Raw genomic sequence first — 144,179 nt, forward strand, 5'->3', positions numbered from 1 at the left:
CCCCATCTGCCTCACAAGCGCAAGGTCCTGAGTTTGATCCCCGGTACCAAAAAAAAAAAAAAAAAAAAGAACAGTGAGTATTTAATAGGAATGACAACATAGTAATAAAACCAGAGCTTGGGGCCAGGGATTTAACTCAGTGGTTTCACTGCCTGGTGTGCAAGCGCAAGGACCTGAGCTTGATCCCCGGTGCCAAAAAAAAAAGCAAACAAAAAACACCAGAACTTGTATTTTTGCCCAAACTAAATTAACTCTCAGTCTTTGCAATCAAAGTATATGGCAAGATGAATGTTTCATATCAGCAATTATTACCATTTTAGTCTAACACTTTTCAGACACAGAAGGGGGCACTTCTCTGCTCACATAGACTTCTTTGGTAAGTGCATGTTGATCTGTAGATAGTGTCTTCCACATCTGAATTCTAATCACCAAGTAGGTCCATTTCAAGTTAGCCTATGTGACCGTGTCTTTGTCGTAGCAACAGTAATGTATTTGGCAGATGTTTTGAAAAAGGAACTGTAAATTAACATAGCGTAATCTTGATGATATGAAAAGAGTCCCAAATACTTTAAAAAAGTGTTAAAATTAGGAAAAACCAAACTACAACGATTATCAGCTGTACTTCCCTAACAGTCAGTCAAGGTAACCTCTACATGTCACAGCTCCACACCTGGACACAGTTCTGACCCTTTTTCTGGGAGGGCTATGGCCAACAGACTCTGAAGACGTATCTCCAGAACCTTTCATTTGGTAATCAAAAGTTAGTTCTTCTGCGCATGCCCTACCGAGGTCCCGAGTTGCATGGAACACGCTGAATCAGCCCGCTGCTGACAGCCAGGTCTGTGCACGCCCTACTGAGGTCCCAAGTTGCGCGGAAGACGCCAAATCACCCCGCTTCAGACAGGCAGCCACCTGGTTCCGCACTACAAAGACCCAGAGGACACCAGACCACCAGACCATCGTACTGAGTCCCGCTGCTCCCGGCCCAGAGGTAGGGGCTTCTGAGCCGCCGTCCCACTGCTCCTGGTCCAGAGGAAGGGGCTTCCCGGTCACCATCCTTCCTGCTGCTCCCAGCCCAGAGGAAAGGGCTTTTGGGCCACCTTCTGTCCCGCTGCTCCTGGCCCAGAGGAAGGGGCTCCCGGCCCAGAGGGAGGGGCTTCTGAGCCGCCATCCCACTGCTCCTGGTCCAGAGGAACGGGCTTCCAGGCCACCATCCCTCCCGCTGCTCCCAGCCCACAGGAAAGGGCTTTTGGGTCACCATCCCTACCGCTGCTCCTGGCCCCTGTCCCACCTCTTCCAGCTCAGAGGAGGTAATCCGTGCAGGCGCTAACAGCCCTCCGCCCCAGTCGAAATGAGAAAACACATAAATAAGTCTCAAAACCAGACTTCCAGATCACCTACAGCAACCCCAAAGGGAAATGAGATGGAACACTCTGATACTCAACCACCTGGACCCACTGAACTGGCAACAAAAGGGGATCTGGAAAAAATGAAATCAGAAATAATTTCTCAGATAAGAGGAGAAATTGTGCCCCTAGTGCAAGACATGATTAATAAATCTAGAGAGGAGTTCAGGAACATGATGGAATCCCAACATAGAAAACAAATGGAATCCATAAAACAAATGCAAATAGATTTTTAGGACATGAAACACTCCACTGAAAGTCTACATAGCAGAATGAGCCAATGTGAGGACAGAATTTCATATATAGAAGATAAGACTGCAATTAGTGACCAGGAAAAGAAAAACTGCTTCAAAATTATAAGGGAACATGAGAAATCAATCCAGCAGCTGCTAGATGATGCAAAAAAAAATAACATAAGACTGATTGGGCTCAATGAAGAAACAGGAGAGAGTGGAGATGACATAAAAAAATCTCTTCACAGAAATAATGACAGAAAACTTCCCAAGCAGGGGAAAAGAGCTTGACATACAGATAAGTGAGGCATATAGGACTCCAAATAGCCTTGATAAAAAAAAAATCTACACATAGGCATATAATTGTTAAGATTCCAGAAACTCAACAGAAGAACAAAGTCCTCCAAGCAGTCAGGGAAAAGAAACAAATCACATACAAAGGAAAGCCCATCAGAATCACAGCAGACTTCTCAACACAAACCATCAAGGCAAGAAGAGCTTGGAGTGACGTATTCCAAGCCCTAAAAGAAAACAGCCTCCAACCCAGATTGATGTACCCTGCAAAACTTTCTTTCAAAATTGATGGAAAAATAAGATACTTTCATGACAAAGAGCACCTTAGGAACTTCGTGAATTCCAAACCAGCACTCCAAAGAATTTTACACAATATCCTAGGAACAGACATTGAGGATCACAACCCCAGGAAGCAAAGCAGAATGAACCCATCTGGCATGACAAGAAATTAAATGTAAAGGGAGAGAACCCAACAAAAAGAAAAAGTCATGGCAATGACAAGTCAATACGTTTCAGTTATAACCATCAATGTTAATGATCTCAATTCACCAATCAAAAGAAATAGACTGGCAGAATGGGTCAAGAAGCAAAATCCAACAATATGCTGCATACAAGAAACACACTTAATTCAAAAGGAAACTCATAGACTCAAAGTTAAAGGGTGGAAAACAATACTCCATGTGACAGGAACCTGAAAAAAAGCAGGAGTAGCTATCCTCTTTGCAGATCAAGTAGATTTCAAACCAACACTGATTAAGAGAGATGAAGAAGGACACTACATCCTTGTAAAGGGAACAATCCAAGAGGAAGAGATGACAATCATAAATATCTATGCACCAAACACTAGTGCGCCCAACAATATAAAACAAATACTAATGGACATGAAAAGTCATATATGCACTAATACAATTGTAGTGGGGGACCTGAACACCCCACTGTCACACCCCACTGTCTTATTTTTTAGACAAAAAATAAGTAATGAAATACTAGAACTCAATCGAACTCTTGAACAAATGAACTTAACAGATGTTTACAGAGTCTTCCACCCCACAAAATCAGAATACACATTCTTCTCAGCTGCACATGGGTCATTCTCCAAAATAGACCACACACTCACACATAGAACATGTTTAAGTAAGTGGAAAGGAATTGAAGTTATCCCCTGTATATTATCAGACCATAGTGCAATGAAATTGGAGGTCCATAGCAAAAGAAACTCAAAAAATTTCATAAACCCGTGGAAATTGAACATCACACTTCTGAAAAAGCAATGGGTCACAGAGGAAATTAAAGAAGAAATCAGATAGTTCCTTCAATTAAATGACAATGACAATACAATGTATCGGAATCTGTGGGACACAATGAAAGCAGTCTTATGAGGGAAATTCATAGCAGTGAATACGTATATTAGGAAAACAGAATGAGCCCAATTAAACAACCTGATGCTGAACCTCAAGCTTCTAGAAAAAGAAGAGCAGAACAACCCCAAAGCTCATACAAGGGAGGAAATAATAAAGATCAGAGGAGAAATCAATGCAATGGAGACTAAGAGAATGATACAAAAAAATCAATGAAGCCAAGAGGTGGTTCTTCGAAAGAATCAACAAAATTGACAAACCCTTAGCCAACCTTATCAGAAAAATGAAAGAAAAGGCCCAAATCCATGCAATTAGGAATGAAAAGGGTGAAATTACAACAGACTCAACAGAAATCCAGAGGATCATCAATACCTACTTCCAGAACCTATATGCCAATGAGATGGACAACACAGAAGAAATGGACAGATTCCTAGATACATATGAATTACCAAAGTGGAACAAAGAAGACCTAAAAATTCTGAACCCAATATCAACCAATGAAATTGAAAATGTAATTAAAAACTTATTAACTAAGAAAAGCCCGGGCCCTGATGGCTTCACTGCTGAATTCTACAAGACATTTAGAGAGGAACTGCTGCACTACTGTTTAAACTCTTCAATGAAATTGAAAGGGAAGCAATACTCCCAAATTCATTCCTGGAAGCAAGCATCACCTTGACCCCCAAAGCAGAGAAAGACCCAACTGAAAAAGAGAACTATAGGCCAATCTCACTAATGAACATACATGCAAAAATCCTTAATAAGATAATGGCAAACAGAATGCAGAAGATCATCAAGAAGATCATACACCCTGACCAAGTGGGATTCATCCCAGGGATGCAGGGATGGTTCAATATATGAAAATCAATCAATGTAATACACTATATCAATAGAGCCAAGGACAAAAACCATATGATTATCTCCATAGATGCAGAAAAAGCATTTGACAAAATCCAACATGCATTTATGATAAAAACCCTACAAAAAATTGGAATAGATGGTCTCTACCTCAAACTGATAGAAGCCATTTATGAAAAACCAACAGCCAATATCATACTAAATGGTCAAAAACTGAAATCCTTCACACTCAAATCAGGAACAAGACAAGGATGTCCACTATCACCACTCTTGTTCAATATAGTTCTGGAAACATTAGCCATGGCAATTAGACAAGAGAAAGAAATAAAATGAATGAAATAAATAGGTAATGAAGAAGTCAAATTGTCATTATTTGCAGATGACATGATACTCTATATAGAAGACCCCAAGAACTCCACCAAAAGTCTTCTAGACTTAATAACCAAATTCAGTCAAGTAGCTGGTTACAAGGTCAACACACAAAAATCAATAGCTTTCCTCTACACAAATGACAGACTCACTGAGAGAGAAATAGGGCAAAGAATTCCTTTCACAATAGCATCCAAAAAACTGAAATACCTAGGAATCAACCTAATGAAAGAAATCAAAGACCTCTTCTCTGAAAATTATGGCACTCTGAAAAGAGAGATTGAAGATGATATCAGAAAATGGACAGACATCCCCTGCTCCTGGGTAGGAAGGATTAATATAGTGAAAATGGCCATACTTCCAAAACTGCTATACAGATTTAATGCAATTCCAATTGAGATCCCAGCAGCATACTTCATGGACCTTGAGACAACAATCCAAAAATTCATTTGGAACAAGAAGAGACCCAGAATAGCAAAAGCAATTCTAGGTAACAGAGACATGGCAGGGGGTATGACAATCCCCAACCTGCAACTACAAACAAAGCTACTGTGATAAAAACAGCATGGTAGTGGCAAAGAAACAGACCTGAGGACCAGTGGAACAGATTAGAAGATGCAGAAACAATGTCAGACACACTCAGCCATCTCATCTTCAATAAAGGAGCCAAACACCCTCATTGGAGGAAAGATAGCCTCTTTAATAAATGGTGCTGGAAAAATTGGGCTTCAACTTGCCAAAGATTAAAACTAGACCTATATCTCTCACCATGCACTAAACTAAAATCAAAATGGATTAAAGATCTAGATATTAAAATAGAAACTCTGAACCAGTTGGAACAGAGGTTAGGTAGAACCCTTGAAGACATCGGTGTAGGAAAAGATTTTATGAACAAAACCTCAGTTGCCCATGAACTAGCACAAACAATCAATAAGTGGGATCTCTTCTTATTAAAAGGCTTCTGCACAGCAAGAGAAACCACCAACAGTGTGAAGAGACAACCCACAATGTGGGAAAAAATCTTCACCTGCTCTTCCTCAGACAAAGGTCTACTATCTCGAATCTATAAAGAACTTCAAAAGATCAGACCTCCCAAATTTAAAGACCCAATCCAAAAATGGGCATCTGAAATGAACAGACATTTCTCAGACAAAGAAGTAGAAATAGCAAATAAATACATGAAAAAATGTTCAACATACTGGTCATTGGAGAGATGCAAATGAAAACAACGCTGAGATTCCACTTCACTCCAGAAAGAATGGCTGCTAACATGAAATCAACCAATAACAAATGCTGGTGGGGCTGTGGGGAAAGAGGAACCCTGCTCCACTGCTGGTGGGAGTGTCGACTGGTGCAAGCACTGTGGAAATCAGTATGGAGATACCTCAAAGAACTAGGACTGGAAGTCCCATTTGACCCCGCTATTCCACTGCTGGGGATCTTCCCCAAAGAATTAAAAGAATCATACCACAATGATATATGTGCGCCCATGTTCATAGCAGCACAGTTTGTAATATCTAAAACTTGGAAACAGCCCAAATGCCCATCAACTGGAGACTGGATAAAGAAAATGTGGTTTTTTAATAAAATGGAGTACTACTCAGCCATAAAAAATGAGAAATTAGAGACATTTATAGCTAAGTAGATGCACATTGAGGCAATACTCTTAAGTGAAATAAATAGGACACACATGTATAAATACCAAATAGTTTCTCTGGTGTGAGAAACTGAAAGTGTAAATAAGGACTAAATGTATAATAGGTAATGTGAAATAGGAAGAAAAGGGGCAAAGGGGAAGGAAGTGGGAGGGCTAGGGAAAAGGATAGAAGGGAATGGGATTAATATGAGAAAATGGAAAAATAGGAACAAAATCTTTTTAAATAGGGAGGACTGGAGGGGTTGAAGGGAGGGCTGGGCAAGGGTGAAAAATAAGAACCAAGAGAGACTATGTAAAGGTGCAAATTTCCAATGATGAATGTTATTATATTGTATACCTAAAATGTACCAATGATTAGAATGAATAATCGAAAATGTAAAATAGGAAGAAAAGGTCCAAAGGGGTAGGGGTAGCGGGAGGGGCAGGGGAAAGGAAAGAAGGGAAAGGAAAAATGATGAGAAATGAAAAAAATGGAAATAAAGTCTTTGTAAATAGGGAAGGGTGGAGGGGGTGAAGGGAGGGCTAGGAATGGGGAAAAAATAAGAACCAAGATGCATTATGTAAAAGTACAATTCCCAAGAGAAATGTAATTGTGTTGTATACCTACAATGTACCAATAAAAGAATTTAATAAAAAAAAATCAGAAACTGTTAGATACAAAAAAAAAAAGTTCTTCTCCAACATATATGGTTCTTGTAGAAAATAATACTATTCAGGGAAGGCGAGTATCAAGGTTATTGATGAAAACATTGAACACCTGAAGATTTGGGTTGCAGCTATGACTTACAAAATGAGACACATTTCCATATCGAGCTGCATCCACTGTGAATTCATCAGATTCATAGTCCAGATCAAAGAGATACATGATTCCTTTGTTGTCATTTAACTGTTCCTGTCTTTCAGCTTCTTCACATGTGATTACCTCTCCAATGTATTCCATTACAAAACTCATTCATTTAATCTTCACAAGTCTTTACACCCCAGCCACAGCCATTGATAGTTCAAAAGATGCAAAGTGAATACTGTGTGCCTTTCTGTGCAATCTTATTCAGACAGTCAGGTCCACATCAGCACCTTGAATTGCATTCATAGATGAGAGAACTGAGTGGGATTTTAATTTGTTAGTTCTTATTATAAGCAAAGATAACTCCAGCTCCAGCAGGACAACATTTCTCAAAGAAGGAATCTGTGCACAAACAACCAAAGATCACTTCCTTGGCTAAGCTGATTCCAGGAGCTGGTTTGTATTTGTTAATGTAGTAAAAGTTTATAGGTGAGCCTTCTAAATCAACAGTATTTTCAACAAATATCATTCCTTTATGATTCTTTCTTCTTTTTTTTTCTTTTTATCCCCCCCATTAACTTTATTGGTACATTTCCGGTATAAAATACAGTTACATTCATCATTGGGATCTTGTACCATTACATGAGTATCTTGGTTCTTATTTTTTTCCCCTTCCCTTGCCCTCCCTTCACTCCCTCCACCCTCCCCTATTTGCAAAGACTTTGTTTCCATTTTTTCCTTTTCTCATATTTTTTCTTTTCTCGTTTTTCCTTTCCCCTACCCCTCCCAATTCCCCTGCTCCTTTAGATCTTTTCTTCCTGTTACACAATATCAGTCATACATTTTTTAATTTACAATATTAAGATCTAGGAGACATTACCACAGATTTTACAGAATTTAAAAGGATATAGAAAGCATATTACAAAAATCTTTTTTGAAATAAATTTGACAACTTCTAAGAAGTACCTTGGAAGACAAACTAATGAAACTAACTCTGGAAGAAATATGAAATTTGAATAGCACCTATTAAAGAAAGTATATTCCTAGCTTGAAAACCTACCTATATGACAACAGCAGGCTCATATACATTTTAACTGATAAATTATATCAAACAATTAAAGCAGAAAAAAGAAGGAACACTTCTCCCTTCATTTTAGGAACTCAACATTGGGCTAATCCTAAAACTGGATAAAGATAATAGAAGAAAAAAGTATGAACATAGATAGAAATTTGTTTAACAAAACAATCTATTAGAAGTCAGATCTGGCAGTATGTAGAAAGTGGCTTTGTTACAGGGATGGCAGTGTTGGTTCAGCATTGGAAGATCCACCCCCAAAAGTCATCATTTTAACAGAGGAAAGGAAAAAGCCATGTGATCCTGTCACTAGTTGGAGAAAACGTATTGGACTAAATTCTACAGCTGTTCATGGTAAAAGCTATCAGGAGACTAGAAGTAGAACAGAACCTTCTCAACAGATTAAAGACATGTACTCCATACTTCCAGCGAGAACACCTTATATGAATGGAGAAGATACAATGCTTTCTCCTTAAGGTGGGGAACAAGGGCAGATATGCTTACTCTTTATCTCCATTAAACTTTGAAACCTAGGCCCCACCAAAAGAGACTGGCAATAAAATGACACAATTAGGATAGGATTGGCAAGATAGAAGCAAAATCTTTATATGTAGATGAAATGATCATCTACAGAGAAAATACTAAGAAATCTCTAGGAGCCCCTAGAACTTGTACTTGAATTTAGGAGGATTAGAAAGCACAAGGTATATATAAAAATTCAGGTCTGTGTATACTTGCTATAAATGAAGAATTGGATATCGAAATTTAAAAGTTATGTAGGAGTACAAAGGACCTAGAATAGTTAAAAACAAAAACAGTGTTGGAAGACGTTTAGTACCTAATTTTAAGACTTCTAAAGCTACAGTAATCAAGGCAGTGTTGGTGTAAGGAAAGACATATAGATCATTTGAATAAAACAGAGAATCTAGAAATAGAACCACACATATATGGTCAACTGAGTTTTGAAAGATTATTTAACATTAGCATTTTATAGAATACAAACTCAATTCAAGAGCCAAGGAAGAGATAGTGTTTTCAGCAAATGGCACTAGAACACCTGGTATATGATTCTTTCTTCTGTTGAGTTCATCTTGCCACTTCTGCAGAGCTATCCTTTGTTTAGCTTTCTTTACAATGTACTGAGCAATGGCAGATCTCAAAGCTTTGTTACTGTCTTTTGGAATTATTGCTTTTCTTTTCTTTATCTGAGATAAATAATTATGCTTGTCATTAAAGAATTGCTGAAGCAGTAATGGACAATTGAGATTTTTCAAAGCTTCCCAAGTATTTGTAGAATCTGGCCATCCTTTCCATTTTATAAGATAATATTCCATATCCTTTACTACGTTGTAGTCACAGAAATATTCCACCTCATAATTGTTTAGATTCCTTTTGGTGATTCTGATCAATTTACATGTGAGCTTTTCTTTTCTACATAATTCCTGAAGAGTATCAAGTGAAACTAGGCAAGGCACAGAACAAGCTCCTCCAGCCTTGGCCCCAGCCGCTGAGATCTTGGGGAGGTTTCATCCCAAAGTGTTGCATTTTGAATAATCTAAAAAAAAAAGCTGAGACAGCTGAGTTTTTATTCCTCCCTTCTTGTAAGGGTACTTGGCACTGGTTCCTTTTGCTGCTCTCTAAAGACAGTAGGAATTTGCCAGGGGAGGTCTCTGGAGGGGATATTCTGCCTGATGGAAGGCAAATCAGATTTGTATAAAAAGAAGACAGGTGGTAAAAGGGAGCAGAAGCTTTTACTCAGGACTGATTCATGCAATGCCTCCCAACCTTGGGATGGGGTCTCTTCCTGAGGCCACCAGACTTCCTGCCTACTCCCAGCCTACAAGAAGCCTGCCTGATGTGTGATCTTCCTGCTTTCATAGAGCACAGGTTAAGGAACAGGCCTGATGGGAAAAGGCCCAGAGGAAGCTCAGGCTAGCTCTCTCCACAGGAATTTGAGCAGGCAGAGAGCTGTCCAAAGAGAAAATGATTTAGCTCAGTGGTGCCGAGCCTGCCTCAAAAGCGCAAGGTCCTGAATTCTATCCCTGGTACCAAAGAGAAAATGCAAAAACAAAACTGGTTCCTTTAAAGGAATGAGATTTGCAATGCTTTCAAAGTTCTGAGGGAACAAAGTATTTGATCTTTACTGGAAACGATACAGAGCCAGACTTTAATTAAGGCAACCAAGTCTGATTTTATTCAGTACCATTGCTTTAGAGGCAAGAGTCAGTAAAACTGAGCTGATTCTGAATACAACACAAACAGAATAAACAGCTGAGAATCTACCACCAACAAGCAGTGTGACAGGTCAGTGGATGGGAAACTCTAAGAGCACACCTCAAGGGTCCGAGGACTCTAGGTAAATTGGCCTAACAGGATTCTTGCTAAAGATAGGCCAAGGACTTTGGCATTGAGGGTAGGGAAGAACATGATCAGATATTAATGGTGATTGGGTATCAAGGGTGGGTGGGTACGGTTCTTACTATATTGACTTAGCAGGGATTCTTGCTTTAAAACTAGGCAAGGCAAGGGAAACTTGTACTAAGGCACAAGATCCCTAAGAATGGGGTTTAGAGATGAGGCCTAGTTGAAAGGACAGCTCAGAGGAGCTGTATAAAGTTTGGTTAAAGAGAGAGTTTATCAGAATTCTGTATCTTCCCAAACTGTCAATCAAAACTGAGGACAAACTAAGAGACATCTAAGGACTAAAGAGCTGGGAATGTAGCTCAGAGGTAAAGTGCTTGTGTAACCTGCACTGCAAAATTGAGCTTTAAAAGTTAGAATTTTTCCTTTGGAATCCAGTGGCTTCTGAACTTTCTCGTGCCTAGAGCACAAATGGCTTCCCTACCTCTCCTCACCGAGTGGAATGGACAGAATATGCAGATCCTGGCACCAAGAGATCAAGCCCAATTTCATTCCCTTAGGCAAAGGAAGGAGAGGTCTGAGTCCAGGAAAGGATGGAACTAGTCTGAAAATGTCTATGGCCCACTGTATTCTCTCCCACATTCTTCCTATTATAAAAGACCCCAACAATACTCTTGTACATGGGGAGATGATGATTTGAGGCAAATGGGCTTTTCCATCTCCTCAGAAATAGCCTTGTTTTTTTTAAAGCAAAACATTTATTGGTACCTTTTAGATATACATAATGATAACACTCATCATAGGGAATTTACACCTGTGCATGATATGACCTGCCTGTTATTTTTTTTCTATCTCCCCAAACCCCTTTCCCCTCCCTTTGTGCAAAAGCTTTGTTTCCATTTTTTCCTTCTATTTTTACTTTTTTTGTTCCTTCCTTCCTTTCTCTCTCCCCTCTCCCTTGTTCCCCTTCCCATTTGAATATTTTCTTCCCATTTCCAAATATCTAGTATACATTTTAGTCTTTATTTCCACTTTCAGTTTCTCACACCAGAGAAACAATGCAGTGTTTAAACATGTGTGTGCGATTTATTTCACTTAAGAGTATGGTCTCAGGGTCCATCCATTTAGCTATAAATGTCTCTAGCTCATCCTTCTTTATGGCAGGGTAAAAAAGATCACATCCATTCAGCAGTTGATGGGCATTTAGGCTGTTTCCAATATTTAGCTATTATAAACTGTGCCACTATAAACATGGGCATGCATATATCGCTGTGGTAAGATGCTTTTAATCCTTTTTTTTTTGGTACTGGGGATTGAACTCAGGTCCTTGCACTTGCACAGCAGGTGGCAAAACCACTGAGCTAAATCCCCAGCCCTAGATGCTTTTAATTCTTTTGGGAAGATACCAAGAAGGGGAATAGCTGGGTCAAATGGAACCTCAGAGCTAGCTTTGAATAAATCCTTTTTCCTTTTACCCAAATATATGGCCTCCTTTGATTTGGTCAGTGGTGAGCAGATGAACCTGAGCATATGAACCTAAGAGGCCGACCACACTTATCTAGCATGTGTAAGGGCCTGGGTTTGAGGTAGGATAGAAGAAATAAAAGGTAGAAAGGAGACAAAGAAATCATAACAAAAACTGCACTTTTAAGAAGACTCCAACTTCAAGGACTCTGCTGAAGTTTCCCGAGATGACCTATCACTGAAAGGCTCTAAAATGACTCGATTAAGAAAGTAAAGAACAGCCGGCAATTTAGCTCAGTGATTCCACTGCCTGCCTCACAAGCGCAAGATCCTGAGTTTGATCCCTGGTACCGGAAACAAAAAAAAAAAAAAAGAAAGGAAAGTGAAGAACAGAAGCCCTGTTCCAGAATTGTGGAAAGAAATACACAAAGACATAGAATTCGGGTGAAATAATAAAAGTTTACTTGCAAGCAGGCAGGACCACCAGAAACTCGTCTGGTCAGAGTCCGCGCCATCCTTTGTTTTAACATTTCCTTTTATATCTTCTTTTAGCCATTACCTCATTCCTGGTGGTCTTAGTCAGTAAAATTTCTGTTTCTCTTTTACAACTAGTTCCTGTTAATGGTTATAGTCCAGACATATAACAAACAGATGGCAATTAAAACACATACATTGTAAGCTACCCAAACATTTCCACTTTGTTTTTCTCCAGGTTAAATGTTATCTACAGCTAGGTTACAGGTCAAAGGGTCAGTTAGCCATCACCTTACACAACAAGAGTTATGGGAAAGGTAAATCTTAAAGGAATGCATTACTTATTCTACTTCAGTTACCTTAATAACTAACCAATAGTTTAAATTTTCTCTATCAGCCCGAGAAGACAGACAACTCATGGCAACCTTCCTTTGGTTAGATTTATACTCTTTCCCTACCAGACCTATTACTAAAAGGCCATAAATTGGCCCAGTTAAGAAAGTAAACAGCTGGTTCAGGGGATTCAGAGAATGTTTAAATCATCTACTCAAAAACAAAAAACAAAAACAAAAACAAAAACCCAGGGCTGAGGATGTAGCTCAGTGGTGCCACGCCTGCCTTGCAAGCACAAGATCTTGAGTTCAACCAAAAAACAAAAACAAAACCTGCCCGTGCCTGTGGAAGTTGGGAGTATGTGTGGCCACTTTTTCCCAGGCTTTTCACCCCTCTCAAAAAGAGTATGTGTTTGCAATTCCAAACTGTAATGGGTCTAATTTCTCTAAGCACACTCCTCTTTGGAGTGCATCCTATAATTCTACCTCTGTCTAATAAACCCTTCTTGGGCCTCTTTCTGACCTGTCCTGAAAGTTCTGTGATGGGAGTTAGTGAATCTGCCATAAAAAGGGTGGGTTAAATTCTTCATTTTAGCTTCGGGAATTTCTCAGTCCCAGCCCAAAGACTCCACACACACACCACCAACAACACCCACCCTCAAAATGTTTAACCCTATGTGAGAAGTGAATTTACTTGTCCAGACCCAAAAACATTAGACTCAAGAGGCAGCAAAAGCAAGGCTTTAATCCATACTGTTGCAAGAGTGGTGCCTACACACAGGTGCACCAGTGTGGAGAAGCTGTGTGCTTTTATTCCTAACTCAAAAGAGTCCCTCCCCCCTGAAGGAATCCAACCACTGCCATCCTGATCAGAGATCCCTCTAAACACCCCCTCCCAGCACAGCTGCACTGGGAGGCTCATAACAGTATCAGCCCTGCTATTGATAGTAACCACTACTCCCTGCACTTTCCCAAGCCTCGTCCTTGGGCAACCATTACCCTTTGTGCTCTCTTAAGCCTTGTTCTTGGCAGGGAGCCACAACCCCCTCTCACTGAACTCCTCCCTTCCCATGACCCTACAAAAGACCTCACAGGAGGTGCGACAGCTGCTGGCCTGGTCTCTAATGCCAGAGTGGTCTCTCTCAGGTTTGTTGCACAATAAACCTCTCCTATTGAGATCCTACCTCTCTTCATTATCCTTTTTGTTAAAACTTTTATCTTTTTGTTTGTTTGAGGCAGAGTCTCACTATGTATCTCAAACTGGTCTTGAACTTGCCATGTAGCCCAGGCTGGCCTTGAACTTGCAGGGATCCTCCTGCCTCAATCTCACAAGTGCTAGGATTACTGGCGTGTGCCACCATCCCTGGCTGTTTCTATCTTTTAAGCTATAGATGAATTCCTCATTTTAGGGAAAACTTTGGGTTTTGCTTTCTGAATTACTTCTTCTATTCCATTAGAATAGAAAAATAACCTATGCCTTCCAAATCTATTAACTTGTCTCTGTTTTAATATCATTGTGTTTTTAAGTCTGCCTTTCTTTACAAACATGCAAACATGTACTGAGGCAAGAGACTAGGGTGTGGCAACATGGGCAGGCAATTGGGCGAGACCTGTGGGTCATGGACATTTGTTAACCATTGGGCAGAGCAGCAGTTCCAGAGCCCTGCACCTGATACCAGATAATCCTGTCTTCAGTTCTGCTGACAGATCTTCACTAGGTCAAGCCAAGCCCCACACCTGATAACAACCTTCTGATATGAGCTCAGGCAGGTTTTTGATGGGTTGGCTTAGAGCTGACATCAGAGGGGGATATAAAAGATGGTAGCTAGTAAGCTTGCGGCTGATGTAAGCCTTTATCACCAGCCCACACTCACTTCTGCACCTCTTTGCCTTAAACATTAAACTTCTACTTTCACTGATCTGCCCAATTCTTTGAACAGGATGGTAAGAGCCCGGAAAGGACCAACTGGCCACTACAATACCTGTTAACACTAATACAAAAATAAAAATTTGAAGCAAAAAAAGTTTATGCTGTACTTCCTATTTCACCCTCCTCTCCCCACTATCCATTTTCATTTTTCCAAAGAGAAAAGGGGAAGATATGGACACTGCTAACTTTTCTACTTTCTTGTATCAAATATGTATATGTATGTGCCAATTTTTAGGATTTTGTAGACCTAACTGCATGAGATTTGATGAACAGGAAAGGATGGGAAGGCTTGACATCTACAAATCCCAAAACTTCAATTCATTTGTTAACTGTCACTTGTTGACATTTAAGATACTGAGATGCTACCCATTTTAAACTTTCTTAGACATTGTTAGAAACAGTCTTGATATAGGATGTATGATATAGGACCTCCAAATAATCCAAATAATATAAGGGAAATATTCCCAACCTGCTAGATGTTTGAACATGCAAATTTATGTTCTCTAAAATCGAAGAATGAATTCTAGGAACAACAGAGGTTAAGAGTAGGAAAAATTTATTGAGAAGGATAGCTCTGTCTAAGAGAAACAGAAGAGGGACCAGAAAGCAAATTGACCCAGGGGCCCTGTTTCCCAGGGGTTTTTTTATAGAGCAAAGCCAGGAGGTGAGGACAAAACTATAGTCAACTAGTAAGATTATAAGTACAGTCGCTTAGGTAATATTGATCCAATTTTAAATCACAAGGTGGGTATGAGATGGGACAAAACTATGATCAACCAATAAGATTACAACAAGTATAGTCGCTTAGGTAATATTGACTAAATGGAGATCAAATCGGGAAGCAAGTCGTAGCAAGTGTACAAGGACTGAAAACAAGGATTTTCCGGTAAGGTATAGTTAGGGACCTTTCCTGGAAGGGATAGGTTAAGGTCTTGGTCCCCCACCCAATTGACTGATATCTATTTAGGACATCAATCACTGTTATTTATTTCTAGGGGAAGTACATGGGTGTATTAGTATCTCTCTTTTAATAATGCTAACCAGCAAATGTGCCTTAATTGTTTTTCTGTGCTGAGGGCCCAGCTTTGTCTAACTGCCTTATAACAATTTCTAATTTAGCTAACTGCAATAAGGTGATGAAAGTGGGTTGAGAACATAACTTGGATTAAAGAGGGTTATAGACAAGGGTGAGTGGTTGACGGGCATGTTTTGCAATAATCCAGCTCTGATTTCAGACCAGGAAGTAGTCATGCATTTATTTCCCCATCACTCCTCCACAGCCAATAGATATCCTTATCAGTAGGTCTTTCTCCAGAATTTCATCTTCCCTCCTTAAAATCCTATCTTTCCTTCAAGATCCAGAAAAAATACCACCCGCGACCCTGACTGGGCCTGACTGGAAATCATGTGTTCCCTTTCGTTTTTTTCTTTTTCGGGGGGTGGTTTGAGACAGGTTCTAGATATGTAGCCCAGGCTGGCCTCAGCTCTCTCACCGTTCATCCTGCCTCCGCCTCCAGAGTGCTGGGAGTACAGGTGTGCACCACCACAGCCAGCACACGTTCCCTTTCATTTCTAACACAGGGCAGTCTTTTCTTCCTCTCTTTCCTCCATACAGCACTTGTCTTCCAAAAGCAGCACATTGCATTGGTGAAGAGCTATGACTTTGGACTCACCAATTTGCTGTCTCTGTGACCTTGGCACTGTCTCGATGTCTCAGTGGTCCTTACCAGTAAAATGGTGAGAAGTATGTGGCCTCTTTACGAGGAGTAAATCAGTGAAAGGATGTCAGGCACTTAGAATAGTGGCTGGTGTGCAGTAAGCGTTAAACAAACGCGAGCAATACTTTCGATTCACCCTGGCAGCGCAGAAGCCCCAGGCAGCAGCACCTGGCTGGGAGCGGTCCCTGGGAGGCTGCAGGTGGATGCTCACGATGCAGCTGCGGAGAAGCACCTGGCACTGGGCAGCCCCGCCCCCTGCCCCGCCCCCGCGAGTGTAGTTCCCGGCCGGCGCGCGGCCACGCTCACATGATTGAGCCAAGATGGCGTCGCCGGGCTCGCTGTGGCTCTTGGCTGCTGCTCTGCTGCCGTGGTCCTGCCACGCTCGGGCGCTGGGGCATCCCGATCTGCCCTTGCCGTTGCCGCTGGTGATCTGGCATGGGATGGGTGAGTGCGTGAGGAGAGATCCAAAGGCTTTGGCAAACTCTTTTCCAGCCTAGATTCCCATCTGCAAAATGAGCGTAAGGCGAGCACAGTCCTTTCACAGCATCCGCTGGCCCGATGTTAGGATTTTAGGAGCTGCTCTGCTTTGGGAGAAAGGGAAAGAGAGCTATCCGTTTGTAGAGAGCTGAGCAGGCTTCGGGGTTTCACGCTGCAGCAGGGTCAGGCAGGTGTGTGTCTGCTTGCACGACGCATCCATCCTTTTACTCCTTCACACCTCGACCAGGGATTTGCTAGGCGGCGGCATTTCATTTATATCTTTAATGCGTAGTGAGCACCTACTAGGCGCTGAGGATACAGCAGTGAACGAAACAAACTAAATTGTTTGCCCATTTAGAACTTACTTTCCAGTAGGAGAGACAGACCAAGAAATAAATAAAACATACATATCAAATGGTGATAATTCAATGGCGAAAAAACAGGGGTGAGAGGAAGGAGAAAGAACCTGGAAAGGTCAGGAAAGTACTTGCTGAGAAAGTGACATCGGAGCAAAAATCCGAAGTGGATAGAGAAGGTAACAATTGGATATGTAGTAGAAAGAATAGCAAATGCAAAAGCTCTGAGGCAGAACTATATACTGTAAGTTTAAGGAACAGCATTCAGATCAGTGTGATTGGATCTAAGTGAGCAAGGGGACAGAATAGAGGTTTAAATTAGAAAGATTGGGTGAAGATGTCGAGCCTAAGATTAATGTAGAGACTGGCTAGAGTGAGAGAGAAACTTTTTGGGCAAATGAGTGACATGATCTGACTTATGTTTTAAAATGATCACTCAGAGTGTTCTATTCAGAATAGATTATAGGAGAGCCAGGGACAGCTGTAGGGAGACAGGAAGTTATTGCAGTAATTTAAACAAAAGATGATAATGGCTTGGAGCTGTATAGGAGCAGTAGAGGTGTTGGGAAATGGTCAAAGTTTGGCTGTATTTTGAAAGTGGAACCTGTGGGATTTATAAGTGGCATGAGAGAAAGAAGCCAGAGATGACTCTACTGGTTTGGGTGTGGAGAACTAGAAGGGTAAAGTTGTCATTTTCCCAAGGTGGAGGAGCCTTAGTATGGGCCAGTTTGGGGAAGTGGTCGATCCAGAATCTACTTTTGGGATCCTTGTTACACAACTGAGAGATGTTATAGAGGCATCTGAGTTGGGAGCCGTGGGCATCTGGCTAGCATTTAAAGCTTTCTGAGGCTGGCAGGATCACCTGGGCAGTGAACCCTGGCAGGGTTCTGAGCTCTGAGGCATTTCAGCATTTGGAGGCAGAGGAGATTGAGAGAAATTAGCAAAAGAGACAGTGACAGAACACCATGTGGGGTTAAGGGAAATCAGGATAATGCAGTGTCAGGGAAGCCAAGTCAAGACAAAAAATGTTTCAGAAGAAAGAGAACTGCGCTTGGTGATGCACATGTGTAATCCCAGCTATCTTGGAGGCTTTGGCAGTAGGATGTAAATTCCAGGCCACCCTGGGGAACTTGGCGAGATGCTATCTCCAAATTAATTTTTTTTTTTTTAGACAGGGTCTCACTATGTAGTTCAGGCTGACCTTGAACTCACTATGTAACCCAGGCTGACCTCAAATTTGCAGTGATCCTCCTGCCTCAGCCTCCTGAGTGTTGGGATTCTGTAATCAGATGCACCACTACACCTGGCTTCAAAATAAAAGAGGGGGGATGGGAATGTAACTCAGTGATAGAGTGCTTGCCTACCATATGAAAGACCCTGGGATCCATATCCAGTATAGCAAAAGAAAAAAAAAAGGATGTGTTGCTCACTCATGTAAGATCAGGACTGAGAACTGATTATTGTATTTAGCTATATGAAGATCCTTAAAGATCTTGACAAAAGCAGTTTTGGGGGAGTGACGAGAATGAGAGCTGTATTGAAATGGGTTTAAAAAAAAAAACATTCAGGGCCGGGGATTTAGCTCAGTGGTTCCACTGCTTGCCTCACAAGTGCAAGGACCCGAGTTTGATCCCTGGTACCAAAAGAAAAGAAAAAACATTCAAGCAGGGTCTGATGCTGTATGCCTGTAATCCCAGCACTTGGGAGACAGAGGCAGGAGGATTGCTGCAAGTTCAAGGCCAACCTGAGCTACATAATGAGTTCAAGATCAGCCTTAATTACATAGTGAAAACTTGTCTCAAAAAAAAAAAAAAGCAATAGAGAGAGAGAGACATGATCCCAGCCTATTTCCCCACTAGCGGTCAGTTTGTCCCTGGTTCTTAGTTCTACTTTCTTGACAAGAAAAGGAACAAGCCTGGGACTAGGATGAGTCAAGGAGGCACCTAGAATGCAAAGTAAAGAGGAAATTGCTCCTAAGTTTGTGACATTCTGGAGCAGCACTTGCACAAACCTGTTTTGTTTCCCTAATTCTGGCTCTGAAGAGAATTCTTGGAGTCTCTTTCCCCAAGTGTCCCTTAAGGTAAAGGAGGGGAATTTATACCAATGCTTACTTTTTCTTTTTAAATTTGGTCCCCTGAGCTGGGTGTGGTGGCACATGCCTGTAATCCCAGTTCTCAGGAGGCTGAGGCAGGAGGATCGCCATGAGTTTGAGGCCAGCCTGGGGTATGTGGTGAGTTCAGGGCCAGCCTGAACTACAAAAGTGAGACCCTGTCTCACCCCCCTAATAAAAAAAAATGAATAAATAAATTTGGTCCCCCACCGTGCATGGTGGTGCATGCCTGTAATCTCAGCACTGGGGAGACCGAGGCAGAAGGATCCCTGTGAGGATCCCTGGGACTACATAGTGAGGCCTTGTCTTAACACCCTCCTGAAAAAATGTTGGTGCTTCAGTTATAATTTGGGGGCTTTTTAGGGGGGTACTAGGGATTGAACCCAGGGTCTTCACAGTGATCAGCCCTTTTTATTTTGAGACAGGATATCATTAATTTGCTAAATTGTCCAGACTGGGCTTAAATTTGTGATCCACCTGTCTTAGCCTCCCAGAGTGCTAGGATTATAGGTTTATGCTACCAGGCCTGGCTTCTTATGAGCTTTTGAAGTTTGTTATTATTTGATACACCAAGCAGAAAGTGTTTTTTATCTTTTTTTAAAATTGTGTTTGAATTCGTTTTGGAGTGCACAATTCAGTGGCACTGAGTATATTCACAATGTTGTGCAACCACCACTTCCCTCTCATTTCAAAATTTCTCAACACCCCAGAAAAAAATCCATATACATTAAATAATTATTTCATTCCATCTCCTACCACTTCCCAATTACTTGTAGCCTACTTTTTATCTATGGAGTTGCCTAATCTGGATATGCATCTTATAAAAGGTATCACATAATAGATGACCTTTTGCTTGGGCTTATTTCTCTTGACATAATGTTTTCATGGTTCATCCAAGTTTTTGTTTTTCAGTTTAATGTGTTTTTGTAGCAGCATATTGTTGGATCTTGCTTCTTGATCCATTCTGTCAGTCTGTTTCTTTTGACTGGTGAATTGAGACCACTTACATTGATGGTTATAACTGATATGTATTGACTTATCCTTGCATGTTATTTTCTTGTTGTTGGTCCCTTTTTTCTCCCTCTGTTTAATCATTTCCCTTGCCTAGTGGATCCATTCTGTTGGGGTTCATGGAGTTGTAGTCCTTGTTATCTGTCTAGAATGTCCTTCAGAACATTTTGGAGTGCTGGTTTGGTGTTTATGAATTTCCTAAGGTGTTCTTTGTCATGGAAGTATTTTATTTCTCCATCAATTTTGAAAGATAATTTTTTTTTTTTGGTACCGGGGATCAAATTCAGGACCTTGTGCTTGCAAGGCAGGCGCCGGAACCACTGAGCTAAATCCCCAGCCCTGAAAGATAATTTTGAGACATGAATCGGGGTTGGAGGTTGTTTTCTTTTAAGGCTTGAAGTACTTCACTCCAAGCTCTCTTTTACTTGAAGGTTTGTGTTGAGAAGTCTGCTGTGATTCTTATGGGCTTTCCTTTATGGGTGATTTGTTTCTCTAACAGCTTTTAATATTCTGTTCTTGTGTTGAATTTCTGAAATCTTTTATTTATTTATTTATTTATTTATTTATTTTTGTTATCAGGGATTGAACTCAGGACCTTGTGCTTGCGAGGCAGGTGCCGGAACCACTGAGCTAAATCCCAGGCCCCTAATTTCTGAAATCTTGACTATTATGTGCCTTGGTGTAGTTTTTTTTATCATGGCTAATTGAAGTTCTATATGCCTCACTTATCTGTATGTCAAATTTTTTTTCCATGCTTGGAAAGTTTTCTGCCATTACTTCTGGAATAGGATTTTTATGTAGTTTGCCCTATCTCCTGCTTTTTCATTGACTCCAGTCAATCTTATGTTATTCATGTTTGCATCATCTAGCAACTGTTGGATTAATTTTTCATAGCCCCTTGCTATTTTTAAGAGATCTTTCTCTTTTTTAAAAATAAATTTTATTTTACCCCATTCCTTCTTCAAGTCTCCTCCCCTCCCTATATACAAAAGCTTTGTTTCCATTTAAGAAATCTTTATTTTCACGATTGCTAACTGCAATCCTCTCTTCTATCTCTGATATTCCTTCCTCATATTGGCTCATTCTGCTGCCTATACTTTCAATGGAATTTTTAATTTCCTGGATATCTGTTTGAATCTGTTTCATGGATTCCATTTCTTTCCTATGCTGGGCTTTCATGGTTTCTGTCATTTTCCTGAGCTGCTCTATTTTTTTAATCTGTATCTGCTCTAGAGTCACTAACCATGTCTTTCAATATGGTCACCATCTCTGTAGTTATTTGAGAAATTATTTATGATTTGATTTTTCTAGAGCCTCTTTCATCTGCTTGGTTACTTCCACTATTACCACTTCAGAGAGTCCAGGTGGGTGGGTTTCAAATTGTTCCACCTCATTTCCCCCTGGGTTTGCCTTTGTTGAGTCTGGGGTTGCATATTGCTTAAGTGTCTTCTCATTTTCTGTTTTCTAAAGTTTAATTCCTGGGCTGATGATTGTAAATTGCTTATGGCAGGAAGCTTAATCTAGTATTTAGAATGCTTAGAAATGACTACTTCTCAAAGATGTCTTCCAGGTATATCTGGCTTTTGCATTTTGAGTCTGTTGCAAGATCCTACCTCTTCAATTTATTGGGGATGAGAAGTTGCGGCCTGTTTGGCCTAACCCCTTTTTCTTTGCCACTGGCCGATAGTATTGTTTATGACCCTTAGGTAGTCTCAGTCCTGGCTCACCAGGAGGAACAACTGATTAGAACAACTATGTCACCTTGGCTAAAGTAGTACAATCAGTAGCAACAATAGTATCAAACACAGCTTAGAGAAGGAAAAACTATTGATTTGCTACCTTTAGCCGATTGAACTAGATTTGTAGTTATATAACAAAACCTAAAACAAACCAGAAAAATGTATGCAGTAAATATCCCCTCAATATTACAATTTTACCCTCAGGGGAGAAAATTTAAAAGGGTTTGGGAGGAGGAATAGAGAAATAGAAGAAGAGGAAGAGATTAGAAGCAAGGCTGGGGCCGGGGATTTAGCTCAGTGGTTTCGCAGCCTGCTGCGCATTCACAAGGACCTGAGTTTGATCCCCTGTACCAAAAAAAAAAAAAAAAAAGCAAGACTGGAGAACAAAGGAACATTACACAAACTTTGGGAAACTGGTGAAGAAGAGGAGAGAGAGAAGGAAGAAAAATAAAAACAAGAACAGAACAACAACAAGAAAAACTAGAAACAATGTTCACACATAAAAACAAGAACAGTCAAGATAAAGCAAAAGAAAAAAAAGTCCACTTCCAGGCACTGTTACTGGTAGACAAAGTGGGCAGACAAAGTCCAGATCCATGCTGATTAATCCCAACAAGCCAGACTTATGGCTGTGTAGTGGATAATCCTAGTAAACCTGCACCTTTAGTTCTGAAGCTCAGGCTGGTTTTTGGCTGTGAGGCTGGAGCTTGTTTTCTTCAGCCTCCACCACCCACTGTGCTTCGACTTGAATTCTTACCCTGATGGAGTCAGCCTACAGCTGCTCTGAGTTCTGAGCAAGCTACCAGCCAATTGCCCTCTCCTGGGGAATGTCTGAACCCAAATAATTCACCAGCCACTGCAGTCTGCTGTGCCTACTGCTCCATTCCACTTGTGCTTTTTTCCATGGAGGCCTCTGGAGTTGCCAGCAGTCACTGTATGTCTGCAGGTTCAGGCCGCCTTTCCCACACAGTGAGTCAGGGCTCAGGGAGAGAAAATCACTTGCCATCTCCTTCTTTGTTGAAGTTTCTCTCTTTGCTTAAATTCTAGCTTCAGATCCTTGGTAGATCCTGGGGAGCCACTTCCCTCCTCTTTCTCACATTGCTCTATTCCAGTGTCTGGATACCAGATCTCAGAGAGGCTGTTTCCTTGCTGTTCACCACTCTGCTGTCTTCCGAGAAGTCCTGTTTTTGTTTTTTGAACCAGGGTGTCACAATATAGTTTATTTATTTATTTATCTCACAATATAGTTTAGACTGGCTATGTTAATTACTTTTCTCTTGTTGCTGGGACAAAATACCTAACACCCAATGTTAAAGGGGGGAAGGTTTATTTGGGTTACAATTTGTCCATAATTGGCTGAATACAAGGCAGAGTGGCACATGGCAGATGGGTAACAGTTCATGGCAGAAAGAAAGTAGCAAAGCAAGTGAGGGACCTTAACACTGTCTTTATCACTTAACATATGTCACTTCTATCTTATTCAGAGTACTTAGTGTGGGTAGCATTCACATCTTTAATTCTAGTATCCTTGGGCCTAGCATAGCACCATGAATCAATCACATACTCTAGATCCAGCCATCTCTGTAAAAGCCCCAACTAAAACCTCATGAGGCTTTGGGGGAAAATCTAAATACAAGACATAACACTGGTCTTGAACTCACTATGTAGCCCAGGTAGTCCTTGAACTTTTGTCGATCCTTTTGCCTCAGTCTCCCAAGTGCTGGCATTTTAGGTGGGAGCTACCACACCCAGCATGCCATACTCTGTATATTCTGGATGATAAACTCAGATACATGTTTTGCAAATGTCTTCTCCTTTTCTGTATGTTGTCTTTTCACATTCTTGATAATGCCCTTTAAGATACAAAAATTTTAAAGAATAATGTTATTTTGATTAATGAGTTTCCTTTAATGTTTTTGTTGGCTAGGAGACAGTTGTTGTAATCCCCTGAGCATGGGTGCTATTAAAAAAATGGTGGAGAAGAAAATACCTGGAATTTATGTCTTGTCTTTAGAGATTGGGAAGAACATCAAAGAGGTAAGCACTTTGCAGCTCTGTTCACTTGAAGGCTTGCTTGCTAGTTTCATAGAATGCACTATCAGAATGCTTCAGCTTGCATTTCTGGCAGCATTGAGTCAATGATACTTTCCCTTCCTTCCCATGCATGAGGGTGTCAGCCTAAGTGGGTTCACTTCTAGAGAAGATGCCAGGGGTTGCTTTCAGTCCCATCTTTCACTTCTCTGTGGCTCCTTTTTTAGGACATGGAGAACAGCTTCTTCTTGAATGTCAATTCCCAAGTAAGGACAGTGTGTCAGATTCTTGCTAACGATCCTAAATTGCAGCAAGGCTACAATGCTATGGGATTCTCCCAGGGAGGCCAATTTCTGTAAGTATCAGAGTTAATCCACTACCTTCTCCCTGTCTCATTTTTTTGGTGGTACTGGGAATTGAACACAGGGCTCCACGCATACGAGGCAGGCATTCTATCACTGAGCTATGTCCCTCTCCTGAATCATCCAGGCTAACCTGAAACTTGTGATCCTCCTTTTTCAGCCACCCAAGTAGCTGAGATTACAAGCATATGCCACTATGCCCATCCAGTACTCTCAACTCTTGGGATCTTCCCCTGACTTGAAAAGGAAACTATTCTAAAATATCCCTGTGTAAGAAGCTTTATGGAGCTCAATTTATTTTCTGTGAAAAAAATGAAGTTTGGGTTTGACCACATCAGAGGAAAATCCCAGAACTTTCTCTATGGCTTTGGCGAACTACAGTGTATTACATAGTTTAATCTGTGGAGCTGACTTTCCATAAGGCATTTCTGCCTGAGAGTCAGCTGATAAACCTGTTTTATTTCCCTAGGAGAGCAGTGGTTCAAAGATGCCCATCACCTCCCATGATTAATCTGATTACATTTGGGGCACAACATCAAGGTAACTTTGACCCCTGTATCTCCTCTATCCCTGTGCCAATCCACACGGCCCTTTTGACTTTTAACAGTGTAGCAGCTCTGTTTGCACATAGGTCAGCCATCCTTGTAAATCCCAGCATCAATGGGGACACAGGAAAGACAAAGCATCCCAGAGCTCTAACAGCAGGGGAATCATTAGTTGCCATCTCCTCCCCAGTTTAATCAGTGGGATTTCGTGGAGGTCAGCTTTGCGCGTTGGCAGCCACCATAGCCAGTGAGGTTTAACTGAAGCACAATCAATGCTAGTTGAAAGATTTCATGGAGGAGAGATGGTTGCAACCACATGGCAAGTGGCAGTAAAGGACTTAGGAAAATGGAATGGCTTTTCCTGTTTTCTGACATTGGTGCTGTGGTATTGAATTTAGGCATAGGCAAAAAAATTGCGTGTAAAATTTTTTTGTCTGTAAATTTAACAGAGAAAAGTAGCAGGTTTTCTGTTTAGACAGAATCACATTTTTTAGGCCTGAAGATGTGTCCTTGGGCTAGAATTTTCTCTCTCTCATCATGATTATAACTGTTAGCAGGTGTAGTGTGGGAGCAGAATTCTCTGAATTGTCAGGAAACCTGGATTCATCCAGTTAACTATCACTCGTGGGCAAGGCAGTTTATCTTAGATCCCTTTCACAGGTGGGAGAGACTAAAATATGGCCCTGCTCATCTTGTGGAAATTTTTCAGATGAAGTGGAAATAATAGGAAAATACTTACAAAAATTTAGTACAAGTATTATGAAATGTGGGTTGGTAAAAACAATTTATCATTCATTCAACAAAGATTTGTCAAAGGACAGACTAGTGGTTGTAATTGTTTTCTTTTCTTTTCTTTCCTTTTGAGATCTTGAACTCATCATGTAGCCCAGGCTTGCCTTCAGCTCCTGCTTTAGCCTACCCTACTGAATCCTAAGATTATAGGCATGCATCGCCACAGCTGTCTACTAAACCATTTTATGTAAGGGACTTGCATACCCATGGATTTTGATGTCTTTTGGGAGTTCTAGAACCAGTCCCTCTTGGATATCAAGGGATGACTGAATATCCTTGGCATTAGCTTGGTACTCCAAAAATGTTTCTTGCTGAGGATGAGTATTACTGGAAGGAAGAAAGGGCAGGAAGTGGAGACTGCTTGGAATAGGTTAGCCATCTATGATGTCCCTAAGCCAAGGCCCACGAGGGGAAGTGCAGCCACGTGCTGTAGTACAGAATCAGCACACAGCCTGGAGGCAGCAGGGCAAAGCTGTAGGACAAAAAGTGCGGGACTACCAGGAGGAAGCGGGTTACACTGTTAAATCTTGGCATTTCAGGAAGAACTGAAGGAGATTAAAGTCTTGCTCTTGCCCCATTTCATTTTTCATTGTACCTTGAACCCAATAGGTACTTGGTGTATGATTATTGATGCATGGCTATTTATCTTTTCCCAGGTGTCTTTGGATTCCCTCGATGCCCAGGGGAGAGCTCTCACATCTGTGACTTCATCCGAAAAATACTGAATGCTGCAGCTTACTCCAAAGTTGTTCAGGAACGGTGTGTATGTTAGCTGCAAGGACACAAACCGCCACTGTGTGAAAACAGCATGCTCAGGTTCATGCTAGCAGTGATTCTAGGAGTAACTGCTAATAATACTCAAATAGCATATTTTTTATTGTTATATCTGCATTATCTGCTCAGGTTTAAAAGTGTTAAGTGTCTAAACCTACAAGTGCTCTACACTTTTATTCTAAATCTTGCTTATGTGCCTCAGAAAAATCTATCCTTCTCTTTCTTTGGATTTCTTTGTTTTGTGGACTAAAATACAACCCTTGGTAACCAGTATTATGTTGTTAAATAAGCAGTCAGTGGGGGTGAGAAATAACACCTAAATACTGATTACAATTGGTAGATTTAATACAAGTATCTAAATCTAAACCTAAAAGTGCTCTAATAATAATCTTAATTTTTTAAGAAAAAGTAAAACATTATTTTCCTATGTAGCAAGAATGTAATTATAACAAATTTCCACACCTTAAAAAAAATTTTTTTTTGTGATGCTTGGGATTGAATTCAGGATCTTGTGCATGGCAGGCAAGTGCTCTACCACTGAGCTACACCCCTAGCCCTTCTATTGTTTAAATTTTATTTTGAGATAGTGTCTTGCTGAGTTGTCCAGGCTGGCCTCACATTACCATTCTTTTGCCTCAACCTCCCAAGTAACTGGGTTTATAGGCATGTGCCAGTGTGACTAGCCCCCATTCTTAAAAAAAGAAAAAAAAGCCTTTAGAAAGTACTAAGCCCAAGAAATTAGTATTTGGAGGACAGATTCTTCTTGTCAGCAGATAGGGTCAGCCAGCCACTCATACATCACTGTCCCTGACTTCTCAAATATGATCAGGTATTTAAAAATACACAGAATCACTTTTGGAGTATATTCTTGTTCACTTGTTTCTAAACTTAATTAAACATCAGAACTGCTAGAAATTTACTAAAGATAGGTTCCCGAGAAATTCTAATTTAGTGTTCCTAGTTGGATCTGCAATATTCTATGTGATAGCTGGGGCTTAGGATCAACTAATACGGTTTTGGTATCTATCCTGGGGGTTTTCTAAGTGTACTATTCTTGTCAAATAACAACTCTCTAATCCAGCTTCCAAAGAACAACTTTTATTAGAAACCGTTTTCTCAGGTACAGCCTTGTGACCAACCAGTAAACTTGCTTTTTTTCTTTCCTACCTGTTGGCTACACCAGACACAAAGCTGTCTTGAGCCAAAAGTGTTATCTGATGGTCAGTTCAGGAAATTTTTTATCTCCACCTTTTTTCCCCATGACAACCCAAACCACCCCAAGCTTTATTTAGCCTTCCCCTGGTTGTCTGGCTTAGTTGTTTTGTCCTATCTGTTCTCATTTATGTGTATGGCCTCTTCAAACTTCATTCTTTCTTTTTTCTAATTCCTGCCTTCTCTTGAGATTTGTTTTGTGGACTAAAATACAACCCTTCGTAACCAGAATTATGTTAAATGATGATAAATGACTGGCCAGTAGGGGTGAGAAGTGACACCTAAATACTGGTTAAAAGGGGTAGATTGATGTGTTCATCTTCACTTCCTCCTTAAACTTTAATAAAGTAATAGAAAAGAATTTTAAAAGGGCCGGCAATTTAGCTCAGTGGCACCACGCCGGCCTCGAAAGCACAAGGTCCTGAGTTCAATCCCCGGTACAAAAAAAAAAAAAAAAAAAAAACGTGTGGGGGATAAACCCACTAAGGCAAAAGAACAGGAGAGGAGTTAAGATATAAAAGATGTCTGCACAGTTTTGAAAGAGAGAAAATAAAAGAAAGTATGAAGATTGTTTTAGCAGAACAGAGGAAGTTGAAGCCTTCACATCTGTAGAGGGCTACACTGCAAGAAGGGGGCAGATTCACCTTCTCCAGCTCCAGAAAGGCTCAGGAATTAGAGCTATTAAGATGCTTTGGAAGGCCTAAATAGTAGAACTGAAAGCAAGACTTTGGTTAGACTCCCCAGTTACCTATGTGCATACTCAAATGATCACTTTTCCTCCACTCTGACCAGAGAAGTAAAACTGATTTTATGGAGCAATTTGCTTAGAGAAGGCCCAGACTTAGTGATAACAAGGAAGTGTGGTGAGAAAACTATTGCCCTGAAAACCCATTACCTGCACTCCTGCTCAGCCTCCAGAATGATAGCAGCCAGGATTATTCCCTGCTAGGCTGAGTTCAGTGGACTCCCGTGTGGAAAAACTAACTAGAGAAAAGACTTTGAGATTGAGTCTTTGGAGTCCTCCAGCAAGTCTGGACCCCTCCTGATTACCATATATCAAAGCCACCAGTACGTAAGCTCTGGTCTGAGCTCTGCTATTGCATGAAGAGCTTCCAGTCAGCCCGTGCCTTGTTTAAATGTGAATGTTGAGTCACAGACCCCCAGTCAGACATCTGAGGAAAGCTTCTAACATGAGAGATTGAAATGAGCAGTTAGTAAAAAGGAACTTGGAAAAAACAGATGGCAATTAAAGAAGCAGAAAAAAACTGGAGAAAAAAAAAAGCCCTCCAGATCTTTAGGTTCTACCTCTATGGATTCACACAATCTCTAGTAAAAATATTTTTTAAAAATATATCTGTAGGAACCTGTAAAAACTAGCTAGAAGGCAAGGTACAGATCTTTGTAATCTGAAGGAAGATAATTTCCAACCTACAATTGTGCATATGTAACCCCAAGAAGAAATCAAGTGTGGGAGAAAATAAAGATACTATATTTTCAGACATGCAAAAAGATGGCAAAATGACTTTCCGTGCCCTCTTTCTAGGGTTTTTTTTTTTGTATCAGGGATTGAACTCAGAACCTTGCGCTTGCAAGGCAGGCACAGTGCCACTGAGCTAAATCCCCAGCCCTTTCTAGAGTTTTTTGTGGCGGCGGGGGGGGGGGGGGGTGTTGTGTTTTTTTTGTTTTTGAGAGCCTCAGTTCTACTACCATCTATCTATGTGGCCCTGGGCATCTTTGAGCCTCATTTTCTTACATCTTAGTAATATATTTTCCTGTGGGCCTGTTGTGAGGATTAAACAAATTGAGTGTAAAGCATTTAGTGTAGTGCTCAGTTCATATGAAGTCAGTGGATTTTTGTTATCACTGCAGGTGGTATGTTCAGAATATTTATTCAACTTCAGTTTTTGGTCCTTTATTATTCTCTTTTAGTTGCACTTTTCAAATAGTTAATAATTTCATCAAATATAGGGTTATTGCTATTTGTCAGACCCTATTGTAGGTTTCATGGATACCATGAAGAAGACAGTAGCATACTAAAGAGGAAAGGAGTAAACAGGCACACTAGAGAACCTCTAACTGGGTAAAGCTGACATGAGAATAAAGGATGCAGCCATGGGAATATGGTGGAGAACCTCCCTGGGACAGGATAGTCTTTGAAGAAGAGATCTTTAATCTGGGATGTGAAGGAAGAGATAAAAGGAGCATAGGAGGAGCTAAAAAAGAATCATCAGCCAAATTACTAGCTGGCGCAAAGGCCCTGAGGCTGGGACAAGTTTGGCTTGTTCTAGCACAGGGTGAAAAGAGATAGTGATAGATGGGTAGAGTTGGACAGAAAAGCAAGAGCTACATTGTGCAAGGATTTATAGACCTGATAATGAGTGGGATTTGATTCCGAACAGCATGGAGACCTATTGGGAGACTGCAGGTGCAAAAATGGCATGGCCTGGTAGATGTTTTTGCAGTGGGCCAGGGACAGAGAGCAGTGGTTTGGACAGTAGGATAGATACTGAGGTGGAAAGGAGAGCAATGACTTGAAATCTGTTTCTCGATCTTGTACCTGAATTAGACTTAAGAGCCGGGTTGATGCTCACCACTTAGCACACAGTTTCCATGGGAAGTGCATTCTGAGTTCTCAACAGCTGTGCACAGATGAACTTTTAGGCCACCTAATTTTATAGAGTGGTTTTTCTTTTTATTTTTTTTTTGGTTTTTCTTTTTAAAAATGCATTTGAGCCAAGTGTGGTGGGGACACACCTGTAATCCTAGCACTTGGAAGGCTAGGGCAGGAGAATCACCTTGAGTTCAAGGCCAGCCGAGGCTATCTAGTGAATTTATTCAAGGCCAGCCTGGACTACATAGTGAGACCCTGTCTCCCAAAAAAAAAAAAAATGTGTTTGAGGCCACTGTGTTCTGTCTTGCATGTTGGCCCACCTTCACACTGTAAGGTGTACTTCTTTTCCTATTTTTTCTTGGCCCAAACTCACTTTGAAGAGCCTCTTTCTTTTCCTACTTTTCATAAAATTTTGCTACCATTAAATCAATAAAACAAAATAAAATGAAATGCGTTTGAACAGGAAAAATCTCATCTTAATAGATGGCTGGTGTGAGACTTAAAGAGACAAATAGTCCAAGTCAGATTGTGAGAAGGGGATGGTGAGAGTTTAAAACAACAAAAAGAGATAATTTTCTCTCTGAAATGTTGTATCAGGTTGCTCTGTATCTTAGCGAGGATTCTGATTACCAGAAAGAATCCAAAGCAAGCCAAAGTAAATATAAAAAGGAATTCATAGTGTTTTGATTGCCAAAACACTATGCCTCCAGAGTGCCTGAAATCAAGAAATAAGTCACCTAGAACCAGGGTGTCTCTTTCCAACAGTCCCTGTTGCTTCTCTCTGTGTCACTGCGTCTCTTTCCCCTCTGTGCAGAGCAACTTCTGCTCCCCGCTAGGTGAAAGGTGGCTGTGCACAGCATCCAAGTGTTTAATTTTCAAGCTAGGTCACGTCCCTACTCTCATTTGCTGTGACCAGTGATGATAAGGGGGGACTGTGTACCAACCATACCCACCCTGTGACCGGAAGGGAGGCAGGAAGAGCACAGTTCCCAGACATGTAGGGATTGTGGCAGAGGGTCTAAAATGTCTTCTGCACTCTTCAGAAAACTTAATTTTAGCAACATAGATGTCACGTCCTAGTAGGCTCAGTGCCTTGTGAGGATGTTTTCTAGTACAAGCCCTTGGCTGGGGATGGCAGGGCCGTAAAGGCTGGCATGAGCAGAACAGCTCTCTCTCCTTCTTGGGTGTAAAGTCTGTGCTTCGCTCCTTCTCCCTTTGCTGAGGTATCAGCCCGTCTGGCCTTCCCCTTCCTTTAGTCTTCTCCCTGCCACCCTTGTCCTCTCACCCCCACCCCCACTCTCCCTGCCCCATTTAATTTAACACCCTGTGGTGCCCTGGCCTGGCCTGGCCTGCTCTTTCATCTTCACTGAGTCAGCTCCAAGGAAGTGAGGGCATTTACTTATCTTTGTTCACAGTGCCTTCCCGAGTTTTCTCTGGGCCCTGGCTCCCAACCCACATCTCTTCCTCCCTTCAGTGGCTCTCTCTGAATGGTTTTCCTCAGTTGTCCTATTTTCCTTGTCTTGCTCTCAGCTGATGAACTTCCACTTCTTTTTCTGGAAATACTGAAGGAGCAATATTTAGTACTTAAACTCTCTCACACACTTTTCAGTCATACAAAAAAAAGAATAATGTAACAAACTACTACTATATGTACCTAGGTCTCAGAATTAATACCTGCTCAGATTTTTTTAAAGAACTGAAATATTTCAGATAAAATCAAACTTTTTTGTTAAAAAAAATAATAGTATTAAGCTAGGACTGATGGCATACATCTGTAATACCAACACTCAAGAGGCTGAGGGAAGAAGGTGTTTTTTGTTTGTTTGTTTTTTGCCTGGTCTTGCTATGTAGTTATCTGAGAAATTATTTCTGCTTTGATTTTTTTTGTAGAGCCTGGCTCATCTGCTTTGTTACTCTCATTGTTACCATTTCACAGAGTCCAGGCGGGTGGCTTTCAGATTGTTCCACGTCATGGCCCCCTGGGTTTGCCTTTGGTGAAATGGAAGTCTGGGGTGGGTTGCATCTTTTAAAGTGTCTTTTATTTTCTTCTCTCTTTTTTTTTTTAAGTTTAATTTCTGGGTTGATGCTTATAAATTGCTTATTGTGAGTAGCTTTATTGCCAGTATTTAGAACCCTTAGGAAATGACTACTTCTCAGAAGAGTCTTCTAGGTGTAGCTAGATTTTCAGTTTTGAGTCTTGCAAGATTCTGTTTCTTCAATCTATTGGGGATGAGAAGTTTCTGACTACTTGGCCCAGCCCCGGTTCTTTGGCATTGGCCTATAGAATTTTCTAAGACCTTTAGGCAATCTCAGTCTTGGTATACCAGAAAGAACAACTAATTAGCACAATTAGGTCACCTTGGCTAACGTAGTACAATCAGCAATAACAATAGCATCAAACATAGAGTAGAAAATGGCAAACTGCGGTATTAATTTGGCACCTTTAAGTCTATGAACTAGATTTGTGATTATATAACAAAACCTAAAATGAACCAGATTTGTGGAGCCTGCTGTAGTCTGTGTGCCTTCTGCCATCTTGAACTCAGCTCCCTGCTGGCTGAACTCTGCTCCCTGACCTCCTGCTGACTTGAACTTGGCACCCTCATTGCTATGCTGGGAGCCACTAGATGGACCCCGTCTGTAGCTGTTCTGGGTTCTGAGCTCAGTTGGCTCCTCTCCAAAATGGCTACTGGCTAGTCGACCTCTTCTGGGTGACCCCTGAACCCAAATAACTCATCAGCCACTGCAGTCCACTGTATCTACTGCTCTGTTCCACTGGTGCATTTCTCTGTGGAGGGGCCTCTGGGGTTGCCAGTAGTTCCTGTGTGCCTGCAGGTTCAGTCACTCTTTCCATGCTGATACTGGGATCTGGGAGAAAGTGCTGCCTGCCATCTCCCTCCTTTTTGTTGAAGTCTCTGTCTTCACTCTCCCTGTGGATTTTAATTCTTGCTTCAGATCCTCCTTGGGTTCCAGGGACTCACTTCCCTACTTCTCCTCATGCCCCTATATTCCAGTGTCAGGACACCAAATCTTAGGGTCTTTCTCTGCTGCTTAGCACTCTATCTTCCTTTTCTAATTTTTAAAAAGTTGTGTTTTTCAGGCCAGGGATTATTTCAGTGGTGTTGCCACCTGTCTCGCAAGTGCAAGGTCCTGAGTTCAATCCCCAGTACCAAAAAAAAAATTGTTTTTCATTCTTACTTTTTATCTACCTGGGTGTTCAGTGCTTGAGTCTGTTTCTGGGTTATTCTGTCCAGTTGATTTATAGTGGACCCTTGACCTATGAACTGAATTTGTTTGCGAGGGCTGGTTGTAACTCAAGTTGGTTGTAAGTCAAGACTATTTTTCCCGTAGGAAATAATGGAAATACCCATAATGCATCCTGAACCTCCCAGAGTACCCCCTAACTAACCTTTTCATAATAAAAAGGGGTTGTGTAATGTGCTTTTTTACCAGAAACACCAATAATTTCCCTGTTGTATTCACCAAAAAGTTATAAAATGTGCCTAGTTTACCAGAAACAATTTCATACTGTACTCACCATTCAGGTTAACATCTTTGGCTTTCAGGAAGGGAGGATGAAATGAAAGGTAGCTGTTGTTTGGAAGGAGAGTCCTCTTCCATAAGAACATGAGGAATCTGGCTCTCTGGTGTCCTTTCTCTCTTTGGGAGAGTCTATAGTCCACTAGGACCTGCTTCTGGCTTACTAATTCTCAACCTTTTCAGTAGTAAAAACTGGTCTAAGGTTGTCTGTTTCTGTCTTTTCTTTAACAGTGTTCTGTAGTATGATATGACATTGTCATTAAGCAAGTGAATGCAACAATTGGCTTTTTCTCTTTCTGGGTGGGTCTTCTCTACAAATATTTGCAGCTCTGTCCATTTTTTCAGGGTTTTCTTTATTTCAGAAGAACTTTGCTGCACTGATTGTTGATACTTCCCTTCCTCTTCAGATAGCTCCTCAGCTGCCATTCTCTGTTGCTCAGCCAGAAGTTGCTGAAGTTCCCCTGTAGACAGTTCCTCTGAGTATTCTTCCACCAGTTCCTCAACATCATCACTGTCTACCTGCAAGCCTGTGAACTCTGCTATAGTGACAGTATCATCAACCGCAGGGTCAATTGTATGCTCAGGCTCCTCTACACAGCTTTCAAAGTCTCTCTCCTGTATAATTTTATTCTACACTTTCTTCCAGGCAGATCTCAGTGTCCTTAGAGAGACATTGGCCCTGGATTTCTCAACCCCACATGGGAAAGGATGTTATAATGTTCCTTCCAGAACTCTTTAGGGATTAAATCTGTATTTGACCTGGAAGTATTTCAGGAACAGTTCCTTAGTGTATAGCTTCTTTTTTTTTTTTTTTTTTTTTTTCTGGTACCAGGGATTGAACTCGGGTCCTTGTGCTTGCGCAATAGCTTCTTAAAGTTAACTATACCCTGCTGGTCCATAGGCTGCAGTAGAGGAGCTGTATTAAGTGGGAGCGGCCATGGGAATTCTTCAGACAATTCTTCCAAATCTCATGGGCGAGCAGGACCATTGTCCATGATGAGGAGAACCTTGAGTGGTAAATCTTTGTCCTGTAGTTATTTCTTAACAGTAGGACAGAAAGCCTCCCTGAATCTCTCAAGAAAAAGTACTATAGTTATCCAGGCTTTTGGGTCAAATCTCCACATGACTCCTAGTCTATTCTTTATGACTTTATGTTTTCTGAACACTCTGGGGTCTCAGAGTGATAAACCAAGAGGCTTTATCTTGTGGTCACCACTCACACTGGCACATAGCAGTAAGGTTAGGCTGTCTATCATAGGCTTGTGGCCTGGCATTTTCTTCTCTTGGGTAATGTATGTTCTCCTGGGCATTTTCTTCCAGAAAAGGCCAGTTTCATCACAATTGAAAACTTGATGAGAACAAAAACCATTTCTCTGTGTCATCCTTTCACAGTAGTATGTGTAATTTTCAGCAGCCCTTTTGTCAGCACTGGCTGCTGCACCATGCCTAGTTAAGATACATACCCCAGTTCTCGCTTTAAAATTATGAAACCACTCCTTACTGGCATGAAATGTTTCACTATTATCACTTTTTTTTTTATCAAAGATTATTTTTCATTCCTAGGTAGAAATGTAGTATAATAACGCTTTTCCATATATCAGCAATGTTTTGAGGTTAAAAAAAAATAATCATGACTCACAGGGTAGCATTAAACTTGAAAGTCTCTCTGTTACAACAAAAACATGTTTTAGGTATTTCTAAATATGGATTTTCAGTTTTTCAAAGAAAGGTATAGCAGTGGCTTGTATCTCATGTTAACATCCTTGTAAGTACACTTAAACATTACATGTGCAACCCATAAAGAACATTTCTTTCCTTTTCAAATCACTTTTATTTTTCTGGAAATATCAGTCACAAAACTGACAAGGAACTCAGAGTCAAATTTTTATTTTATTTTATTTTTTTTTGGTACCAGGGATTGAACTTCGGACCTTGCACTTGCGATGCAGGCACCAGAACCACTGAGCTAAATCACCGGCCCTCAAGTTTTAATTTTTCAGCTCTTCTCAGCTACCTTTCCCCAAACTCCAGAAATTGTTATTATTATATTATTAAATTTTTCCCCAAGGGTGTACATTTTGCTCCTCATCTAGATCTTGAATTCTGAAGAACAGAAATTTTATTTCACTGTACCCCCAGAGCAGTGCTGCTTCCAGATAGCGAGCATGCAGACAGGCCCGTTAGTTCTGTGACTGCTTCTCCCTTTGCTTATTGGTTAATCAAAGGGGAGCTGCACAGCAGAAAATGGTTCTGGAAAAAGAGTCATAATAGATTGTCACTCCAGTTCTGTGTTTATTATGAAATATTGGCCAAGCATCCTGAAATTCGATATTCCCCATCTGCTACTTAAAACCTTTTAAATTATTTGGCTTCAAAACCAAAGTATTTTTCAACAGAAATCCTCTGCTACTGCAACCTAGTCTCACTGTTTCTATACTGTGTTCATTCCTACCAATAAGTTTGCTCATATACACCCCGCTGAACTTAAAAGCACTCATCCCACTTTTTGAGTTTCACACACACACATTATGTCCTGTGATAGGACTGTTCCCATGATACTCACACATTGGTTTTAAACTTTTGTGGTGGGGGTACTGGGTTTTTGACTCACATTTCTAGCACTTCCATGTAATGAGGCCTCTTAGGAGGCCCACTACAGAGGCTTGTCAAGGTCTCTGCACCAGGGCTTGCTCCTGAGTGGTGTTCATCTTGGTCTGCATTCATGATCCTTGTCAATAAACAGGTTGTCCAAGCTGCTGGAAATATTGTCTGTGTGACCAGAAACACAATGCTGCGAGAGATGCTCTGCAGCCTTGGTTGGGGAAAGCGTCCCGGCCCTGCTGTTGGAAGCTGGGTGTGGGTTCACTGTGGACTCAGCCTCTGCAGTCTCTTCATTGTCTTCATGAGTAGGATGCACAAGTGCCTGCTTTTCTGAAGTTGTTTTGGATGACTTGATTTTATCTACAGGGGAGTAGGTAGGAACTAGTAATGAAATATCAAGCATCTGGTCAGAATTTGGGGTCTTATCTATATCCACATCAACTCCTGCAATTGCCTTTTGCCTTAGCTCAAAGTCTGAACTAACAGGATAAAACAGTTTACTTTTTCCTCTGTCCTCTTCATGTTCTGCAATGACAGCTTTCAGTTTGGCAATGGTGTCTGAGATCTTTCTACCTTTGTCAGGCAATTTGCAAATGAATTTTCGTATGCTCCCCTGCTAAGACCTGTTAAGTTGCCACTGCCCCAGTAAGCCACCTCCGACACCCTACTCTTCTCAGGTCCTGAGTTCCTCCACCTAGAGATGAAACTAACAGCACATTCTGGGCACTGGGAGGAGGAAACGACAGATTCATCATGCGGATGCTCCCTGTACAGCACCAAAGCAGCGGGTATGTGGCCAGCCAGAGGGGATTCAGCTCACTGCTGCGGGCCCTCACTGGCTGAGAGTTGCAGCCGGACTTGACCAAGACAGGATCATCTTCCAGGGAGGAGAGATGGTGGCATCCCAGGGGCATGAACCCAGTCGCTCACTATTATCACTTGATGGATTAACCTTTATGAGATCTGCATTTATAGCTCTAGCTTATTCACAAATTATAGACTCAGGCTATAACCTGCCATCTGCCTTTCATTTATCCACACTAATAATAGCCTTTCTACCTTGTCTAACACTTTTGATCATGACTTATCAATTTTTTTTTGCTTAAATTCTTTTATTGGTACATTTTAGGTATACAATACATTTACATTTATCATTATACCTGTACATGATGTATCTTGGTCCTTATTTTTTCTCCATTCTCTGTGCTCCCTTCACACACCCCCCCCCCCACCCTTCCCTATTTACGAAGACTTTGTTTCCATTTTTTCCTTTTCTCATAATTTTTCCTTTCCCTTCTTTCTTTCCCCTTCCCCTCCCACTTCCCCTACTCCTTTTGACCTTTTCTATTTCAAATTATTGATTATTCATTTTAATCATTTTAATCCTTATTTATACTTTCAGTTTCTCACACTAGAGAAACTATTCAGTATTTATACATGTGTGTCCTATTTATTTCACTTAAGAGTATGGCCTCAATATGCATCCATTTAGCTATAAATGTCTCTAGTTTCTCATTCTTTATGGCTAAGTAGTACTCCATTTGATTAAAAAAAAACACATCTTCTTTATCCAGTTTCCAGTTGATGGGCACTTGGGCTGTTTACAAGCTTTAGCTATTACAAACTGTGTTGCTATAAACATGGGTGCACATATATTGCCGTGGTATGATTCTTTTAATTCTTTAGAGAAGATACCCAGCAGGGGAATAGCTGGGTCAAATGGGACCTATAGTCCTAGTTCTTTGTGGTATCTCCATACTGATTTGCACAGTGGTTGCACCAGTCTGCACTCCCACCAGCAATGGAGAAGGGTTCCTTTCTCCCCACACCCCCTCCAGCATTTGTTATTGGTTGATTTCTTGATAGCCGCCATTCTTTGTGGGATGAGGTGGAATCTCAGTGTTGTTTTCATCTGCATCTCTCAAATGACCAGTGATGTTGAACATTTTTCATATGTTTATTTGCCTCTTTTACTTCTTTGTCTGAAAAATGTCTGTTCATTTCAGATGCCCATTTTTGAATTGGGTCTTTGAATTTGGAGGATCTGATTTTTTTCAATTCTTTATATATTCTAGATAGTAGTCCTTTGTCTGAGGTACAGCTGCTAAGAATTTTTTCCCACATTGTAGGTTGTCTCTTAGCTCTGTTGGTGATTTCTCTTGCAGTGCAGAAGCTTTTTAATAAGATGAAATCCCAGTTGTTGATTCTTTGCGCTAGTTCCCATGCTACTGAGGTTTTGTTCATAAAGTCTTTTCCTATGCCAGTGTCTTCAAGAGTTCTGTGATTTATCAATTTGAGTAACACCTTTAGCAACCCTAGCTTCCCTATACAAATCTTCTCTGTTAAGATTGTCAAGATGGGGCCGGGGATTTAGCTCAGTGGTGCCGCCACCTGTCTTGCAAGCGCAAGGTCCCGAGTTTGATCCCCAGTACAAAAAAAAAACAACAAACAATTGTCGAGATGGTGGATTTTCTTTTAGGACTTGAAATATCTCACTCCAGGGCCTGGGATTTAGCTCAGTGGTTTTGCCGCCTGCTGTGCAAGCACAAGGACCCAAGTTTGATCCCCGGTACCAAAAAAAAAAAAAAAGAAGAAATACCTCACTCCAGGTGCTCTTTGACTTGAGGGTTGTGTTGAAAAATCTGCTGTAATTCTGATGGAGTTTCCTTTGTATGTGATTTGTTTCTTTTCTCCAACTGCTTGTAGTATTTTGTTCTTCTGTTGGGTTTCCAGGATCTTGATTATTATATGTCTAGGTGTAGATTTTTTTTTTATCATGGCTAGTTGGAGTCCTATATGCCTCGCTTATCTGTATGTCAAATTCTTTCACTCTGTTTGGGAAGTTTTCTGTCATTAATTCTGTGAACAGTTTTTTTATGTCATTTGTACTTTCCCCTCCTTTTTCATGGATTCCTATCAGTCTTAAATTATTCTTTGTGTCATCTAGGAGCTGCTAGATTGATTTCTCATGGTCCCTTACTATTTCTTTTTTCTTTTTCTTTTTTTTTTTTTGGTACCGGGGATCAAACTTGGGTCCTTGCACTTGTGCAGCAGGTGGTGAAACCACTGAGCTAAATCCCTGGCCTCTCTTACTATTTTTAAGAGATCTCCCTTTTCATGGTCACTGACTGCAATCCTGTCTTCTGTATCTGCAATTCTGTCTTCACATTGGCTCATTCTGCTGCAGATGCTTTCAATAGAGTTTTTAATCTCCTAGGTATCTGTTTGAATCTGTTTCATGGATTCCATTTCTTTCCTATGCTGGGCATTCATAGCTTCCATCACGGTCCTGAGCTCATCTATTTTTTTTTTTTTATCTGTTTCTGTTCTAGAGTCTCTAATCATGTCTTTCATTCTGCTCACTATCTGTAGTTATCTGGGAAATTATTTCTGTTTTGAATTTTCCTAGAGCCTCATTCATATGTTTTGTACTTCCTGTGCTCTCAGTTCAGGGTGTCCAGGTGGTTGAATATCAGATTTTTCCACCTTGTTTTCCCCAGAATTTGCTTTTGGTGAGCTGGAAGCCTGGGTTTGCACCTTGCTTAGGTGTCTTCTCATTTCTATTTTTGTTGTTGGTACTGTTTTTGGTTTAATTCCTGGGTTGATACTTCAATATTGCTTATTGTAAGTATCTTTGTTGCTTGTATTTAGAACCCTTACAGAATGATTGCTTCTCAGAGGTGTCTTCCAGATATAGTTCGTCTTTAGGTTTTGAGTCTCTAAAGACTCTTAGGCAATCTCGTTTTCAGTATACCAGGAAGGACAACTGATTAGATCAATCATCACAGCACCTTAGCCCAAGTGATACAATCAGTAGCAACAATAGCATCAAGCACAGCTTAGAAAATGACAGTTTGTGGTAGTTTTTAATCTATCACCTTTAACCATGTGAATTAAGTAAAAATTGAGGACCAGCCCAAAATATGTTTATGGTAAATAAACTCTTCAATATAACAACTTTACCCTTCAGGATGGGAGCTTAGAAGGAGTTGGGGAGGGAGGGATAGATAGGTACAAGGATAGGGAAAGGTTAAAAGTGAGGCCAGAGGACACAGGAAGATCACACAAACTCTAGGAAACTGTTGAAGACAAGAGGAAAAGACAAAATGAAAGAAAGACAAGAACAGAACAACCTGACAGCAATAGGGAACCTAGAAACTCTATTCACTTTCCTTTAAAACTAATGACAATTGAGAGAAGGAAAACGAGAGAAGAAAAGAAAAAGAAAAAAGAAATCTGAATTAGGACAGTAACATGAACAAAAAGGGAGAGAGATGAAGTACGAGGTGAGAGAGAGAGAGAGGAAAGAAAAAATGAAGAATAAAGAAAAAATAGATTTAGAAAAAAATAACTTTAACAATAAAAAATAAAAATAAAGGGCCTCCTTCAGGGTATATCTCTGCTGCCACAATAGACAACATGGGCAGCAGTGTGCAGATCTGAATCAATGAGTCTCAGCAAGCTTGCAGCAGTCCTCTGAGATTCAGGCTGATTTCTAGCTGCAAGGCCCAAATTGAGCTCCCTGACCTCCTGCTGGGTTGAACTCTGCAAGGCTCTACTGTAGGTTCCATCTGCCTTTCCCCTGAAGATAGTCTAGGTTCTGTTGGGCGGTGGTTATCCCTTCAACTTACCAGCTACCGTGGTCTGGTGTGCTTTTGTTGAAGAATTTTCTTCACTTTCCCAGTGGGCTTCAGTTTTCATCAAGGAGCCTCAGAGAGGCCCTCTTTCTGTTGTTCACTTCTGTTCTATCTTCTGGAGCTCAGAACAATGTCCTTTATGACCCCCTGCGCCTCTGCAGTGTGGATCCAGGTACTGGCTTGGCACAGCCACAGGTGGGAGGAGGGGAGAGCACTGCTCACCTCCTCGGTGCTGGGGGGCAGTGCTGAGATGATGGGTTTTGGCATGCTGTACATATTAGTGAGATCAGTCACGTGAGTGCCACTCTCATATTTCTCCACAGTGCCTTTCTTTTCTGTTGTGATTGTTTTCTCTACTGTCCTTCCCTTCCTTCTTTTCTAGCTTTTTTGGGGGCCATTTTGATAGCAGTAATTGTAGCAATTATATAAAGCACTGACTGAATTCACGTCCACAAACACTTGCGTTTGGGTTCAGACTGAAGTTTACTAATACACTTTCTAATACACTTGCTAATACACTTTCTGGTATTGTGAGTCTTTGTTTACAACTGCATAAGCAGCAAGTGTTTGGGTTGTAACTCAAGACTTTGGTTGTAAGTTAAAACTAAAATTCCCATTGTAACCCAAGTTGTTCATATGTAAGGCTGGTCATAACTTGAGGGTCCACTGTATTTGCCTATCACTGCCCCATCATTGTATTTGTCTACATTGTTTTACTTGTTGTAGCAACTTTTATCTAACTGTTCAAATATTGGCAGTTTTGGGGCTTTTAGAAGTAGTTTATCAGGATCAGGGATGTAGCTCAGTGGTGCTGCACCTGCCTGGCAAGTGCAAGGCCCTGAGTTTGATCCCCAGTATCAAAAAAAAAAAAAAAGAAATAGTTTATCGGATTCCATTACAAATAATCTGGAAGGCTAGGGGTGTGTATAGCTCAGTGGTAGAGCACTTGCCTATCATATACAAGGCTCTGAGTTCAGTCCCCAGAAGTGCCAAAAAGAAAAAAATCTTGGGATTTCAGTTAGAATTCCTTGAGTGTTTTGATGTCACCTCAGCATTTCCTGTGCACTTTTGCTCTCCTTTGGGCCCTTACCTCTCAAACTGGGCCCTTGCACAGCAGTTCCCCTGTAAACTGCACCCTCTACTGATAGCTGGCATGTATTAATTTTTACAGGCTCACAGAGGCAAAATATTTTTGATTCCAACCCAGTTCTGTGGGACACATGACAGCACTGTCTACACCCTGCATATAGCAGAGGCAGTGCAGTGTACTGGTAAAGAACTGGAGCTAGGCTGCCTGGATCCTCTTCTCGCTCTGTGTCTATCTGCAGTATGACCTTGGTAAGCTCCTTAATCTTGCTCTCACTCTGAGTGGCATTGCCTGGTTTGCAAACATTTGGATGATAATAGAATCTGCCTCATGGAATCATATGAGGATTAAATAGGTTTGTATCAGTAAAGTGCTTAGAATAGGTCTGGTAAATGGGAGGTACTATATAAGCAATATTGTTCTCTCTAAGCCACATGGCTTAGAGCAGACCTCAGGTGTGGCCATGGCCTGTGGGTTGAGCAGCTGTCCTTTCCTACTGCTTCAGTGTCGCCCACTGACAAGTGTGTGGACTGTGGTTCAAGCTCATATCTTACCTTCACTGCAGCTGTGTAACTTAGGGAGTGTTACTGAGCCTCTCCAAAGCTGCCCTTCAGTGGTACATGAGACGATGAGAGTGCAAACTGTTTCTTCCCTGTGTGCCTCCTGAAGAACCTTTCCTCCCGGCACCCACCTCTGAGCATACCCAGCCTCTGACCATCCTCCAGCACATGGCTATCCCACGGCCACCAAGCCTCTTACAAAACAAAATATCCCTCATTCTTCTTTCCTCCCCTTCTTAGCTTTTCCTTCTCATGTGAAAAGGTGCCTGATGACGACTATCTTCAGTCTTTCATTGTCAGCTATTAGGCCTCTCCGCTGCAATTATGGGTTGCCAGGTACCTGGCCTAGTATTCATATCCTTACACTGTTTGTGTTAAGTGGTGATTGGTCACCTCTGTGAACGGTGTTTGTGTTCAGTGCTCCTGAATTCTCAGCATCTGGTGCTGTTGCCCCCCAACCCTACCCTGTACTGAGGATCAAACACAGGGCCTCACATGTTTTGTAAACTGTTTATAGATAGAAGTCTTTCTTCCTTTTATTTTTTTTTTGAAGAGACATAAGAATTTATTAGAGATAGATATAGGACGCAAGTGCTCAGAGAAAGGAGACATGATACAGTTGGCAACCCAGCATCAGAACTGCCCAAGAGAGCAGCTCTTCTGTTTTCTGTCATGTTTAGAACAAATGTCCTTGTTTCTGGAACATAGCTATTCTAACAACAGACAAGGGAAACAGGAAAAGAAGTTGTACACAATAGCTGGGCTTTACTCAAAACTTTACCCTGGGGCCAGGGATTTAGCTCAGTGGTTCCAAAGCCTGCCTTGAAAGCACAAGGTCTGGAGTTCGATCCCGGGTGCCAAAAAAGTAAAGAAACCTTACCCTAAAGATCTTATATGTAGGGAACTATAGCACACACACAAGGAATTCATAGAGTTTGAAAAGTTGAAATTTTACTTAACAAGTACAAATCACATCAAGGAAAACGGAGGCCATGTGTTTCCCTCCCCCTCCCCATGTGGTGTTCCCTCTGTCCTTGGTAACTAATATCAGAGGAAAAAAAAATTAGAAGTTTGCGTTTTCTGATAGATGAAAGCCTGAATGAGAAAGAAGTCACAAGGAGGGGATTATTGTTTTCCTAGGCGAGAGAGGAAGTAAAAAAGCAAACCAATGGACTTCTTCTTGGTCTGAGTCCATAGACTTCACCATGTCCCGTGGATAGCATCAGCTATCACCTGATTGACCACTTCACTCTGCACGGCTAAGGACATGACCCCAGCCACCCCAAAGAGGGAACTGTGACATCTGGTGGAGTGAGAGTGATCAAAAGAGCAGTTTAAAGAAACTCCCTCAAACTAAATATGTTGAGGTCTGCACCGGTGTGTATGCGTTTGGAGATGGCTTTCTCTAGTGTGACCTGGAGGCCGGTTCTCTCCACTGTGTCTCAGTTTTGGGTTCCCCATGCTGGTTGCATGAAAAACTTTGCTTGAGACCCTGGATGGGGGCTTCATCCTTATTTTTTGTCTCCTTGAAAGAGCAAGATTTTTAAGGGTCCCATCTAACTCCGGGATGGGGTGTGGTACCAACCTATGGGAATACGCACTGAGGCTGCTACTGGTCTTGGAGAATGCCTCCTGAACCTCTTCCTGTTTCTGGTCAGAGGTGCCTCTTGTCTTCCATGCTTTTATATACAAGCACTCATTTTCTAGGGGCTTAGGAATCTCTTACTGGAGAAAGAGAGAAAAAGATAAACTATGCTTCAGGGGCAAAGGGGTTGGGAAAAAACTATGCTTCAGAGAAAAACTACGCTCCAGAGCGCCAAAGGACTGGGGGAAAATGGCAAAGAAAGAAATAACTAAATACCTTTTGGCTGAATTTCCCAAACCAAAGTTGAGATCTCTAGTCTCCTCTTTTTGGGTCTGTTTGTGGTTGCCAAGATAAATGTCACAAGGTTGGGTCTGTAAGGTCCCCGAGGCTGAAATAAGGCACCTATCTGACTCTTTTAAAATAAGTTTGCAGGCTCACTGACTTGCATCATGGAAAAATAATTTTCAGGACATGTCAGTAAAAGACATGAGAAGAATTTATTAGAGGGGAAGATAAGGACGCACTCAAGAGTGGAGTGTGGGTGCTCAGAGAAGGGAGGCATCGCCTTCTTCCTATTAGAGGGCAAGGCCTCGTGGTGGCCTGTGCACTGGGGCATGCCCCAAGTGTTCAGACTGATAGGCACCTTGATCACCTTATCCTTTTCTCCCTGCAGCCTGGTGCAAGCAGAATACTGGCATGATCCCATAAAGGAAGATGTGTACCGCAACCACAGCATTTTCTTGGCAGATATAAATCAGGAAAGGGTAAGTTGTCAACCAGGCTCCCATAGTTCAGCATTCATTTTTCTATTAGGACATCAAGAACAAGTTAGCAGTGACCATTTACCCAGGCTGTCCTGGGCAGAAGTCAGGAGCCAGAAATTTCAGTTTCAGGAGGCAGTGCTTATGAGATTCAGCTGGTTTTAAGGATACTGGAGTTCATTTGGCCTTCCTCCCTGAAATCTCTCCCATCTGCAGAGTGCTGGCTACCTTCGTGAGGGAAGCCTTCCTGGTGGGCCCATGGGACGGATTTTCTCTGGAGAGAGACTTAACTAGAAGAGATACTGCAGAGGGCACTGTGTGTGTTGCAGACATGGGCATGGTTTGGGGATGTTCTGGTAAGCTGGATGGCTCATTGTATTCAGCTTATCTGGATGGGCTTTTTGATGTTTTTTAAAGTGTTTGAAGGAGAAAAAAATTAAACCAAACCAGGAAACAATATAGAAGAGTATTGCAGAACCACCCAGAATTTGCAGTTTATTTATTTTCCTCTGGCTTCCTCTGGCAAGAAGCCTTTAACCTACATGGTAGATATCTGTGGAGTGTGGAAAGATTTATGGTGGCACATTTTGCCATGGTTGGTGGCATGTCAGATACAATGGTCCGAAAAGCTGCTGAAGGAAGCTGGAATGGATGCCCAGGACTGAGGAGACCAGAACACAGAGGCTTTGATCCCCCTGCTGGAACCTGAGGATAATAATCCTGAGGTGGTGCTGGCCTTTCTTCCAGAGTGTCAATGAGTCCTACAAGAAAAACTTGATGGGCCTGAAGAAGTTCGTGATGGTGAAATTCCTCAATGATAGCATTGTGGATCCTGTAGACTCTGAGGTGAGAGACTGCTTAGACCATATCAGGCCAGGAGACTGCAGGAGTCAGTGGCACTATCATACAGCTGCCTGCCAGGCAAAAACCTTCAGTCTCATGTGCCAGTTTCTGTACAGAACAGGGGTTCTGAGATCCATAAATGGGACACTGAATTGGATGTAATCCCCCAGTTCCATCCCAAAATTACATGTAAAAGTATGTAATTATATTCTCTGAGGGGAGGACCTATAATTTTAACCCTATTTCAAAAGTCTCTTGGCCAAGGATTTAGCTCAGTGGTACCGCTCTGCCTGCCTTGCAAGCGCAAGGTCCCGAGTTCGATCCCCAGTACCAAAAAAAAAAAAAAAAATCTCTAGGACCCAAAAAGGTTCAGAATCACTGGCACAAAGTCTGTAAATTCCTCAGCTTGGCATGCTAGGTCTGCTTGATTTGGCTTCCACCTCCCTTTGGTCCTTCCAGCTTCATCTCCCCTCACTATCACTTCATACACTCTTTGATCAAGCCATAGGATAGTACTAGACATGTCCCAAGCTTGGTGTTTGCTTTCTCTTGCATGTTCCTGTTCATGTGTTTTCATCTCCAGAATGCCTTTCCCTGGCTTCTCCACCTGACAGATTGATATTTATCTGTCAGACACAAATGACACTTTCTCTAGATGCCACCCTTTTTCCAAACAGAATTTGCTCCCTTTTTATACTGTGAGCCCTTTCCTGTTTGGCTTCTTCGTTTGTTTTTTTTGGCAGAACCAGGGATCTAAGTCAGGACCTTGCACTTGCCAGGCAGGCACAGCATCACTGAGCTACATCCCCGGCCAGGTCCCATTTTTATAGAATCACCAGCTTCTATGAAAGTCCCCCTCACATTGTCAGAACACCAGGGCCTGGCAACCTGTGAGCTTTTGAATAGCTTGTGAACTAAGAATTTTTACATATTTAAATGGTTGAAAAAAAATCAAAGAATATTTTATGATGTGAAAATTATGTGAAACTCCAATTTCCACATCGGGGATTTAGCTCAGTGGTGCCGCTGCCTGCCACCACATCCATAAATGAAGTTTCACTGGAATATGATCATAAACACATTTTTTTCTGGGGCAGGGAAATGTTTTTACTTTTGCAGTAATCGGGATTAAACCTGTGGCCTTCGCACTGAGCTACTTACCCTGCCCTATTTTTTTGAGACAGGGTCTTGCTAAATTCCCCGGACTGTACTTAACGAAGTCCTCCTGCCTTAGCTTTCCAGAGTGCTGGTATTAAAGGTGTGCACTCACATGCCTGTCATACTGGTTTTATGTATTGTCTGGAGCTGCTTTTTGTTTTTGGTACTGGGGATTGAACTCGGGTCTTGCGCTTTTGAGGCCGGCAGTGGAACCACTGAGCTAAATCCCCAGCCCTGGAGCTGCTTTTGTGTTACAGTGGTAGTTGCAACCGTATGGCCCTTACAGCCTAAAATATTTTGTATCTGGCCTTTACGGAAAAGTTTGCTGACCCTGTGGTAAACAATGAATTGTTTCTGTGCCTGCTCGGCTAAAAGCTTCTTGGGAAAAATCATTATATGTTCACCTTTGAATGGCTCGAGTTCAGCACAGGGATTTTCCGAGTCAATGCACAGTAAAGGAAGCAGAACTTTTGGAGAAATGGAAAGCTCTTTGGAAAGATTTAACTTATCCTTCAGGATTGGCTTTTATTTTTGTTTTGTTTTTTGTGTTTTGATGTTTTTGAGATGGGGGTCTTGCTAAGTGGTTCAGGCTGCCTTGCACTCACTGTGTAGCCCAGGCTGGCCTTGACCTCATGGAGATCCTCTTGCCTCAGATTCCAGAGTGCTGGGATTACAGGGGTGCACCACACCAAGCTAGGATTGGCTTTGAAATCAAAGTGAGTCAAGATATATCCTTAAAAAAAAAGACAATGCCCTTATCCATTCTTCCTTTTTAGGGGGGAAGGCGGGCGGGGGTCTGTCCAGGCTGGCCTTGAATTCATGGTGACTGTTGTGCCTCAGCCTTCCGAAGTGCTGGTATTAGACATGTACCACCATACTTGGTTCCCATTTTTCCTTCTCCCTTGCTATACATAGCTTTATGATGTTCATTTTGTTGGTAGTCTTAGGTACAATCCAGTTTCAAATCAGTTTGGCATTGTATGCTGGGTGTCTCTGGCATGACCTGACTTTACTTCCTCATCTCCTGCAGTGGTTTGGATTTTACAGAAGTGGTCAAGCCAAGGAAACTATTCCCCTACAGGAGACCACACTGTACACAAAGGTAACTGGGAGAGATTTGCCTTGGGAGGTTGGTGCTGTCTCATTCAGCTCTTGGTTTCTGATGGTGCTGGGTTCTCAGGTGTAAGAGCCCTGCGCTGTCCACTCGAGAGTATTTAGGGCTCATGAGCCCCCTCATTCATGTCTGATGTGGGCAAGGCCTGTTGGGCTCAGGCTCTGGTTTAGAGAAATTTACCATATCCTAAGGAAAGACCACAGTATCTTTTGACTTTCATGAAAAACAAGGGAAACATCATCTCTAAGGTTTTCCTTTTAAAGAAAAGTTCGAACTTTGCTGTTGGTTTGGAGGTTGTTTGCCACAAATCTAAAAAGCCCCATATGAATGAAAACATACAAGAGAGTACTGCTTTATAACAGTCAGAGATGGAGAAGTTCTGCTTTTAAATTAGACATTGGTGGGGTGGGGGTGTAGCTCAGTGGTGGTTGGTTAGCATGCTGGTTTCAATCCCCAGCACAAATAGATCAGTAAATTTGGTGTTGACAAAAGGGAGTTTCTCCTGCAGGAAGGTGAACAGAATGTATTGTGAATTTTCTTTAGCAGCAGGTCCTGTTTCTCAAGAAGTGGCAGTATTTCACCACTGTTACGGGCCTGGTAAACCCAAAGAAATTCAAATTGGAGATAGACTGTTTCACAAATGCACAAGGATATCACTGAATCAGTCACCTTCCACTAGAGTTCCTCCACCTAATTCCAGAGGTCATTTTCTCCTCTCAGATTTTTCTCTTGCATTTGGTGGCCTGGCTTAAGGAAAAAGGAGAAGCTTGTTTCTGATAAAGAGTTTAGGAAATTACAGCTAAGAACATCCTTATTGTGAAACTCAAACTGGCGGTAGTCACGGCAGAAGCACCATTTTTGGCCCTGCCATAGCTGGTCATTTTCCCAACCAGAGGTGGTTCTGTGGTACCCAGCCTGTGACATTTTCAACTGGAGGATGTGGAAGTGTCCCAAGTTTGTTATCTAAGGACTGGCTATGTCTTACCTTAAAACATTATTATCTAGTTTTCTCCTGACTTTGATCAGTCCTACTTTGGCTTTTCCCACTCTGACATTTTCAGTTTTATCTGTGGGTTGCCTATCTGCGGACAAAGCTGAATTTAGGGGGTAAAAAGATAAGTCAGTAGTAAAAGTGAGGCCGTAAGTTTGATCCCCAGCACCACAGGGTGCAAAACAGTAACAAAAGACTGACTGTATAGAACAACCTCCAAGTTGGGAAGGTTATCTCTTCTGGCATTTTCAATACTACATCTCTTTTGATACTAATAAACAAAATTGGATTTTGAGAATATATCTCAAGTTAACATTGTATTACATTACTTTTTTACTCTAAAAATTTCATTAAACTTTGATTAATTGTGCCCTTTCTCTGTAGGACCACCTTGGGCTAAAGGAAATGGACAAAGCTGGAAAGCTAGTGTTTCTGGGTACAGAAGGGGACCATCTTCAGCTGTCTCAAGCATGGTTTTATGCCCACATCATACCCTTCCTTGAATGAAGCCCCCCCAGTTGTAACAGAGCTCAAGGAGCCCCTAACTTTCAAGCCATGTGGAAGTTTTCCTGCCCAATCCTGAGCTCAGATCGGCTTGCAACTAATCTCTCCTTCTGTTATCATCTAACATGCCCTACTTGGAAAGATCTAAGATCCGAATCTTATCCTCTGCTGGCCTCCTATCACCATATGGTGTTGAATTCAATTTTAATTAGTTAATAACTAGAGATTGTTTTACAACCTGGTGATGTGGTCAAGCTGTCTCAGGAAAGGGAGTCCACTGCACATCAATGCCAGAATTGTGCCAGTACCGAGGAGACTGAGCAAATAAAAGCAGCGCAAGTTAATATCTAGGCAAAGAGGGCCAAGCCCAAGGCCAGAGGTGCTACATAAATACTATCTCAGTGTTACTGGTGGAGATTTAACTAGTGTTCAGAAAGGTATTGCTTGTGAGTTTCTGCATAATTTAAGGCTGCTTTCTTGAGTCATGTTGCCTTGTGTGGTATCTTAGCAATTGGTCAACAGATTACACTAACCTACCATCCTGCCCCTCCAGAACTCATTTTTGTCTCCTCAGGTAGTGATGAATTAGTTGCTGTTACAAAAGAGGGGAAGTAGTACTCAGTGGGGTTGCTTCAGAACAGAAACATACATTTTGCATCATTCAAGACAGTGGGGAGTAGGTGGTGATAGAAACAGATGCAGGAATGAAAACGAGGCAGCTGGTTCTTCCCACTCCATCCTTGATTAATCTATCCTTACTATGGGCCTAGTGGCCTGGATGCTAATCACTGGCTGGCTTTAGCAGAGAAATAGGGGAACAGTGCAAAGAGGCCAGGCTTTCTAACTTCTGTCCCCAAAACCATACTTACCAGCATCTTCCAAACTGATGCTGATAAATGTTCTGTGAGAAAAAAACACTTGAAGAGGCAGGTCCAGTGCTACACACATGTAATCCCAGCTACTTGGGAAGCTTGAGGCAGGAAGACTGTAAGTTGAGTCCAGCTGGGACAATTAACAGGACCTTGTCTCAGAATATAGAGTTGGGGATTTAGCTCAGTGGTAAGTGCTTTCCTAGGACACACAAGGCCCTGGGTTCAATTCCTAGTACCTCAAAAAAAAAAAAAAAAGCTTTAAGATTATTCCGTATTTACTTCTTTCACTTCTTGGAAACCAACCCACATTACACTAAGGACTGAGAGTTCTTTATGGTTAGTACCAAAAACCAACCATCAATCTACCACTTCTTACCTTTCTTAAGCTTGGAAGTCTTAGCTCCCACTTGAAGACGTATCAATACATTTTGGATGACTTCTGTAGAGTGCCAGTTTGGAGAAATGACTGAGCTGTTTTCATGAAAGTACTGCAGTTGAGGCTGGGGATTTAAGCTCAGTGGTTCCACTGCCTGCCTTGCAAGTGCAAGCTCCCAAGCTCGATCCCCGGTACCAAAAAAAAAAAAGAAGAAACTACTGCAGTTTACCGTTTATGGGTTTTCTTTTTTTTTTTTGGTACTGGGGATCAAACTTGGGTCCTTGCACTTGCACAGCAGGCAGTGAAACCACTGAGCTAAATCCCTGGCCCGGGTTTTCCTTTTTATCTCCCAAGTCTTATTCTTAAACTAAAAGGTGTGGTTTCAGGGCAAGAACGTGGAGATGGGTATGAAAATAATTTTATGAAATTGTCTGAAATAAAGAATAGTTTCTTATCCTTGGTGTCATTTTTTCTTTTCAATGTCTTTACACTGTTGTATAGCAAATAGGTAGATAACTGAACAAGTTTGGTATTAACTTTATTCTATTTTCTGTATAATTTTAAGTACATAAAGGTTTATTTCCACAGGCCTCAGGAAATGGGTAAAAGTCACAGGACAATCTCTCTTCCCACCAAAAAAGGTTGCATATTTTGGTAAGTGTGTCCTACAGGGGAAAACTGAAACATTAGCAATGCTGAACATGGTTCTTACATAAATCAAGACCCAAAACCAGCCTGCAGTGATGGGTTTAGTCCTCTGTTCAGATGCCTGGACAGAAGCCTAAGCCATTGAACATGACAGGCAAAAGGAGGCAGTAAAGATGGGTGACAGGCACCTAGCAGGGAGGAGAAGGAATGCTGGATTCCTTGGAATGGCATGTTCTCTTTTTCTCCCTTTCCTAAAGTCACCTCTGTTGGAAGGTGTTGGGTAGGAATCCCAGAGGAGGGTCCAAGACTCTGAACTGCCCTAGATAAAGGGCACTGCTACTGCAGCTGTGGTAGTACCAGCAATCTCAAGATTGAGTCAGACCCAGGATGGAATGCAGAATTAAGGAAGGAATGCATGTAAGAAACAAGTTTGCTTGGAATGCTAGATGGCCAAGCCTCAACCTTTGATCCAGTATAACCCTTGCTTCACATGTTAATCGTGAAAAATTAATTTGGTTACAACCACCTGGAATCATACTAGCTTCTACTACCTCCATGCTCCTTGTTAGAAAAAGGTGAGTATGCACAGTGTAATCTGTCAGTCCCTGGGACTCTTTTACTCTTCCCAAAGGACTGTCTGTTGGTAGAATAACCCCCAAAAGCTGAAAGCTAGAATGGACCAGTCCAGGTCTGCAGTTCCTTAGGGGCAGACTGGTGGTATGGCTGTGCTGATGTGGAGAAGAGCCACCTTCCTGCAGAAGATCAGCTGACCTGCGATCCCACCCCAAATCTCAGCCTGAGGTATATTTCAGTGAAGGCAGGTAGCTGGGCTTCTCAAAGCAGAGAAGCAGTTTAAGAGCAGAAAGGTAGAGGAAATCTAGAAAAGAATCATCTCGATAGATTTATCCCATGGTGTGAAGGGAGACTGCAAAGAACCCACTGGCACTTGGCTTATCCCGCAATTTCTGTCACTGTGGTGACCAACTTCTGCCCATTCCATAGGGTCTTGAACTGCTCAGGAACTGGGAACTCATTCTGTAAACAAAGAAGAGATAATAGGTTGAAATCTGGGCTAAAAAGTAAGTTGGGGCACTATATTTCTTTCAATGCTTATTTCCTGCGAGCCAGCAGGGTAAGATGGAGACAAACTGAGCCCATGTGATCTGTGATCTTGGCAGATTGCTAATGGGGACCATGCAGTTTTACAGTGTCAGCTTTGCAGAGTGCTGGGACTTTTGTACCTTTTTGATGGTGTTTGGTTTTTTGAGACAGGGTTCTGCTGAGTTACTCAGGCTGGCCTCAAACTGGCCTGTGCTGGCCTAAACTCACAATCCTGCCTCAGCTTCCTGAGTGCTAGAATTACAGGTGTGTACCACTTCCAGACCTGGCTGAGACTCTCCTTTTGTTTTGCTACCCTAAGCTCAACTTAAGAGGCAAATCATTCTCCTGTGGCACTCCAGTACATGAGACTACCTTGCTTCTGTGTACAGTACTTTTGCTTTTTGCATGCATTATTAGCTTTTACCTACTCTGCACCAAATAGCTTTTTCCAATGCAAGAAATGAAGAAACTTACGAAATCGCCACCTTCTGTGGGGATGAGGACATTCATCTCAGATGATTTGGCACTGACTATCTCACAATCCAGGGAATTCTTGCTCAGGTAAACGTGGCAGCCATCTGTTTTGTTAATGGAAATGGTTGGCACTTTACCCATTACCTGCAGAGAAAACCAAGAAAATTGAGTCCCAGCAGGTGGGGGAAGACAGTAAGTTGTGGGGAAACCTTTCACTGTTTCACATGATTCAACACAAAAATTTCCCAGGTACACAACAGATACTGAATACTGGGGGCAGGTTGGGATTGAGTGCTGGAAAGAGTTCCCTTAAAGAACCAAGTCCTCCTCCGCCACATCCAAAGCAGCTCATCTTACAGACTTTGTAGAATCAGATTTCTACCAAAGTAACATCTGCGGGTCTGCTCTGTCTCTTTCAATTCCTTAGGGACAAAAAGAAGGAGCCAAGATATCAAGTTACCTGAACTTTGACATCTCTACTATTGATTATCTCCACAATGCCCACGACATCATCGAATACCAGACCAAGTTTCTTACAGTTATCTAGGAGAAGAAAGGAAACAAGTTAACAGTGTGACTTTCAAAGAGTAATATTTAAGAATCTTTAGGAAGATGGCTCTAGCCCTCTCAGGCTTTGGGACAGAACCTGCTGAGGATGGCAACAAAGGCTTACCTACTATAATGGAGTTAATTTTGCCCTTGATTTGCAATGTTGTGTTGACACACTTGAATACATAAGCCACCTGTTTCAACTCTGTGTTATCAATCACCAGGTTGGAAACATTCTCCTGGTTTTCCTGTCAAAGACACAACTGGATTCTTATCACAAAGCACAAACCAACAGAAATTACAAGTTATCCCTAACATTTTTTCTTGCACTTTAAGCCAGAACCCTGCACTTATTTGTCTGAGCTGTTAGAATCCCTTGTTCCCACGCCTTCTTCCTCAGGCCCAGGTGTTTTTAACTCACCACTCTCCACTTCTTGCCCTCCAGTTCAAGTAGAGCTGGTTCCTTCTTTGTGGCTGGTTTGGGGGATGGGCTGGTTTGGGGTTTAGGGGCAGAGAATGGTTTAGGGCCACTGCGTACTGGACCACTCTGAGCCTTTAGGGCAGGATTCTTGTGAGTCTTCATATCATCAGATACATGCTTCAGGGCTGTAAGAACAACAGCTACCTTGTTCCCATCCTTCACACCAAGGCTGAGGCAATCATCAGCTCTATCATAAACTGATCTGTAGCAGAAAATTCAAAGCAAAAACTGGAACCTTTGAATTGTTCCCTTGCAAGCCATTTTGGAGAAGTACTTTTAGAATTTCTTTTCTTCCCCAGGTTAGATACATAGTTTTATTTTTAAAAAAATAAAAGAACATGTTTGTGTTGGGGTGTGGGAAGGGGGAAGAGAATGGATAAGTAAATGCAAAAAAAAAGATCTAGAAAGATATGTACCAAATACAGTACATACTCTCAAAATATGTATGTAGTTTTTAGAGCAACAGAGAAAGAAAAATATGATAGTGAAAATGCGGTTAAAAAAAAGCTCACCTACAGCTAGCCCTCCTCCCTCAACTAACTTCAATTAGCATTGAGATTTGAAAAACTCCAATAATTTTTCCTACTCATATTATTTTTATCTGGTCATAACTATATGTACTTAATAAATCTGGCCTAACCAATTAATAAAAGTGTTCCCACGTTCACCTATAGTTTCTAAATATTTTTCTTCTTTCTTTTAAGGGAAGATTCTATTATTTCCTTTAACAGACTGAGGCACATCTTACTCAGACATGGCCCAATCTATGTTGATTATAACCATACTGAATGAACTTTCACCGCCATTATTGCTTGTGATTGTAGTTTATTTTTTTCCTACGATGGAGTGAGAATGGGGATGTGTCCATTTATGGAGGGGCTGGTAGTTGCTCGGGAGGACAATGAGATCCAATTTCCTCAGCTGGGCTGGATCTACTGCTAGTCTTGTTGCTCAAAGTGGCTACCATTTAAAGACTAGATTTTTTCCTATTTATTTATTTATTTATTTATTTCTGGTACCAGGGATTGAACTCAGGACCTTGCACTTGCCAGGCAGGCACAGTGCTGCTGAGCTATATCCCCGGCCCTTAGATTTTTTTCCTTTAAACACTATAGTTCTTCATAGAAAAAAAATGTTAATAGCTGCACAATATCCCATCAAAAGGATATATGATAGTTAACTAGCCATTTCCATCATTGCTGGGTATTTTGATTACTACGCCATTTTAAGCTACTATAATAACACTATAAAATTCTGGGGGGGCAGGGACAGACTAATGCCTGCCTGTAATCCCAGCACTCTGAGAGGCTGAGACTGGAGTGGAGGGGTGCAAGTTCCAGCCAAAACTGGGGAATTTAGTGGCTTAGGAAGACCCTATCTCAAAAAAAAAAAAAAAAAAAAAAAAAAAAATGCAGGTGATTTAGCTCAGTGTGAAGGCCCCAGCTTCAATCCTCAATATTGCAATATTGAAAAAACCAAAAAACTGTTGTAGATAGAGACATCTCTGGGGAAACTACTAGTACTGGGGCTTGGCACAAAAAGGTACTCTATGTATATATGCCACTTAATAAGTCCCTTTCCCATGGAAAAGAGGACTTCCATCAACTGTACCCATTTTCAATTTCTACCTCAGCTATCCCTTTGGCAACTTGACACCCAAAATGAAACCTGCCACATGCAAGCCAGAGTTCTGGTTACACGTTAGCTGCTGTGTCTGGTTGAGGAGGTCTAGTCCAAACAACTTGCTGTAACAGCTGTTCATGCCAAAGTACTCACCATGTGTAATGCTCTCCCCCTGATTAATCTGTGCAAACAGGGCTGAGCGGGAAGCAGAGTCATCGGAGCCTGAACTGGTGGGGACTGGTGGGGGAGGTGGGCCGGGTGGAGGGGGAGGAGGACCTGATCCAGCAGAAGGTCCAGACGGCAGTCCACTCAATTCTTTTGCCACAGGCCCCTGGAACAGTGTGCAGCCAACATAGTCAACCCCTCTCTATCCCAATGGTGGCGAACCTATGGCACGTGTGCTGCAGCAGGCTGTTAATATCATTCAAAGCTCTAAAAGGTTTGCCATCACTGCTCTATACCATCCTGGTAGGGTCCTATATATGTCCAGTATACACAGTCCTCTCTGTAGCCCCAGAAGCAATGATTAATGCTCCCTGCCCATACACAACGTGGCTTTATTCCTTCTCACCCATTCCCAGAGATCCAACTCTTTACTCTCTCAATCTTCACATTTTTCCTTTGTCCCCATTCCAGCTCTAAACCCTTATTTCCAAAAATCTACTTGACATTTTCCTTAAGTATGTTACCAGTACCTCAGATTCAACAAGTTCAAAACTGATTTCATCATGTCCTGCCTGCTCCCCTACCTGCATGGCCACACTCTTCTATTTCAGTGAAAGACATCGCCATTCACGATTGATTACTCAATCTCCTTTGATGCTACTAAGTCCTCTGACTTCATTAAGCCCATTACCTTGCTGATAGCTCTGCAAATGCTTTCTATCAGCCTCTAGCACCATGACCACTTTCATGGTCTGAGCATGAGCCTTAATCCCTGACCCATATGCTGAAGCAAATCTGATCATTATTCCCTTATCCAAATACTAAGTGCAAAAGTTTCAGCCTCCTTTCCTTCCAACCTTTTCTCTTAAAACAATCTCCGACCCTCTCCTCTTACAGGAGCGAGATGACCAATCTCTACATTTACTTTGGTAAGGTGGGCCTTTTGTTAGTGTGCCATTCTTCCCTTCTCATTGTCTCAGATCAGAGGATACTTCTTCAAAGCACAATCTTCTCTGGTAAGAATCAATTTTCCTCATACTCTGACAACTGAATCTTTAGTACAGCATTTAGCCTAGTGATTTGCACTGGGGTTTTATAACTGTATTTTTAAACTCCTTCAGGGCTGGGAGAACATGACTCATTCATCTGTTACTCCCCCACCAATCACTATTCCTGATCCATGTTCATTAAAATTGAGTGGGATTTGGTATTCCTACTTCACTGACCCTTGCTTCCTTTACTCTCTTCTTTTTCCCTTTCCTTCCCAGCCTCAGTTGGAAAAAGTTAGCATTTCTTCTCAGGCCTTGGCGGTTCTAAAGACTAAGAAACCTGTAGAACCTGGAGAGATAAGGAGAGGAAGGAAGGCGGAAGCTCTCACTAACCGTTTTGTTCCAGGACAGTCCGGTGGTGTGAAACTCCTTGATATAAGCCTGCAGTTCTGTCCATATACTCAAGTAAGCTTTCACCCAGTCCACATGCTTCTTATCCCTGGGAAAATTAAAGAATGCATTACTGGGAGTCAGGGTGCATTATAATTGTGATTCCAGCACCCTTTCTGCTGTAGCCTCCCATCCTCCTGCCTGTGGCATTTCTTAGGCTCTGTTCAATGGCAGCTTTTCTATCATCATTGAGGTTAAAAAAAACCCTATTCTATTACCCTAACTAGACCAAACATCATCATGAGAGGGACACTGAATTAAATTTCCTTTCATCTCTTATAGCAGTGATTCTCAAGCTATTTTGTTGTTATTGTTGTTAAAATGGTACTGGTGAAGAGCTGGGGAATTGAGCTCAGTGGTGCTGCCGCCTGCCTCACAAGTGCAAGGTCCCGAGTTCGATCCCCGGTACCGCCCCCCCCCCAAATGGTACTGGTGAATCCAGGGCCTTTGTACTGAGCTACATCCCCAGCACTCCCATCTCGTTTTGGTTTTGTTTTGTTTAGAGGGTCTCACTATATACTTTAGGCTGGTCTTGAACCCACTATGCAGCCGAGGCTGTTCTTGAACTCGTGGTGATCCTCCTGCCTCAGCTTCCCAAATGCTGAGATTACATGTACCACCATACCTGGCTCCCCCCAGCCATTTTTTTTGGAGACTGGATCTCACTAAGTCATTATGTTGTCTAGGCTGGGCTCAAACTTGTGATTAACTCCCACAGTGCTGGCATTAGAGGTGTGTGCCATCATGCCTGGCTCAAGTTTTTTCTTAGGAGCAAAACTGTTTTGTTAAAGTAAGTAGACTTTAGGCAGAACCTATTATATAAAACTAAGAAAAGCCCAGGCTGTCCTCCAACTCAGACCAATCCTCCTGCCTTGGCCTCCCAAATCCCAGGATTACAAGCCTGTGCCACCATGCTCAGCTGGTTTATTTCTTGCACAGAATAGTTATTCAACCACTATTGGGGCTGGGGATTTAGCTCAGTGGTTCTGGCACCTGCCTCGAAAGAACAAGGTCCTGAGTTCGATCCCCGGTACAAAAAAAAAAAAGAAAACATCAACCACTGTTGGTTGACCAGTATTGGTGGAAAGGAAGAGACTGCATGGCTATGCAACTAAGTAATTTGCTGCCTGCAGTTACTCCAGCTCAAAATCAACCATGGAGAAGTCAGTTAGGACTGGTATGTTGATGTGGTTAGGCATACAATGACTCCTCTAATCCCTACAGTGGCTAGGCAGCTTTCCTTTCACTTTATCTGAATGCATGAATAGTCGGGGTAATTTTCTAGTCAGTTCTACTGAACTTTTTGCCATATCACCAGTGAGAAACTCAACAAAGAAACAAAATCTTATATAAACAGGCAAACTAAAGGGCATTAGTCCACATTACCTTCCCCCAAACCTTCTAAACCAGGAAGGGTAAGGATTAGAAAGGGCCTCTACCAACCACAGAAGAAAAAAAAGAGGAAGCAGAAATATTTCCTGCTTGCAAATGAGGCTTCTGTAAGCCAGTATCTATCTATCAGGCTTTCCAGAAAGCAGTCCTGAAATCAGAGAACCAACATAGAATTCCAAAACCCCAAAGAGCCACTCCAAGAAAAATGAGCTAGGAAAGGATATACTTACACATCTTTGTACTCCTTGAGGACTCTGTTTGTATAAAACATGGCAGCATCATTCATTTCTTTCACATAGGGGCCAGGTTTGGCAGCCTGAGAAAAAGACGTGGTTTGTGACTCAGCCTGTCCAACTCCATCTCCATCCCTCTGTCAGTCAGTCTGTCGTTCCCTCCCCTGGAGGCTGTGCTGCTTACCATTGCCACCCACCCCAGGGCCTGGATGCTTTCACTGACAGCTGACAGGTGATTGAACAACTTGCTGCCTCGGTTCTTCTCCCGAAAGGTTATCACTTCTTGGATCTGCTCTGAGATGGGTGCCAACAAATCAGAAAGCTTATTCTAGGAAGAGTCAGAAAAAGATTCAGGTTAGACTTTTTCCATAAAAGCTGTGTATGTTGGCCAATTATGATCTTGAAGGCAAGAATTCTTTATGGATTAAAATAAGCACAGAAATTAACTCTGTACTCACCCTACCCTGACTCATCATATGGCTAAATTACTGCTCTCCATCTTACCTCTGCATAAAGTTTCAACTCCTCAGGTTGGATTTTGTGATTCTTCACACTTAGGGCCCACATTCCAGCTATACCACAAGATCCTATCATTTCAGCCACTTGTCTCTTTTCTGCCTCACTAATAAGAGATACTAGTTTATTACTATACCTTTATTTATGGGATTCTCGTCTTTATCCATCTATCCAAATGCTAAATGAGGAACAGTATCCTCCAATCCCAGCCACACCAGCTTTCTACATTTTTTAAAAATTAATTTATTTTGGTACCACAGATTGAACTCAGGACCTTGTGCTTGCGAGGTAGGCAGCGGCACCACTGGGCTAAATCCCCAGCCCTCTACAACATTTATTGTCAATCAAACTTGGTACCTTACCACACAGCGGCACAAACTATTAATGAACCTATGTGAATATGCTTTCCTTTCTCATTAATTCTTCAAAGGCAAGGGCTTTGTCTTAGCTCTCCTCTGTCTTCATCATAGCCCTTAATGCATTGGCAGCCATATACCAGCTACTGGAGCAGAGATCTGATGAATCAAATGTAATTAGAGGGCCTGGCCTTCAAGTAGGCAGCTCAGCAAAACAGATGAATCTTGTGTTTATCTTTCCTCCAAGGCTTAGTTTCCTGCACATCTCAATTTTCAGGTCTTAGCATGAAAACAGTCTAACTAGGTATCTGCAAACTTTTTCTCCACAGGACCAGATAGTATAAACATCTGCCACAAAAAACAAAACAAAATAAAACTTTGTTTACAAAAATAGGTGGCAGATTATATTTGGCTTGAGGCTGAGGTTTGTCAAGGCCTGGTCTAAAGCAAAAAAATTATAACAGTGTCTCAGCTGCTTGATTTGTTGTAGAAAGTGTGAGTTTGGAGAAAAGATTTAGATAAAACACTTGAACCTTTCAGGACAGATTAAAGATTAAATTTCAATATATTTAAATTATCTTGCATTATTTTTACATTATTTTTGCATGCCAAGGAGCAAGAGTTTTCAATACAACATTAGCAGAAAGGTTTGCTGTATTACCCCCCTCTCTGCCTAGTAAAGCCAAATACAGAAGAAACAAAACTAAAATCTTTTATTTTGAGAAAAATCTTAATTTTCTCTAATTAACTTTTTCACATCTTAATAGCATAAAATTTTGCCTTAGGAGTAAGGAAGGCTTGACTATTGATTTGCATCAAACCAAAACTAAACCAATTAGTAGTGAACTTACACCGGCTGGCTGCTGGCACTGAGAAGCTGTAACCAGGAGAGCTCGCTCCAACTTCAGACCTGTGTGGACCATCTCCGCCTGCGGGACAGAAGAACCCGCTATCGATGACACATTACAACTGGATAGGTCTCTATAATAACCTGAAACCTCCATCTCCATGTATTCTGGTAGCATCCAGGCCCTTCATGTTGTTTTCCTCATGTATTCCAGATTCCAGGGACTGATATCACAATCTCATATTCTACTGTTCCTGTTGGAACTAATCAGGGATATGTAGCCAGAGTTGGAAATGAAGAAAATCAGGGCTAGCCTCAAGTGAGGTTGGGTTGGCAATTTCTACATGCAGTGTTTCTAAATGAAACGATTCCTCCTATCTTACACACACACACACACACACACACACACACACACACACACACACACACTTTCCTCAAAAACTGGAGGTATGAATAAAGACAAAGGCCTACATTTATGTCTAAAATTCTCAAAGTACTTACTTCTTTTGGTTAAAGCTATTTCTCAAATGCTGGATCAGGTACATAATTAAATCAATTTAGTGAACCATAACCAGCACTTTATTGAGTAAAAGAGAATAAAATCAAAGTATGAATGCAGTACACCAGCTTAAAATTATTTCCAAATAAAAAGCAAGAAAAAAGCCAGGTGTGGTGGCACACACCTGTAATCCTAGCACTCAGGGGGCTGAGGCAGGAGGATTAGGAGTTTAAGGCCAGTCTGCACTATACAGCAAGCTCAAGGCCAGCCTGGACTATGTAACAAGAGCCGGTCTCAAATGCCCTCCTCCAAAAGTTAAAAAAATAAAAAATAAATAAAGAATATAGTATGTAAGTAGTATAAGCACTGTTTCATGAAACTTTTTTTTTTTTGGTACTGGAGATTGAACTTGGGACCTTGCGCTTGCCAGGCAGGCAGCCGAAACACTGAGCTAAATCCCTGGCCCATGAAGCTTTTATCTGTTACAAATATGTCAAGGTCAAGAGTTTAAGAAACATGAGGTTACAAGTACTATTAAAATATCAAAATTCAAAGAAAGAAAACAATCCTTTATCTGGATTTGCATATATCAAAAATAAAAGTGATACATGTACAAAAATGTTATCAAAATATTATAGAACTGTATAAAGTAAAAACTCAAGTCCACATACCCCTGTCAAAGTCTCATCCCATTTCTTAGAGCTAAGATAAGCCAGCCAACAGCTGGCATAGGAGAGGGTCAGGGTTTAAGTGAATAAGATCCTAAACATGGTTATCGTTTACAAAGAAGCATTCAGTGGAAAGTTCTAGGTCCCGAACAGAAAGCTAGAATATACATGTGAATACGTGAGGGTTGCAGTGTTGACAACATAGGACAAACTACATGAAGGGAGTGGGTGAAGAGGAACTTGTCATGGTCTACTTCATATTCTTGCTGTGGAGTAAGTGTGAAAAACCTATTAGCATAACTAATAACTATCAAGCATAGTTTCATAAATGCCAAATCATAATGACTCCTCTGAATAAGCCACCCTAGGCTTTATTATATAATACGCTGGAATCAAACTCGTGGCATATTCTTCACCACAAAGATGAACAGAGCCATACAGGATCTGATGCACTAAGTTTTCCTAAACCCACACAGAATGTGTAATAAAAGCAGGGGACCTAGAAAAATGAAGGCTCATTCCTGTGCCTGGACTGAGGTTTTCAACATAGGTAGAAGAGAAAAAGTCAGAAGCCTACCAAAGGAGCTTTTTTTTTTGAGACAGGGTCTCGCTGAGTAGTTCAAGTTGGCCTTGAACTCACTACATAGCCCACACTGGTATAGAACTCATAGCAATCTTTCTGCCTCAACCTTCTGAGTTCTGGAATTACAGGTGTGTGCCATTACACCTGGCTTACCAAAGGAGCTTTTCGACCAATGAGTGGGATCTACAGAAAGCCACTAACCCTTAAAAGAGGAAAAAAGGCACAACATCCTTACATGTTTCTGCACATCTCCTCCAATCTCTTTACTGATCTTCAAGTACTCTGCCACAGGACCTGCAAGCAGCAAGTCAAATGCTTCCACATATGGAGCTGCTCCTGGTGAAGACAGACGTATCAGGAACAATCAGTCACTCATCAGAACAATGTTTTCTTTTTTTTTTTTTTTTTAGGGCAGTACTGAGGATTGAATCCAGCCAGGACTTTTGAGCTACGTCCCAAGCCCTGTTTATTTAATTTGAGACAGTATTGCTAAGTTGCCCAGGCAGGACTCGAACCTGTGATCCTTTTGTCTCTGTCTCCCAAGGTGCTGGGATTACAGGCATGCACCACTGTACCTCACTAGTTTTGTTTTTTTATTGTTTTTTTTTTAAGGCAGGGTCTCCCTTTGTAGCTCAGGCTGGCCTTGAACTCAAGAGATCCTCCTGCCTCAGACTCCCGAGTGCTAGGATTATAGGCTTGGGCCACCACACCTAGCTTAGAAGGATTTTTTTTTTTTTAAAGTGCACTGCCATGTGAAAATGGGAAGACAAAAATAATGTAGCACACAAAATAAGGGAATAGGAGTTAGAAAACCCAGGTTCTAGTTCTAAGATCACCAGTTTAACTGGGTATGTCAGTCTTTTCCTCTCTGAGCTTAATTTTCTTTATCTATAAAATGAAAATAAAATGACCCTCCAAGGTTCCTTTTAGCTCTAATATTCTGTGTTTCAATTAGCCCTTGGGTAAAATGACAGATTTGCCATCATCTGGAGACAGGCAATTTTAGTATCATTTGTCATTTGACTTCAACTGGAGTCATTCTGCTAAAGAAAGAACAGGAAATATCACACAAGCAGGAAGCTTTTGTGTTAAAATAACTCAACCACAGGCCTCCCTGCGCAAGTCACTTCCTCCTTATCTGTTCACAGCAGTAAGAATTTATAGGAGAGGAAATGCTTAGACTAAATGGAGAAGTCAGCTCCACAGGAGAAAACTGACTGTAATACAGATTAGGACTGAGATGGAACGACACGAGGCGCACAAGGTGTTGTGTGGGGCCGTGGGCTGCTCACCCTGTGAAGCACCGCCTCCATCTCCGTGCCCTCGGCGCGTGTCAGAGGAGCAGGACGCTGCTTCCAGGCGGCCCACTGCCCTCTCCAATCTTTCTACCAGAGTTTGCATGTCAGCCATGATGAACTGCCTGCTGAAACAAATCAAATGTCACTTGTTATTTTAATATTACATAGCACTTGCATGGGATGAAGAGGATGTCAATTCCATGGAACACAGTAATTTAATAATAAAATAAGATGGAAAAGTATTCTAGCAAATTTGCAAAATCATACAGCCCTCATCAGGTTAAGTCTCCCCCAAACTATTCAGAAATGGAAGAAGACTCTTTAAAGACAGAAAACTGAGTTCCAGTGACATTAAATGACTTTCCTACAGTCACATAGCTTATTAGAGAAACTAGTACTCAGTTCTTCCAGCTCTAAGTTCAGTGGGTTTTCCCTCCATAACACCCTGTCGCCTGCATGTAGAATGCTCCAGTCAAGGTGTACAGGACAGACACCCTGCCCTCAATAACTTACTGTCTAACAGGGAGACTTAAGAGATATACTTTCCAGTACCAGGGATTGAACTCAGGACTTTGCACTTGTGAGGCAGGCACAGTGCCACTAAGTTAAATCCCCAGCCACTTAAAGAGATATACTAACACCTATAAAACAAACAGAAAAAACGTTTAAGGTGACAGAAAATTGCAGATAGAGTGGCATGGGGTTTCAGAGAGGGGAAGAGTATATCAGCTGGAAGGATCAGATAAGGATATCATGGAGAAGCTGCCGTCTGAGCCTGGCTTCAAATGAGGATGGGTAGGATCTGGACATGCAGTAGCAAAAGATACCAGACACAACCCAAAGAGCTTGTTACAGATCTTTCACAAGTGCAGTTCTAACTTATCTAAGCAAGCCTCATTCATTGTCTAATATCCTAATGAAAGTATGCTCCGGGATAGGGATAGAGCTCAGAGATAGAGCACTTGCCTCGGAGGAGCAAGGTCCTAAGTTCAATCTCCAGCATTAAAAAGAAAATAATAAAATAAATGAATGAATGAATGTAAGCCAGCTCCAAAAGAGAAAAGGAAAAAAGACCTTACTGAATTTATTCCGTGGTATACTCTACCATCAGGACCACTGCCTGGCAAGTAGTTGGTGTTCTTTTTTTTTTTTGATACCGGGGATTGAACTCAGGTCCTTGCAGTTTCGAGGCAGGCAGTGGAACCAGTGAGCTAAATCCCCCTGCCCATGTAGTTGGTGTTCTTAATGAACCTGAAGTAGTATTCCAAAACTCTAGAGGGATAAGAGTTCTGAAAACTGTTCATACCAGGTGTCCCCGATCAGAGGCCCTGGATGGCTAGTAACACAGCCCCACAAGATTGTAAACTTTTTTTGGGGGGGGGAGGTAAGGTCTCCCTGTGCAATTCAGGTTGGCCTTGGACTCACAGCCATCCTCCTGCCTCAGCCTTCTGAGTGCTGAGATTATGGGCATGTACCACGCCTGCCAAGATTGTAAATTTTTAAGTATGAATTTTTAACAATATTTTTCATGACTTCATTGTGTGGTGCTTAGGTGCTGACTTTGTGTAAGGGCACAGTACACTGCTAACTCCACCACCTGTGCTCACCACAGTCAGTAGAATTGAAACTCCTATGTGTCAGTTGTTATAAGTAAAACACACTGATTACCAATAGTTGTATTACAACTACCTACATACGTGTGTGCTTGTGAAGACAGGTGTTTACTGTTATTAGGCAGATATGTTAAGTTTCCTTACTTTATATTCAGCCTGAGACAATTCCTCTTCACTCAATGTGGCCCAGGCAATCCAAAAGGTTGGACATTCATGCATACAACTAAGTGTAAAATATACCAATACATGTCTAAACAAAATACTTGAGACTATAAGAGATCTTATGAAAATCTGTCAGTGAAATTTCAGTTAAAGCCTTGACTCAGATTTCATTTCATCAAAGCATTAATTAGTTCAGGTAACTGAAGCCGAATAAACTCAACTCCCTTGAAGCTACTAAAATGACCAAAGCAACTGATATCCCCCAAAATGGCAACAAACCAGAAAACCCAAACTTAACACTGTCTTCCCTGTGAAAGACTTAAGTAGCTCACAAGACAATATAATCCCTGTCCATTCTTTTCTGTGTTCAGGTGTGGTCTCTCTGGGCCCAATACTTGCCAGAGATTGTTGTTTACAAGAGTATGAAAGAAAAAGAAAAATGAGTGTGAGAACCAAATCAACCTCTCCATTTCCTGGCCTAAAGAAGTGAAAAGACTCCAGGTCTATGCTCTATTCACAAATGGAACAACTAGAAGCTGCCAGTATACTCTCTTTCATGTTATGATGGCATCAACGAATTTCTGAATTGCTGCTCTGTTTGACTTTGGGTATTGGCCAGAGACAGACTCATAAATAACCTGCACTTTATAAATCCAAAGGGAAAGGCAAGATATTTAATAAACTCCCAAACTATCTCCCAAAAATAAACAGCACTCAGTTCTGAAGGAACATATTTAAAACCCAACAGACGCTACAGGTTAAGACCGGCACTAACATGGAGATACAGTACAAATGTGCAGGTCTGTGAACACTCTCCAATCTTTAAAAGGTTAAAAATATGGCTCCAGGGGATTTTGGCCCCCCTTTCCCATATTTTATTTGCTTACAAGCTTTCACTACTGAACAAGCTATATTTTTGGTGTCTGAGTTATGCACAATGAAAAGCGATAATACAGCTGCCCTTCAGAGTTAATCTCATTCTACCACTAATCAAATACAGAAGAATAGTACTGTATCTTTGTTGGGGGTAGGGAGAGATTGATGTTATGGTGAAGAATCTCTAGAATTGAAGGGACTGGAAGACATACCTTTTCTCAGTCTTCACACACACACACACACACACACACACAGTACTCTTCAGGTGGTCATGTGCACCCCCTCCAAAGCAATTTACCACCTAGCAGTTTACCACCTAGCTCACTTGCCGGATGGTAGCCCCACAACCACCTCCCGACTAAAGGCTCCTGAAGCAGTAGATCCAGCTCAGACCATTTTTCTGGGATTTAGAATCTTAGATCCAGCTTCCATCTAACATCTTTATCTGAATGTCCTAAAGGCACCTCAAACTGAAAAATCTAAACCACCACCCAAGATACTCTGTTAAGTTTTATTCTACTGCCTAACAGTTTCCTGTTCATCAAAGCTGTCTTCAGGGAAGTCAGATAAATGTGGGTTTTGAATAACAGCATTCACTGGCTCTGAGGCTATAAGCAGTTATCAAACTTTCTGGGCTTCAGTTTCCTTATCTACATAATGGGGACAACAAAGTTCAGAATCCAGAATAAGAAATCCATGTAGATTTCTTGGCACAGTGCTGAAAAATAATAAAGATTCCATAAATGTTAACTAAATTATCTTCCTCCTTAGTCTCAAAAATCTAATGAGTCATCAAAACCCAGAGGCTCTATCTTCCACCTTGCCCCTTACCTTTATTCTGATTTTTTTTTAAAAAAAAGGTCATCAAAACATTACCTAGGTTACTACTGTAACTTAACTAGTTTCCCCTCATTTCAGTAATACACCTTTTCTTCAATCATTCTCCATATGATAGTCAGAGCGATCCATCTCAAACACAATGTAATTAAGACATTCTTTATTTTATACCATTCAATATTCCCCATAGCATTGAGGATAAAGTCCAAAGAAGTGTTTCCATAATTTAGGCCTGCTTTGCCCCTCATCACTTTCTAAAAGTTTTATCTTTTGCTACACCTTTTCCTCAGCACACTACCATACCCAAGATTTACATGCATTTTCCAGAAAAAGTCATGCTTTCTTTCACTTTTGATCCTTTATAATGCTAACCACACTGCTTGGTTGCCTTCTCTCTGTATGTGACCCCTCTCTGGAATTCCTATTGTCCTGTTAAGTCAAAGCTAAGGTACAACCCCCCAAGAAGTACTTCTACTATGTGCTTCCGTGACACTGTGCACTTATTTCTACCATGGCACAAGACTTTAATAGTCATCAATTAGCCACTCGAGGAAAAATAACCAAATCAATGTGTTTACAAATATTGTCTGATAAACAGAATAGGATTTGGGAAAAAGTAAAAATATTAGAGTTCATAGGGTTAGACTGAAAGCTGTTACTCATCTAGCTGTAAAATAAGGAGGCTACTTCAAAAGATTTTGCTAAGGAAAATATTTGGTGTCTAATCAGATACTGAAACTAAATAAAAAGAAATCTATTAACCTACCAATAATCACACTTAGGCAACTGAGTGACCAACACCTGTATTAAGTGCTGTGTGGAATATAAGAGAAGGACAAAATAGTTTCCTTGCCCTTAAGGGAGTTTAGCAGAAGAGACAAAGCTACCTTCCATTGAATCACTGTTTCTCAGGATTAAGAGCAGTTCTAGAAATCAAATTATAAAAACACCATCTGATGCCAGAACAGTCCTAAAGCATTCTTTTTGTTTTGTTTTTTTGAGACAGGGTCTTGCTATGTAGTTCAGGCTGGCCTTTAACTCTCTATGTAACCTAGGCTGGCCTTGAGTGCTGGGATTGCAAGTGTGCACCACCACGCCCCCGGCGGTTTCAGCATTCTATGCAATTAGCCTCTGATCAAACATCCTCAGTGATAGAGGACCTGAGACTTCTGAGACAGCCCATTCCATTCAGCCAGCTCAATGTTCTTCCTTATATGTAGCCAAATCTCCCTTCCCTTCCACTTCCACCCACTCATCTTGGTTCTGCCCTTGGAGGTCACACAAAACAAGTGCGAATTAAACTGAACAAGTACTAACTGTGTAGTACTGATTGAAAACACAGTAGCACTTGGAGAAGGGAGGTAGAGATGGCTCATGAGTTGCAAACATGGGAGACCTAAAGGAATAACGACATTATAGGCAGAAACAAGTTCTAGCATGTTCTCGTCAATGCAAGAAGATGAGGTCAGTTTGGGCCATGCTGAGTTTGAAGAGAAATGAAGTTTCTAAGTGAAAATGCTAAATATGTATTTAGAAATAAAGCCTAAGAAATGATCTAGACTGGAAATAGTATTTGCAAGTTACTGGTAAAGAATATGAGGTCATGAGAATGGAAAAAGTAAAGTACAGAGTAAAAAGAAACTAGGAAGTTGATCCTCCAGCAATTTCTGTGGTTTGAAACCAAGGGAGAAAAAACAAGAACGGTTAGAAGACTCCTGCCCAAGTTGCTTCACTCTCATCCTTCTAACAACTCAACCCAATTCCTTCACCTATTCAAGGAAGTCATTCAGAAGTTAATGAAACCAGGTTACTCCTGCAGTCCTTGTCACATCTTAACAGGTGATTAAGCTGGTAGTAAAAATTTCTACCTAAGTTAAGAAGCTGCTATGCTTAAAATGTTTTCTACTATGTCCCACAATTGTTCAAAGTTAGTGGTGGCCAAACCTCTGGCGTGTGTTACTGTGTTTTTAAGACCAAAGATGTTAATGTATGAGTTGTTTTTCTGAACTAGAACTTCAGGTTGGGCATGGTGGCACACACCTGTAATCCCAGCATCTGGGAGGCTGGGGCAGCAGGACTGCAGAGTTTGAGGCCAGCCTGTACTACATAGTGAGACCCTGTTTCAAACCAAAAAGACAATTCATTGAATTCATTATGTAGCCCAGCCTTTTCTCCAACTCATAGCAATCCTGCCTCAGCCTCCCAAGTGCTAGGATTACAGGTGCACATCATCACACCTGGTTGGTATGCAGGTTTAATTGCAGTGTTGGCACTTTGCAATAAATATAGTGGTATGTTGGTTCACGAACTTGATTCTTTCCACAATCTGATCGCAAACTGAATTGGAGGAGAAACGAATCAAATTCCATGGTTAGGTTCAATGTTGACTTCATGGGGAAATTTGATTTGGTTCTTGTCCTAATTGGTTTGTGACCAGAAAAGTGGAAAGAATTAAGTTTGTGAACCAAGGTACCACTGTAAGTGGGTTTTGGGTTGCAGTTTGGCACTCGGTCTCTAAAATATTCATCACTGTTCTAAGTCATCACTCAAGAAAACTGAAAAGAAAACAACTATATAAGTCAGCATGTATACCACAGCTCAACTGATCTGCTTCAAAATGCTTCCCTTGGTCTTGACTCTGTAATCCTATTGCTGAGATTTTACCCTATCAAAGTAAACCTTAATACAGGAGAGTGATAGGCATGAAGAGACATTAAGATATTTATTGCAATGTTAGACTTCCTCTGTCTCCCTCTTTTTTCCCTCTTCCCTCTCAGTATATACATCTTAGACGTCTTAATTATGGAGGGAACAGCCAAAGGCACTATGGAAGACTTGAAAACGTAACATTTACAGTATTTATCTAAGTAATGGCATCTTCCATAATTTCCTCGTTCGGGCCTGGGATTTAGCTCAGAGGCACCACGCCTGCCTTGCAAGCACAAGATCCTGAGTTTGATCCCTGGTACCAAAAAAAACATTTCCTCTTTCCTCCTTTGATTTCCTTAACATACAGAGCTGGGGATGTAACTCAGTGGCAGAGCACTTGCTAGCATGCAAGAGGTCCTGAATTCTACCATCTGATAGGCCCCCCACACACAAATTTTTTAAAAACTTTTAACACAGACATAACAATCAAAGACCATTTCCATTTGGATATACCTTCTAAGCTACCACTAAGCTATATATTTGTTAGTTCTCCTAACAATACAGAAATTCTTATCATTAAGCTCTAATACATCATAAAACAAAATATAAACATGCTAATAGGAGATACATGTTTGCTGGTTTAGCCCCAAAACCAAAGAACAGACACTACTTTGCCCTAGTAAAGATGCCATTTAAATCTAACCCAAATCAGGACCCACTGTTCTTTCCTAAGCATTTGGTTTCACTGATGAAACCAATGACATTTAGTGCCTGAGTCACTGCCACCTGAGGTTTAGATGAAAAGAGAAAGGCCTATGTTCTAGGAAGGGAAGGAATCCAACCTAATATCTGTGCTTATCTCCTGTTTCCTCCTTACCCTCAGTGCTCTATCTGAAACTATAGGAGTAAAATGAGTAATAGCTTATAAACTTAACTCAGACTTGGGAACTAGCTGTTTCAATGGTGTAGGCCCAGCAAACAGATAATTCTGGGTGGTCACTGGGTTCACTCCTCCCTTAGTTCAAAGAATTATGAAGGCTAATGGCAAGGTACATTCAGCAAGCCCTTTGTACTGATGTATGCTTTATACTGTATAAGGCACAACCGTACCAACAGACTTGAGCCTAGACAGTTGCTCTAATTGAACAGCATTTTCTACTCTCACATGTAAAGAGAGATTCAGGTGTGCCATTTGTCCTTAGCCACGATTCAACTATAACTAAAGGTGTGAAAAGATCTGTGATGATTAAGTCTATAATTAACTAAAATATAGGAGTTTTAATGACTTCAGGGGAAAAAGTCCAAAAACAACAACAAACACCCACCTCAAATAAAAATAGCAAGCTTGTTCACATTTCAAGTATTTTCCAGGCAAATGGAAAAGTTTGGCACATGTCTGGTAATAGAAGGCAAACAAAACTGCACTGTAGCAGAATATTTTTAGACCTTTGCTTGTTTTTATTACATGATGAATATCAAGAAGAAATAGTTTCACGGCAAATGTGGTAGCTACATTGTTTCAAAGATGATGAAACGTCAACAAATTTATCAATTAAAATAAATGTGAACACCAACTTTTAAGTATGTACAATTTAAAAATAGATGAGTCCCTGACCACTAAAACCAAGCAGGCTAAATTCAGGCAATATGAACACAAACAAAACTTGCTTCATTAAATATATCCACAATAGAGGGACGAGAAATTTGCTGATTCACACAGTCAATGAACACAAAGGTTGCTTCTTGTGCTAATTAGTGGCACTAGATCGCACCTGAAATTGGGGGGAGGGGGCAAGTAGTCCTTTGAGGACCACCCAGGAATTCCTTCAAAATGTAATAATTTCATGCTGCCTCAATGGAAACAAATGATTCATTCATTGCAGGGTACTGAGTGCTTATCATGTGCCACACACTGTGCTAAGGAGGGATATGGGACTGTCCTCAGAGAATCAGGCTGTGGAGGTAAGCTACTGTACAATCATAGCTATGACCTTTGTGATGCAGCTGCTCTTAACCAGGGGCAATTCTGTTTTCCAGCAGACATTGGCAATGTCTAAAGACATTTTTGGTTGTCAAAATTAAACAAGTGCTACTAGGTTCCAACGAATAAAGGCTACATATAGTGTTAAACACCTTACAGCAAAGAATTATCCAGCTCAAAATGTCAACTGTGCCAAGGCTGAGAAACCCTGTTCTAATGTAATAAAAATAAGGACGGGCCAAGGATTTAGCTCAGTGGTTTCGCCACCTGCTGCACAAGCACAAGGACCTGAGTTTGATCCCCGGTACCAAAAAAAAAAGGGAAATGCAAATGGTTAAAATAAATGTTAACTTAGAGCCCATCATGGTGGTAATCTCTCGATTTGGGAGGCTCAGGAAGGAGGATGGTCCCAAATTCAGGGCCAGCCTGAACTACACAGCAAAATCCTGTCTTAAAAAATAAGATAAAGAACCGAGCATGATGGCACATGCCTGTAATCCCAGCACTTGGGAGGCTGAGGCAGGACTGCCATGAATTCAAGGCCAGCGTAGGAGTAAGTTCAAGGCCAATTTGAACTACATAGTGAGAACCTGTTTCAAAAATCAGATAAAATAAAATAAAACAAAATAAAGAGCTGGGTGTGGTGGCATATGCCTGTAATCTCAACATTTGGGAGGCTGAAACAGGAGGCCAGCCTGGGCTACACAGTGAGTTCAAGGCCAGCCCAAACTACACAGGGAGACCTTGTCTCAAAAACAAACAAACAAACAAAAAGTAAAATGCTAATCTAAATTAGAAAGTCAATCCGTACCATCAAATGAAAATCAACTAACATTAAGGGTCTGAGTGGAGCTGCCAGTGTAGTTGGATGCCAGAGCAACTGCCTCACATGCACAAAGGCACAGCATTCAATCCTCAGCACTGCAATAAGGAAAGGAAAGGAAAAGAAAGAAAACGAAGAAATAAACGATAAGGGCCTGATGGTAGAGAAATTTTTTGTTGTGGTGGTTGTTTTCAGTTTGTTGAAGATGGGGTCTCACTATGTTATATAGCCCAGGCCGGCCTTGAAAATCCTAGATCAGCCTGCAAAGGACAATTACAAACATTTGTCACCATCCCAAGCTTGAGTGTGGACAATTTTTAAATTGGACAAAGGAGTTTAGACTTAATTCTTTGGGAATATGAAGCCAGTGTAACAAGATGAAAACGGTTTATTTTAGAAAACCTTCGAAAGATTAGTTGTGGTTCAGAAGTTAAAATAACAGGTATGGCCGGACATGGTGGCACACACCTGTGATCCCAGCACTCGGGCGGCTGAGCCAGGAGGATTGCATCGAGTTCAAGGCCAGCCTGGGCTACATAGTGAGCTCAAGGATAGCCTGAACTACAGAGCAAGACCCTGTCTCAAAAACAAAAACCCAAAACCAAAATAATAGGTATGGAAGGGAGGTTAGTAGTAAATAAACTGATGATGACATTTCAAAGAAATAATCATTAGGACTGGGTAAGATCTAGTTTAAGTATCTTTAGATTTCTAATCTCAGCATTAAATTTCAAACCAAATGGTTCAACTTCCAATGATACTCTGCATTTGTTGGTTTAAGCAAAATGAATCTTTTTACTCAGAATGCTTCACAGAAAACCAAAAGGAGGAAATCTTGTTTCCCCTTTGTACTGGAAAATGAACCCAGGGCCTCTGCACTGAGCTACATCCCACCAGACTCTTTTTTTTTTTCCTCCCGGACTCCCTTTTTTGAGTTAGAATGTTTTGCTAAGTTGTTAAATTGCCCAGGCTGACCTCCTGCCTCAGCCTCCCAAAGTGCTGGGATGACAAACATGTACCGCCAAGCCTGTTTATGAAGTCACTTTACAAAGGTACAGTCTCTGGTTAAAAAGATAACTGCAACTAAATAAATGTAAATTATGTATAACCAAGAAAATGGGTGAAAAAAAAAATCACCCCTCAGGTTGGAAAAAAAGCATTTTACCAATTCAATAGCCAGCCTCCTCAAAGCAAACACATACTTACTGAATCTTTATTGTCACCATTTTGTTTTGGGACAGGTTGTACTTTCACTGCTACGATTTTATTTAAACCATTCTGAGACATCATAAGCCCATATGACTGATGACATATTTCTGGGAAAGGTGAAACATAACTACAAAAATTTTTTCAAATGCTAGACTATCACAACTAAATTAGAAAAGTGCCAACCTCAGAAAAAAATCCAAACTCATTCAAATAGGGCAAAAAAGCCCTTCACAATATGGCAGACAAAAAACATCTTTTTCCAGTTCTTCTGCCTCCACATCTTCTCTCTTGCTGTGGGCTCTAGCTGGGATACCACCTTGTTAAATATCTTTGCCTGGATATGCTACAAACACTTTAAACTAGCCCCATCCAAAATTAACATTTTTTCCATCTCATCTCCCTACCCTTCTCCCCAATTTGCTGTTTATATTGTCTATTTAAATTGTACCATCCAATTTCCTAGGCAAGAAAATTAGGAAACTGTCTAAACTATTCCTACTTCTTCATTCCCATAAATCAGCTTTCAGTTTCTTGGATTCCATTTTCGTAACAATCCTTAAATACAAACCCTCCTGGCCAGTTCTACTTCCACTCTCTTGGGCCCGTGATGTAGCTCAGCGGCACAGCACCTGTCTGGCATGCACAAGGTCCTGAGTTCGATCCCTGGTACTGAAAAAACAAAAAGAAACCATTCTACTTCTACTCTCTTAGTTCAGGCTATAACTACAGAAACAGCGTCCAAACACTGACCTAATTCTCTAGGGTCTGTCCCTTCCCATTTGACAGAGTGAACTTTTAAAATAGAAATCTCGTCACATTTTCCTACACAAAACCCTTCAGAGCACCTCTACAGCTACTAAGGTAAAACCCAAACACCTTACAAGTTCTCCATATTTGACTCCACCTCTCTTTTCCTCTAGTTCTCCATTACACTGGAATTCCAGTCAGGCTGACCAGTCACGGTGGTTCAGATGTCTAGATCTCCATGTCCTTGCATCTGTAGCCCTCTCTACCAGGAAATCCTCTTTCCAGGTTACTGTATGGCTAAATAAATCCTGGAAGACTGAGCCTTCTATTTCCTCCAGGAATCCTGGAAACCTGGCTCAGGTACAGTACTTCCTGTGCTCTCATACCTCTGTGCTCACAACAGTGCACATGGTAAGCCACCCGTTTTACCTGTCTGCTACTCACATACTGTAAATTCTATGAGAACAAGTGTATTCTCATCTCATAAGGACCAATAAATGCTTGGTAAATGATGAATGTGCTGGGCTGCTCAGGATTTTCACCTAAAAAGAAATCTCTACAAAGAGTTACAATTGACACAGTTCTGACACTACTTCTAAAATGTTTGCATCTCCTCTTCATTGCACTTACTCTACTCATCCTTCAAAACTTTTCTGAACCCCTTGTTATAGTTTCCTAACACCTTGTTCTTTCCTAACACTCATCACATTTATAACTACTTCTTGAACATCTTTGCAAACACTAATAGCTGCATGAGGGCAAGATTTAGGTTGTTTAGTTTTAAAGCTGCATTGGCTGAATGTGGCAAAATGGTGGCAGAGAATAAACACAATTTGTTATATATTGAATTTAATCCTGTGATTAAAGTAGAAATCTCCACTTAAAGGATACGAGATGTAAAAAAGTTAAATAAGGCATTTATCTAGGGCCACAGATACTTTAGCAATGGGGCCAGACCAAACCTGAGCCATCCGACTTCAGTTCAGGAAGTAAGCGCCAGAACCAATAAAACTAGCTTAGCTATTATGAGTAAGAACTGCAGACTAGTAGTGGAGGAGGTATATGAATGCAAATGCGAGACTTACTCGCCTCTCTTTTAAAAACTTTCCTGGCATTCTAAACAGGTGAATTTTTAAAAATAAAAAATTCCACACAGCAAGTGGCCTTTTAACTGCCCAGGCCGGAAGACTACCCCAAGTTACAGAGGTTACAAGGAAATGAACATGGGAAGGATCTGGGGCTGATAATCTATGGAAATGAGATAATCCGATTTGTTTCCTCTCTCTCTAAATGACCGTAGGGCAACCTCTTCTCTGGATATGAATTTACCCATCTATGCAATGGGAGTGAGACAGGGTATAGTGAAGACTCTAAGGTCTCGGAGGCTCCTTTCAGTCAGGACGCCTTAGGAAACAGGCCTCCGCTGAGGCTGAAGGGGAGCACTGGAAAACTGGATGGAAGGGCCTCCCCGGGACCTCCTGGCTCAGCTGGTCACCCCCACCCCACCTCAGGAGACCGCGCCCAGGAGTCCAGGTCGGCCTGAGGGCCTCAAACCCGGCCCCTCATCGGGGCTCACCACACGCGTGTAGGCCAGGAAAGCCACTGAAAACACCAGGAGCGGGTGGGCTCCGGAGGAGACCCCAGTCTCTACTCAGCCGCGCCCCCTCACCTTAAGAGTTCTGCCTCACCCCGGGACTGCGATCAACCGCTCTCCACTTCCGGCAAGAACCGCCCAGCAATCTTCGCGCGACCCACTTCCGGGCCCTCACTGGGCGCGGCTCCCCCACCGGAAACGAACAGCCGGCAAAAAAAAAACGCTAAACCAGACCCGGAGTGGGGAGGAAGTGTGCCCCGCCCCGACCCCGTTCGTGACTCCGCCCCTATTCACAACGCCTGGAAGAGGGAATAGGGCCAGTCCAGAGGGCGCTGGGGAAAGAGCTCCGCCCCCAAGGAGGGAGCGACCCAGGGAGGGTGTGTGCACAGTCCGGGCCACGCCCCTCTACTGGAAGGAGCCGGCACCGCCCTCTGAGGCCAGGGCCAATGAAGGGCCGATTTTATTGGCTAAGTCCCTCCTCCGGGAGGGAAGGCAGATAAATGGCTGATCCTCCTGTCAGTTTTGTGTCAAAGGGAAAGGCCGGTTTCTTTCAGGGCAGTCCAGAAAGGGTCTTAGAAGGGATAGAGGGTTAGTCTCCGAAGACAAGGTCCCGGCGGCACCCTCAACTTTCTTGGTGATCAAGGCCAAGCTCTGCCTCTCTCTGGGCGAGCGCACCTCGGTTTCCTCGTTTGGGATGTGAAGAGGCAACAGATCTGGCCAGCGTTCCGAGAGGACCTGAGGAGTCTGGGCGTGGAGAGTGTGGTCAGCTACCTTGCTGTGCTCCAGCCCTAGGTGCCTGCGCGTGCCTGCCCCGCCCGGCTTTCTCAGCCCGAGGCTGCGAAGGTGGAGAAAAAACTCTGCCCTCTCGCCCCACTTCCTGTTTGTTCGGCGCGCTCTGTGACCATAGATGGTGAGGTCTGGGGCTGCGTGGAAGCCTCCGCCCCGCCCCGCCCCGCCCCCCCCCCCCCGGCTTTGGAGTCCTTCCTCCCGAAGCTCAGGGTGTAGTCCCTGAGAATAAGATGAGGGGGATTAGAGGAGATCCTTCCCCACTCCGCTAATATCCGGTATTGTGGCATCCTCACCTGGGACTGGTGTGCCGAGCAGCGGCTAATGTAGTCCTGGCGCGGCTCCCCACGGTGGCTGCACCCCGCAAGGGAGACTTCGCTTCCTTGCCCCTTTAGACCGGAAATCACAACTTTGTTTCCTCAGGACCCGTTTTCCAAGTAGTCATTATCCTGCCACAATGATTTATTTCTAGAAAAAATTGGGGCGAGTGCTACAGTTCTCACCCCTTCAACTGAGGGACTGCGACATCTCCGTGTTCAAGTTGAATGTAGGCGTTATATGCAAGAGTCAATCATTCAGCGAATACAGTTCTTGCAGTAATAACTAACATTTACTGTGTGCTGACTACATGTCAGGCCTGTGCTCAGCGATTCGAGCACATCTTCATTTAATCTAATAGCAACTCTCTGCAGTAGGTACCATTATATCCTCTGGTTTTCAAATGAGGAAGCTGAACAACTTGCCAAGGTCCCTAAGTAACTGTTGGAACTTTGAAGGGAATACATCTGACTCTAAAACTGGTGAGCTTAATTATCCCCTGTGACAGACCATGCTGGATTCCTTTAAGACAGTGTATAACTCTGGTTGTGAAGACACAAGGGACCAAGTAATCTTTGATCAGATTACCTTGTACAACTTACTGGGTTTCTTCCCAGTTTTATGACTCTCCATATATTTAAAAGAAAGATAACAACATGACAAAGTATGGCACAAAAATCACAATATATAGTAAATATTTACATTTAACAAAAAGTACACACACCCTGTAACTTTATTTGGATATAACATTAAAAGGTTAAATTTAAGTATATGAAAGGCTGAGGACAAATAGCCCTGCTGCCTCTCATTTTTTAAAAATGTGGTATTGTAGATTGAACCCAGGACCTTTGCACTGAGCTACAGCCCTGTCTCCGTTTTATTTTTTGAGAGCAGGGTCTCCATAAATTACTAAATCACCAGGCAGGGCCTGGAACTGCACAATCCTCCTGTTTTACCCACCAGTGTTCTAGAGTTGAAGGGGTATGCCACCGTGCTGGGCTTCCTCGTAATCTTTAGCTCTACATTGAGTTCTTCTAAGTCTTTTTCTGAAGTGGGAACATGAAATGTTCCTAGAGGAAGAGGAGAGGAGGAAACAGGAAGGATAATGAAGAAAGAAAGTTTCCTCATCTGTAAAATGGTGATGATAAGGCATGTGGTTGTAATGAAAACAGAAGCAATAACCTGTGAGTGAGCTGTAACATAGACTGGATACGTTTATTTCTTTCCACAGTGTCAGATATCATTGAATAACAATAAATTCACAAGCAACCTCAATTTCAATCAGCCTTATCAGGCCAACTACTCAAGGGTCACTCCATAGCCAACAAAGCAGGCAAGCATAGATTTTTTTTATTCTAATCTTCGTATTTTGTTTTGCTCTGTTTGAGACAAGGCCTGACTATTTAGCCCAGGCTGGCCTCAAACATGTAGCTATCCTCCTGGCTCAGCCTTTTGAGTGCTGAAGATTACAGGCATGCATCATCACACCCAGCTTCTAATCTTAATTACTAATAGCTATGACGCTCAAGTCACACATCATACTTCACACAATAATATATATTAATATATAAATAAATAAATATATATATATATATATATGTGTGTGTGTGTGTGTGTTACAGAATGGCTAAGAAAGGGTTGACAGTGGCTGCTCTACAGAGATTTGAAAAGTCACCACAGGTGGCTAAATAAGATTACAGACCAGGCAAAGCTTCTCCAAGGAGATAAGGAGCTTATTGAGACCACAGAGTTGGTTCAAAGCCTGAATCTGGACAAAAGGCAATTTGGCTGGGCAGTGGCAGGTAGGGGGATGGATGAATGATGAAAGGATGTTGGGTTTTGTCAAAGGCTTTTTCTGCATCTATTGAGATGATTGTGTGATTTTTGTCTTTGATTCTGTTTATGTGGTGTTTTACATTTATTGATTTGCTTATGTGAAATCATCCTTGCATCCCTGGGGTGAAGCCTACTTGGTCATCTTTTTGATGATTTGTTGCATTCTGTTTGCCAGTATCTTGCTGAGGATTTTGCATCTATGTTCATTAAAGAGATTGGCCTGTAGTTCTCTTTTTTTGATTGGACCCTCTCTGGTTTTGGAATTAGGAAAATGCTAGCTTTTAGGAATGACTCTAGGGATATTCGTTCCCTCTCAGTTTCATTAAAGATTTTGAGGAATATTGGCATTAGAACTTCCCTGAAGTTCTTGTACAATTCAGCGGTAAATTCATAGGGTCCTGGACTTTTCTTAACTTGTAGTTTTATTTTTTATTACTTCTGCTTCAGCTTTGTTGCCTGTTATTTGGTTATTCAGGGTTTTATATCTTCTTGGTTTAGTTTTGGTAATTCATTTGTATCAAGGAATCTGTTTCTTCTGAATTTTCTAGTGTACTGGAGTACAGGTTTTTGAAACTACTAATAATCTTCTGGATTTCGGCAATGGCCATTGTGATTTTGCTTTTTTCAATTCTAATTATATTAATTTTGGTTGTCTCATTCCTTTTCTTGTACTGGGGATCAAAATTGGGAACTTGTGCTTGGAAGGCAGGCAGGGGAACCACTGAGCTAAATCCCCAGCCCCTGTCTCATTCCTTTTCATGGTAAGAATGGCTAAGGGTTTGCCTATTTTGTTTATTCTTTCAAAAACCAGTTCTTCAATTCATTGGTTCTTTATTTCTCTTTTTTTGTTGGTACATTTTAGATTTACATAATAATAATATTCATCATAGGGAATTTGTACCTGTACATGATATATCTTGATTCTTCCTTTTCTCCTATTCCCTCCCCTTCCCTTTGACCCTTCTTCCCCTCCTTATTTACAAAAGCTTTGTTGCCATTTTTTCTTTCTATTCTCCTCCCTTCCTTCCTTTCCCCCACTCCCCTCCCTTGTTCCCTTTCTCATGTGAACATTTTCTTCCCATTTCCCAATATCTATTATACATTTTGGTTCTTATTTACACTTTTGGTTTCTCACACCAGAGAAACAATGTAGTATTTAAACACATGTCCAATTTATTTTACTTAAGAGTATGATTTCAAGGTGCATCAATTTAGCTAGAAATGTCTCAAGATTACGCTTCTTTATGGTGGAGTAGCATTCTATTGTACAAAAAAACCCCCCACGTCTTCTTTATCCATTCATTGGTTGATGGGCATTTGGGTTCTTTCTAAGATTTAGCTATTACGATTGTGCTTCGATAAACACGAGTATGCATATATTACTGTGGTGTGATGCTTTTAAGTCTTTGGGGAAGATACCAAAAAGGGGAATAGCTGGGTCAAATGGAACCTCTAGTTTTAATTTTTTGAGGAGTTTCCACCCTGATTTTCCGAGTGGTTGCACCAGTCTATACTCCCACCAACAGTGGAGAAGGGTTTCTTCTTCCCTGTATCCCCACCAGCATTTGTTATTGGTTGATTTCTTGATAATAGCCAGTCTTTCTGAAGTGAGATGGAATCTCGGCATTGTTTTAATTTGCATCTCTCAAATGACCAGTGATGTTGAACATTCTTTCATACTTATTTGCTGTTTCTACTTCTTCATCTGAGAAGTATCTATTCATTTCAGATGCCCATTTTTGGATTGGGTCTTTAAATTTGATTGGTCTGATTTTTTTTCTTTTTTTTTTTTTTCAGTTCTTCATATATCCTAGATACTAGTCCTTTGTCTAAGTAACAGCTGGAAAAAAATTTTCCCCATATTGTGAGTTGTCACTTCACTCTGTTGGTGTTTTCTTTGCTGTGCAAAAGCTTTTTAATAAGATGAAATTCCAGTTGTTATTTGTGACATTTCCTGTATGATCAGGATTTTGCTCATAAAGTCTTTGCCTACACCAAAGTCAAGAGTTCTACCTTGAAATTCTACCAAAATCCAGCAGATTTAGTGTTTCTGTTTTAATATTTAGATCTTTGATCCATTTTAAAGACCACTTCTTTTTTTTTCTTCTTTTTGGTACCGGGGATCAAACTCAGGTCCTTGCGCTTGCGCAACAGATGGCGAAACCACTGAGCTAAAACCCTGGCCCATCCATTTTAATTTTAGTTTAGTGTATGGTGAAAGATATGGGTCTAGTTTTAATCTTTGGCATGTGGAAAGCCAGTTTTTCCAGCACCATTTATTAAAGAGGCACTCTTTCCTCCAGTGAAAGTATTTGGCTACTTTGTCAAAGATAAGGCTATGTTTGAAATTGTTTCTATATCTTTTAATCTGGTCCATTGAATCGCAGGTTTAGGTTTTTTGGGCCAGTACCATGCTGTTTTATTACAGCTCTGTAGTATAATTTCATCCTTTCCTTTATTTATTTTTTTTGTACCGGGGATTGAACTTGGGACCTTGTACTTGCAAGGCAGGAGGCAGCACCACTGAACTAAATCCCCAGCTGTAGTGTAATTTCTTTTTTTTTTGGTACCAGGGATGACCTTGCACTTGCGAAGCAGGCGCCGGAACCACTGAGCTAAATCCCCAGCCATTGATTGTAGACTAATTTCATGTCAGGGTTTGTGATGCCCCTGCCTTGCCTTTGTTGCCCAGAATTGCCTTTGCTATTCTAGGTCTCTTCCAGCTCCAAATTAATTTTTGGATTGTTTTCTCTAATTCTGTGACATATGCTATTGGTATTTTGATCAGGAATGCATTAACTCTGTATAACAATTTTGGAAGCATGTCCATTTTCACTATATTGGTTCTTCCTACCAAAAAACAAGGTATATTGATCCATTTTCTGATATCCTCTTTGATCTCCTTTTTTAGAGTACTGTAGTTTTCAATGTAAAGGTCTTTTACTTCTTTTGTTAGATTGATTCCTAGGTATTTCATTTTGTTGGATTCTATTGTGAAAGGTGTAGTTTCCCTAATTTCTCTTTCAGTGAGTTTGTTATTTGTGTACAGGCTTACTATTGATTTTTGAGCGCTGATCTTTTATCCAGCTATGCTATTGAATTTGGGTATTAAATCTAGAAGTCTTTTGTTGGAGTCTTTGGGGTCTTCTTTGTAGAGTATCATATTATCCACAAGTAATAATAATTTAACTTCTTCCTTTCCTATCCTTATTCGTTTTATTTCTTTCCCTTGTCTAATTGCTCTGGCTAATGTTTCCAGAACTATATTGAATAAGAGTGGTGACAGTGGACATCCTTGCCTCCTTCCTGATTTTAGAGTGAAAGCTTTCAGTTTTTGTCCATTTAGTATGATGTTGGCTGTTGGTTTATCATAGATGGCTTTTATCAGATTGAGATAAAGACCATCTATTCCAATTTTTTGTAGAGTTTTCATCAGGAATGGGTGTTAGAGTTTGTCAAATGCCTTTTCTGCTCTATTGAGATGATCATATGGTTTTTGTCCTTGGCTCTTTTAATGTGGTGATTACATTTATTGATTTGATTATGTTGAACCATCCCTGCATCCCTGGGATGAATCCTACTTAGTCATGCTGTATAATCTTCTTGATGACTTGCTGCATTCTGTTTGCCAGTATCTTACTGAGGATTTTTGCATTTATGTTCATTAGGGAGATTGGCTTGTAGTTCTCTTTCTTGATTGGATCCTTCTCTGGTTTTGGTATCAGGGTAATGCTTGCTTCCAGGAGTGAATTTGGGAGTATTGCTTGCCTTTCAGTTTCATTAAAGAGTTTGAGAAACAGTGTCATTAAATCTCTAAATTTCTTGTAGAATTCAACAGTTAATCTTTTCTTTGTTGGTAAGTTTTTAATTACATCTTCAATTTCATTGACTGATATTGGTTTAGAATTTTTATATCTTCTTGATTCAGCTTTGGTAATTCATAGGTATCTATGAATCTGTTCATTTCTTCTGTGTTTTCCATCTTATTAGGATGCAGGTTCTCAAAGTTGGTATTAATGATCTTCTGGATTTGTCCAAGATCTGTTGTGATTTCACCTTTTTCACTCCTAATTGCATGGATTTGAGTGTTTTCTTTCCTTTTTTTGATAAGGTTGGATAAGAGTTTGTCAATTTTATTTAATCTTTTAAAGAACAAACTCTTTGATTCATTGATTCTTTGTATTGTTTTCTTAGTCTCTATTTCATTAATTTCTCTTCTGATCTTTTTTTTTTTTTTTTTGGTACCAGAGATCGAACTTGGGTCCTTGTGCTTTCAAGGCAGGCGACAGAACCACTGAGCTAAACCCCCGGCATCTTCTGATCTTTATAATTTCCTCCCTTGTACAAGTTTTGGGCTTGACTTGCTCTGCTTTTCTGAGAAGCTTGAGGTTCAACATTAAGTTATTTGAGCTTGCTCTGTTTTTGTGTTATGGGATTTCACCACTATAAGTTTCCCTCATAGGACTGCTTTCACTGCATCCCAAAAGTTCCAGTATGTTGTATTGGCATTACTCGGGGGTTTTTATTACTGGTTTTCTTAAAAATAAATTTTATTTTATCCCATTCCCCATCTCCTCTTATGCCCCCTCCCTCCCTATGTACAAAGGCTTTGTTTCCATTTTTTTCTTTTATTGTCAATTTATTTTCTTGTCCCTTCCTTCCTTTTGCCCTCCCTCTGGCATTATTGTTTAATTGTAGAAACTGTCTAATTTCTTCTTTAATTTCATCCGTGACCCATTGGTTGCTCAGGAGGGTGTTATTCATTCCATGTGTTTATGAACTTCTTGTGGTTTCTTTTGCCATTGATTTCCAATTTCATTGCACTTGGTCTGATAATATACATGGAATAATTTCAATTCCTTTGCATTTACTTAAGCATGTTCTATGAGCTAGTATGTGGTCTATTTTGGAGAATGTCTCATGAGAAGAATGTGTATTCTGATGTGGGCTGGAACACTCAGTAGACATCTACTAAGTCCATTTGTTCAAAAGTTTGGTTCAATTCTGATATTTTTTGTGATTTTTTTTTCCTAGTTGACCTGTCTATTTGTGACAGTGGGTTATTGAGGTTCCTCATTACAGTTGTATTAGCGCTTATTTGATTTTTCATGTCCATTAATATTTGCTTTATATACTTGGGTGTACTGCTATTTGCTTCTTTTAGCACTTGAAATATTTCACTCTAAGTTCTCTTTGACTTGAGGGTTTGTGTTGAGAAGTCTGCTGTGCTTCTGATGGGTTTTTATTTATAGGTGATTAGTTTCTTTTCTCTAACAGCTTATAATATTCTACTCTTGTGTTGGATTTCTGGATTCTTAAGTATTATGTGTCTTGGTGTTCTTTTTTTATCATGGGTAATTGGAGTTCTATACGCCTCACTTGTCTGTATGTCAAATTCTTTTTCCCTGTTTGGGAAGTTTTCTGACATTACTTCTGTAAACAGTTTTTTTAATGTCATTTGTGCTATTTCCTGCTTTTTCATTGTCTCTACTGAGTCTTATGTTATTCTTGGTTTGTATCATCTGGCAGCTGCTGGATTGATTTCCTGTGATCCCTTGATATTTTTAAGAACTGTTTCTTTTCCTGATCGCTAACCAGAATCCTGTCTTCTGTATCTGGTAGTCTGTCCTCACATTGGCTCATTCTGCTGTGTATACTTGTAATGGGACCTTTAATCTCCTGGATATTTGTTTGAATCTGTTTCATGGATTCCATTTCTTTCCTATGTTGGGTATTCATAATTTCTGTCATTTTCTTTCTTTGTCTTTTTCCTTTGTACTGGGAATCAAACTGAGGACCTTGTGCTTGCCAGACAGGCATGGAGCCACTAAGTTACATCCCAACTCCATCATTTTCCCAATCTCCTCTATTTGTTTATCTGTATCTGCTCTGGAGTCACTCATATGTCTTTCATTATGATCATCATCCCTGTAGCTATCTGAGAAACTGTTTCTGATTTGACTTTTTTCCAGAACTTCAGTCATCTGCTTTGTTACTTCCGCTGTTACCACTTCAGAGAAAGGTGGGTGGCTTTTGAATTGTTACATTTTATTTTCCCCTGCATTTGCCTTTGGTGAGCTGAAGTCTGGGGTTGTGTCTTTCCTAAGTGTCTTCTCATTTTCTATTTTTTTTAAAGTTGAATTCCTGGGTTGCTGATTGTAAGTTGCTTACTGTGAGGAGCTTTATTGCCAATATTTAGAACCTTTAGGAAATGACTACTTCTCATAGATATATTCTAGATGTAGCTGGCTTTTGGGTTTTGAGTCTGTTGCAAGATCCTACCTCTTCAGTTTATTGGGGGTGAGAAGTTGATGCCTATTTGGCCTAGCCCCTGATTCTTTGGCACTGGCCTATTGTGTCATTTATGACCCTTAGGCAATCTCAGTTTTGGTGTACCAGGAAGAACAATTGATTAGCACAATTATGTCACCTTGGTTAAAGTAGTACAATCAGCAATAACAATAGCATCAAGCAGAGACTAGAAAGTGACAAATTTCACTAACTATGAATTTACCACCTTTAACCATATGAACTAGATTTGTGGATTTATAATAAAACCTAAAATAAAGCAGAAAATTGTATACAGTAAATATGACCTCAATATGATGATTTTACCCTCAGGGAGAAAATTTAAAAGGCATTAGGGAGGATAAAAAGAGAAATAAGAGAAGAGGAAGAGATTAGAAGCAAGGCTAGAGGACAAAAGAAGATCACACAAACTTTGGAAACCGGTGAAGAAGGCGAGAGAAAGAGAGAAGGAAGAAATAAAAACAAGAACAGAACACAACAACAAAAAGAAAACTAGAACCCATGTTCACACTCATATAAAAACAAGATCAAACAATCAAGACAAAAAACAAACCAAATAAACATAAAAAAAAGAAGAAAAATATCCATTTCAAAGCGTGTCTCTGCTGTAGCTGGTAGACAGAGTGGGTAGACAGAGCCCAGATCCACGTAAATTAATCCCAGCAAGCCAACCACAGATTTATGGCAGGTTAGTTCATAATCCCAGCAAGCCTGCACCTCTAGTTGCACTGAAGTTCAGGCTGGTTTTTGGCTGTGAGGCTGGACCTGATTTGTTCAGCCCATAACACTCTGTGTGCCTCCTGTGAGCTTGAACTCGGTTCCTTGCCACCTTGAACTTGGCTCCTTGACCTCTTGCTGTCTTGAACTCGGTTCTGCCTCACCTTGACACTTGAGCCTCCAGATGGAGCCAGCTTGCAGCTGCTGTGAGTTCCAAGGTCAGTTGGCCTCTCTCCAAGATGACTACTGGCCAATCACCCTATTCTGGGGGACATCTGAACCCAAATAATTCACCAGCTACGAAGTCTGCTGCATCCACTACTACGTTCCACTGTTGCATTTCTTTGTGGAGGCCTCTGGAGTTGCCAATAGTGACTGTGCATCTGCAGGTTCAAGCCACTCTTTGCAATGAGTCAGGGCTCAGGGAGCAAGTGCTGCTTACCACCTCCTTCTTCTGCATTGCAGTCTGTCTCTTCACTTTCTGTGGGATGAAATTTTTGCTTCAGATCCTTACTGGGTCCTGGAGACCCACTCCTTCCTTTTTCTCTTCCTCACATTACTGTACTCCATCATGTAGACACCACATCTCAGAGAAACTATTTCTCCGCTGTTTACCATTCTTCCATCTTCCTGGAAGTCTCAGATTCATTGATTCTTTGTATTTTTTTTTTAGCTCAGTTTCATTAATTTCTGTTCTAATCTTTATAATTTCCTTACTCGTACTAGCCTTAGATTTTTATTGTTTTGAATTATTCTTGTTTTTCTAGAACCTTGAGGTTCATCATTAGGTTATTTATTTGAGCTTGCTCTGTTTTTCTGATGTGGGTATTTACCGCTATAAACTTCCCTCAAAGGACTGCTTTTATTGTGTCCCGTGTGTTCTGGTATGTTGTATTGGCATTATCGTTTGATATCAGGAACCATTTAATTTCTTCTGTGATCCATTGATTAGTCAAGAGGGTATTGTTTAATTTTCATGTGTTTGAATAATTTATGTGGTTTCTTTTGCCACTGATTTCTAGTTTCATTGCACTATGATCTGATAGTATGTATGGGATAATTTCAGTTCTTTTGTATTTACATAAGCATGTTTTATGAGCCACTATGTGGTTTATTTTGGAGAAAGTTCCATGTGCTACTGAGAAGAATGTGTACTCTGCTGTTAGGTGTAACACTTTGTAGATATCTATTAAGTCCATTTGTTCAAAGGTTTCATTCAACTGTAATACATATTTCTTTGTTGATTTTTTTTTTTTGTCTAGTTGATCCTTTTTTTGAGACAAAGTCTCGCTATGCAATTCAATCTGGTCTTGAACTTACTATGTAGCCCAGGTTGGCCTCAAACTCACAGTAATCCTTCTGCTTCAGCTTACTGAGTGCTAGGATCACAGGGATGCGCCACCATGCCCAGCTAGTTAATCTGTTTGTGACAATAGGTATTAAGGTCCCCTACTATAATTGTGTTGATATTTATCTGATCTTTTATGTCCAGTAGTGTTTATTTTATGATGTGGGTGTACTGGTGTTCGGTGCATATGTTTGTAATTGTTATCTCTTCCAGTTGAATTTTTCCCTTAACGAATATGTCGTAACCTTCTTTGCCCCTTCTGATCAGCTTTGGCTTGAAGTTTACTTTGTCTGAAAATAGGATAGCTACTCCTGCTTTTCTCCTATTCTCATTGTATGGAATATTGTTTTCTATTCTTTGATTTTTAATCTATGTATTTCATGCATGTATTCTGCTGTTTTTTTTCTTTTGTTTTGTTTTGGGGTTTTTTGGTACCTGGGATCAAACTCAGGACCTTGTACTTGCCAGGCAGGCACAGTGCCACTGAGCTACATCCCTGGCCCACATGTGTTCTGTAATATGCTCATTTGAACTCTTTTGGGAAGGTACCTAGAAGGGGAATAGCTAGGTCAAATGGAACTTCTAGTTTCGGTTTTTTGAGGAATTTCAATACTGATTTCCATAGTGGTTATACTGGTTTTCACTCCCACCAACAATGTGGAAGGGTTCCTTTTTCCCTGCAGCCTCTCCAGCATTTATTATTGTTTGATTTCTTGAAAATAGCCCTTCTTTCTAGAGTGAGATGGTATCTTAGTGTTGTTTTAGTTTTCATTTTTCTAATGATCAGCAATGTTGAACATTTTTCACGTAGTCATTGTCCATTTGTACTTCTTCAGATGAGAAGTTTCTCTTCAGTTCAGTTGCTCATTTTATGACTGCATCTTTAAATTTGCAGGATATAATTTTTTTGAGTTCTATATATATTCTAGGTATTAGTCCTTTGTCTGAGAAGTAGCTAGCAAAATCTTTTTCCCTTTCTGTAGGTTGTTTTTTCCCTCTATTGGTTGTTTACTTTGCTGTGTAGAAGGTTTTTAATTTGATGTGATCCCATTTGTTTATTCTTGGTATTATTTCTTGTGCAACTGGCATTCTGCCCAGAAAGTCTTTGCCTACACCTATGTCTTCGTGCGTTTTACCTATTTTGTATTGTTTTAATATTTAGATCTTTGATCCATTTCAATTTTAGTTTAGTGCATGCATGTGTATAGCCAGTTTTCCCAGCTGTTTGCTAAGGAGGCTATTATTTTCCTCTGGTGAAATTTTTTAGTTCCTTGTCAAATATAAAGCAGCCGAGTGTGCCTGGAGTTTTTTCTGTATCCTCTTTTCTGCTCCATTGTTCCATGAAACTTTACAAGTTTTTGTTAAGCCTTTGATAATACCACAGGCTGTCTCTAGTTTAACAAGTCTGGGTGTGTTCCAGTTACTAAATGTTGGTGTGATATTAAAGCCTGATATATATAACCATTAATATCCTTTCCTTGTGGGATGTAAATCATAAAACTCACCAGAGTCATCTGTGTTGGAAGATGTATCCATATATGGTGAGATGTAAGTTTCTCCTTGTTAGTAGGTCAGATCAATCAGGATGGTTGATCAACCAAGTGGTGATGACAAAGCTGCAAGATCAATGGTTGGATGGATCTCAGTGGTTAGTCTGATAAATCATTATGACTCAATGAGAGTTTTTATTATACAAAGGGTACAGTTAATGAGTGTTCTACAGTGATCTGTATCTATATTACAAGTGGATGTGTTTCTATGGAGTTAGTGAGAGTGTTAGTAGTAGATGTAGGTATACTAGTAGTAAGTAGTCAATAACAATGTCTCAGTGGGTAAAAAATGTAGTAGGATGAGATGGTTATGATGGTATAAATGATTAGAATATGAATAATGATGGTTATGAGCATGTTCAATCACATTTTGTCTGATCTTGGAGATTAGTGTTTGGATATAAATGAATTTTATTATACTTACAAGATTGTAGGCATTTTAATAGGGTTTTTGAGGGTTTTGTCAATGTTGCTGTTGTTACCGTTGTGGTGGTAAAGATGACTGTGAATGGTCAGTATGGCAAATATAATTAGTTTATTTATGTGTTTAGTTATATGGACTGAGATGGTTTATTTTGTGTTGTTATAATGTTTTGGGTCCTGTTGTCAAATAGGTATTTTTGTCTCCTGATGTTAAGATTTTTTGTTTGTTTGGTTTTTTGACACAGGGTCTCGCTATGTAGTTCAGGCTGGCCTTGAAGTTGAACTCACTATGTAGCCCAGGCAGGGCTCAAACTCGTGGGAATCCTCCTGCCTCAACCTCCCATGTGCCAGGATTATAGGCACATGCCACCATGCCCAGCTGGTGTTAAGATTTTTTGTGAGCAGATATTTTTATCCTTAGTTTAAACCTGTATCTTGTAAGTTAGCATGTTGCACTTTTATTTTTTACATTTTTTATAATTTTACTTGATACATTTAAATAGGAGTTGGAACTTCCCTTAATTTTTTGCTGTTTCTGATTTAAATTGAAACATACCAAAAGCAATTTTAGTTGATAAATTGGGAACTCTGGCAGTAACTGTAACTCTCTTTTTATAGACCCTTAAGTCATTTTATATATCCTGTTGCTGCCTATATTGTGAAATGAGTTTTCTGGTCAATTTTAGTTTAGGTATTTTGTCCTCTACTGTTATGTTTTGTGTGAGTGTATCCACTTGGTTGTATTTAGCTGTTTTTGAATCCTCCTTTAGGTGTGTTCATGTTTGTGACCTTGATCTTGATTTTTTTGTGAGTCTTTATGTAACTCTTCCCAGTACTGTATCCATTTGTGTGACCACATGGCTATGCTGTTTGTAACTGCCAGTGAGTCTGTAATTATATAAATTTTTGTCTGTTTTTAAATTATGAATGTCTGATTGTGAGTACCATTGTTATGAGTTTTGTACATTGTATAGAAAGTAAAGTATCTTGTTCCATGAGAAGCATGTTGTCCTGGTATTGTTGGATGGCACAGTGTCTGAAGATTGCAGGCTTTTTCTGTCCTGCCTAAAGAATTGGCTGGGACAGGGCTGGGGATTAGCTCAGTGGTTTCGCCACCTGCTGCGCAAGCCCAAGGACCCGAGTTCGATCCCTGGTACCAAAAAAAAAAAAAAAAAAAAGAATTGGCTAGGACAACAAGTGAACAATTAAACACAACTTTTATTCAAAATAAAGGAAGACTCGGTGTAAAAGAAGAAAAAGAGAGGGCGAAGAAAAGTGAAGTAAAGGATGAAAAGGAAAGTGTGAAGAAAAGAGAAGGCAAGAGATACATCCCACAAGCAGGACGGGCCAAGCAGAAACAGGAAGACAGCAGGACAGCAAGATCACAGTGATCACAAAGTCAATGGCCAGCGCCTTTTATAGCCTTCCAGATGTGGTCCATCGGAGGTTGCTCTACCCATGCATCCTGGCTATGACTGACAGGTCACATCTTGTTGTTCAGTCACTATTCCAAATCAGGTTACATCCTGCTTTCAGCCTCTGGTTCTGATCTTCATGATTGACAGACAGGTTATATCCTGTCTTCCAGCCAGCCTGCCAAGCCCTAATCTTCTACGTCACTGGGGTCTCAGGGCTGGTTTTGTGGTTGTTGTTTTGTTTTGTTTTCTCTTGGGCAACAGAGGCTGATCCATCTAGAAACCAGGCATTATGGAGGTTATTTGACCAGGTAGGACCCTAGTTTCCTCTACTGAGATGGATGTGTTCTGCCCTTAGAACAAGTTTTGGCAAGTCTATCTCCATTTTGTGTATCTTCTTTGTGAGGAGCCCAAGTTAGCCATTAAGGCCAGAGTTCTTGGTTTGTATGCATCATTTTGAGGTAACAAGATTTTGATCAAGTTGGTTATCTGTCAACTCTTTGGCACTCAGCTCTATCCAGGAGAGCAAAGATATCATACAACTGATTAACATATTGGCCATACTGACCGTTCACAGTCATCTTCACCATCACAAGGGTAACAACAGCAATACTGACAAAACCAGTGCCAGTTATAGGTTCCATGTCTTTTAGTGTCTCAAGTTAGCCAAATATATTTTATTTTGTTTGTTTTTGTTTGACCATAGGGCTGTGTGTTTCTGGATTTTATTAGAAAGCCTTCTTTAAAATACAAGGTTGTGGGCCGGGGATTTAGCTCAGTAGTTTCGCTGCCTGCTGTGCAAGCGCAAGAACCCGAGTTTGATCCCTGGTACCAATAAAATAAAATACAAGGTTGTGGGCCGGGGATTTAGCTCAGTGGTGCCGCCGCCTGCCTCTCAAGTGCAAGGTCCTGGGTTCAATCCCCTGTACAAAAAAAAAAAAAAAAATATATATATATATATATATATATATATATATATATATATATATTTTTTTTTGGCTTACAGCATTTGAGCTTTGGTGTAAAAAAGAAGTCTTAAGTCTATAACTTGGCAACATTTTACAACCCTGTATTTTATTTTATTTATTTTTGGTACCGGGGATGGAACTGAGCTAAATCCCCAGACTTTGTGCTTCTCTTTAAATGTAGGTGTTCCTCTTGTCATAATTTTTTCTGTCTTTAGTTTTGTTATCTGTTACCTGATGACCATATAACTCCTAAAAATTTACAATTGATGTCTGGTCCTATTGGTTTTTTCTCATTAATTGGTCAACTTCTGTTTTTAAATTCTTCTATTAGTTGTTTCTTTTCTGTTTTTGATTTTTCATGTTATTTATCACTATTCTGTCGTCTGTATATGATGTGATCAATGAATTATAATTTCACTGCTTAATTTGGGAAGATAATGTTGAATGTATTATTCCTGGGCTATTTAAATAGCCTGGTGAGAGTCTTACAAATTGACACTGTCTTCTCATGTAAAAGTTGTATACAGTTGGCTTTGGGGGGGTTATCGGGGAACAAACTCAGGACCTTGCGATTGCCAGGCAGGCACAAAATCACTGAGCTACATCCCCAGCCCCAGTTGGCTTTTTAAAAATCTGTGAGTGTAGTATGAAAAACATAACTGAGATGTCTGTTGTTACATAGCAGTTTTTACTATATTGTGTTATTTATGGATGATTCCTTTTATATCTAGTAAGGCATCTGAGAGTTTGGGAGATATCTTGTTTAGGTTTCTATAACCTGCTGTTAATCTCTGACTCATTAGTTTTTGTTTGTTTGTTTATTTGTTTGGAGTTTTTTTTAGACGAGGTCTCACTATGTAACCTAGGTGGGCCTTAAACTCATTCTGTAGCCCAGGCTTGCCTCTAACACGAGGTGATCCTCCTACCTCAGCTTCCTGACTGTGGGATTGCAGGTATGCACCACCATACCCAGCTCCCATTAAGGTTTTGTTTTGTTTTGTTTTTTGTTTTGGTACCAGGAATCGAACTTAGGACCTTGCACTTGCCAGGCAGGCACAGCACCACTGAGCTACATCCCTGACCCCCCATTAAGTTTTAATGGGCCATCCTGGGCTATTAAAGTTATTAGATCTGTCAAGTACTGTTACTTTTTCTTAAGTAATTTTTAAATTTCTACCCTTTAATGGATATTATTTTGTCTTATTTGTATTTTTGCTAATCTACATTTCATCATTTTTATGTCTTATGGTCACTAATTCTCATATATTAGAAGTTTCACATCCATGTGCAAAATATTTTTGTTTACCTCAGGTGAGCAATGTATAATTACTTCTATTGGATTACTTTTATAGCATAAAACTTTTGGTTGGGCCAGCTTCAGTTATCTTGCCATCCAATCCTTGTATTTATGTAGTTATTATTTTTGTTAGCTACTTTTAAAATAAAGTTATCTGAGAACCTGTGTCTATTAAGAATGTGTGTTTTTATATTTTTCTGAATTTTTATTTTCAATTGTATATATGGTCTATTATCCTCAGGTTCTATGAAGATATTTTTGACCTGGATCCCTTTTGTTTCTTGAGAAAATCTTTGTGTGTTTTTTAAATTGTGACATTTTGTATTATTCTTTGTCAGTTTCTTGGACGGTCTGAATTCCTTTCCTAGCAGTTGTCTCAGTTTTTTGTTTTAGATTTGTGTGTGTGTGTGTGTTTATAGAATACAACCATATTATTACATACAATATATATTATATACACACACGTACATATGGACCCAGACACAGAAGTGAACATATGCACGTGCACATGGAAGGTTTGGAGGAGACCACACTACATGCCCCATGTATAAATGTGCTTTGCACTCAGTCAATCTCCAGAATATGTAAGTTGGTCAAGATTTCTGGGCAGGAAAGTGAACAGTCACAAACCTTCCCGCCAAATCCTAGCAAGGGAAGGTGGAGAGACAGGAGACCTCCGTCCGGGAGAAGAATGGCAACAGAAGGGGGAGGAGGCCCCTGCCCCTTGCCTCAGGACCCTGGCAAATATCAATAGCCACAGTTTGGTTTTGATAAGGTACAGTTTGATAGCAGGTGCTAGGAGTCAAGAACACATCGCTGCTGGCCCTTTCTAGTGGCAACTCCACCACATCAAACTGGCTGCAGGGAGAGGCTGCCTTGTGTGCACTCAGGCACCAGAAGCCATGGGAGAGGCTGATCACAGCTTCAGCAGAACCAACAGCAACCTAGAGGCTCAACAGTGTCTGGGATGGTCTAAGGGAGGTTGGCCAAAAGACAGGACACTGTGGGGCAGTTACTGACCCTCCATGGCCAGCAGGTTTCAGCCAGAGAGCACCATGCCCACCTTTTCTGCAAGCTCCAGGATGGCCTTGTAGCAGAAATAGTACTGCCCCAGGGTCTGGATGCTGAAGGCCTCCTGGGTCTGCATGCATGACACTATCTGGAACACATTGAGGGAGGGTGCCAAGCTCCTCCAGCTGTGCCAGACAGATGGCCAGTGAGCAGAAGGTGCCTATCCAGCTGATGCCTGAGCTGCAGTGGACTACAATGGGCAGCTGCTCAGGGCATTGCCCCTTGGAGCAGGCACCCATGCTGCTGACAGCCAGGCTCTTCTGGCTCCTGATGGCCCTCAGGAAGTCAATGAGCAATGCCGCCGAGGAAGGGATGCCATAATCTGGCCAGCTCAGGAATTGGAAGTGGGTCACCTGGCATTTCTCCTGCTCCTCCATGTTGTGAATTTCAAGCTTTGTTTTCTTATAATGGTTCATGTTCTCCACACCCAGGTTGGTCACCATGAGGAAGCCAAATCAGATCTAAGTGTCCTTTTCTAGAGGTCAGTACTGGTTGCACTTCACCCTGCCACCTTCCTCAGAGTGGGTGGTCATGACAATCAGCAAGACCTTCTGCTCCCATACCATGAGCCAGAAGTCACAATAGATGTTTTCCAAAGGGCTCTGGGGGGTGCCGATATAAGCATTTTTCTGCTTTTAGCCACCCACAAAACTGACATTTATATAGTCTGTCTGAGTGTGGCCACTTCATTTTGTCAGCTTCACTCAAGTTTGGTCCAGGCAAGGGACATCCCTATAACGGTTCTTCTTCAGATTTCCTGGAGACATGGAATGGTGGAAGGTGCCAACAGGGTTCTCCCAATGAACATCTTCATAACCCTCATAGATCCCCCGCTTCTGCCTGGTGTTAACAGTACACCGGTTCCTGGTTGGTCATGGTGTGGAGACCTGGAACATGTACCAAGTCCTAGTCTAAGGGAGGAGGGAGGAGGACAGGATGATCTCATCAAAGAGATCTGGGTGGCCATTCACCTGGGGCAGGAATTGGAAGTTCATGTGATGAGGTCAATTCTGATGTACCCACTCAGGTTTTCTGGAAGGCACTCCCTGGGCAAGTGCTGAGTAACCTCAGATGTCTTTAATATCTGAATCCTCTCCAGAACTTTGTCCTTCCAGAGGAGGCTGATGATGGAGTAGGGCACTCAGAACCAGATGTGTGCACTCACAATCAGCACCTTTTTCAAGTGGGCCAGGAATGCTCCCTTCAGCAGGTTGATGACTTTCTTGGCAAGATCCAGCCCAAAGTTGGCATAATTAGAACCGCATATGTCATAGATTAAAAACCAAGCCATTCCTCTGAGTCTCAAAGTTATCAACAGCCCTGACCAGCAAGTTAAACAGTACCTGGGAGGACCACATGTTGGACCGGCTTGTGGGGATGGTACAGCCTGCCAGTGAAGGGGGTGATAAGAGGCTCCTGTGGGGTCCCGCAAATTTAGGATGGTGAACTTCCTGCTAAGGATCTGGAATGGAGAGTTTCCTCATGAGGTTTCAGCTTCACAATGCCTTCCTTCCTTCCTGTCTCGCTATACAAGTGGAACACCTCAACGGCCTGGAGCACATCAAACTTCCTGGCCATGAGGAACTTCACAACCACATCCAGGAGAGCGGGGAAACACTGTACTGAACGATCAGCTTGTTAATCTCTTCAAGAAACTGCTTGGTGGCACCTGTGATCCAAGCACTCTGGAAGACTGATGGAGGAGGCCCACAAGTTCCAGCCCAGCCTTGGCAACTCGATCTGTGGTTTAGATTTCTGAAGTGGTCTTGGTGTCCAGGTGTTCCTAGATCTGTTATTTCTTTCATTTGTGTGCTGTGGCATATAATTTTGTCTATTTGTTGTATTCATAGTTTGTCCTATAGATATATTTGGTCTCTGGAATGTTTAGTGTTAAATGTGAAAACAATTTTGGACATACAATGGGTCTTGATTTGAAAGTAATTTTGTCATGAATGTTATCTTGTGTAAGCCAGGATAATTCTGATGACATTTATAAGATTTCATGTATGTATGTTCTGGTGGCCAACACATATATGTATTTTTTTTTGAGACAAGGTCTCACTATATAGCTCAGGCTGGCCTTGAACTCACTATGTACCTCAGCCTCCCAAGTACTGGGATTACAGGCATGCACCGCCGTGCCTGACAACTAATATATTAATGAATGAGAATTTTAGAATTTTGGTGTACCTAGTAGTAAAGCTTTCTTTATCTCATTTGTCCTAGGTATCTCCAATTGAGTTGCATATGTATTTGCCTGGTTATTTGCCATTGCTAATTTTCAGCTGTTATTCCTTGTTTGATCTAGGTCTGTCCATTTTAAGCTGTCCCCAAATTTTGGGGTTTTTTGGTACCGGGCATTGAACTCGGGTCCTTGTGCCTGCACAACAGGCAGCAAAACCACTGAGCTAAATCCCCGGCCCCCATCCCCAAATTTTGTAGGGTTGTAGTAAGGGCTTGTTACTCTCCAGATTACTGCTATCCAGTCCCATAATAACAGGACTCTCTTTGGATGGTTAGATGTAAGCTTTAGTAGCTTATGGTTTAAATGTGGGTTTTCAAGCTTAGCATATTGCCACACGCCTGTAATCCTGACACTTGGGAGGCTGAGGCAGAAGGATTACTGTGAGCTCAAGGCCAGCCTAAACTACTTATCAAGACCTTGTTTGAAAAAACAAACAAACAAACAACAACAACAAACAGAACAAAACAAAAAAGGTTTTCTGCTAAGGAGGAGATTTGGTTCATTTCAGAGCCAAGTAGGACTACAGTATTTGCCCCTCCATCTCACAGGTGTCCTAGCCAGTCCACCTCTGTGGTTCGTTTCTGCATGAAATCTGTCCTAAAGTTTTGCAATTCTGCCCTAGTGTATACTTTATCCTCTGATATGTTTTGAGACCTTTCCTGTCTATGATTACAATCTATTACTGTCTTTCTAGTTATAAACGCTAGTGCTACATAGGTCCTTCCCCAAGGATCACTAACATTTCCTGGGTCCTCAGGGATGGGGGTTTTGAGGGGTCATTCATTATTCTGTCATCATTATATTACCTGCAGGTGTATGTCACCTAAGTATTTTCAGTGCTAGCAGTTTGCCCTGTCCCGATCAATTTGTCACAGAGTATTTTTTAAACTTTGAACAGATTTTTATTACACAAAGGTTGTCACACAAATGGATTTTTCTCCTTTATACACAATTATTTTTACTCTCCACAGAAAAGCTGCTTCTGAACGTCTCCTCTGTAATGACAAGCAATGCAATCCTGACTGTAACAGAACAGTAGTAGAAATGCCTCTGTGATTTAAGTTGAAAGCAATACATTGGTACATGGCTCTGGCACTCAGTTTCAGGAATGTACAAATGTTTTTGTATTCAAAAATATAAAATAAATTATCCATAGACATGAACAACGACAGTGGTAGACCATTATACATTGTAACTGAAACCAGCAGTGGTGGGTATGTGATTTTCTTGCATTGGCCAGCCTTCCCTTCATTTCCTTCATCTGACTTCTCTGAAATTGTTAGTGAGGATCCTGCCTGGAGCTTCTTGTCACAGTTCATCAGTGATGGCCAAGCACTATTCCAGCACTAGAATGTCCCACTGCCCATCTGCCACCCATCCGCCCGTGGCTGATGGATCCCACGGTCCTTCCCCTCCTTAGGGATTCTGTGACCATGATTTCTGCCATTGTTAACATAGAGACCACCCCTTGAGCATCTAGTAGAGCAGTTTTTACTACCTTTGTCAGATCAGTGATGCCTTTTTCTACCACAAAGTCTCTGAGAATAGCATCATAACCAACTTTAGAGGAGCTCTGCAGGATTTTCTCAACTATCAAAGATCCTCCCGTGCCTACATTCTTAGCAATGGTCATTGCAGGAATTTTGAGTGTTCTTTTAATAATTTATTTTCTTTCTTTCTTTCTTTTTTTGGTACTGGGGATCGAACTCAGGACCTTGTGCTTTCGAGGCAGGTGGCAGAACCACTGAGCTAAATCCCCAGCTTTTTAATAATTTCTTTACCATTTTTTCCATCTTCATTAGCAGGGGTTAAAGAGTCCCAGGTGGGAATGCACTGAAGCAGGGCACAGACTGCCACCCCCACCACCACTCCCACCAACCCCACATACGATGCCTTCTCCCACAGCTGTCCCTGTAGCACTGAGGGCATGTGTAACTCTGTCTTTCTTCTCAACATCACTTGTCCCACCAACATTTGGCACAGCTGCTTCATCTGAAAGCTTTGCCAGTCACTCACTCAGTTGCTCCTTTTCATAGTCACTAGTTGTGGTTTCTAATTGCTCGGTGATTTCTTGAATATGTTTTTCAATTTGTGCTTTGTCACCTTTTCCTTTCAAAAGCATGGCAACATCTGTATTCACAATAGTCTCCAACTTTTCCTAAGTCATGGGGCTGAACATATTCAAGATTTAGGGTCAACCCATCTTCTCCAAACACTGCACCTCCAGTACAAATAGCCAAGTCTTTCAGCTGGTTCTTCCTATCGTCACTGAACCCCAGAGCTTTGACTGCGACAATGTGAAGACCAGCCTTTTGCCTGTTCAAAACCAGGTACTTAGAGCTTCTCCATCAGTGTCCTCAGCTGTTATGACCAAGGGCTTTGGGTGAGTATTGGCAATTTCAAGAGCAGGTACAATGGACTGGATGCTAGACATTTTCTTCTCATTCAATAGAACATAAGCATCCTGGAATTCACATTTCTGGCCTCCTGGTATATTAACAAAGTACGGAGAAATAAATCCTTGATCAAACTTCATGCCTTTAATAATTACTAATTCACCATTCAGGGTTTTTTGTCCTTTATTATGATGACACCTTCCAACTCTTCATGGTGTCAGATTCAGTGTTGCCAAGTTCTTTGTCTCCACTTTCAGAAATTGTAGCAATCTGAGCTATTTTTCTGGGGCTGTCACAGGTTTAGATTGTTAATGTTAAATTCAGCAACCACCGCATCAACAACTAACATCATACCTCTCTTGATTTCCACGGGATTTACACATTTGCTGACCTTCTCAAAGTCTTCCTTGGTGATGGAGCTCGCCAGGACAGTAGCAGCGGTGATACCCTCCCCTGCCTCTTCATTTGTGTTTTTGGCAGCATCCTGAACAAGTTGAGTCCCAGTGTTTTTATATTTGTTCTTTAAATCAATTGATATTGCAACAGTCACACCATCTTTTGTTACTTTAGGATTCCCCAACTCTGTTAAATAATCGCTGTTCTTCCCTTTGGCCCCATTGTAACAGCCCAGAGGTCTACACCTTGAAACATTAGGGCGTGGGCATCTGCACCAAATTTCACATCTTTGACATAAGCCCGAGTGAGGGCAGGGCCAATGCCCTGGACATTGGCTTTGCCTGGCCAAGGATTGTGGGTAACCAGAGCATTTCTGTAGGGTGGTGAGGCAGGCAGGCCAGTGGCAGCAGGTGAAGACGGAACGCAGGGCATACGACCTGACACAGACTTTAATATTGCAGGTTCCCCTTCTCTTGATGTTCAGTGTATAAATGTGTTTACATTATTAGGATCCTTTAAATCTAATTTTATATCTTCTGGGACTGCTATTGATATCTTTTTTCAACTTCTTGCTCTGTGGGATACCATACGTCTGCTGAGGTGAACACCACTGTAGGGACTGTACTTTTTCTTAGTCTGTCCCTTATCTTTCTTCAAAGAGCTAACACATTTTTAGTTAGTTTTTTTTGCCTACTCAATTTCTTGGTGTAATATAACTCAGTAGTTTATGGCAGATAATGAATATCACAGATGTGACCTGTGGATTTCTTCTCGTCTTTCAGCTACCTTGTATATTTCTTTGGCTAACAGGCCCCTCTTGAAAAATGAGACCTTTCATAGTGTAAACAGTGTCCTTTCCGAGCTCTCCAACCTTCAGCCTTTCATCTGCGCAGATTGAAGGCATCCCTCCACCCAGCACCCGTCAGGTGTCACCTCGAATAGTGTAAGATTCCACCAAACTGTGAGCTGGGCTTTGGCTTGAGAGAGTGAGCTTTAGTCTCTGCTCACAAGTTCCTGGTAAAGGTGCCAGATTTTATCTACATCATCAAATGTTTTAATTTGCTTGAGAAGATTTTATATATTTCCAATTCTTTTGCCCATGGTTTTCTTATTCATTGGATTCCTTCTTTAACAAATGGAATCCTGTGGTTTACACCACTTGTTGCGGGTGATCTATGCCAGTAACATAGACTGGACATGTTTGAGAAGATGCAACCATGACCTAATCATGAAGACTTCCTAGAAGACTCACCTCTTAAAACTATTACATTGGGGATTAAATTTCAGTGTGCATTTTAGAGAGGACACAGAATTTAAATAATAGCACCTAGGGGCCAGATCTAGTCTGAAAGATTATACTTAAATCACTCCCTTTCCTTTGTTCTCTTAGCAACCTCATCATCGTCTTCATTGTCATTGTCATCATCGTCTGCCCTTCATAAGATGGTATCTTTCACATTGACTTCTCTGCTGTATCCCGGTACCACAGCTTTGATTCAGATTTTCCTTAGATCTTTTGCCTATCTTCTTGTTTTCGGGGGGGTTTTGGGGGGTTTTTGGGGGGGTACCGGGGATCGAACTTGGGACCTTGTGATTGCGAGGCAGGTGGTGGAACCACTGAGCTAAATCCCCAGCCCTTTTTACTGATCTTCTAACAGCTCTTCCTGCTTCTTTTTCCTCACTCAAGCCCGTGATCTACATTTCAGCTAGAATTGTATTTCTAAAATACAATGTGACTAGCTTCTTGTTATGGCTTGCATCTAGATGTCCCCCCAAAGCCTCATGTGGTCATAGATGGGACTTTTTGGTAGTGGCTGGATCTAGGGTGTGCCATGCTGGGATCAAGGATGTGATTCTGGGATTGATTTATGGCTCCGTGTTAGGATTAAGGCCGCCCCACCCTGGGTATGAGTGTTACCTGCCCTAAGGGTGGGTAGCCTGGTTATAAGGACAAAGAATGTTGCTGCATGTCCTTTGTCACTTGCTGCTTCTTTGCTACTTACTGCTTGCTGCCTTGCTGCTGTCTGCCTTTTGCCTGCCATGAACTGTTTTTCCTCTGTGAAGCCCTTCTGCCATGCCATCTTGTCTTGGATCCAGCCAATTATGAGCTAAAACCTCTACAAACTGTGAACAAAATAACTTTCTCCTTTAACTTTGGGTGTCAGGTATTTTGTCTCAGCAATGAGAAAAGTAACTAAGACACTCCTCCTTGCTTTCACATGAAGATTTTACTACTTCTGCCTGCCTGCTTTGTTTAATTTTTTTTTTCTCAGCCTCACCTCCTATTCTTCTCCTACAGGAGCCTCTCACTTCAGCTTGGCACAGATTCCCATCTTTACCACAGTGACCCATCCACCTCAACCTAGGAAATGACTGTTCTGATTCAAAGCTTTCACTGAACACATGCTGTATGAGAGTCCTCTACAGATGAGTCACTTGGTGCTGGGCCTTGTCAGTGAAGGAGAAAGCTGAAAGCCAGAAGCCAGGACATCTGGTGACCACTCCTGATGCTAACATCTGTTTGCAAAAGAGACTGTACACTGTACCAGGGCAGTGACACAGTCTGACTTGTCTACTTCTGTGTCCCTAGTTGTGCCTTGTACAAAGTAGCATAGTGCCTGGTACCTAGCAAGAGCTTGACAAATTTCTTTAAGTATATAAAAGAATAATTGAATAAATAAGTAAAAGTGACAGATCCTATTCTTAAACTATCTTCCATAATAGTTACAAGGGCATGTGTGTAGACTTCTCAAAAGAGGAGACATTCCTGCTGGACATAGTAGTGCACACCTATAATCCCAGCATTGGAGAGGCAGAGGCAGGAGGATCACTGCAAGTCTGAGGCCAGCCTAGGCTACATAGTGAGACCTTGTCTCTAAAAAAAAAAAAAAAAGGAGACATTCCATAGGAGCTGGGCTGTGACTTACTCATATGTGCATTTTTACAAATAATTGTTTTACAAAGTGTTTTAGTACAAAAATTGTAGTATATTTTAAATATTTACATCCAGCAAAACAGTCTCCTGTGTGCTGTGCACACACACACACCGACAAGCACCCTAATTTAGCAGGTAGAGCAGGCTGTGCCCTGTTGTGAGCTAGTTCCTCTATGATGTATAGAATAGTAGCTTTCAGGCTGTGCCTTGCCCTAAGTCACCATTTTCTCACATAGCACTGCGCTCCATTTGGAGTGCAAATGCTGAGGCAGAGTGACTTGGTAACCTGTCTGTGCAAATAGATGAGCACCGGATGTGGGACATAGCCAATTTATCAGAAAAACAACCCCAGCTGCATAGTACAATCATAAAGCATAAACGGAAAAATAGATTAATCTCACTAATAAAAATGCCACCTGTAAACATATCATATTAAATCAAGGGCACATGGACACATGATGTATCTAAATTATGTCAGACAAAATCAGGCCCACAAGTTATCGGACCCACCAGACAACAAATGACACAAACCCCTCACCTGGATCATACAAAGGAGGGACACCTGTCCTCTACACTGACCTGTCATCTCATCAGACCACCTCGCGAACACATCACAAGGTCAACCAGCCATGAAATCTGGCTCTCTGTGCCCCAGCTTCAGCTCAGCTCTATCTCCCTGCCTGACGCTGCCCGCTCAAACTGCCTGCTGTCTAGACTCAGGCTTTGAACCAACTCTGCTCTCAGCAAGCCCCTCCCTTCCTTGGAGAAACTGTGCCTGGTCTGTAATTCTTTTTTTTTTTTTAATGGGTCTCCCTGTGTAGTTCAGCCTAGCCTTGAACTCACTATGTAGCCCAGGCTGGCCTGGAACTCAGGGTGATCCTCCTGCTTCAGCCTCTGGAATGCTGGGATTACTGTTGAGCACCACCACACTGGGCTCCAGTTTGTAATCTTATCTAGCCACCTGGTGACTTTTTGCAACTCTGTAGAGTCTCTGCCTTGGCTTAAAGTTCTTCCTCTTCTTAGGAAGTGATTAGGTCATGTGGGCTTTGCCCTCATGTTTATGTCTTTCCACGATGTCAAAATTCATTGAGTAAAAATAAATTCATAAGCTACATAAATTTCAGCCTCATCATTCCAAGTACTCAAGGGTCACCCACAGCAAACAAGGCAGACAATTACAGATTCTTTTTTATTTTTTTTTTTTTGAGGCAGGGTCTCGCTATGTGGTTTCGCTATGTGGTTCAGGCTGGTCTTGAACTCACTATGTAGCCCAGGCTGTCCTGGAACTCATGGCGATCCTCCTGCCTCAGCCTCCTGGGGGCTGGGATTACAGGCGTGGGGCACCACCAGACCTGCTAGCACAGGTTCTTTTGTTCCAATCTTAATGAGCTATAACACTCAAGTTACATATCACACTGCAGGATTGGTGCCTTATAAAAGGGTTGAGAAAGCTGGCATGGTGGCCCATGCCTGTAATACCAGCACTTTGGGAGGCTGAGGCAAGAAGATAGCAAGCTTAAACCCAGCATAGGAAACTTAGTGAAACCCTGTCTCAAAATTTAAAAAAGCCTAAGGAGATATCTCAGTTTGAAGGCCCCGAGTTCAACCCCCTGATACTGCAAAAACAAACAAATATAAAATAAAATAAAATAAAAACACACCTTCTACCATGTGAAACAGCAATAAATCACCATCTTAGAAGCAGAGAGCAGGCTTTCACCAGACACTGAACTTGCTGACAGGTAGGACCTCCATCCTCTAGAGCTGTGAGAAATAACTATGCTGTTTACAAATTAGCCAGACTCAAGTATTTTGTTATAGCTGCAGGAAGGGCTAAGACATCTGGTATATAGTCTCATTCAATACCAGTTTTCCTTGCAAGCAGGTATTTCAATACTAATTATTTGTGCAATTATCTTTTAATTTCTTTTTTCCTTATAAATTTCTTCCTCCCTATAAGTCCTTGTCTACCTGGTAAAAAATTGATCATAAATATTTCTAAAACAAAAATTGACTAAATGGAAAGGGTGGGAGGGCCAAGGTGGGTCTGAGACTTGGAATGTGGGCAATGGGAGGTTTGGGGACTGGATCTGGGTGTGGAGGCTGTCAGTCCTCAAAATCCGGCTTGGGAAGAAAATGGGAGAAAGGAATGCAGGCAGTTTATAAGCAGGCACTGCAAAAAAGAGTCAATTGATTCTTACACACACACCCTTTTCCGTGTATATCACTGCCTTCATTTATTTATTTATTTATTTAGGCCTGGATTTCAGCAGGTTCCAAACCTTCAGAATTGCTTTGTCTCTGAGGTTGCCACCCAAGTTTCCTCCTTATCTCTCAGGGCTTCAGACACTGAAGTCTGGCAGTTCATCTGGAGCGTTTCCCAGCCTGGCTCAGAGGACCGCATGCATCTGTGCAGCCTGGCGCACAGCCCATCTACATTTGGGCAGAGCCATTACCCCCCTGCCTGGGCTCAGACAGACAACAGTCTATGGGAGCCTGTTGTTCTTCCCTTCCTACAGCAGAGCCTGAGGCTCCAGCCTGAGCCAAGGTTCCAGGTCCAAAAATTAGAAGTTGCCAAAAGAAATAGAAAGATTATAATGTAGTGGTTAAGATCTTGCTCTGGGGCTACTCTGATTCGAAATAGAATCCCAAGTGTGCTACCAACTAACTGTGTGATCTTGAAGTTGTCCTCATTTAACCTCAGAGAAGGGAATTAATACCTATCTTGAGTAGTTGATATGAATTAAGAGAGAAAATTTATAAAACACTTGGCCCACAATAAACACAACATGAGTAGCCACAATTATAATTCAGTATAGAGACTCTGTTGTCTGTGTCCCTGGTGAAGGCTACCAGAAAGCAAAATAGGATCTGAAATGTCAACACATTTGATGGTGCCACCAGAATACTGTTACTACTGTCCCCATCACCAGAAAGTTTCCCCATAGTCTTTGCTTATTCTTTTTTTTTTTTCTTTTTTCCTTTGGTTATTCTTATTGCTGTCTTTTGATTCAGAATCAGGGCCAGAGTTCCTGGTTGCAGGTGAGACTAAATAGATTAAACCAGTTAGAAATGTGAATTGGTTTGCCTGAGTGGAGCTGGTCCAGGGATGTAGCTCAGAGGCTCTGCACCTGCCTGGCAAGTGCAAGGTCCTGAGTTCAATCCCTGGTACCTACAAAAAAAGAAAGAAAAGTGGAGGTAGGCAGTTTTACTGGCTCCGTAACATTAGAGCTGATATCTCTGTACAGTTGCAAGTTGGCTGTTGTAGCTTGCACTATCGATCCTGTTTAAGGAAAGGGGGAGTCAAAATGTAGCATCTGAAACTGGAAAGCTGAAGTTTTCTTAGGAACTCACAAAGCATACCCTGCTTCCTGTCTCGTAGCCATATCTAATGCAAACAAAGAGTTCCACTTCCTTGTCCCTCAGAGAGACTTTTTTTGGCGGGGTACTTGGGTTGAACCCAGGATGTTGACACTGAGCTACATCCCAGCCCTTTTTATTTTTTATTTTGAGACAGGGTCTCACTAAGTCACTGAATTGCCCAAGCTCAGCTCAAAGTTGGGATCCTCCTGCTTTCACCTTCCAGTGGGCTAGGAATACAACAGGCATGAGCCACCCTGCCAGCTTGGAGGAATGTTTCTGAAATGCATTTTGCGATGTTGCTGGGGGGTCCCCAGAGGGCCTAAGCCTATTTGCCCATAGCAGTAACCACTCATTCACAAACACTGTGTTGGCTTTTCTCTCTCCCTCAACTCGCTTTTCTCAGGGAACCCACACGAAGTGAACTGCAGTGACTGGGTCTCTTTCCTAGGACAGTGACAGACAGCATTGTCAGCTTTGATAGCATAAGGAGCCCGGCCCCCTCTCTCTCCTGTTGGGATGTTGCCCAAACATATGAAAGGAATGAAGATGCTGAGTGTCCACTGAGAATAATAGATTTCCATTAGAATATATCTTTGTAAGCTGGTGGCACATGCTTGGGACCCCAGCTACTCAGGAGGCTGAGGTAGGAGGATTACATGAGCTCAGGAGTTTTGAGGCCAGCCTGGGCAACATAATGAGACCTTATCTCAAAACGATAACAAACATTTGTGACTGCTCAATATCAACATATACCTTTCTATATTTACCCTTCAAAAAACAAAACAAAACAAAATTCTAAACTCAACGTTTCCTTTTGTAAACTAAACAGTATTCACTATGGTGGTACCTGTAATCCCAGCTACTCAAGAGGCTAAGGCAAGATTGCAAGCCTGGGTAGTTTAGTGAGACTTTGTCTCAAAATAAAATAAAATAAAATGGACTAGGGATGGAGCTCAGTAGCAGAATGATTTCCTAGTATGTGTGAGGCCCTGGCTTTGATCCCTAATATCACAAGACAAAAACAAAAAAATCCTCACTATATTTCCCCCAAAAAAGGAGTCAACCCAAATTCTCATCAGTTACTTCATCCAGCAACAATCTCAGAATCTCTAAATAACATTTATTCTTCTTCCAGTTCCATAATGATCCTACCTCAATGTTCTACAGCCAATAGACTAAGCTTTAAAGATAACCACTAACTGGGTGACATGCCCTGTCTATATTGGAGAGAGGACAGAGAGGAATGGAGAAGAAATTAAATACAGTATGTACATTTTTAGTCAATAGCACAAGAAACCTTTGGGGTTTTCTTTGGTTTTTTTGGTTTTTTTGGTACCGGGGATCGGACTCGGGACTTCCCGCTTGCAAGGCAGGCGGCAGAACCACTGAGCTAAATCCCTGGCCCCTTTGTTTGTTTTTGATACAGAATCTTACTATGTAGTTCAGGCTGGACTTGAACTCACTCTTTAGTCCAGGCTGGCCTCGAACTCACAGTAATTCTCCTGCCTCAGCCTCCTGAGTGCTGGGATTTACAGGCCTGAGCCCCCAAGCCCAGCTAAGAAATCTTTCTGAAATTGATCATAAGGCCTCTGTTGGTAGCTTTGACAGCAAGTATCCACTACCTATTCCACATTCTCTTCGCAGGCAGCACTTCTTCAGTCGATAGGAATGGAAAGAGGAAGGGGATAAGCAGAGGCATGCCACTGTTTTAAAAGCCCTGATCTGGAAGCAGCATCTATTGCTTCCATTTACATTTGATCAAATAGAACTTAATCATATAGCTTCTCATTGGGGATACCATTGAGTTTTCCATAGGTGATCAAGCTCTCTTTCTTAAAAGATTAGAGACAGCAGTGGTCTAGTCTGTATAATAGTCCCATAATTTTTCGTTAATTTTTAGCACTGATGTAGCAGAACTAGGCAGTGCCTTGGTACCCCCTGGATTATTGCCATAATCCCTTCCTTCCTGTCACTATGTGACAGTTCTCTTTTGTTTGATAATGAGCCTACTGTTGTAACCAGAGGTATGCAGCTAAAGTTTAATAACAGGCTCTGGAAGGGGGGCTGATTTATAGTATTTTCCATTTAGAGTGTAAATATTCCCACCATAGCCAGTTTTTTATTTTCCCTGGTATTGGAGATTGCATCCAGGAACTTTGCTCTGAGCCCTATTTATTATATTTTATTTATGAGTTTGTTGGTTTATATTTTGAGACAGTGTCTTGCTAAGTCACTAGATTGCCCAGACTGGACTCAAACTTTTGCTCCTCCTGCCTCAGCCTCCAAGAGCACTGGGATTACTGACATGTACCACCACATCCAGCCCACCATGGCCAATTTTAACCTACCAAAATTATGTCACTGAATGCAGAGTCAAGAAAAATGCACAGTGATAGAGTTCACTCTAGGATGTGCAAATCCTAATCTCCAGAACCTATGGATATGGTACTTTACATGACAAAACAGATTTTGCAGATATGATTAAATTAAGGATGTTGAGCTGGGGAGATTATCCTGGATTATCCATTTAGGTCCAATGCAATATAATCACATGGATCCTTATAAGGGAAGGAGGGAAGCAAGAGAGTCAGTCAGAAAAACAACACGGCAGAGAGATCTGGGGGCACGGCTCAGTGATACAGCGCCTGCTTAGCATGCACAAGGCCCTTTGTTCAGTCCCGAACACACTCGTGCGTGCATAAACACACACACACACACACACTTACAGAAAAGATAAGGAGTGGATTTTCCCCTAGAGAGTACAGAAGGTCGTTGACCTGGGTATGAGAGTTTCCCAAACTTTAACTCACCCTGTGTAGCAGGCTCACTGACTCCAGTCACAGAAAAAAGGATTTTAGGCCGAGAAACAAAGAGGCACAGAAGGGTTCACTGGGCAAAGACAGGGAGCACAGCACATAATCAAAAGGGTAGGGGGTGCAGGCACTCAGAGAAAGGAGACACCACAGTTTGGAACTGAATACATTCATGCTTTTCTTGAGGGGATGAAAAGCTAAGAAGAGAAGTGCTCACCCATCCCCCTCCCAAAAAGGTCCTAGATTTTTTTCTTAATAGATAATATAAACATCTCTGGATTCACTCAGCCTTTTGTTTACTCTCTTAATCAGGCCAATTTATGGCCTTCTAGTGATGGCTCTGATGGGGAGGGAGTGTAAATCTGGCCACAGGACTGTTGAAACTCGGGCAGTCCTTATCTCAGGGCTAGGCTCCTGAATCTTCCTTTTTCTTTTTTTTCCTTAACCTTCCTTTCTTAACGGAATCATTTTATGGCTTTTTAGTGCTGGGTCTGGTAGGGAAGAAGTCTAAATCTAGCCAAGGAATAACAGGTTCTGGCATAGGGCTGTCTCGGGTGACTTCGACTAAGTCCTGGAAGTTGCAGTCTTCTTACAAAGTACAATTTTTAGTTATGATTTCCCTGTCTCTTTTCTACCTATCTGTTATTTCTTCTATCCTACCTTGACACCATGGAACCGTGGCACGGAGGCAATGGTTTTATATGGGTTATTATGTTGGCTGGCTTTTGCTAGTGGCTTTTTTTTTTTTTGAACAGGGTCTCACTATGTAGTTCAGGTTGCCCTTGAACTCACTTTGTAGCCCAAACTGGCCTCAAATTTGGGGTGACCCCCCTGCCTCAGCCTCCTGAGTGCTGGGATTACAGGTGAGCACCACCACGCCTGACTCCTGCCAAAGATTTTTGAAGTCTTGAAGAGAAGAAATGATAGGGCAAGGGATTTAGCTCAGTGGTGCTGCGCCTGCCTGGCAAGTGCAAGGTCCTGAGTTCAATCCTTGGTATTGAAAAAAAATGATAGAATTAAGTTAGCTACCCACTGAAATATGTAAGTCAACCTTGAGTGACACACTGAACTGTATTTGTTTGCTTCTCCTGTTTCACCAGCCACGTTTATATTTTTGGCCCTGACCCCTCTGCTGCATAGGACAGTTCAGTCTTAGGTCCTTTATTCCTTGCTCTTTCTAATGAGTTGTCTTCGTCTCATGTCATTAGTTATTATTTGTATTTCAGCATCTCTCTCAGGTGTGCCTGCCATCCTTCTAGTATCTTGAGTACCTTTGCATCTGGCTCAGGGACTTCGGACCTTGTGCCAATAAATCACCACAAGATGGCGCCCTTGCTAATATTGGCTGTGCTGAATCCAGTTATCCCCTGCAGATTGAAGGGGGTAGGCGAGGTTTCTGAGCAGATTTTAATCTTGTTTAACGTTACTTGACAGCCTGCTCAAACCTAGATCTTGTATTATATTTGTGTTTTTAAATTTACAAAATGTTGATATTATCCCCTTTGTAGATGAGAAAGCTAAAGTTGAAAATAGTTAACTTGCTCAGTCGGGAACTAAATTTAAAACCAGAATTTTCTGACTCCAAAACCAATGTTCCTTCCATTACATAAGTGATCTCAGGCTGTAACAGTTTTTTGTTTTAAATTATACGTACTGTAAACACAAAAGCAACTTGAGCCAGCTTGACAGCAATGACCCAGCAAAGCATTTAGGAGTATCTTGTGGAAATTTTTTTTTTTTATCTTGTGGAAATTTAGGGCAGAAACAATACCCTGGCTTTGAAAGAGAGCCAGGGACTGGATAGCCTTCAAGACTTGGAGGGACAGAAAAATAAAAGAGGGAAAAGAGAAGGAAAAGGTGAAAAGACTCAAGCGATTATACTCTGTTCCTCTGCCATGCATGATATTGGCCCCATTTTAGTGCAGTTTGCAAATCAGGGTCCCATGCAATGTTTTATTTGAAAACTTAGAATTTATTGTATTAGACAATTGAAGTAATATATCAAGCCATTCCCCTATTTTTGGATAGTTGGGGGTTTTTTTCCCCTGACTGTTCATTGTAATAAGTAAAACTGTGATGGATATTCTTTCACAATATAGTAGGCAGTGGATGAAGTCATAGAGTACCTACAGTTCCCTTGTCCCTTAGGGAAGCAGAGGGAGGGATAGTCCCTGAAAGTTCTGGCCTGTGTCCAAAGTCCAGTTCTTCTTCAGCCTTCTCTGACTCTCAGCTGTCTAGAAATAGTAAGAATCTAACCACACGTCAAGTCTTACTGGGCAATGTGAAAACAACGATGAGTAAAATAAGCACATCTGTCATCCCAGGGCTAACAATCTAGGGATGAAGACAGACACGAAACAGATACTCTGCTAGAGATTCCTACAGGAAGTGCTACCAAGCAGAAATCCAGAAGGTTAAGGAAACACAAACAGAGTGAGCTGACTTAATCCGGGGTGATTAGGCAGGCTGCCCTAGGGAAACGCCACTTTACTATCCTAGCGGAAGGGTAAGTAAGGAGAGTAGGGAAGCGTTGTGAGAGGAGAGAGGTGTGTGAAGTCTCAAAGGTGAAAGAGGGCCAGGGATTTAGCTCAGTGGTTCCGCAGCCTGCCTTGCAAGCACAAGGTCCCGAGGGTCAAGAAATTGAGAAAAGATCTGTATGGCTGGGCACAACAGACAAAGGGATATGATAGACTGAGGTAAAAGGAACAGCAGAATCCACATTGTGCAAAGTCTCATCGGATATAGTGAGGATTTTGGAATCTACTGCAAGGGAGATCATTGAAGGACTGTAAGAAAGTGCATGGTCCTATTGATGTTTGAACAAGAACATTCTGGTTGAGGTGTGGAGGGGGCAAAGTGAACATGAGTAGACCAGAAAAGGGAGTTGATGCAGAAGTCAAGGCGAGTGATGATGATGGCTGGGACTACAGTGGCAGAAGGATGGGTGAAAAGAAATGAACAGGCTTCAGTGCATGATCTAAGAGGTGAAATGACAGGAACTAGTAATCAGTGGTTCATGAGAGCATGTTCGAGAAGGGGTGAGTGGTCAAGCAGACTCTTAGTTTGCTGGCTTGAGCAGCGGGGCAGGTTTTTCTTTGCAGAGAAAGAGCACACTAGAGGAAGAAGAAGAAAAGATGTCAAGTTCTGCTCTGGACATTTTCCATCTGAGGTGTCTGTAAGATTTCCTGAACATGCAGGGAGATTGGAACTCAGAATACAAATCTGGCCAAGCAGTATGGATTTAGGAGCTCTGTGCTTGAAAGAGTACTGAGACAATAAAAGGATCATCCTGAGCTATTGAAAAGAGCTCTATGACTAGTGAGTTACAAGAGAAGACAAAAAAGGAGACTTAGAAGGAGCAGCCAGAGAGGTACCAGAAGCTCGGAAAAGTTCTTGACTCCAAAATGCCAAGGGAAGAAACATTTCAAAAAGGACTTTGATACTTATACTAAATGCAGCAAAGTGATGATACAACAAGAGAATGGAAAAGAGTAAATTGGATTTGGAAACATAGTGGCTGTGATGGTTAATTTGATTGTCAACTTGATTGGCTTGAGAGACACTAGGAAATTAGTAAGGAACACCTCTGGGTGTGTCTGGGTGGGTGATGAGGCTGTGACTTTGGGGTCTCTCTTTGGTCCTTGGCCCCTTCCTTTCTGACTCTTCTGCTCTCTGCTTTCTGGATGCCATGAGTTGAGCAGTTTTCCTCCTCCACACCATTCTACCATGATGTTTCTGCTTTGGAGCCAGCTGACCATGGACTAAACACCTCTGAAACCATGAGCCAAAATAAACCCTCTTCTTCTCAAGTTGTGTATGTAAGGCATGTTGTCCTAGCAAAAATAACCTGACTAAGATAGAAGCTGTTGGGTGATATTATCAGCAGCCTTTTTTTTTTTTTAATAGAGTGGTAGTTGGCAGAGACTACACAGGAGTGGGATGAGAAGTGGGGTGGGTGAAAAAATACAGACAGTAGTGTAGGTCACTCTTGAAAGTTTTGATCTGAAAAGAAATAGACAAAAGGGGAGGAGAGGGAGCTGGATATGGTGGCACATGCCTGTAATCCCAGCTAGTTGGAAGAGTGAGGCAGGAAGATTGCAAGTTCAAGGCCAGCCTGAGCATCTTAATGAGATGCTGTCTCAAAATAAAATATAAAGGGGGCCGAGGATTTAGCTCAGTGGTTTTGCCGCCTGCTGCGCAAGCGCAAGGACCCGAGTTCAATCCCTGGTACCAAAAAAATTAAAATAAAATAAAATAAATAAAATAAAATATAAAGGGCTGGGTGGGGGCTGTAACTCAGTGGTGCCACACCTGCTTGGCAAATGCAAGGTCCTGAGTTCGATCCCCAGTATAAAATTTTTTTTAAAATCAGTTTAAAAAGGGTTGGGCCTGGGATTTAGCTCAGTGGTTTCGACACCTGCTGTGCAAGTGCAAGGACCCGAGTTCAATCCCCGGTACCAAAAAATAAAAAAATAAATAAAAAGGGTTGAGGATACAGTTTAGCACTAAAGTACTTGCCCAATATATGTAAGATCCTGAGTTCAATCCCCAACACTATGTAGGGGGAAGGTTGAAGGGGGACCTGCATTCACCTAGTTCTTCAAGCTAGAGATTGTGGAGTCCTATATGATCATTCTTTATCTCTCATGCCCTGCTTTCAAGCCATTTACAAAAACCTGCTGGCTCTAATTTTGAAATTCTGAATCTCCCCCACTTAATTATTTTATCTGCTGCTACCTACACAAGTCGCTGTCACTTCTTACCTGAACTGTCTTATGAACCCCTTCATTTATTTCCTTATTGGACAACTTTTCCATAAATACAAATCTGTGAACTATAAAGGCAAGTTATCTGCCCCTATAAACATCCTATGTACAATGGTGGGAAAGACACAGGACAACCTCTGTTGTGCCTTTTTTAAAAGAGGGCAATGGCTGGGGATTTAGCTCAGTGGTTCCGCCACCTGCCTCACAAAGGCGAGGACCCACGTTAGATCCCCGGTACCAAGAAAAAAAAAAAAGAGGGCAAAATGAGAAGCTCATAGTAGGGATAATTATGGAATCCAACAGACTCAGGCTGATTAGAGCTTAGTTCTACTGCCTGAGAGTCATTCACTGTGGTTTTGGCTGTAGGGTCTGGGCTCTTGGTTCTACCCTCTGAATCATCCTTCCTTTTCCATAAGAAAATCGAACTTACATCTGAGTGGATTTCTCAGCCTGCTCTCTGTCTACAAAAGGATAGAGATGCAAAGGCCTCTTTCCATTTTGTATTGTATCCCTGCTGGTCCCTGAGCGATTCTCTCTAAAGCTCATGGATTTTTTTTCACATATTTTTGTGTCTTGGAATGAGGAGCTACATAGAAATTCAGGCCTGCTCACAAACAGATGTTAAGGGTGGAATTAGAAGTTTAATGGAGGTGTGAAGGTGTACTCAGCAGCAGAGTGCTTGCCTAGCTTGTGCAAGGCTCTGGGTCTGAATCCCAACCCATCCCCAAAGAAAAAGTGCAAGGGGGAAATGCCTGTTAAAGATAAAATGAGATATGTGAAATAGGAAGAAAGGGGACAAAGGGGAAGGGGAAGTGGGAGGGGTAGGGAAAAATAAAGAAGGGAATGGAATTAACATGAGAAAATGAAAAAAATGGCAGCAGAGTCTTTGTAAATAGGGAGGGATAGAGGGATTGAAAGGAGGGCAGGGGAAGGGGGAAAAATAAGAACCAAGAGAGATTATGTAAAGGTGCAAATTTCCAATGATGAATGTCATTATACTGTATACTTAAAATGTACCAATAAAATAAAATTTTTTAAAAAGATACCCTTGAAAATAGTAGGAAAAAAAAGATAAAATGAGATAGACAAAATCTTAAGACCATGAGTTAAGACTGACACCTATGAAACAAGAGGAAGAAAGAAAGTTGGGGTGAAGAAACTCAGAGTTCAGTATATCTCTGAAAAAGCCTTGGCTGTGCTGACTGCCCATTAGAGGAATCCTATGTCAGGTAGAAATGGCCCCCTGTAGCCTGTAGCTTGTCCATAGCCTCAGCCATTGGCTGGGACTAATCCAGGGAGGGCTATGAGCTGGCAAGTGCTCTACTACTGATCTACATTCCTAGCCCCAGATTCTCTTTTTAAAGGTATCTCAAAGGAAAGAAAGAAGGAAGGAAGGAAAGAAAGAAAGAAAGAAAGAAAGAAAGAAAGAAAGAAAGAAAGAAAGAAAGAAAGAAAGAAAGAAAGAAAAAGAAAGAACTTAGAGGTTGCGCACAGTCCACCCCTTGCTAATATAATCCCTCCCTTGCACTGGCAGATCCACTCTGCCGCATGTCTTTGGTTAGAAGCTCCTCTACAACTGTCATAGGCTCTCTTCCTGAGGGACAACTTTTAGTAGGATTAGCCACAGCCCCCACTGTTGCTGATAGCTGAGTTTTTAAACGTAAATTTGTAGGGCCAGGGATTTAGCTCAGTGGTTTCACCGCCTGCTGCATAAGCATAAGGACCCAAGTTCGATCCCCAGTACCAAAAAATTAAAATAAAATAAATTTGTAGACTCTAGTTTCTTTAGTCCAAGTATTCAATCTTTTTTTGTTTGTTTGTTTTTTCCAGTACTGGGGATTGAAACCGAGGCCTCATACATGCTAAGCAAGTGATCTACCACTGAGCCACATCCCCAGACCTTTGTATTTTTTATTTTTGAGACAGGGTCTTGCTAGGTTACCCAGGATGGCCTCAAACTTTCAATCCTCTTGCCTCAGTCTCCCCAATAACTGAGATTATAGTAATCCTATGTGTGTATGTATGTATGTATTTTTGGGACCAGGTCCCCCTCTGTAGTTCAGGCTGGTCTTGAACTCACTTTGTAGCCCAGGCTGGCTTTGAACTTGCAGCCACCCTGCTGCCTCAGCCTCCTGAGTGCTGGGATTATAGGTATGTGCCACCATGCTCAGCATGACTATTAACCCTTTTTTAAATCTTGGTACCAAGGTTGGAACTCAGGTCCTTGCACTTGAGAGACAGGTGCAGTGCCACTGAGATAAATCCTGGGCCCAATTAACCCTTTTTAAAGTCTAAGCATTACAGAAATTTTTCTTTTCTTCTCTCTCTTCCTTCCTTCCTTCCTTCCTTCTTTCTTTCTTTCTCTCCTCTCTCTCTCTCTCTCTCTCTCTCTCTTTCTTTCTTTCTTTCTCTTTCATTTCTGTGTCAAGGATCAAACCAAGGACCTTGCATATGCTGGCAAGTGCTCTAGCACTCAGCTACAGCCCTAGCCTATGAACTTTTTAAAATAATTTGCTTCTATTACAGTTAGAAACAATGGAACTGAGGACGTCACTCCTTTCCCTCCATTTAATTCTAAACAGTACTCTATGGTTATTCCTAGGGGTAGAATATAAAATAGCAAAACCCAGGAGATCTCTGATGCTCTAGGTGAGAGCACATGTATGTTGATCTCCTAGCCTGCCCTTCCAGTCACCTCTACCCTACTCCTCCCTCATTAAAAGTTCATAAATATGTAGTACATGACATAAATATAACTAAGATCAGAGTAAATGCTGGGACAAGCACGAGTGTTGAGAGCCCCTAAAATGATTCCGTAACCTGTCAGTCATTCCTGTCAATCACACCTAGAGATTCAGGGGGAGACACCTAAGTGGAGGTCCCTGGCCTTTAATTTCTGAAAGCCTGATTTATCTGTGCTTTTTGTTGCTCTGTTGCTGTTGCTATTTTTGTGTGCTTTGACCTGTGTGCAGTGCTTTTCTGTTGCCTCTGTACCTTTCTTGGTCTGTGCTGTATCTTCTTTTGGCATGGATTTGTCCTGAACACAACTTCCCGTGATCTTCAATAAATATGGCTGTGGGCCGGGGATTTAGCTCAGTGGTTTCACCGCCTACTGTGCAAGCTCAAGGACCCAAGTTCGATCCCTGGTACCAAAACAAAAAAAAAAAAACGTAGCTGCTTGCTACTTACCACTGGGTGTACACTTGGCTGTTCTTTCCTCGCTGCCATACACAAGAGCCTGGATCACATCAGCCCATTCCACCGCAACACTTCTGTTTGGCCTTGTTATCTTTCCCTCATAAAAAATGGATTTTTACCTGGACATGTTTGGTCATTTCTGTAATCCAGCACTTGGTATACTGAGACAGGAGGATTGTGAATTTGAGGTCAGCTTGAGCTACATAGTGAGTTAAAGGCCATCCTGAGCTATACAGCAAGACCCTGTTTGAAAAAAGAAAAACAACAACAAAGAAAAGGATTTTTATGAAGTCAAATAAATCTAACTTTCCCTTGCCCTTTTACATTTTTCTCTTGTTTAAAGTCTTCATAAACCATAATTCTACATTTAGATTCCAAAATTTTATTTTAAAATTTGATTTTTGCATTTAAACTTTAAGGCATACAGAATTTATTTCTGAGCGTAAGTTTGGGAGTCCAATCTTATTTTCTTCTATATAGATGACTAATTTATTAAATAGATGCCATTTATTAAATAAATCATATCTTACTTGCTGAATTTAGATATGTACCTTTTTTTTTTTTGTACCAGGGATCAAACTCGGGACCTTGAGCTTGAGAAGAAGCTGCCAGAACCAATGAGCTAAATCCGCAGCTGAATTTAAATACTATTTGTCATTTCTAAAATTCCTATGGAAGCCAAGCTCAGTGTCACACTCATAATCTCAGTGCTGGGAGGCTAAGGGTCCCAGTTCAAGTCAGCCCGAGCAACTTAGGAACTTAGTGAGAACCTATCTCAAAATAAAAACTTTTTAAAAGAGCTGAGAATGTAATTCAGTGTGAAGGCTGTGTTCAATTTTCAATACTGTAAAAACCACTAACACTGGGATGTATGTGTGAATTCTGTCTACTTTGCTAGCATATACTTTTTGTAACCAACATTTTTTATTTTAATTTTATGATCAGAGCATTATGAAGAATTATAAACAAATTGTATGTAATTCTTAACCTAAACCACGTGACTCAAAAATTTCATCGTAAGGTTATAATTATTTTCTAAATATTTTGCAGTGACTTCCCAGTTTAATATTTGGAGCCAGGGGCTGGGGATTTAGCTCAGTGGTCTTGCCACCTGCTGTGCAAGCACAAGGACCCGAGTTTGATCCCCAGTACCAAAATATATATATATATATTTGGAGCCAGTTTGTTCATATGAAGAGAATATCAGATGCAAATACCTTAAAATACTAACTGTTAAGTGTAAAACTCAAAAAATTCACAGTTTAATATCAAGCATGCAAATACATCATCAAAATTTCAAATATCTAATGTAACATTAGCAAAGAGAAGAAAAGCTGGATTATTCTTGCCAAAGATGTCACAGATAGCAAGCATACAATTCTGATGGGGGATACAAAAGTAGGAAGCAGTTTTTAAAAATAAATATGATTTAGTAGATTATATTTAGAAAAATGTTACCCAATACTAAAGAATATATATCTTCAACATGCATTTTCATAGATTTTATAAATATTGACTATGCTGTAGGTTGCAAAATAAGTCTCAAAGACCTAAGGATGAGTTTTCCACAACACATGCCTCTCTCATAACTAGAGGATAATAACAATAGCAGTAACAACTTAAAATACCCTGAATGTCTGAAAAATTTTAAATAGAATACTAAACTGGTAAAAGAAGACATTATACCAGAAATCAGAAAATACTTACAACTGAATAAATTTTAAAATACCTTAGACAAGGCCAGGGATTTAGCTCAGTGGTTTTGCCACGTGTTGTGAAAGCACAAGGACCCGAGTTCAATCCCTGGTACCAAAAAATAAACAAACAAAAATAAAATACCTTATACTGAAACTTGTGGGATATATTTTCAGGAGAAATTTAGCATTGCATGATTGTATTAGAAGACAGGCTGAGATTTAAAAAGCTAAATTTTGAAGTCAAGAAATTACACATGCCAGGTGTGGTAGCACACACTTATAAATCCCAGGAGTTGGGAGGCTGAAGCAGGAGGATTAATGTGAGTTCAAGGCCAGCCTGGACTACATAGTGATGGAAAAAAAAAAAAAAAAGACAAAGACCAGCACAATTGATCCAAAGAAAGTAATGAGATAATAAAAATATGATAAATTAAATGAGCAGTAAACATATATATGATAAAAGAGGCTGACATAGTCAAATGAATTCTTTGAGAAGAGTAATAAACAAATGCTGGTGAGGGCTGGGGACTCAGCTCAGTGGTGCTGCTGCCTGCCTCGAAAATGCAAGGTCCTGAGTTTGATCTCTGGTACCAAAAAAAGAAAAAAAAATACTGGTGAAATGATGAGGAAAAGGAGCAGAGAGTGAGCAACAGAAAAGAAGGCATACCGCAGATCCAGCAGAGGCTGATGGTGGGTGGATTAAAGACTCTTCCACCCCTGGCCAACACAATTCACACCCATTGCACGTGCAAAATCCACTCGTGCTCGTCACAGTCTCATCCCACATAACACCAGTTGAATTCAGGATTTCGTCAACCATATGAGACCTAGGTGCAGATGAGGCTGTCCAGGAACAGCTCCAGGACCGGACACAAAACGACAGAAATCGGGACACCACCGCTAAACAGGTGGCCGCTGCCAAATGAAACGGTGACAAGTGGCCTCATTTGAGAGCAAAAAACAGTCCAAAAGGAAGATAGAAACCACACAGTCATTTGAGCAGAGAAATTTTAACACAAAGAACTATTTACAATGACAATTGTGTTTTGGATTTCAGGAGTGAAAAATCAACATTTATTTTATTAGGTACGTGAGTCATTAAGATTGATCTGTCAAACTGCTAGCATTTCTGTAACTCCTACAGTAGGATTATAGGAGGTGTTGACTTTCTACATTATGCTTGTGGGTATTGCTTGCATTTTGTTGAACTTCGTATTGCCTTCATAATCAGCATTGTTGCAATATAGGTTTCTTTTTTAATATTAATTTTATTGGTACATTTCAGGTATACAATATAATGACATTCATCATTGGAAATAGGTTTCTTTTTAAAATTAGGGTTTCAAAAATAAATAAATTAGGGTTTCAAAATTTATGGTAAACAGTCTCCCTTGTTCTCTTGGTAATTTTTTTTCTTTTTTGTAATGCTGAGGATGGAGCCTAGGGCTTCGAACGTATCACTGAGCTGTACCCCGAGCCCTCAGTAATTTGTTTTTGCTTAACATGGGAAACACAAAGTTGGGTGGTGTTACCAAAGTTCTCGGGCGCAAGATCCAAAAGTACAGAAATCTATCACTTTCTATTTTCTTTATTGACATATAATTCACTTGCAATAAAACTCAATCTTTTAAGTATATGATTCAGTGGTTTAGGGCATATTTCCCAATTCCAGGAAGCTTTTATCACCCCCCAAAATATCCCATACCCCTTAGCCATCAACCCTTATCCCTCAACCCAGCACCTGGCAAGCACTAATCTACTTTCTATGAACTTCTCTACTTTGTATATTTCATATAAATAGAATCATATGCTATGTGGCCTTTTGTGTCTAGCTTCTTTTTTTCTTTTCTTCTGTTTTTTGTTTTTTGAAATAGGGTCTTGCTTTTTAGTGCAGGCTGGCCTTGAACTTACTGTGTAGCTCAGGCTGGCTTCAAACTCACAGTGATCCTCCTGCCTCAACCGCCCAAGTGCTGGGATTATAGGAGTACACCACCATGCCTGGCTAGCTTCTTTCATTAAGCAAGATGTCTTCAAGATTCATCCATGTTACAACACATATTGGTACTTCATTCCTTTTTTGGCTGATGGATTTTGCAGCACTGAGGATTGAGCCCAGGGCCTTCAGATTGAACTACATCCTTAGTCCATTTTAATTTTTTTATTTTGAGACAGGATCTCACATAGGTCACTAAGTTGACCAGGTTGGGCTTGAACTTATGATCCTCCTGCCTTTGGCTCTTAGACTGCTAGGATTAAAGATGTGAGCCACTGAGAGAGGAAACTGTTTACCAGTGTAGAATTGGGCAACTATAGGTTAACTGTGTCACTATGCTTGTTGAGAAAGATATATTGTAACTTAGCCCCTGCTGGAATACAAACTCACTAGAGCAAGGCGATCTTGGAAACCCTGCCAAACCTCTCTGCTCCCCCGCTTCATTGCCCTCTGCTTATGTAATTATGCTTAGACTGATGGTTGTTTCCCCAGCAACTATGGTTGCTGTTTCCCCCTCCCTATAGAAACATAAAGACACGGCTGGGGATTTAGCTCAGTGGCGCCACATCGCTTCGCAAGTGCCAGGTCCTGAGTTCAATCCCCAGTACCGCAAAAAAAAGAAACATAAAGATATAAAAATGAAAGTAAACTTCTGTTTGCGGCTCTCAAGGTGACGATTTGAAGTCCTTGGAACCGCTGGCTAGTGACAAGCTGACTTGCTCCTACTCTTGTCTGGTGATCTGTCCAGGGACTCCCAGCAGTGGTCACGCCTTATCACCACATGTGCTTGGCTGAATAATATCTAATTTGTGCATAAATCACATTTTGGTTATCCACTCATCAGTTAATGGGCAATTTTTTTCTGCTTTTTGGCTATTACGTTCCTACTTTTTTTTTTTGGTACCGGTGATCGAACTCGGGTCCTTGTGCTTTCAAGGCAGACGGCTGAACCACTGAGCTACATACCCAGCCCCTTTTTGGCTATTACCAATAGTGCTGTTATAAACATTTTTGTACATGTTTTAATTTTATTTCTTTTTTGGCAGTACTGGGTACTGAGCCTAGGGCCTCACATTGAGTTACACCTCCAGCTCCCCCCCCCCCATTCTTGAGACAATCTCACAAAGTTACGAGGCTGGCCTGAAATTGAAGTCCTCCTGCCTCAGCCTCCCAAATTCCTGGGATTACACCCAGTTTACTTTTTTTTTTTTTTTTTTTTGGTACCAGGGATTGAACTCGGGAACCTGTGCTTGCGAGGCAGGTGGTGGAACCACTGAGCTAAATCCCTGGACCCTGGTTTACAATTTAAATTTTTTTTTTCCTTGGGTATATACTTAAGATTAATAATAACTAGGGCTGGGGATTTAGCTCAGTGGTTCCACCGCCTGCCTCACAAGCAGAAGGACCCTAGTTCGATCCCCGGTACCAAAAAAAACCTAATAATAACTCTATGTTAAGTGTTTTGAGGAAAGGTCAAACTATTTCCTATAGTGGCTGCACCTCTTTACATTCCCACCAGTAATGTACCAGGGTTCCCACATGCCCATTTTCTCTCCAACATTTGTCATTTTCTGTCTTTTTTATTTATAGCCATTATATAAATAATAAAAGGGGTGTGAAGTGGTACATATTTCATTGTGGCTTTGATTTGCATCTCTCTAGTGACTGATATCATTATTATCTTAATGCTTGTGTGTGTGTGTGTGTGTGCGTGCGTTGGGATAGTGTGACAACTACCCTGCTATACTAATGAGATATTTATGGGTTATGTGTTGAAGAGAACAATGAAATACAGAAAAAGTTGATTTTATCTCCTTCCACTTGTCTCATTCACCAGGTCTCCCCACAGCAAACACACACCCACCAACCAGTGTTCACGTCTTTGTGTCGTAAGATGAGCACAGTCTTGGAGTCACGTTCTTCTGATGGGTGAAGCACTCTTCCCCACCTCCACACATCTACTTAAATTTGTTTCCGTCTGCTTGGCCTGTGTCTGAGTCACTTTCTTGTCTCACTGGGACACAACACCTGACACTCACAATTTAGAGGACAAGAGGTTTATTTTGGCTCACAATTTGTAGAGTGTTCAGTCTTCAGTTGGCTGGCTTCGAGGTGGGAATCTGTGGTTGAAGGGCATAGTGGAGGAAAAGCTGCTTAGGTCATGGCAGTTGGGAAGCAGAGAGCAAAGGGAGGAACCAGGGATGGAGACAGACTCTTCTGGGTCACACCCCGGGGAGCCATCTCTTCCCACCAGACCCCACCTTCCCATTGAAAGCTAGCTGGCTATACAGCATCCATAAGCCAACCACCTTCCTAAATCCCTGCCTATGAGCACACAATGCTCTTGGGGGACATCTAGATATAAACTATAACAGGCTGCAATAACAAAATATGGCGGACTGTGTGGAAAAGGTATTTTCCTGTAGTTTTGGAAAGTCTGAGACTGACGTGCTGGCCAAATCAGTTCCTGGTAAGGGCTTACTTCCTGGGTGGCACATGGCCACTTTCTTTCCATAATTTCACATGGCCTCCTCTTAGTAATCTCTATCTGCAAGTGGAGGAATGATCTCTGGCATCTCTTATAAGGACACAAATCCTATCTGATAAGGGCCCCAGGCTTATGATACATTTAATTACTTCCTTTACAGTCCCCACCTCTGAGTACAAGCCACAGTGGAGGTGAGAACTTCAACATATGAATTGGGGGGAACCCACTGATTTTCTAGGACGTTCCTAAGAAAAAAGTCTCAAACTCTGTTCACCATTTAATTCAGATACACACAAGTCAATCCGATGGGCTGATATGACACTGCTTGCAGGGAAGCTTAACTGTGAGCTTGGAAAAAACAAAAACTTCAAGAGAAGGAGGAGGCACAAAAAAACCAAATTTAGTAATAAGGACTGACTTGAGGGGCCCAGGCTGTAGCTCAGTGTTGGTGCACTTGCCTAGCATGTCCAAGGCCCTGGGTTCAATCACAAGTGCACACACACACACACACACACACACACACACACACAGAGGAACTGACTAGAAAGGGCAGTAGGAGAAGGAGAAACAGGGTGCTGCACTCCACAACACCAAGGACATCGTTCACATCTCTAGGCTGGGGGTGTAGCTCAGTCCTGTAACACATGCCTAACATGCAGGGGGCCTCTGGGTTCAATCCCCAGCTCTTCAATAAATAAATAAATAAACCATAATCTATATGAGTGGCATTTCCTAGAGGTTGTTTTTTTAAATTTTAATATTTTTGTGGTAGTGCAAATCCTTCAAGGCCATGTGTTAGGTACTAGTTCTGAGTACAGTGTGTCAGACACTACGGTACTGGCTCCTTTCCTGAAAGCTTTTCCAATTCAGACCCCATGGAGGTACACCTGAGGAGAAAATGGCCATGTGCAGACGTTGAGAAAAACTGGATCACTAAATATCATTTCACTTTTGGGTTCGCTTTGCCATGATATCCTCGTAACTGAGCAAATGCCAAGGGAACAACTACTAATTAAAGTTGTTTGGCTACCGGCCACAAAAGCCAACTCTATTTTAAGGAGAAGTATAAAAGAATTTATTGAAAGAAAATGAAGAAATTCAGAGCATGGAGACAATTTGAAAAATTGTCAATCTGAACAGTAAACTATCAAGATGTTACAGGAATCCTGGCATCATGGCAGATATGGATATGTAGCTAACAAAAATGAATAAAATATCCCTTCAGGATTCTGCTGAAGAATGAATCAGCTTCAAGAGTTTTCTGTCCTCCTGTCTCCCACGGCATTTTCTTTTTCCAGAGAAACCACTTCCAGTTGGTTTAGTTTTTTGGGGGGTGGGGTGGGGGTGGGGGTTGAGATAATCTCACTATGTATTCCAGGCTGGCCTCAAACTTGTGGTGATCCTCCTGCCTCAGCTTCCTGAGTACTCGGATTACAGGTATGCACCACCATGCCCAGCTTTTTTTGGGGGGGTGGGGGTTTTTTTCCAGTTGGCCTCATTGTGAATGGATGTCATCCTCTGACAAGTGAAGGGCATCAAACTTGACTGACAGCCCCACCAAACCAGTGTGCAGAGGGGGAAGGGGTGTTCTCCAAAAGAAAGAGAAAAACAACAGATGTCCTCTGCATTCCAACCACGGGTTGCCAAGCAACATCCTCCTACTTTTTAAAATACCATATACAATTTTTAAATGCCTTTGCCTAGCATAATATAATTATTTCAAAGGCGAACAAAAGATACACTCAACTCCTTCCAACAGGAGACAACCCATGTCCAGCTACAGTCTCCATTCTTTCCCTGGCTCTATCATAATCCTTCTCCATATTTTGAAATTTGTGGGCAAAATGATAAATTTAACCATCCTCAACCCCACACAACACATGATTCTAGGGAAAAAGAGGAGCATAAGGGCCGGGGATGTAGCTCAGTGGTGCCCCCACCTGCCTCGGAAGTGCAAGGTCCTGAGTTCGATCGCTGGTACAAAAAAAAATTAAAAAGAAAAAGAGGAGCATAATTTATTTTTATATATATCTGACTTTACACATATTACTGTATGTAATTTATACCTTAATAAAAGAAAAATATTCATGGTACAGCAAGGGAACAATATAGGTAGAAGCTACTCTCTTCATTTATTGAACAAATTGTGGTATTTATGGCTTGTCCTTCCCCTACCATCTACTTGCCATTGATTAGCCGGCAGCTCAGCTGATTTAATCAGGCAGCACTTAATGATCCTCATCTCCTGAGTTCATGCTGTGTGTCGGGTCCCATTCCATTAAGTGCACCCTAGAATATGTTAGATTATTGGAGTTATAGTTCTCCCCAGTGTGGCCTACATCTTTCGTTCATGCTTACCACTCTAATTTTCTGCTCACTCTGCACTTTGGACCCTAGAGATATCTCTATTTTCTGTGTTTATCAAAAGAACTTTTCACATTATCCAACCTGCCAAACTGCTGAAACTGGAAGTTCTCTGTGTTCATGTATCTCTCTCCTCAACTAGACTGCAAGCTCCAGAGTGATGGGAAAGATATCTCTTTCATAACTGAGTTCCCACAATTTGGTGCTGTGCCTAGTACACCATTATATGTTTGTTATGTGTTACATGAATGAATGTAAACAGGGAGGGAGTAAATGACCTAACTGGACATAGGTTATCTCCTTTGGAAAGAAGTTGATTCCATCTTTTTTTTTTCCTTAAATTCTTTTATTGGTACATTTTAGGTATACAATACATTTACATTTATCATTGGGTGCTTGTACCTGTATATGATGTATCTTGAATCTTATTTTTTCCCCATTACCTATGCACCCTTCACCCCCTCCATCCTTCCCTATTTACATAGGCTTCGTTTCCATATGCATCTTTTACTCGCATGTGAGATAATTGCATTAATTAATTAGTTAATTGATTAATGAGAAGACAGAAGATTTTTGCCCAGGTAACAAAATTCTCTTTCAGAACTGTCTCCTGCTGATAATTTAACCTGAGACTTGCCTTTGACATATCATTGTTTGGCCCGCAGATGTCATACTCATTTGAGTTTTGGTTCTTATATTTATTGTTTTTTCAAGCCTTGAAAGCCTTTAGACGAGGTGTAATTTGGTTATACTCACCCAGCTATAACACTGACAGGACACACCTTTGAGTAGGACAGGGTAAAAGAAGCAAAATTTACTTGCACAAATACATTGTTTGCACTGGTATTTGGAGAGCCTCTTCCTTAGCAAATGAATATTTTAGTGATTGACTTGAAATTTTCCTTTTTTTTTTTTTTTGGTACTGGGGATTGAACTCAGGGATCTGTACTTGTGAGGCAGGCAAGGTGCCACTGAGCTAAATCCCCAGCTCCATTGTTTAAAATAGGTATCCCATGGTCTGTGGAGTTTGACCTGGTTCATGATCAAGAAAGAGTTCTTGGGCTGGGGTTAGCTCAGTGATTCTGCCGCCTGCCTTGCAAGTGCAAGGACCCGAGTTCAATCCCTGGTACCAAAAAAAAAAAGAGTTCTTTTTGGGCCAGAGATGTAGTTCAGCAGCCCACCCCTGCCTGGCAAGTGCAAGTACTGAGTTTGATTCTTGGTACAGGAAAAAAAAAAAAAAAGAATTCTTTATATTTTTCAACATTTTAAATTAAATTAATTTTTGACTGACACATAAAATGTAAAGAGTGTCCATACTAATGGGGTACTGGTAATGTGATGTATATCTGAGACATGTATGCATTGTATCATGTTTAAATTGGGTTAAATGTATTTATCTCCTAAACATGTATCATTTCTTTATGATGAAAACTTTCAAAATCCTTTCTTCTAGTTTTCCTGAAATGTACATAATTGTCATCTATAGTCACCCTATTGTACAAGAGTTTACCAGAACTTGGTCTTATCCAGCTATAATTAGTATCCATTGATCAACCTCTCTATCTCCCCACTCCCTCAAAGGAGAATTCTTTTTTGGTACACAGAATCAAACTCAGGACCTTGCATGCACTTGTGAGGCAGGTAGCGGCACCACTGAGCTAAATCCCTGGCTCAGGAGAATTCTTGATTATTTTTTTCCAAACCTGCTCTTGCCTCATCTCTACCTTTCCTGGAATTTTTTTTTTTTTTAAGCAGTTCAGGCCAAAGCCTAGAAAACAGTCTGGAGCCCTCTTTTTCCTCTCACCTCTCATCCCAGCCCCCACCCTGCACTCAGTTCATTATCATTTCTGTAGCTTCTCCTTTCAAAAGACATCCAGAGTCCAGACTCTCCTCAGAAGTCGCCAGTTCTAAGACTACACCCCGTCTCTCACCTGGCTTCCCAGAGCAGCCCCTAACTCCTCTGCCTGCTGTCACTCTTGTCCCCACTGTGAGCTCTCCCCATAGTAGTCAGAAGGAACTTTTCAAAATACAAACCAGATCACATCACACGTAGTCACAGTCCAATTTAAAGGCAGCTGGAAAACAGCTCTGGGTCATCCCTGGCCACACTGTAAGAAGCCCAGTCCCATCTCGTAAAAAAGGACTTGATGTTCCTCCCTGAGCAAATGAGATTGGAATAGGGGATGCTTACAAAGAGAGGAGATGTTGCTGCCACAAGGAGTTATAAATAGCAGATCTTGGCGTAATCACCTTGGCTCTTCTCCCTGCTTCACTGGGTGAAGCAAACAGTCTCTGAGAAATCAGCGTGAGAATGCTAGAAAAGTCGTCATAATAACCCGGATGTTTTCTGGATGGGCTCCTGCCATGTCTGCTTGCTTCTCTCCTTTCAAAGTTGACCTTTGATGAACTAATGAAAGGCTGGTTTCTAGGATGACTCAGGCTTGCTACTCTGATGTTGTGCCATCCATTCAGCAGGAAGGAATATACTCTATTTTGGTCCTTTTCCCATGTTCTGCAGAAACACAGTGGGCAGAAAAGGGCCTTCTGAGTATCAGGCAGGCTTAGAGGCATATTTACTGTAAAGCTAAACCGCTTTAAGATTTAGGACCCCGGGGGCAGGGATTTAGCTCAGTGGTTTCGCCGTCTGCTGCGCAAGCGCAAGGACCCAAGTTCGATCACCGGTACCAAAAAAAAAAGATTTAGGACCCCTTAAGATACATCATGTATGCACATTGAGGCGATACTCTTAAGTGAAATAAATAGGACACACATGAATAAATTCCGAATAGTTTCTCTGGTGTGAGAAACTGAAAGTGTAAATAAGGACTAAATGTATAATAGGTAATGTGAAATAGGAAGAAAAGGGGCAAAGGGGAAGGAAGTGGGAGGGCTAGGGGAAAGGATAGAAGGGAATGGGATTAATATGAGAAAATGGAAAAATAGGAACAAAATCTTTGTAAATAGGGAGGACTGGAGGGGTTGAAGGGAGGGCTGGGCAAGGGTGAAAAATAAGAACCAAGAGAGACTATGTAAAGGTGCAAATTTCCAATGATGGATGTCATTATATTGTATACCTAAAATGTACCAATGATTAGAATGAATAATTGATAATGTAAAATAGGAAGAAAAGGTCCAAAGTGGTAGGGGTAGTGGGAGGGGCAGGGGAAAGGAAAGAAGGGAAAGGAAAAATGATGAGAAATGGAAAAAATGGAAATAAAGTCTTTGTAAATAGGGAAGGGTGGAGGGCATGAAGGGAGGGCTAGGAATGGGGAAAAAATAAGAACCAAGATGCATTATGTAAAGGTATAATTCCCAATGAGAAATGTAATTGTGTTGTATACCTACAATGTACCAATAAAAGAATTTAATACATTTAAAAAAAAAGATACATCATGTAAAGGTACAAGATCCCAATGATGAATGTAACTGTATTTTATATCTAAAATGTATCAATAAACTTAATGGGAAAAAAAAAGATTTAGGACCCCTTAGTTTCATGACATCCTTCCAAGGGCCCATTCTTTTTTTTTTAATCATCATTCATTTATTCATTAACATGCTTTCAAATTCAGTTTTCTATACACTATAATGCTTATTCCATTTTGTACTGTTAGATACGTATATTTTTAAAATATTTAACTTATTTTTATGAGGAAATTAAATATTTTCTGAAAAAAATTGTTTCGTTACTGTTCTCTACCAACAAACCTGAAACAACTTTTATACAAATCAACTAACTCATTTAAATATCTCTGCTCAGTGGCAACATCTCCAAAGATCTAAATCCCGCATTGTAGTCCAGGCTTGCCTCAAACTCATGGCGACCCTCCTGCCTCAGCCTCCCAAGTGCTGGGCTTACAGTTGTGTGCCACCATGCCTGATTATATTCTCTTTCTTAAAAAGAACTCTACCCATTTTCTGCTAAGGTTATAGTTCCTCTTTCCAGGTTGTGTGACAGCTACCAGAAACAGAAAATTCAGGATGTTGGTGACATGAGGAACTAGAGGGAATAGAGCAATAAGGGCAGAGGTCCTGTGGTCTTTTACATCATTGACCCAGGGTTATAATTCCTGCACAAACCTTCTGGCCTAATCATTCCAAATCATGCAGCATCCACACCCTAACAGCATCACTGCTTTTTGGCCTTTCTGGGAGTCCTGAGAGATTGTATGCTGCATGGAAATTGATGAGACCCCATTGGGAAAGATGTTTATAGACATCTTGATTATGAAACTGGGTGCTAGCTTGATGGCCTCTTTTCTACAGAACAGGGAGGAGACCAATGTTCAGATAGTTCCACTTGGCCCTGCTTCTCTACCACATGGATATGCACTATGATTCAGTGGGGTTTGCACATAATGCATTTAAACTTCTTGGCTTGCTTGCTTATTGACTTTATTAGGAGTGGGACCTCTTGTTTTGAGTTCTGCCCCAAGTCCTGAATGATTGAAGCATCAGGATTTGTTGTCATTTAGGTAGCTTCACTGTTTTTAGACAAAATGGCACACAGTGACTATGATTTGGATGAGTGTCCCCCACCCAAGTCCATGTGTCAGAGGGTTGGCTCCCAGAGTAGTGCTGGTGGAAGGGATTGGACCCTAATGGGTGGTCCTTAAGTCATGGGGGCCTCCCTCACAGGGGATGTTGAGACTCTGGCTTGTTCTCTTTCTCCTCTGCTTCTTGGCTCAAGAGGTGAGTGGATGACTTCACCTGTATTCCTGCCATATGTTCTGCCCTCACCAGAGGATCAAAGAAATGTGGCCACCCAGTCTTGGACTGGAACCTTCAGAACTGAGAGCTAAATACATCTTTTCTCTTTAGAAGTTAATTTCGCTGGCCCATGGTGGTACACACCTGTAATCCCAGCACTGAGGAGGCTGAGGCAGGAGTATCAACCTGAGTTCGAGGCCAGCATGAGCTACATAGTGAGTTCAAGCCCAGCCTGAACTACATAGTGAGACCTTGTCTCAAAAAAGAAGTAGAAAAGTTAATTTCCACAACTGTTCTATTATAGTGATGGAAAGCTGACTGACTCAGCAACCTCCTCTTCCTTGTCTCCAAAGCAAAATATTCAAGACTTAGTGAGGGCTGGGGATTTAGCTCAGTGGTTCCGTCGCTTGCCTTGCAAGCACAAGGACCCGAGTTCAATCCCTGGTACAAAAAAAAAAAAAAAAAAAGACTTAGTGAAGTAGATTTTTAATAACATTTTGGTGGGGTTTTTTTTCTTTTTTGGTACCAGGGATTGAGCCCATGGTGCTCCACTGAGCTACATCCTGAGCCCAAGGAAGCAAATGCATTTTCGTCAGATGACTCTGGAAGTTAATTACTGTAGTCCTCCAAAGGTTAGCAGAGAATAGTTTCAACCCATTGACCTCTGGATTATGGGACCAGCACACTTCTGCTATGCCATTCTGCTGCTGTTTTGTTGTTTTGAGACAGGATCTCACTACATAGTTCAGGCTGGTCTTGAACTGACTATGTAGCCCAGGCCGGTCTTGAACTCACAATGATTCTTATGCCTCAGCCTCCCAAGAACTGAGGTTACAAGCATGTGCCACCACACACAGTTAATAATATTTTTAATATCTCAGAATCTCCATGAAAAAGCAACCCCAATCTAGGGCCAGGCATGATGGTCCATACCTGTAATCCTAGCACTCAGAAGGCTGAGGCAGGAGAATTGAATGAGATCAAGGGAAGCCTAGGCTACTTAGTGAGTTCAAGGCCAATCTAGACTACATAGTAAGAGTCCATCTAAAAAAAGGGGGGTAGGAGACAAAGCACCCCCAAACTATATAATCTTCAAACCCTAAAAAAATCTAAAACCCAACTTCATCTTTTCCATACTTCAGGTAACAAATTGAGAGACCTTAATTTCTACTTCAAAATCAAATTAGTAATGAGAAGGAAATAATGCACAACAGGTCAGGCCTTTGTCTGTTACCAACCCCCTCCCCCAATGTTTTTGCCGTAAGATGTTCTGTTCAAGCAATGCAACTGTTTATGCTACACGATGTTTCTACCTAAGCTTTCAAGAATTACTGGAGACCTCTGAATTACACAGGCCTGAGAAAAAAATACACTAAGGGACAGAACTAAGAGAGAGAAAGTGTGGTGCCAGGACAACCAATGCCGGTGCAACCAACAAAGGTGCTGGCTGGACTCAGGCATTGATTTTTATTGGCAATCAATTGGGGTAAAGGCAAGCTATGTGCAAGGGCAGTACTATGTGCAGTTTCAATGGAAATTAATGTAAACAAGGCTCATAAAGGACAAGACAAAGCATTCTTGAATTAGGAACAGAATAGACAAATATATGGTTGTAATTAGAACATTGTCCTTCTAGTCAGAAGGTTTTAGTTGTGGGAATGGAATTTGGGTGCAAGTTACTCTGACCGTGGCACATAGGCTTCAGCCAGGCTCACTTCCATAAACAAGCCAGTGGTGGGGTTGGCTCTTTACCGCCTGCTTTGGGCATAATCAATATTATGGTCCTCTGCAAAGAATGTTCTGTTAACTCCATCCATCCACCTCAATGAGCACGCTCACTCAGTAAGCGAGCCAGCTTCCCTACCCCATAGATTTCTATATAAGGTTGCTTCCATTTCTGTTCAGGGCTCAGACTTTGGAGAAAGAACTCCTCTGAGCCCACCGGGATAATAAATATTCCCTCTATCTCTTGAGTGCCACTTGATTTCTTTGTCTCCAGAGACCTTCAAATGGCCATAACACTTGGCTGTAATACTTGGCTGTAACACAGAGCTGTAACACTTGGCTATAATGCTGAGATATCACACTTTGCTGTGACAATAAGATCAATATTATCCTAATTGAACCAGATAACCAGAACATTACATATTCCCAGAAGCACAGAAGTCAATGTTACAATTCAAGTTTCCTGTCTAGCTGATCATCACCTGCTTCTAACTTAACTAGCATTCTGACTTCCTTTCCATTAAGTGTCGCATAACCCAAGGGCTCCACCACCAAATTATGTGGGTGAAAATGACCAATGGTTACTTCCTTAGGTTCTCACAACTGTATGACATGTAATAATAGTATAAGGAGGATGGTGTCTATTAAACACAAAACCCTACTTGATGGGTTTAGATAAACAAGTTGGGGGTTCAAAACTGAGAACCCCCATAATCCTAGTATTGGGAAGGTTAAAGCAGGACTTTCATGAACTTGAGGCCAGCCTGAGCAACTTGGTGAGACTTTATCTCAAAATAAAATACAAAGGGCTAGGGATGTGGCTCACTGGTAGAGCACTTGCCAGGCATGTATGAGATCCTGGGTTCAATCCCTAGAACCTAATAATAATAATAATAATAATAATAATAATAGTAATAACAACAGCAGCAGCAGAAGAAGAAGAAGAAAAAAACAAATCTGGAGATCAGAAGACAGTTCTAGAGAGAAAAGGAAAAGGGAAAGAGGAGAGTCAGAAAAATTCTGGGAGATGGGATGTACATAGGTTATAAGTCATTGAGAATCCCCTAGAAAGGTCAGACAAATGAAAAGAATTTTAAGATTGGAGCTGTCCCTAATGCAAAGTTTAAGTGTGCCTCACTTGAATTTAAACACTTGCTCTAGGCTAGGGATTTTGCCAGTGGTAAAGCACCTGCCTAGCATATGTGAGGTCCCAGTGCTGCAAAAAATAAATAAATAAATAAATAAATACTTGCTTCCTCTGCTCTCTGTTTCCCATCCCCAAGTCTTTTAGAATACCTAGTGCTTAAACAAATGTTTAGTGTGAGCGGTGTTTGTAAAGCTTGGAGAAAGATGTGAGATCATACATATGGAAGGAATCTGAACCCCAGAAGGGTGGCATGAGAGCGTACTCTGGGGAATTCACAGGATTCTTAAGGAGGCTTCTCCACAGGGATTGGGGTCAGAGGTTAAAGTAGGCACCTCCTTACGCTAGTTGTGTGTGGAGATAGTGGCAAGACCTGTGCATCACGCTTGTTCTGTCTCTGTTTAGGCCCATTCCTGTTGGCAGATGTTCCTGGCAGGCTGCTAGTCAGCAGTGAAGGCTGCCACTAGGGCCACTGGGCGTAGCCTTGGAAGTCATGCAGTGCACAAGATGCCCAGCCCATGCTCCTGTCACCAAACAAAGCAAGGTGCTACTCAGAGAGGGGGCACATCTTTATAACTTCCACCAAAGGGCCTAGTGGGGCAGAGGTGTCAGAACCAGAAAGAGGATCCTACACCCCTCCTCCCATCCTGTGTGGCACCTCCTCCCTCAGCTTCCCCTGGAAGGAATTCTCCACTGGGTGCCATGATTTGTTCTTGCCCTAAGGACCTCACCCCCATAATTTGCAAAGCTGCCTCTCTTGAAATGAGAGTTAGGACTTCTTTTTTGTACTGAAGAATAGTTTTATTTCTTTGATCCTTGTCCTTTCAAACTGTGCTCTCTTAGGCCTGCTGGGAATAATGAGCAAGTGTTTTGAAGAGTCAGGTACCTATAAATGGCTTCTCCCTATTTTACACAAAGACACAAAGGCCCTGCCAGAGCTTTGAAACTAAACCCTTAGACTCCTTCAGGCTGCACTTGTGCCTATTACGTAAAAAGGAAAAGAAAGGGACAAAAGAGTGTGGTTTTCTTTTTCTAGATACAGTTGTTTGCATTTTCTGAGTTTTCTGAAATGAGTACATAGAGGCTCAGGGAGGTTATATCATTGGCCTGAGGTTACACAGCTAGCAAATTGTGGCTGGAAGCTGACCCCAGGACTTCAGATTGCCAGTGTATGGCTCTTCTGCTACACCTGAGCTGTCTCCTAAAAGGTGACATTGGCTGCTAGGCCTAGAGTAGAAAGAGGTCTTTCTGTAAGTAGAGACCCATGTTACAATCCCTCAGCAGATAAAGCAACAGCCAACAGCAACAGCATTAGCAACAGCATAGGATCTAAACATCTCTATAGTCAAGAGAGGTAAAGTACTACCTGAAGAATCTGCCTCTTGTGTGTGCCCACTTCAGCCCCGGGCTGGCCGCTCTACTGCATCTTGTGCTTTATGACTCTGCCCCAGGCAGTGATAATCAATTGGACTAGCAATGGCCTCTTGATTCTAACTGGGCAGCTCCACATCTCTGCTCCTGATTGGAGAACAAGGCTACTTTAACTTGGCTTCCCTAACTGGGTTTCCATGCCTGTATAATTGAGAAAGAGTAAGAAAGCTTAGTAATAATAATAAAAGATTTTGAGAAGTAATTTGCAGAAAAGTTCTGTAGTCAAAAATATATTTGCAAATATTTTGGAAATCAGGAAGTATAGAAATCCCAAGGAACCACCACAATGATCCCATCTGCCAGAGACACTAAAGTGGGTGATTCATAGAAGGATTCCTGAGGTTGAACCCCAAACTCCCCAAACTGCTGTCTGCTGTTCACCACTAACATAATAATAGCCTCTCCTTTCTTTCTGCCCTTTGAATCTCACTTGAGCACCTCTCATTGCCAGAACACAGCCTGAATCTTGTCAGGAGTCTGCAAAATGTAGTCCTGAGGTTTCCAGTCCTCAAAATGTAGATGAAAGTATAGAGGGAAGTGCGAATGTTTCTAAAATACCAACAATCTGGTGTAATCTATACTTTGCATAGTCAGTGAAACTTGTGTATACTCTTCTATCCATGTTTAACTTTCTTTCTTTTTTTTTTTTTTTGATACTGGGGATCGAACTCAGGACCTTGCGCTTGGGAGGCAGGTACCAGAACCACTGAGCTAAATCCCCTTTCAAATGACAATATTAATGTTGTTTTATGCTTCTACCTAATGTGATGCAACTGTCTCCCATATAAATGAAGATGTCACTGTGGTCTGAATTGTGCTTCTTCAAAATTCATATGCTGAAGCCCTAACTCCTTGTATCTCAGAATCTGTGCAGATATTCCCCATTTAACAACCTACCAGTTTAGCAACTGTTTGGATTATGACTGAGGCGTGCTATTCAGACTTGCAAGCTGGTGCTCAGACTTGTGACCATCTTTTTTTTTTTTGTACAGTTCTGTACATCTAGTTTATAGAGCCTCAGTGTCTTTCTTTGTACAGTGTGCCTTATTCATACAGTGTGCCTTATTCATACAGTATTGTAATTTTTGCTGGTTGCACTACACACTACAGTACTGTAGTTTTATGTTCTGTTATACATTACAGTACTGCACGTAAGAGTTACGCAAGTAAAATCAAAGTCATCCACTTGGAGTTTCCTTTGTTCTGAATATTATAACCATACGTCCTATATGCAATTCCTCATTTAGCAACCAATTCACCTAGTCACAGGGCGGGAATTCGGTCGGTTGTTAAATAAGGAATGTCTGTATTTGGACATAGGGCCTTTAAAGAGGTAATTAAATTAAATTAAATTTTAAAAAGAGGTAATTAAATTAAATCTAGTCTGTTAGAGTGGGTCCTAATCCAGTCTGACTAGGTCCTTATATGACAAAGAAGTTTGGAAATCAAGGGAGACACCAGGGGTGAGCGTTCACAGAGGAAAAGCCATGCGAGGACGCAGCCAGAAAAAGGCAAGAAGAGAGGCCTCAAGAGAAACCAGGCCCGCAGACACCTTGATCTCAGACTGTGGGAATATACTTTTCTGTTGTTTAAGCCTTCTGATCTGTTGCATTTTGTTATGGTAAACTGCTAGGCTTTGCATATGGCTTTTCCCCACCAAATCTCAGGTTGGGTCTTCGTTACTTAATGCAGAGTGTTGGGAGCTGAGGCCTGGTGGGGTTTGGGCTGTGCAAATGGAGCCCTCGTGAACAGAGTGGTGCTGTCTCTGCAGAATGAATGAGGTCCCGCTCTTCAGGGGCTGGAGTAGCTAACCAGAGCAGGTAGCTATAAAGCAAGGTTACCCCCAAGCATTGTCTCTCCACATGTACCTGCTTGCCCTTCCATTTTTTCACCATGAACCCTTCAACAACTGCCTGATCTTGGACTTCCAACTTCCATGACCATGAACCAACATAAACCTCCTTAAAAAAATAAGTTACCCAGTCTTGGGTATTTTGTTGTAGCAGCAGATAAAGACTAAAGCATAACCCTAGCAAACAAAGACTAGTATGTTCCCAAAAGAGAAGACACAAAGTCTCACCAGTAACTAAATCCTCTTCTAGATGAGTCACAACCTTACCTCAGTGTCCTGCAAGTGAAGAACAAAGTCACAAAATTAATCACTACCAATACTCCCTGTGTAAGATGGTGAAGAAAGGAAGAGGAAAAAATTTGCTTACTATATACAAATATACAGGCTGGGCATATAGTGCAATGGTAGAGTGCTTGCCTAGCATATACAGGAGCCTGGATTTGATCCCTAGCACTGTATAACAAAGTAAAGAAGGGAAGATGCATAGTTCTAATAGTCTCTATTTCTGTACCAGGTCACGTGACCGTAGCCAAAATGTGTAACTTACTTCTTCCATTCCCCATTCCCTTTGCCTTCAGCTAACCGCAGCTCTAATGACCACTACTTACTACTCTAGCCATTGGGAGTGTCATAAATGGCAACAGAGAACTGGAGCAGTCTCTAGAGAGAGGACTTTTTCAAAATATGGGAAATATCTGGCCGGGGATTTAGCTCAGTGGCACCACACCTGCCTCACAAGCGCAAGGTCCTGAGTTCAATCCCTGGTACAAAAAAAATTATGGGAAATATGACAGTATGTTTTTGTGCTGCAAACAAAGCTGGTGTTGCAGAAAAGACAATAATTTCAGAGACAATAACCTAGAGTAATGGAGAGGAAATAGATTCCAGTGCACAAGTAGAGAGATTTGCCTAAGATAGGAGCACAGTCAGCTTCATCCAGTGAAACAGAAAAGGAGACAGGTACAGGTGCTGTGGTACTATGTGGATTCTTTCTTCAGGACAATGTGGAATTGATGATGTGTTATAAAGAGGGGGAGCCGTATGATCAGATCTGTGCTTAAGAAACAATCTTGGGCTAAGGATGTGACTCAGTGGTAGAATACTTGCCTGGCATGAGCAAGTAGCCCTGGGTTCAGTCCCTAGCGCGGAAAGAGAGGGGGAGGAGAGGGGGAGGGGAGGGGAAAAGAAAGAGAGGGAGAGGGAGGGAGAGAAGAAAAGAAAAGGGAGAAAGAGAGGGAGGGAGGGAGGGAAGGAAGGAAGGAAGGAAGGAAGGAAGGAAGGAAGGAAGGAAGGAAAATCTTTATGGTTATCGTGTGGAAAGTAGATCTGAGCAATCAAGCCAGAGCACAGGGAGACTTTGAGGAGGCTGTTGGACTGATCCAGGTCAGAAATTATAATGGACTGGACCGAGGAGGGGCAGTGAGTCTGTAGGGAACTGGTAGATATGAGAGACACTGAGGATAATAAAATCAAGCTCAGAGAGCTAAGACCTTAGGTGATCCAGGGTTTGGGCAGCCATGGCAAAAACTTTGGCCCTCACTGTAATTAAAATGGGGAACTATTCTATGGCAGACAGGATATGATCCAACTTACATTTTTGTTTTGTTTTGTGTTGAGATGGGGTCTCACTGTGTTGCCTGGGCCAGTCTCTCGGCCTCCCAAGTACCTGGCTTACAAGTGTCACCACCATGCTGGTTCTAAGTCTGTTTTTCTCGTGGTCAAGTATTTTTGTATGGTTTTAATTTATACTGTTTTCTAGAAGCACCACTTCCATGTAATAGGTGGAAGCGTGGGCTTTGTTTTGTTCCAAAAAATCAGCAACATGGCTGCTCCCTGCACTTGAGATGCCAGTAGAGTTCTTCTGGATGGTACAGCTCTGGCAGGTGGGGTGAGTCTAGAAATGGCTGCAGACATCTGACAATGACATCAAGGCTTCTGACAAAGTTGTGTGCAGTATTTCCATGTTCAAATATATAATTTTTATGCATTAGTCCTCTTATTTCTCCTTATATACCATCTAGGGAATAAAACCCATTCATTTGAAATTACGTCTGTAGATTGGTTCTGGCAGGATTCGCCATTCACCCCTCCACATCCACGCTGCCCCTCTGCACCCTGCTTCCTGTCCCAGGAGACTAAGGATGGCATCAGCCACTCCCTTGCCCAGTGGCTTCCAGCTGTCTGTGTTCAGCTGGAGGGAGACACAACCCCTCATCGTGGCCCGGCAGGCACAGGGTGGCAGAGTCTCCGAAGCACTCCGTCAGTCCTCGTTGGTGCCCCTAACTGCCCACATCACTGGCAGTGATCCCGTCACTAAACTGGTCTCTATTGGACTCAGTTTGATTGCCATCTGTTTCCTGCCAGGCCCTAACTAACACAGTAGTTATATTATCTCTGAATTTCATTTCAGGACAAGAAAGGGCCAAGTTACAAAAGATTTGTTATAAAAAAGGGAGTAAATCCAGAATCCAGAACATTTTACAGTATTAAGCCGGGTCTGCAATTAATCAGTGGTATGAGAAGTAAAAGGGGAAGGAGAGTGGCTGTGGATTGAAAAGGTTGAAAGAACACAACAAAATGTAATGTGTAGGCCTTTTTTGAATCCAAATTTGAACAAACTCAACTGTAATAAGACATGTCTGAGACAATAAAAATGTGTAATTATAGACTGGTTACTAAATGACACCAAAAAACTATTTTAATTTCTGTTAGGTGTGATGATGGCATTATGGATATACCCTTGTCTGTCTGTCTGTCTGTCTGTTTCTCTCTCTCTCTTTCTTTCTTGTAGCCCAGGCTAGCCTTTAAATTATGGTGATTCTCCTGCCTCAGCTTTCTGGGTGCTGGGATTACAGGAATGCACCACCACACCCAGCTACCCATGTCTTTAAGAAACACATATTAAAGTGTGTAAGAATGAAATAACAGGATGCCTGAGATTTGCTTTACAATGCTTTGGCAAAGAAAAAGAAAAAAAGGGGGAGGGAGGAGATAGATAAAGAAAATGGGAGAAATTTGGTTAAACATTGAATCCAAATATAGGTAAAAGGGAATATACTGTACTGTTTACTCTACTTTTGTAAGTGCGGAAATCCTTTCTGACAATAAGTGTAGGAAATGAGCTAGGGACGTGGCTTAATGGTGGCCATTGCTGAACCCCCAGCAATCCTCCTGCCTCAGCCTCCCAAGTACTGGGATTACAAGCATGCACATTTGATTGTTTTTACAGTGTAGATGTACTACTTTTATAATTAAACTATAAAAAACCCTTTAAAATGATTTTTTAAACAGGGGCTCATGAAACAGAAGGTCAACTTGGGGGACAGGTCATCCAGCTGAGTCCAGAAGCCCTGGTGTGGTCACTGTGTCCTGGCCCAGTCATGCTCCCACCTCGGTCTTCACTTTAGAGCACTGTGGGGACCTCGAACTTCTGCCAGTGCCCAAACTATTTCATAATTGGATCATAAAGTGCACTAAACTATTAAAACAAAAATTTGACTTAATTTTTAAAATCTGATCTTTAAAAGAGCAAATAGACTGACAAATAGACTCAAAAAAACTCATGTTCAGAGCATACAAAGAACACCTAGATATCAATAACAGACAAACACTCAATTTAAGAATGAGCAAAATTTAAAAAGGCATTTCAGAAGAGAGGATATTCAAATGGCCAGTGAACATTCGAAATGAAAAAGTGCTTAAAATAATACCAAAGAACTACAAATTAAGAGCTCAATGAGATGCTATGGACATTTAACAGGATGACTAAAGTCTTGTAGCAAACTGTCATTATTAAGGGTTGCCAGGGTTGGTGAGGATGGGGAGTTACTGGAACTCTCATATAGTTATTTGGCAGCTTCTTGGGAAGCTGAACATACACAGAACTGGCAGTCCCACATCCAGACTTACCCAAGAGGGACTACCGCAATTCATCCATCCTTCAAAATACAAGGATATGGTTAATATTTGTGTATTTTCCTGTATGTAAATTATATCCCAGAAAAGTAAAAATAAGAGAGAATTAGCCACGCCTGCCTTGCAAGCACAAGATCCTGAGTTCCATCCCTGGTACTGGAAAAAAAAAAGTTTTTTAAAAAAATTTTAACTATAAAAGCAAAATTAGGATGATTGTGTAGTTCAATGGTGTATCACTTGCCCAGTATGCTCAGAGCTGCTGGATTCGATGGGAAAATGAAAAAGAAAAAAAAAAAAAAAAAGAAGGGCAAAATAAATGCATGCTCTTAGCAGAATATTAAAACAAGCATAACTGGAGGGATGAGAAGCCTTGGTCCTCCTTCCTAGGGACATGGTCTATCTTCATTTCTCTACAGGTCTTCAATTGGACAGAGGGAGGGGGCATTTACTACAGATGCCAAGGGGCAGATCTGGGATTCATGGAGTAAGCTACAAGCAGATTCCATGGCAGACAGGGAGGACCTTTCGACAACCTTCTGCAGAAATCGAACAGGCTGCCCGAAGCCATCAGGAGCTGTCTGCCAAAGGCGTGTGCAGGCAGAAGGCAGCCAGGCCCAAGGCTGGGGTGTTGTGGAGGGCATCCACACATCTCGTGCAGGCTGGAGTAGACAACCAAGGATTCTTCCCACTACTGCCAAGTGCCTCAGGGAATAGCAAAGGTAACACCCACTGCTCCCCTGCCACTCCTGCGGTCCCCTTGTGTTAACAGCATGCAACTATTGGAAGCCATAGGCAGCTGGAAAACTAGCTCAGGAGTCAAGGTACAGATAGACGTGAAGTGGGAGAGGAGGAAACAGGACAAAGTCTTGGTTCTTAGGAAACTGAAAAACTGGGCCTGGCAGTGGTACATGCTTGAAATCCTGGCACTCTGGTAGGCTGAGGAAGAGGGATCCTAAATTTGAGTTCTGTCTGGGCAATTTAATGAGACCCTGTCTCAAAATGAAAAAATAAAAAGTGATGAGGGCTGGGGATTTAGCTCAGTGGTTCTGCTGCCTGCCTCACAAGCACAAGGTCCCGAGTTCGATCTCCGGTACCAAAAAAAAAATAAATAAATAAGCGATGGGGCTGTAGCTCAGCGAGAAGGCCCTGGGTTCAACTCGACGCACCACACAAAGAGAGAAGAAAGAAGGAAGGAAGCAAGGAAAGAAGAAAGGAAGGAAGGAAGGAAGGAAGGAAGGAAGGAAGGAAGGACGGTAGGTTGGTTGGTTCTGACAGGTTTGGTGCAAAACCAAAAATCTGATGGGTAAAAAAATCAGCTAACTCTGAGCAGGGATGCAGACCTATATTCTATTCTCTTTCTGTCTCTGGCTTGCTGTGTGGCTTTGGGTAATTCCCTTGCCCTCTCTGAGCCTGAGGGCTGGGCTAGATGGTTCTCGCGGCATCCTGTGAAGCTTCGTGGGAGTCACTGAAGAGGAAAGTACTGGGATGAGCACTGACTGCTGTGACTAAAGTGACAGACAGGGACAGAGAGGCTCTGGTCTCAGCCTCCATCCTTACGTACTATGAGGGCGAACATCCCTGTCCCTCCCTGCTTTTCTGATCTCAGGTCTCCGTAGTGAAGGAATCCGACCATTGCCATTCTGAGCTGCCAAGAGGTCCCTGTGCCTGTGTACCTGCTAGAAATGTAGAATCATAGGTTGACAAAGCCCAGTGACCACAGCTACAATCCATAATTCCCAATCATTGTTCAGCTCCGTTCTTTTCTTTTCTTTTTTTTTTGGTACTGAGGATTGAACTCCGGGCCTTGCACTTTCGAGGCAGGCGCCAGAACCTCTTGAGGTTTGTTTTTTTTTTGATACCAGGGATTGAACTCGGGTCCTTGCACTTGCACAGCAGCCGGCTAAACCACTGAACTAAATCCCCGGCCCTGTCAGCCCCGTTCTTAACAAACAAATCCCAACTCCCTGAACATCCTCCAGCCCTGTCCCCTGGAGATTGCTGCAACTCCTTTGTCCTGAACTCATGCCCATGACCCTATAAAAACCCCAAGGTCTGTACGAGAGCAGCTGGTCTGGCCTCTGTGCCAGAATGTCCACCTCAGGTTTGCTCTGCAATAAACCTGTCCTGTGGAGCTCATGCCTCTGATTCTTTTCCTTTTTTCCCAACATGAAGAACATCCCACATGCTTTTCAAGCCACCCAGGCCAGAGTGGATCACCTTGGGGCAAGACTGTCCACTCATCCCAGGCTACTTTCAACAGGATTTCTGCCAGACAAATTTCCTGCATGGTGAGCCATCAGGGCTCACCTTGGGCCTCTCCCCGGAAAGGACCTTACGCCACCAGAATCGGGGACTTCCTGGAATGCCCTGGAGTTGTAAGCCCCACCCCGCTCTGCCCAGCTGCCCTGGGACAAAGAAGGGAGAGGCTCTGGATGTGGGCCAGACACCCAGCCCTAGCCCTGGCTCCCCACCTTTGGGGCCATGCTGCTTCTTTCTTCTCTGCCTTGAGATTTTCCTCTGATATTTAGTATGACTCTCTCCTGAGTCAGGCACTGAGTTGCATCCTAGAGACACAAAGATTTGAAATCTAGGTGAAAGACAGATGTACATATAGAGTCAATTCTCATTATTTGCCATGGTTATGTTCTATGGAGTCACCATGAACAACTAAAAATAGCAAATGCTGGCTCACAGTTCCTGGGGAAATAAAGGATTGGCTCTTGTAAGCCTGTGATCACATTTTTTGTCAACTGATCAATATATAATTTTGATGTGTGCTTCTATTTTAAGATACTTTATAGGTATTGAACAGACATTCTGGCCCATTAACATTGAATTCAAGGTCAAAAGTCCTGTAACTCAGTCCGGAATGAAGCCTATTTAATACATGGATCTTCTCATGAAGGCTTCCTATGCTGAGGAGCAGTACATGGCTCTTGAGCACAATACTTTAGGGCTACTTTAAGTAGTGAAATCACCAAGAAAAAGCATAAAGATGCAGAAAAACACTGCAGCACTAAATAGATCACAAAAAGGATACCTGTTAACACTACAGGGTGAAAAAGTAAATGAAAAGAAGGCAGGGTGTCCCTTGTTCGGTCTCAGCCAGGAATGTGCACGTCAGACAACCCAGAACTTCTGCTGCTCTATGAATATCCATAAGTAACTGCAAGGGTCATTTATGGGCTTGCAAATAAATTTGGCAATTTTAAGGCAAATTCTCAAAATCTGAGAATAATGAGGATCAATAGTATGTTGCACTGAGGGACCCTGGAAGAATCTCTGACCCAGACTGAAGGAATCAGAGGCCGGGGATTTAGCTCAGTGGTTTGGCCACCTGCTGTGCAAGTGCAAGGACCTGAGTTCGATCCCCGGTACCAAAAAAAACCAAAAAACAAAAAACCTCAAACACAGACTGGAGGAATCAAGACCCCTGGAATGAGATGGCACTCTGGCTGTATCCTGAAATACAGGGAGGTCCAGCTAGGAGGTCTGTGACCAAAATATAAGTCGTGAGATTTGACAAAGAGCCCTTTCTTGTTCTAGACACTTTGGTTGCTCTCATAAATAAGGTCTTCTCTTTCACCATGTATTCTAACTCAGTGCTGAACAACAGAACTTTCTACAGTGATAGCACACACTTGCAATCCCAGCACTTGGGAGGTTGAGGCAAGAGGATCACTGAAAGTTCAAGGCCAGCCTGGGCTACATAGCAAGTTCAAGGCCAACCTGGAATACATACTGAGACCCTGTCTCAAAAAACAAAAAAGTTTTTTTCTGCAATGAGGGAAATGTCCTATAACAATACAATATGTAGCCAGTAGCCATATGCAACCTTGAGAATTTAAAAAGTGACTAGTATGATTACAGAAATGAATTTTTTAAAAACAGGGTCTCACTATGTAGTTTAGGCTGGCCTTGAACTCACTATGTAGCCCAGGCTGGCCTTGAACTTTCAGTGATCCTCTTGCCTTAGCCTCCCAAGTGCTGAGATTACAGGTGTGTGCCATCACATCTGGCTTGGAAATTAAATTTAATTATGTTGAATTTAAATTCAAATAGGCACAGGTGATAGTGGTTATCATGTTCAGCAATGCAGATCTAACTTATTGCAGTTTGTATATATAAAATGTATGTATTTTTGTATGTTAATATTTATTTATTTATTTGCAGTGCTAGAGATTGAACCCAGGGTCTTGAATATATTAATTTTATACCTCGTTTCCTTACCAAGTTTTCTTGTTGTTTATGGTAGTTTTTCAGTTGTTTCATTTGAGTCCTCTTGGAATATAAATGTACCATTGAGAAATACATTCTTTTTCTTTCTTTTTTTTTTTTTGGTACCGGGGATCGAACTCAGGACCTTGTGCTTTCGAGGCAGGCAG

The 144,179-nt window shown here is 41.5% G+C and overlaps 2 protein-coding genes and 4 pseudogenes across 5 annotated transcripts; 1 reads left to right on the forward strand and 5 right to left on the reverse strand.

The window, feature by feature from the left end:
• Positions 1 to 633: 633 nt before the first annotated feature.
• LOC147827186 (histone-lysine N-methyltransferase SUV39H2-like) lies at positions 634 to 9,368 on the reverse strand (annotated as a pseudogene).
• A 7,240-nt stretch (positions 9,369 to 16,608) lies between these two features.
• Positions 16,609 to 51,416, forward strand: Ppt1 (palmitoyl-protein thioesterase 1). Its single transcript, XM_004851045.3, has 9 exons — positions 16,609 to 16,757; positions 23,934 to 24,043; positions 24,265 to 24,392; positions 24,869 to 24,939; positions 26,393 to 26,495; positions 45,017 to 45,107; positions 45,852 to 45,950; positions 48,136 to 48,207; positions 49,595 to 51,416. The coding sequence occupies exons 1-9, from the start codon at positions 16,634 to 16,636 to the stop codon at positions 49,715 to 49,717; spliced, it is 921 nt and encodes a 306-aa protein (XP_004851102.1). The 5' UTR covers positions 16,609 to 16,633; the 3' UTR covers positions 49,718 to 51,416.
• LOC110350461 (DNA-directed RNA polymerase II subunit GRINL1A pseudogene) lies at positions 36,433 to 37,388 on the reverse strand (annotated as a pseudogene).
• Positions 51,417 to 51,483: 67 nt separating the features above from the next.
• Cap1 (cyclase associated actin cytoskeleton regulatory protein 1) lies at positions 51,484 to 76,732 on the reverse strand. 4 transcript variants are annotated; one of them, XM_021263402.2, is made up of 14 exons: positions 76,401 to 76,732; positions 74,553 to 74,653; positions 63,829 to 63,956; positions 62,772 to 62,872; positions 60,791 to 60,868; positions 59,252 to 59,395; positions 59,065 to 59,150; positions 57,386 to 57,491; positions 55,992 to 56,169; positions 54,156 to 54,340; positions 53,859 to 53,982; positions 53,646 to 53,728; positions 53,186 to 53,329; positions 51,484 to 52,645 (listed from the first exon to the last, which is right to left on the reverse strand). In XM_021263402.2, exons 3-14 carry the CDS (start codon positions 63,944 to 63,946, stop codon positions 52,562 to 52,564), a joined length of 1,431 nt encoding a protein of 476 aa, XP_021119061.1. In that variant the 5' UTR covers positions 63,947 to 63,956; positions 74,553 to 74,653; positions 76,401 to 76,732; the 3' UTR covers positions 51,484 to 52,561. The 4 variants fall into 4 exon arrangements, with proteins under 4 accessions (XP_021119061.1, XP_004851099.1, XP_021119062.1 ...); XM_004851042.4 differs by having other exon boundaries at positions 63,829 to 63,959; positions 76,401 to 76,529; XM_021263403.2 differs by lacking the exon at positions 74,553 to 74,653 and having other exon boundaries at positions 76,401 to 76,607.
• Positions 76,733 to 94,304: 17,572 nt separating this feature from the next.
• On the reverse strand, positions 94,305 to 96,168 carry LOC101715813 (tyrosine-protein phosphatase non-receptor type 9 pseudogene; annotated as a pseudogene).
• A 1,786-nt stretch (positions 96,169 to 97,954) lies between these two features.
• Positions 97,955 to 100,084, reverse strand: LOC101715462 (60 kDa heat shock protein, mitochondrial pseudogene; annotated as a pseudogene).
• Between the last annotated feature and the right edge of the window lie 44,095 nt (positions 100,085 to 144,179).

The sequence above is a fragment of the Heterocephalus glaber genome, unplaced genomic scaffold (assembly GCF_053883595.1).
Source record: "Heterocephalus glaber isolate CG9 unplaced genomic scaffold, H.glaber_assembly_v1.0 deba00001452, whole genome shotgun sequence".
Taxonomy (NCBI): domain Eukaryota; kingdom Metazoa; phylum Chordata; class Mammalia; order Rodentia; family Bathyergidae; genus Heterocephalus; species Heterocephalus glaber.

Excerpts from the sequence above, each read along its gene's own strand:
- Ppt1 (XM_004851045.3), top strand. The coding sequence starts at position 16,634 with ATGGCGTCGCCGGGCTCGCTGTGGCTCTTGGCTGCTGCTCTGCTGCCG. Across the intron at positions 16,758-23,933 it reads GGTGATCTGGCATGGGATGG|GAGACAGTTGTTGTAATCCC; the intron begins GTGAGTGCGTGA and ends TTTGTTGGCTAG. Across the intron at positions 24,940-26,392 it reads ATTTGGGGCACAACATCAAG|GTGTCTTTGGATTCCCTCGA; the intron begins GTAACTTTGACC and ends ATCTTTTCCCAG.
- Cap1 (XM_021263402.2), bottom strand. The coding sequence starts at position 63,946 with ATGGCTGACATGCAAACTCTGGTAGAAAGATTGGAGAGGGCAGTGGGC. Across the intron at positions 62,873-63,828 it reads TGGAGGCGGTGCTTCACAGG|GAGCAGCTCCATATGTGGAA; the intron begins GTGAGCAGCCCA and ends TGTCTTCACCAG. Across the intron at positions 53,729-53,858 it reads AATTAACTCCATTATAGTAG|ATAACTGTAAGAAACTTGGT; the intron begins GTAAGCCTTTGT and ends TTCTTCTCCTAG.